Source organism: Camelus dromedarius, unplaced genomic scaffold (assembly GCF_036321535.1).
Source record: "Camelus dromedarius isolate mCamDro1 unplaced genomic scaffold, mCamDro1.pat HAP1_SCAFFOLD_197, whole genome shotgun sequence".
In the NCBI taxonomy this organism is placed as follows: Eukaryota; Metazoa; Chordata; class Mammalia; order Artiodactyla; family Camelidae; genus Camelus; species Camelus dromedarius.
The window spans coordinates 226,852-371,030 of NW_026989761.1; the positions used below are offsets into that span (position 1 = coordinate 226,852).

Consider the following 144,179-nt stretch of genomic DNA (forward strand, 5'->3'; position numbering starts at 1 on the left):
ACCGTGTTGGATTTTGTACCTCCCCGTATATATTTATGCAGTGTAGTTTCCAACTAAAAAGAAACTTTGTGTTCCCAACAAGCTAGGTGATAGTCGGCTTCCCCACACAATTATCTCTCAGAACTGAGTATGTTGAGAGACTTTCTTTCATCTAGCACAATGGGAACGGGTTGCAGGTGAAACAATTACTCTGTTTTTTCTGTCTCTTTCCTACTGCCGGTTTGATATTCCTGTATTTTTCACTGTAAATCCTATTTGGAGCTAGTACCTCCCTATATATATCCAAGCTGTGTTGTTTCTAAGTGAAAGGAAACTTTGTGTTCCCAACAATCTATGTGAAGTTCGGCTTTCACACACACTTATCTCTCAGAACTGAGCTTGTTTAGAGACGTTCGTTCATCTAGCACAGAGGGAACGGCTTGAAGGTGAGACACTTACTCTGGTTAGTCAGTCTTTTTCCTATTTCCGGTTTGAACTTTAAATTTTTCACTGTAATACCGTGTTGGAGCTAGAAACTCCCCATATATATGTATGGAGTGTAATTTCCAACTTAAAAGGAGCTGTATGTTCCCTATAGTCTAGGTGAAGTTAGGCTTTCACACAAATTTATCTTTCAGAAATGAGCCTGTGGAGAGACGTTCTATAATTTAGCAGAAGCGGAAGGGGTTGCCGTAGAAACACTTACTGTGGTTTCTCAGTATGTTTAATAGTGCTGGTTTGGAATTAATCCAGTTTTCTCCTTAAAACCCTTTTGGAGCTTGTACCTCCCCACATATATATATTTTCTGTTTTTTCCAACTGAAAATAACCTTTTTTTCCATCCAAATATGTGAATGTCGTCTTTCACACACATTTATCTCTGAGAACTGATCATGTGGCGAGACGTTTGTTCATCTAGCACAAAGGAAATGGGTTGCTGTAAAAACACTTACTCTGGTTTCTCAGTATTTTTCCTAGTACCGTTTTGAAGTTCATGCAATTTTCAGTGAAAAACCGAGTTGGAGCTTGTACCTCCCCATATATATGTATGTCGTGTTGCTTCCAAATTAGAGAAACTTTATGTTCCCAACAAGCTAGATGATTGACGGCCACACACACACGTATACCTGAGAACTGAGCATTTGGAGAGATGTTCTTTCATGTAGCACAAACGGAATTGGATGCTGTAGGATCACTTACTCTGGTTTCTCATTCTGTTTCGAAATGCCGGGTTTTAATTCATGCAGTTTTCACTGTAAACCCGAGTTCGAGGTAGTAACAATAAATATATATTTATGTAGTGTAGAATCCAACTGAAAAGAAGTTTGTTTTCCTAACGAGCTAAGTGAATGTCTTCTTTCACTCACACTTATATCTCAGACCATAGCATGTGGAGAGATATTCGTTCATCTAGCTCAAATGTAGTGAGTTTCAGTAGAATCACTTACTCTGGTTTCAGTATGTTTCCTAGTGCCTGTTGAAAGTTCATGCAGTTTTTACTGTAAAACAGATTTGGAGCTAGAACCTCCCCATATATATGTATGTAGTGTAGTTTCCCACTGAAAAGAAGCTGTGTTCCCAACAAGCTACGTGATTGACTTTTTCACTCACACTTATATCTCAGAATTGATCATGTGGAAAGACATTCGTTCATCTAGCTTAAGGGAAATGGTTTGCAGTTAAAACACTTACTCTGGATTCTCAGTATGTTTCCTCTGCCGATTTTAAGTTCCTGCAGTTTTCACTTTAATTCCCAGTTGGAACTTGTTCCTCCCCATATGTATGTATGTAGTGTTGTTTCCCACTTAAATGAAACTGTGTTTTCTCAATAAGGTAGGTGACTGACGGCTTTCACACACACTTAACTCTCAGAATTGAGCATGTGGGGAGACGTTCGTTCATCTAGCATAAATGGAATTTGAATGTGATGATCATGACCTGTGCTTGTAAAAAAACAGTTAAGGGAGCATTAATTTATAGCCTTTATAGTTATGGCCATGAGACATTACAGAATTTCGTTTTCAGCAGTTGATTTCTTTTTTTTAAACTTCAGAAAACTTAAGTCTTTCCTGTAACTGGATATAGATAGTGAATATCTTAAAATCTTGAGCGAGCGCTTCAAAGTAGACTAGTTACTTTGCTTTTGGTCTTTAACCTAAAGGAATATCCAGAAGTCCAGTGGCAGTTCGTAAGCAAGGGCATTATCCTTGCCTTTTCATTTTTTATGTGGAATAGGTATAACTGTATACTAGGTTACTCTGTTTATCTGAAGAGCTTCTTGGATATGTATATGTAAGTTATATTTTCAAAAATTATAATATTATGAAAATCAATTAACCTTGGAGATATATTTCATATACTTTATTCTTTAATAATATAGATTTAGATAGCCCTGTTTTATGTAATACTTATGAAAATAAGTTGGCTTTACATAAATCCTTTTTCGATAAATCATTTAAAAATTGGTTTTTTTATCATTTGCTTCTTAAAAATAAGATATTAATTGCACAATATTTATTTTCCTTCAAGTTCACCCTTTTTTCTCTATACTATCTTGAGTTGCTTAGATAATTTTTCCCGCAGTATTATTTATTTTAAACACTCAGTATGTGCTTCTGTCTGTTGCTATATTAGAGAGAAAGAATTCATTATTATTTTTAATAAAATATACTTTCAGGAAACTATACTGGGATTCTTTCATTCACACAGTTAAGCAATGATACCTGTTTTGTTATATCAATTGTCTAAGCCTCTCAACTTCCAAAAGATTACATGGACAAAGTTTAAAACGTCATAAATGATTGACTAACAAAGTTTATTGTGTTCCTTGATTAAAAGTACAAATATGAGTCAGTCTTAAATTCGGATGTAAACGCCTTATAAATTACATGAGTCTTCTCCAAAATTCTTTAATTTGGGCTTTAAATCCTCCAGTAAAAAACTGGTTTGAAGAAGAAGAAAGTCGAGAATAGATTCAATCCAAATTCTATGGGAATAAACGAAGCTAAATGTTTCAGTCAATTTTTTGAAGCAGAATAGGTATGTTTTGTGCACCATATGATTTTAATAGTATTCATCTGATCATACGGTTTTGACACCATGAGACCACAAGCCAGCAAACAAGATCTCAGGCAAAGCAAGAAAAACAACTGAGGGGATTTTCTGCTGCAAAATTTCCCCTAACTAAAACTGTAATTGAGAACAAATCTGACGCCATATTGGATCTGTTCCTTCAGTTTGAAGCACTGTGCCCTGTTTTCCAGGCTTAATCTTGCTGGCTTTGCACCTTTTGTAAAACAACGTTGCCTTTAGCCTAAAACCTACAGGAAAGCCTATTCTCGGGGCTCTGACCTTTAAGGATGTTAGCACTTCTGCACTTATGCAGAGATGGCAAGTCGCAAAATAGAGAATAACCTTTGTTTTGTTGGAGGCTTACAGGGACACAATAGCCTGAGCCACATGGATGGCTGCAAGAACAAAGAATCCCGGCAGCAAGAAGTTTGCACAACCAACCACACCCCTTCCCCTTTTTAGTTCAAAAGGAGCCTTAATTCTGACTTGGGAAAGATGATTCTCCAGGACATTAGTCCCCCATCTTCTTGGTCTGCCAGCTTTCTGAATAAAGTTACTATTCCTTGCCCCAAAACCTTGTCTCCTGATTTATTTATTTATCACTGTTGTGCAGTGAGCAGAACAAGTTTGGCCTCAGTAACAGAACCAGCTTTGTCATTCCCTCTGATGTGAAATCTCTCTGGGTGTACAAGTGCTTGCCTGGTGGTGGTGGTGGCGGTGGTGGTGGTAGGCAAAAATATTTCACATCTCCTGATTTCAATAGGCTAAAATTTACTGCTATTTAAGTCAACTCTAGACTTTTACAGAATCACCTGCAGATGTGCTTCTGGGAGCTACAAAAATTCCAACAATGAAAATAATTCTATTGTCTCCAGACAAGATAATTTTCCTCAAAATTGAGCAGCTCTGAAACACACTTCAGGAGTACAGATAGATGCAGTGTTCTTCATTTCCCATGCTGTTCTGACATAATTTTCCACTTATATCAAAGTAAATTAAAATCAGTCTTCAATAGCAGATGCTCTGGCATGATACAACAATGTCAATTCCACTTATTTATTGAGCCAGAGCAGCTTTAGAATAAATGACTTTATACCAAACTCCTGCTTGATATCCTGTCTTCTCCATGGTGGCTAATTCCTTCTTCTTACTTCCTAAAAGTTCTCCTGTTATGGGAAGTTAGCCTTTACTGTGCACAATCAATTGGGAAGGCACAAATTAAATATGTGAGGGGATGACATACATATTTAATTCTTACTTATACATAAATACAAGCACACAGGACCTGTGTCTTGGAAGATGTCACTTTCTAATGTGGGCAAAAGGATGGTCTATAGTTCAATCAATGATCTAAAAGCAGTTTTCTAGGATATAATAAAGCAGTGCTTGAGTTATAAGACAGAACAACTCCAGGATATGTATCAGAGGCACCAATCAGTGGGTGCACATGTGTGCATACACACGCCTATGCACACGGAGCAGCCTTGGAGACACTCCATCTGTGCTGATGGAGCAAAACCATGCTGGGGAGATGAGGAAAAAGTGCCTAATACAATCAAACCAGGACACCTGAGTAATGGATAATAGGAGTCAATTGAATTTTCTGGTTAGCTGAAGGCCAAACAAAAACACTTTTAGTTTCAAACGTCATTGTTAAAAACTTTCTTAAAGCACAGAAGCCTGTTTTCCTGCTTTGCTTAGTGTCACATGGCATATTAAACATGACAGATTCTTAGTTCTCTGACTGTGGAACGGGAAAGGCCTTGCTGTAATATTTCTGAACATTAGTCTATGTTTTGCAGCACAGTGGATACTGAAAATGGGGCAATTTGAGTGAATGGGAATGGACATAACCTAGCAGTCATTGACTGTGTGTGATTTGCCAACTTTCTCCAAAAAGTAGGGGTAGCAAGCAAATCAGATAAATTGATGGATCCTGGGGTGGGGAGTCGGGTGGGCTGACAGCTGGGTGGTCCCAGGTAGCTTGTTTTACTGTGTAAAATTGTGACTATGATCCAGACAGTAACACACTGTCAAATTCTTGTGCCTGTAGCTTTGATACCTGGCCAAGTCTGTGAGCCAATTTTATCGATGGTGCATAATGAAGATAACTAACATTCCCTGAGGACCAGGTTGTGTGACTTCCATGCATTGACTCACTGAATTCCCTAAGCACCCTTTGTGGTACATAACAGTCTTAAAATATGCAGCAGGGGATTATTCTGTTTGCAGATGATAAAATGAAACTCTGAACTGTTGAAGCCTGGCCCGAAATAATGCAGATGGGAAGACGCCGTGTTGGGAGCTAAGCTCGGGCCAGGCTACAGAACCTGAAGCTCCCAGCAAGTCCCCTCACCCAGGAACCTGGCCCACAGCCACTGCCTGGCCCTGTTCTATTTCTATGAGTGCTAATAGGAAAAAGCCAGGTACTCAGGGTCAATGCGACTTGATTAAGAAATTCAAACTGGGATAGCCTTTTGTTGGGGACTGTAACCTGGGAGTGAAACTGGCAGTGAAATAAGGGAGGAAACATCTCTGGTTGTAAGAATATTTCTAGGGAAGAAGGTTCCCTGATGGGCTGGCATGGGAATCGCTGTGGTTGTGAGCCCCGTGTTGCACTGTGGGGTTGTGGGCAGGTAAGGAGAGAGGCTGTTCATACTGGTCATAGTCAATACAGTTTGTAAACAGCTGAGTTCTGTTCCCTCACATCTCAGACACATGCAGGACATGAGGATGCTTAGCTAATGACCAACAGTTGGTATCAAAGGCCAAGAGTGGGGTGGGGAGGAGAGATGGGGCCACGTTCTGGAAGAACCGCTGCCCCAGGGGACCAGGAAGGTAGTGAATGATTGGGGATGCACAAAGGGTTTCTATGGCCTCATCAGGTAGTTCCTATTTTAAACTGATAGTCTGGAATATATGGTCAAATGCGGTGGAATGTCTGCTCTTATTTTAAGTTCTACAAACACTTAAACGGATAGATTTCTATCTCCATTATACAAGCACTGCTGGGTGACCTTTATAGTCAATGTGAGGATCAAAAGAGTGAGTACTTATTAATGCTATTACCATGCTTCTACTGAATTAACACTTCAGCAACAGTATAACGGCCACGCTCCTTAACAACTGCCTCTGTAAGGGTCTTGTAAGTCACAAATAATAATTATAAAGAAAATATATTAAAAATAATAATTACAGTTACAATAACTATGTTGTTTATAACGATGATAGTGTTAGCATCTCCCTCTCATATTAAACAGTACCCAACACTAGATTCCTTAGGAAACAACGCCAATGCATTTTTGGACTTTTCTAAGTCTTCACCCAATGAAGCCTTTTTATTCACATTGGTCCACCAAAGCCAGAATTGCTGTTCCTTGCATGGTGGGCTGCCATGCTGCGATGTTCTGGGCTTTTTCTGGCACAATGCGTCTATACTGGGTAGTCAAGGTTCCACGTACCCACTCTGATTTCCAATATATTGTTCTCCAGAGCCAACAGAGGGGCCACTGGAAAGAGGCCACATATACTGTGGTGAACCCAAACTGAATACCTGTTGAAGGAATGGACACAAAACATGGAGTGGTGGATGGATGGAAGGACAACATAAATTCTTTTACTCCTGTAAAGAGAGAGGGGAAAATGGTGAACTAAATCCCAAAGAGAAAAGACGTTCATGGTAATAATAATGTTCAACAGTGAAAGAATCCAAACAAAAGGCAAATATAAAATCTCTGGGAAGAAGACTCATTACAACCTGTTTCTTTCACTTATATACCCTTAGTAGGAATAACATACTTAAAAATCTTCAACCAACCATAATTATTTGCTCATAATAAACTTGGGAATCTTGAAGCATATTATTCACTCCCTGTGTTGAAATAATACAATCTTGGAAGATGATTTGTATTTGAGGATTAAAAAAAGAATATTGTGGATGTATCTAACAATTTAAATAGAAATAAGAAATGTACCTTTGGGAAAGCTATGCATAGAGAATGTTGGAGGAAATACACTGAATATAGGCAAGTGAGCAAGCTCCCTTGAGTCTGGGAAGGTGAGTACAGCACATTCAGAGAGTCTATGAAGTTATTACAAGTCACAGAAAGGTATGCAATTAAAGTGTCTTCCTAAGCAAAATATTCTTCTTCAGGAATTTTTATCTTGATATTTCTATGGTCTGTGTGGTCACAGGAAGTCAAAGTTATGGTGGTGGCTTAGAAGTTCTTTTCTCTCTGTGTGTAATTTACAGGGCAATGCTACAGATGGGGCAGCAGAGATCTGTGGTAAGCTGTTCCATAGGGTGGGGGAGCGGTTAGAAATGATAAGGTCAGAGATCTAAAAGACTTTTAGACCCTCCCCTCCTAACTGGCAGACCTTTAAAGTAAACTAGCACAGGTATGTAACTAAGACAGTGGATGAGAGGCAAATTTATAGTCCCTTTAGTGTTACTGCTCAGTCAAAGGGTAGGGACCACTCTGGCCAGGAACGGCAAGACCGTGAATGGGGTGGATGGGTAGGAGGAGCTGACATTTGCTTCTGACCTGAGAGGCAGGCGTGTGTTGCAGAAAAGCAGACAGTGCTGGAAAGATGCAGTAGATCCACAGCCCAAAAGGAGCTGTCACATTCAGGGAGGTCAGAGAGCAAGAACCAGAGTTAGTGACGCCACAGTGTCAGCAGCGTGGCAGCATTGATGTCAGTATCTGTGTCCATAACCCACCTAACCCTACATGAGCTCATCTGCCTAAGGGGGCAGGTAAGTAGCAGAAATGCTTGGAGTGGGTGCAGCCACTGGCAAATTGGCAAGTGGACATCCTAAGGAAACGCAATGCTCACCATCACCATATTGGAAATAGGGCCTCACAGTGTCAGATCTCCTTCTTATTCAAGAGAAGCCAGAAATTAAGAGTTTATTAGCAATCAACCCAGATCAAAACCCAGAAAAGATATCATTTTATAATGACAAAGCAGGCACAGACCATTCAGAAATAAATTAATGAAAAATATTAAGAAGATTCTGATAAATGATTTAAAAAAAGAAAAAAAAAAGATGATTGAATGAACAGTAGAATGCACCACCCTCTTCAGTGGGCAGACTCAAATTTGGGGGACATAGAACATTTTTTCTCCAAAATAAATTTAGTATCTGAATGCAAATTTAGTTAATAATCCCAAATGGATTTAAGAAAAAAATCTGAAAGGTGATCCTAAATGTATTCCAGAAATATACCTATATATACAAATAAAGTAATGAGGAGGGATGTTTGAATTTGTAGTATTAGAGACATTCTGGAAAAGGATAAAACAGGACCAACTCTAGGAGGTATTAATCTATGTTCATGGAAACAGTGTAGAAATAGTGCACTGAGAGTATGAATGAAATACATTACATTTCAAGAATAGACATGGATATTTATGAGATTTTAGTAATATTATAAAACTGACACTTCAAATCAGTGGATTCAAGTTCTGCAGTAATTAGCTAAATCATTGGAAGGCCTGGTAGACTGTCCTCATTTATGACATTAAAATAAATTCCAGATAATTTTTTAATTAAAAAATAAAACACCAGAAATAACCCAACATGATTTAATCTGTTCAGATTTTCAAGCGAGAAGAACTTTCTAAAAAGCTTTTGGAACAAAGACCAAAAAGAGCAAAGGCCTAGCAACTCAGCAAGGCCAGAAACGCCCAGTGTAAAACAAAACGAACCCTCGCCCAACCCTCTCTCACGGCCCTGTGTTGCTCTCTGATATGTTCTACACTTTCTTCTTCCCTTTAAAGTCCAGTTTCTTGGAAAAGTAACTGCGCTGAAGACTCCTCAGGGCTCAGAGCCCTGCATCCCCCACGACCCTCATCGCAGCACTGAGACAGGAGTTGTACTGCCGGTGGCTTCGTGTTTCTAACTAGTCAGCATTTTCAGCTCGTGTTTATTTGATTACCAGTTAGCTTTTGCCGTGGACAAATATTTTCCTCTCAGGGGGATGTTTTCCCCCCTTAATTTTTGTTTTACTTAAATAAACTTAAAAAGCCCAGACAGAAAAGTTTGTGTGCACATATGCACACACACAGATACACACAGATCTGTTTTTTAAAGTCTACCTAAGTATAGTCCTCCTCCTCCTTTTCCCCAGGCTTGGCAATTAAAGGTGGGCTTTAGCTCTTGCTTTATTGCCCCACAACCCCCCCCCCTTTCTCACTATGCTCCTTTTAGTCAGTGTTCAAATCCCTCTTAAGCCAGGTTACAGCCTTCTCTGTGTTGCCTCAACTAGTTTCTCCCAACTGCTCTGCTATTCTTCTTTCTCTTGGTGGATTTCTCTTCTCCCATGTGCCATGTACATGGCCATTTTCCCCAGGGCCTCGTCCTCAATCCTCCACTTGGCAGGAATGAATCGCCCCCACGGCCTCACCCACAGCTCCTCTGAGCTCCTGACTGTTGAATCCAGCTTAACAACGGGCATCACTCCTCAGATGTCCCATAGACACTTTGCAATCAAAATGCCACACACAGAACCATCTCCTCGAAAGCATCTCCTCCCCTTACACTCCCACTGCAGATCCGCTCTCCAGATGGGTCACTGGAAAGTCACCTCAGCAGCTCTGCAGCCCGCCGCCCAGACCCTGTAGTCCCCTCTGCAGCAGTCACCACTTCTGCCGCCCACGACTCTCTCCCTCTGCCCAGGGCCTCTCTGCAGGCGTGTGCCACTTGTCTGGATTACCTGGGGTGGCCCCCGAAATATCCTTTCCCCCCAAAATATGGGCCTCCCCCCAAAAATGTTATTATCCATTCTGCTGCCAGTATAACCAGATCTACTTTAACATAATCATTATGCAATTCTCTTGCTTACATATATTCCAATATAGCCCTGTATCTTTAAGGATACATTCAAGTCTAATCACACAAGACCCATCGTGACAGTGGCCTTGTGCACCTGATATTCCCACCTGTGGATACTTTGTTCTAACCCTACTTGTTGTTCTTCAGTCTGGCCAAGCCGCTTCATGCCGTGTACTCTTATATGTCTCTACCTCTCTGCATGAAGTGTCCACTCCCTCTACCACACATTAGAGAGCTAACTTCCTTTCACCTTTCAAAATTCAGTTCAAATATTCCCAGCTCTATGAAGTCCAATGTGTGTTCACCTGCTTAGCAATCCATCAACTACTCGCCAAGTCTCGCCTGCCCTGCGGAGTGCAGACACCAAGTCTTACCTGTCTTGGTCTCCCCAGCAGTTGATACAGTGTTTGGCATAGCAGGTGCTCAGTGTTTGTTGGATAGATAAATGAATGAATCAGTAAAGAGATGAGAGGTCTACAATCCCCCCCAGTTACTCAGCTGCCATTTTGGAAAGTTCATTCTGTGGAGTTAAGGAAATGTCAGTGCAGGTGGTGGGCAGACAGAACAGAGGTGAGGACGTGGGGGAGAAAGGCCTGGTCCTGGAGAGCGCAGGAGAGGCGTGGGTGGGATAACAATGGAGAGAGAGGGAATGGAGTGGGCGCGTGCAAGGAGATGTTGAAGAACAACTGACATTAACTGCAGTAAATTAAATGGAGAACATAATATATGAAGGGAAGATCAAGTTAACACAGCAAGGGTGGAAAAGGCAGTACCAGAGACGAAGAGCTCTCACTTCATCACTCACTGCATTTCACTTACGGCACCCGCCCTCTGGGAAGGCAGGGCCAAGTTCTTGAGAGACTGGTGTTTGTGCTGTGGGTGCTCTAAGTACAAAACGGTATCTTATGGCTTCCAGATTTTAAGACTGATTGATTATTTCTCCTATGTCCCGTGTCTGAGTTCTCAAACAGCAGGATCTTTTGCTTCTGGGGGTGAGCTATTGTGGTTAATAACTCAGGGTTACTCCAATAATCTCAAAGGACAGTGGGGAAATCACTAGAACAAATAAAAGAGAAATTTCACTCAGAAAAAAACATATGCCCTATAGAACCTTGTGGGGGCCTTGGGGGCAATGTTACCGCCAACTCATCTAACAGTTGTATGTGAGTGCATTGAAACTCCAAGCTCAAGTCACTTAAACACGTATGAGAACCAGGGTCCAGGCTGTGGTGCTTCAGACATGCACGGGAAGATGAAAAGCCTGACTATTGCCTCCGACAGGATCAGTGCAGCCGGGGAGCGCAATGGACACAGACATGATCACGCACCATCAAGACAAGAATCAACTGCAATTCATGCTTAGAGAGGAGAGCAGAAAATCTCTAAAAAGTGGAGGGTTTGCTGCCAAGGCTTGGCAAGAGCCCTTCCAGGCAGAAAAGCAGAGAAAGATACTTCTGGCGAAGGAGACTAGGGATGGTGGCAGGGTGCGAGGCCTAAAGAAGCAAGGGTGGAGGGCTCCAGGGTCATCTGTCAGAAGCTGTTCCCCTTCAGCAGCTAAGAGGCCTAACTAAAAAGGCAGGTGGGGTGTCATTAATGATCATGGGGAAAACTGGGAGGAGGAAACTGAGGTCAGGAGATCACCACCAAAGGCACTTTATTTGAGAGGAATAAAAATAATTCAAAAAGCACTTGGAAATCCTATCTCCCATGAACGAAAAGAACACAAAATAAGTTTCACTCCAGCGTTGAATACAGAATAACAGACTGCCTACTCTCAGAAATGGATTGAATTTTCTAATTCGTTAGGGATTATTTAGAGAATAGGAAAACGAATAAATCTGAACAATCTCTCTAGAATAGCTGTTACTCCATCCTGTTATGTAGGGTAGAGTTAGGCTGAATTATTTAATTAGTATTTTAATGAGACTATAAAGTTCTAAAAGTCCTATCCATTTCTCCCAAAAGCGTACAACTTTTCCTTTCAATGACCTTTATTTGACTTAACTAGAACAATAACTATTTTCCAAGGCTTTTTTCGTGTGTGTTAAAATACCAAATGATATGCTGCCCTCAGAATGTTGTTGTTATTATTAATGCTGATAATAGCCCCAATAAGAAATATTTACAATTATGACTCATTTTGGAATAACAGGTCATTGGATTAAAGTCCTTTTGAAAATAAGCAGAAAAAACGAACATAATTTCTACACCAGGGACAGGAGCTGCACCCTTAATCGAACCTGGTCACTAAGCACAACAAAAGCAAAGATGAAACTCAAATCAGACACCAGGCCACAAAGCATAGCTGACTGAAGATGCCACAAAATGACCTTTCATTCACCGAGGGAATCAGATGTGTTTCTATGTATATTATATATTTTAAAAGCAATTATTATATATATAGCATGTAATTTAGGAAAAAGAAAACTCCCTCTTTCTGTAGACTTATAAACAGGAAGCCCAATGGGGTGTCTTGCAGACATGAACCCGCATGCATAAATGCAAAGCCTATTGACAAAAATACTTTCCTGTCTCCTAAGCTTAAAAAAAAAAAGTAATTCAAGGCAGTGGTGAGCTCAAAGGTCTCAGATACAAAACGTGCACATCATCAGCCTTCTAGTAGATAAAAGTGCACCATGCATAATAGAAAAGATGAAGTTTCCTATGGAAATCTATTTTGAGATGCAACAATTTAAAGGCAACCGAGAGCTCAAAACCAAGTTCAAACAAAGAGAAACAAAGGCCAAGCAAATGTACAGAAATGGACAAAGACATTGGAGAAGGAGGGGATCTGTGTTCTACCAATACTCCAGATCAGCAAATTCATCCTGAATTCAAGCCAGTGATGTGCCATGAGGTCACTCAAGGAACCAGGCTGAAACCATCGGCCAGAAGAAATAGGAAAAATGTCAAAGGCAGGTGTGAGGTGTGGAAGGGGTGACCCTGTGACCCTTGCTGCCATGAGGCAGGATGCTCTTGCGGGCTTTCTGCACAGGCTGGCGGGCTCACATGACTCTGTTTAGAAGGATATCAGCCAACAGCTATGCCACACGGGCTGCAGCCCGTGCTGAGTCACATCTAGTAACGGTTCTGAGTTCATCCTTAGACGACATGACCAGAAGGATCTGAGAATCAATGATGGAGAATTACCTGAATGAGTATTCCATTTCATTCCATGGCAGTAAACCTTCAGCTTTGTATAACATAAATATTGACAAAGATATACACAGGCAACCTATTTGAAAGCCTGACTGCATAATTGCATCTAATTGAGAAAAGCGGGCTCCGTTTCGGTATGCTAGGTCTTTGTTTGGCTCGGTAACCGATGCTTCTGAGACCCAAAGCATATTCTAGTATAACCGACAGCACAGAAATCCCCACTGATGACTTACTCATTTCAGGGTATTCATAAAATAACCCCAGTTTGCCCGTTGGATACAGATGGTTGTCCCATTCCCATCGTGGGGTGGTCTGTTCTGCTCCCGAAACTGTGGCATCATTAGATTCATGACCCAGCTGTCAAACAGATCAAATTATAAGGCAAGATATTATCAGACCAAGGTCATAAAAGTATTACTGACATTTCAAGCTGAACACATCATCTTCCCAAGAATTTAATTTCTTGTTTTCAGGATAAATTTCTTTTTATTGCTGCCTCCCTACCCTCAAGTATTGTGAAAACTAGTCCTGACTACGTACCTTGGGTTTACCAAAATTGTAACGACTACTACTACTTTATCTCCTACCTCCTTTTCAGGTGGGCCTTTAGCTTTTAGAAGATACCTACCCTCATTTGTTTTTTCCCCCATTTCTCTGCTATTATCCACCATGGCATTTCCAGTCTGTAAATTGTCAGAGAAAATAAGTAAAAGAAAGAAATACAGGGTCGGTGAGCTGGTGATAAGTGCTGCAGAGGAAAATAAAGGAGGGCGAGGAATGTGTGGTAGGGAGGAGTGTGGATGGGGCAAGTGACCTTTGAATAAGGCAAAGACGGAGACAAAGTGGTGGGCAGAGGGAACAGTGATCACAGGCCTTGAGGTCCCTCACGCTGGACAGACAGCATGGAGGCTGGTGTGGGCCAGAGTGAATAGGAAATAAGTGGTGGTTTTGGGGGGTGGAGCCTTAGAGGCTGCCATGAGGATGTGGGCATTTTTCCCTCTGAAGGAATTGTGGAACCATGGAGGATCACTGAGCAGAAAAGTGATACTCTAACGTTGGATCGAACAGGTCCAAGACCCTAATTTAAGCTGAACAAATCAAGGGCCAAAGAAGTGACATGCCACCTCAAATTCAGTGCAGAGCTTGAAAGAAACAGCCTCGACTCGCAGCCCAGTGCTCTGCACCCTTCTGGATGTTGTCCCACAGAGCTGTCTCTAAGGTTAAATTTTTTCCTCACTCAGAGGCTTGTGGGACAACTGAATGCTTCCCCCTTTTTCAAATGGCAATTTGTCCTGAAAGGAATTCGGATTTGGCAGTGAAACAAGGCATGGACCTGTAGACTACAGAGCTGTTGTTCCTGAAAGCAACAGCTGGCGCGTGGTTTACTCGTGGAGTTCAGCAGAAGAGACAGAGCAACAACAGACAACTTAGCATCTGGCGGAGCTTCGGCTGACTGCACTGCACGTTTGGATGGATTTCAAATTTGGACAGTGAGGCGGCTTCACACGAAAGGCAGGTGTATACATCATACATGCCCACACGTCTGTATGCACACACACGTGGACACACACAGAGTATATGATGTGACTTGTAAAGAGCTGCCCCTGCTAGGTTTCCCACTGCCTCTGATCTCAGCGTTAACCTTTCCCTGGCCATGCTCCCAGGGTTGCTACGAGATTTCTTTGCAATGGAACATGCCCTTCGCTTCACAAACTTTCCCCAATTCTTTCAATGACATTAGGGGAAGAGCAGGGAGCTCTGTGAGGGGGTGGGGATATGGACTCGAGATACCCCTGAATCTGAATCCACACTTCATGGCTTATTTGTTATTTAACTTTATTTACATTCAAAATGCAATTGTTGCAGATCTCAGAAGTTGATTTACACTCACTGCTGTGGCAGAATGTTGCGGTCAGTAGACCCACCACTGGATCCTCTTATTCAACACGTCCTTCCAATAATTCAGATATTACTGTATCACAAATGCCCATTTCTATATTTTGATACCTGCTTTTCAGTATAATTATCTTCCTTCTTTATTCTCTAAATCTTATGATTTTTAAACATTTTTCTGAGAAGTGTTCCACAAGCACTATACATATGATAAGTTGATAAAGAGATCCTGGAGATCAAAACCACATTTAAATCCTGAGATAAACTCAACTGTGCCGTATACATGGCTAGGTTTAGTCTGCTTCCTTTGTTACTTTGTTTAGTAATTTTTGTTTCAAACAACAAGATCCTACTGTACAGCACAGGGAACTACATTCAATAAATTTTAATAGCCTATAGTGGAAAAGTATATGACAAGGAATATATATATATATATATATATATATGTATGTATATGTGAATCACTCTGCTGTATACCAAGAATTAACACAATATTGTACACCAACTATACTTTCAACAAAAAATGTTGAAATAAAATTGGGAGGTGAAACTTCGACTGCCCAGGCTGCTGTCAAGATGAAACGATTCAAAGCAGGCCAGGTATTAGCAAACCCCCTAACACATCAAAACCCCATTTGGGATCTTCTTTTTGAGCAGCACAGGCTAACCAGCTGTGGTCACCTGTAAATAAGGTTGAAGTCACTTAGACCCTTGGCTTGGGAACACTGTGGCCACCGGGGTGGGGGTCACTGCAGCACCTACAAGAATGACGGGGACAGACTGCTCCTGATGCCGCTCCCCAGGCCGCAGCCCGGAGCACTGCAGACAGGTCTGAGGTCCGGCCGGGAGCGCACAGCTCCACAGCCACTCGGAGCCCTGCGGTGCGGGTGGAGCTGGGACCGCGCTCGTCCATCACCCTTCCAGGCACCCAGACTCGGGAGTCCCCTGGGGGAATTTTTCTCTGCCTCATAATTCCTGTCTCAGCCTCTTGTGGAATGCGGTCCATGCCCAACGGAAGCGGGGCTTTAACCCTCCGGGACCCAAATCCATCACTGCTTGGATCCAGGATGTAACTTCCATGTTAACTCACCTGGTGCTCCCTTCTTGTGCTGAACTGCCCTCCCCCGTCGATGACATTAGGTCTTATTAGAAGTCCCGACTTGCTTGTCCTTAGCTAAGACTCTGAGCCTCTTGCTCAGTCTTCCTGACTGGAACCACTCTTCTGTGGCAGAAAAGCTTGGGCTGTCGGCAACCCATCATTGTCCTCGGTCTTTTGGGTTTTCTGTTGGTTTATGGTTCTCATGCAGGGATACCAATTTGCACATGAGAAACACCTGTAGACATTTTAAAAAATACAGACACTGGATCCTCCCCACTCTCCAGCCAAGGCTGGAAGCTTTCTCCCTCTAGCAGGGGTTACACAATAATTTGCTTGAGAATTGACCACACATATTGGCATAATCATGGTAAATTGCCCTTTACTCAGTGCTTCCCACGTGGCATTTTCTACTTCATGTTGTCTTTGTACGTTCATTATCACATTTAATCCCTGAATTATAGATAATCACCATTTCTTTTGAGGACACTCCTACTTGCTAATCTTGAATACAAGTATCTTTGATTCTCTTAATCTATTTCATTCCTGAGTTTCCTGTTCCTGGATTTAAAGAGTGAATTATGGACACATGTATTTAAGATTCTCTTAATATATCTATCTGACTCATCCTCTAACCAAATCATATCTGGAGAAGAGAGATTTTCTCTTTTAAATATTTGCATTTTCTTACTATATAGTAGTGCGTACACACGGTGGAAAATGTAGAAAGCATATAAAGTAAGAAAATTACAGCCATACATTATCTAAACACCAAAGGACAGTGCTATGTCATGTTGGGAATTTAACCATTTTTCTTAATATTTTATCATAAAATTTCCCTAGGGCAAGTTACTTAACCCTGAAATTGTACTAGACTTTTGTCAAGTACAGAATAACATTCCCAGAAATGACCCCAACATCAAAATAGTACGTGAGGCTGGGAAGGCCATAGGGCACTCAGCTTATTCTCTGAGTCCTACAAAGAATGCTGTTAATTCACTGATGTTACTCATTCGATGCCTGTGAGTCACTCACTCACTCAGCTGGCTCGGACTGAGACCTACTTTATACCAAGAGCCGATCCAAGTGCTGGGGAGACCCCAGAGAGAGCCTGGATCACGGCATCACTGTCCTTCTTCATTTGCTCCCAGAATCCTACTCAACATACCCACATGGGATTGGGGGGTGGAGGCAGGTGAGATATGGTAAAATTCATTTCATTATGTTCCTTTAGACATATTTAAATAGCATGAAAATAGTCACTAACTTTGATAAGTTTTTTTTTCCCTTCCTATGTATTTTTGAGGATGGGTATAGTTTTGGGGCAGCAAGAGTAATTGATAGATCTTTAGTATGTTAGGATTTTATATGAAAAATTAAGAAGGAAACTGGCACCTTATACAAAGAGAAGAGGCAGTGAGGAAAACACAAGCCACCCTCGAACTTGGCTACCATTCAGAATTTCTGGTATTCAAAAAAGGGAAACATAATTCAAAATATTTTCCCTAAATATTTTAGCCCAGAGTAGAAACACATGTAGGCAAAGTTCAGCTCACTGGAACCTACAACAATGTGCTTACTTAAGCGAAGGTATAAACAGACCACAGATACTATAATGCATCCTTTACTTTAAACTAGTTCATGTGAGCAAGTTTCATTTCACATGAATTGCTCAGTACCAATTTAGGAAATATATCCTTCTTGATTGGTAAAAATAGCTCACTGATAACCAGATTCAACAAAATTTAGTGTTAAATAATTAACCTATTTCCTTCAGGAAATGCTTTTGAGTAATCTGAGTTAAGTATTTCCTCTATCTGATCTATTTCTTTTCACAGAGAAAAGTAGTATTACTTGCACATGAGCTACTTTTACTCCTCTGGAGAAATCTGACTGTGAGCTCAGGGTAAGAGTTGTCTACTGCACAGTAGGGAAAAAAAAGATTCACTTCACAGCAAAGATCAGAATCTTTTTTTTGAGGGGCATGGTGAGCTGGGGGACAAGGGAAATGCCTTTGTTTAGAGACAGACCACAGTAATCCATCCTGAAGCTGAAAGATGAAGACCTTGTGAAGAAATGTGGAAGGACACACTGACACACAAATGTGTTCACTCTGCAAAAACAGAAAGAAGGAAAGAAAAAATAATTTAACTGCCATATAAAGAGAATGGACAGAAAATTGGTAATAAGGGAGAGTGAAGGAAAGTTAGGGAAGGGAGGAGAAACAGTGAAAGGGAACTTGGATGCGGTGGGCAGAGTAGCAGGTTTCTGGAGCTTACAATGAAGGATGATAAGAAAAAAAGTAAAGTTTAAAAAAGTTACAAAGTTTAAAATAGTTTAAAAATTAAAAAATGAAGTTAAAAAATAATTTTTTTTATAGTGGCATGGAAGATTTTAAAATGATGGAGGTTTTTATTTCAAAATTCAAGTTGTTTGAGTTTCTCCTCCATGCTCCAAACAACAGTAAGACCTGCTTGTGTAATTGGTTTTGGGGGACACCACAGAGAGTGGTGAGCAATGCAGTTAGGTTGGCCAGGAGCAGAATGATTTTGTTGAAGGCAAGACAGAAGAGAGATCAACAGTTTCATGAGGACAGAAACTCAAAGCCAGAAATTATCTTAAAAAGCTTAGTGTGGTGGGCAGAAAAATGTTCCCCCCCAATATGTCTATGTCCTTATCACCAGAAAATAGGAAGAGGTCAGTTTCCCTTGCAAAGGGGGTCTATGATTTCAGATGCGGTTAACGTTGCTAACCAGCATTCTCTAAGAGAGACGAGCTGGATTATAGAGGTGAGCCCATTGTAATCACCAGGGTCATTAAAGTAGGAAGAGGGAGACAGAAGAGGGGAGAGAGGAGAGGAGATTTGACCACAGGATCAGAGTCAGAGGCACACAACCATGCTGACCTTGAGAGAAGGAAAAGAGGTCACAGGCCAAGAGACGTAGGTGGCCTCTGGAAGCCAGAAAAGTCAAAGATACAGTTTCCCCTGAGGCCTTCAGAAACAGCCGTGCCAATATTTTGACTTCAGCAGGCTCCTGCGTTCAAGAACCCTACAAGGTTAAATTTGTGTTGTTTAGTGGAGACTATTTCTTTTTTCTTCCTACTACCATGTCATTTGGGGATACTTGTTACAAAAGAAAGTGAATACACTAAGCTCCTTGAAATGTTCAGAAATTGCAGATAACACTGGAATGTCCACTTTGATATGGGATAGGGCTTATGTGAAAATCCAAAGGACAGTGTGACCTTTGCTAACATCTGCTTTTCTCATTTTTAGGAAGAGAACAGTAAGTCAAAACCTCTGTAGTTATTATTTTAGACAAGTGTCTCTTAAAACATTATGTAGCCCTGTGCCTTAGGACACCAAGAGAGTCTCTGTTCTTAGAAGAACATGAATTCCATGAGATAGGGTCTTACATCTGAGTCCCACAGTGGTCTCTTATTGGCAATGAGAACTTGGGCAAATCATTTACCCTCTTTAAGCCACAGGATCTTCATTTGAAAAGGAAGATAAGAATAAGGATTGTTTGGGTGATTAAATTGTACACACACACACACATATATGTACAACATTTAATACAGTGACTAACACATACTAGGCACTCAACAAATTCCTGTTATGGATTTTTAAATGCATGTATAAAAGGAGGAGAAAGTTGCGGGAAGTTGTGGGAAAACTTAGTTCATGGCCCCAAAAAGGGCCATCTCTCAACGGGCTCTGATCAGTCAGTCCCCAGTGATGGGCTAATAAGCAGAAACTATAGCACTTGAGGATTTAATTTAAACATAAAAAGGAAGGAATTTAAACATAATTATTAAACAGGAGGTATGTTTACACTGTTGGCTGGATCATCTTATCTGGAGAGCTTTAATAAGCAGAGAGTCTCCCCTGTTTTAGAGATGGGCATGCAGGAAAATTACTTGGATGGGTGGGCTGTTCTCACCCCAAGATCACATGACTTAGTACTCACGGAAGTAACACCTCTTGTATGTTATTCCAGATGGACTGTCCTCCCATGATTATTGTCAGCTGCATCATCAGTTCAAGGAGACAGCCACCTGGGTCACACTGGAATATTAGAAAGAAAATCTCATTTAAATTTTAGATAGCTCTAACATGAAATAAAGTCATTATTTTATGCCTAAAAAAATCTAAGGAACAGAGAGTAAAGACACTCTTCATTGGGCAACTAAGAGAAAACATGAAACAGGTTAGACTGTCCGAACACAAAGCTGTATTCACACGTCTTCATTTCTGTATTTTCACAGCCAATACACCAGATCTCCAGGATAAGTCACAAATCTGCCATTAAAGAATGTGATGTAGAAACACGAGGAGTAGTATTTGACAAACTGGAAGAAGAACACCTTCATGGCTAGGTTGTTCCCACAGTCAGTCTGGTCCTTGGGATCTCTGCAGCTAGAATAAAGAAAAGTTAAGTCTGTAAAACTGTGAACAGCTTTGAGACCATAATCAAAGCCACGGACACATGAGTTAACAAGCTAAATATGTATATATATATATATATATATATATACACAATTCACACTTTTTTCATATAAGCTGTTTTGAATTCCTTAAAATAACTACTATGTTAATTCCAACTGTACACACTGTTGTAAGAGTTTCTCCCACTATGAATGCAATATCACACAAGGCAAAAAAAAAAGTCACCCGTTCCTTAAAATTTATAAGCACAACAGTATCCAATGGGCAAGAACTGTCCTCTGTCAGGTGTAAGTTGAAAGAAAGCTACTTCTACACATCCTGCTAAGTGAAATTCTCTTGTCTCCCTGAACGGCAGGAAGGTAGGACTATTGAAGAAAACAAACAAAACACTGGGCAACTTGCTAGAAGCATTTGGGGAACATAAAACATCCTGCTAGTTCAAAATTTGAATTGGTCTTAGTGTTTTCAGAAGATGACCACTGAGCAGACAACTGGGAGAACGACCCAGCCACATGCAGTGTGTGGGAAGCAGTTAACTAGGGCCGCTAAGCCGCTGGCTGGGATACAAGCCAGAGAGAAGAAACATTTGTTATAGAAGCCACAGCTGATGAGAATGGAGCTACACTAACAGGAACAGCATGGGGGGAGGACACATAACAGTGTGATTACTTGTCCTCTCCGTAACGCACAAGCAAATCTGCCACTGGAACCACGACCCTCTTCCACTTATTTGCAATAGAGAGACTATTTACTTTCAACAATAGGGTACATGATCTAATGTAATTGAAATTATTATTAAGCACTGACATATTTACACAGAGCTTGGACATTCTAAAGCTTTCTTTGTCCCTTTTACTAATGCATAGCTGCAGCTAATTCACTTCTCATATAGGCTAGAGAAAATACGTTTACACTTGAAGTTTTCTAAAGACTGTAATGTACTGGAATTGAAGTGCCTAAAAGATAAAGTCTCTGTTTTGACCTGGTTCTAAAACTGGTGTAGAAATGACCTCAGCTGCAGAAGGAGCTTAACAGACTCAGTCATCTTGATTGCCACTTTCTCATATATGGCGTTCAGGGTCACGATGATGTTAAAACTGATGAGGGAAGCAGTGATGGGCGTGGCCCACCTGCACAGTCAGGTACTTCTGGATTGGGTCTCTTCCATTCAGGTTCTTGGGAAGTTCTGCTGAAAATACAATGAACACTGAAAGTCCGTAGACAATGATCCCAATAACTGAAGCAATGGTCAACAGGACCTGACAACCCAAAAGCCCAGCAGCATAAGGCTCACTAATGATCATATTTTTACACAGAAAACTTGCCCCCAATCTACGCTTAAACAGACAACATGCACGTGCTGTAAACCTCACATAAACCTGAGAAGTGATGTAAATCGCATGTAAATGCCACAAGAGACGTGAATATCCGGCATGTTAAATTTTAGGGGAGGAGGAATGAAGGATGTCAAAAAGAATGAGTACATCCACTAATGTAACATGCTGACAGCAGGAGCAGCTGTGTGCAGGGCATAAGGAATATATGGGAACTCCACTTTCTGTGAATTTTTCTGTAAACCTAAAACTGCACTAAAGAAGGAAGCCTGTTAAGTATATCTTTAAATGGCTGAAAATGGAGTAACTGGTGGCATGTTCTTTTGGAGACAAGTCTGTGATAGCAGAACCAATGAAAGTATCCCTTCTACATCTATAGAATTATTTAGGTTATGAACTAGTTGTAACCCATGAAGGGGATATGCTTCCTTTCAAGGGAGAACCTATCACTGATTCAGGGGTCAGCAGGTGCTAGCTGTCATCTTCATTCTGAATAGGACCAGTGAAGCTGTGGACATGCCCTGAGGGAAATAGTGGAAGTGACTGCAGGTCTCTGCTGATGAAAGCTTCACATGCTTTTCATACTCCTTGAGATCTTAAAATGGCAGGTACTCCTACTCCCTGCATTTGCACAAGATTCATGTCCCTGATCCATTGTAGTTCTGACTGTGTGGACTCAAGGGCAACGGGAGTGTCTGAAGCATAATTTGCACGTGGCTGGTAAGGCTTCAGTTCCTCACTAGGCAGGTATTTTTCTGCCCACTGAATAATGCACATTAAAGGTACCATTTTTAAACTGTTTTCCTTCCATCTACCTTCTTGGTCATAGTCCAGAAGCATGTACTCAGGGTCCCTGGCTGCTCCTGATGGCTGCCCCAGAGAGAAAGCTACAAAGAATGTGAATTTCAAGACTAGGTGAACCACATCATGTTATTTACAGTAACAGCGGGAGGCTGGCTTGCACCTGCAGGGGAGAGCAGATGGAGTGTTTACAAGCCCCTCCTGGAGCCACACTCCTGCATCTGGATCCCAGCTCCGATGCTAGCTGTGGGGCCTTGTGCAAATTTCTTAACTTCTAGGGGCTTCAATCTCCTCACCCATATAATGGGGGGATAATAATAGCAATTTATAGGACTATTGTGATGAGTCAATGATTTACTAATTGTGAAAACAATTAGAACATTAACCACAGGCATGTGAAAAACTATACCTAAGTATTAGCTACGAATATGGTGACCAAAGTCTTAAAAAGGTGTTTTTCTTAGTTTTTAAGCCATCACTTTGTAGAGAAAGCATTTTATTTTCTCCTCTACTCTCTTTCATCATCCTTTACTTCACAGTAAGTCTTCATGATTGTGAAAGGAATAACTTTTTGGTGTGTGTGTGATTAAATGTGAAAATTAGTTAAGGCTGTGAAAAATGTATTATACAAGGTATATTAAGCCTTCCTCTCTTGTACAGCACATATAGGCTATTTAAATACTATGCATTTTTAAAAAGTCTGCATAATAATTTTTTAATTATGTATTAAGTAAACTTAATAGTTAAGATTCTTTAAATGCTTACTATTGCTTCAGCACACATCTATTTTTCTAAATCCTCACAATCACCCTGATGGGAAGGTAATATTATATCTCTTTTACAGATGAGGAAATAGAGCCACATGGAGATGATGCAATTTGCCCCAAATGAAGCAACTATTAAGTGAAAGAACTGAAATACTCAAAGAGCCCAAAGACACACTAACTGTAGAGCACTGTCTACTACATGGTCTGTGAAATCAATTGTAATTCATTTCAGAACTTTTACAAACTTGACACATTTCCATTTTTCTTCCAAGCACTTAATGGGTTCAATATTTCTTATGAAACAGGAAAGCTTTCCATTCCCCTTCCTCAAGTTTCTTCTTATTTATCATCTTTTCTGATCATAATTTTAACATTTGCTCATTAAAGATAATTTGAAAGTACTCAGTACTGGACAGAACTGTTGTCCTGGATCTGTCCCCAGTCTTAGAAGAGGGCCCAGAATTTGCTTTAGGATAAATAACCTCCCTTTTGTTTTTAGTCCTGTGATTTAAGCTCGATTAACCCACTCTTTCTGAAGCACCAGAGGTAGATCTCAGTTGGTTTAAGACAAATAATACCCCTCATTGTATTGGCCTCGCACATGATTGGAGAATTGGCAAATAACCCAGTAAGAGCCACTATTATGTGAGGAGATACGTGCTTGTGCCCATGTGAATGATAAGCTTCCTCTATCAAGAGAGGAAGCTGCCAAAGAGACCTCTCTTGGTTTGGATGGATGATCTGGGATGCTGAGTGCCTAGAAGCAGCATGCTGAGACATCATTGGACACAGAATGAAGACAGGACAAGACCAGCCCTTGACATCATCTGGGCTACAGTATCTCTCCTTGACTGAAGCCAGACCTCAGATTTGAGGTTTTCATTTACAGGAACCAATAAATCCCATGCATCCCAATTTTTTGGGTGTTGTTTAAACACATTGGAAATTGATTTTGTCACCTACAATGAAAGGACTCCAACTCTGAAAATGAATAAAAAATAAAATAAAGAAAATGCTTCTACCTATAGACATAATTCCTTCAGAAGGGTACATTGTTTGTATATTACAAATCATTTTATATATTAATTTTATTCTCAAGCCTATCGTAAGTGTAACACTTTGACATGTCATAAAATATTTTCATGGACACACTTTTTCATGGCTGCAAACTATTCTACTTTGTGAACGTTTGGAAGAATATTTTGGCTGAGATTTTATATATATATATATACATATAAAAGTATGTCTGTGACTTGCATCCGTACTGACTTTTCCCTGCCATTTTGAAATACTTCCTGATTAAAAGTTTTTCAAAGCTGAATTAGTTGATTAAAGCATAGGAATATTTTTGACTCTTGATATCAACTGCCAGACTGCTTTCTAAGAAAGCTTGAGGAGTACACCAGAAATTAACACAGCATTGTAAATCAACCATACTTCACAAAAAATATCCAGTAACCTAGGCATGGGATTGGTGATCACTGGCATTTCATCCTCATAAACAGAGCTGTGTCACTTGAGAGGTGGAAAACTACTTCATTTTGATGTGCACTGAGTGAATTACCATTGGAGTGTGACATCTATTTTTCCTTTGTGAATGTGTGTTCCTTTTCTCTGCCTTCTACGCTCCTGAGATTTTTTGATGTTACCTTTGAAGTGATCTGAACTCTCTATGTATTGAAGGAATTAGCCCCTTGTTGGATTTGTAAACAAATAACATCCTCTGGTGTTTTGTTTAAAATTAGGATGCTTCTGATGCATGGAAATCTTTGTATACTTTCCTCAGAAACTTACTGCTCATCTAGAGTTTGTGTAAACATCCATATTTATTTCTAGTTTCTTTCTAATTGTGTAACTTTTTAAATGTTTCTGGAATTTATCACAATATATGGTTCACTGTATGATTTCAATCTTTTCTTTTCCCCCCAAGTAGCTAACGAGTGTTCCATTCACTGAATAACCTTTATTTATCTCCCTGATTTGTAATGCCTTCCATCTCTTATATTAAATTATTATTGATATCAGAGCCCATATCTGGACTTCCTGTCCTATTTTCTAATCTGGCTATTCTTGAACTACTAAAAGTCTCATTATCTTATTAATTATTATATTACTAATATGATTTTATTCACAATAAACCCCAAATCAATTTTATAACTTCTGATATTTTGGAGATATGATCTTTTAATCTAGAATCATGTGATTAAAGCATCTTTTATATCTTTCAGTAGTTTTTACTTTTATTTTTTGATAGTTCCTACTATCCTTTTCTTAGGTTATTCTTAGACATTTTACCTTGGTTATTACTCTTGGAAAATTTTAGAAATCTTAATGCCTCCATCTGGTCTCTTAATCAGACCCTGGAGAATCCTAAACCACTGATCTGATTTGAACAAATGAGGTGAAAAGAATAGGGGGAAGCACTGTGAGCAGAAGAGACTGTGGAACCTCCAGAGTGGAGCCCTGCATTGGCTCAAATGTTCTCTGGAAAAAGTTTTCTCTATGAGACTTCATAGTTCCCAGCTTGATTTTCAGTTTTCTCAGGATTTCACATTAGATTTTAAAAAGTTTGTGGCAGGTTCTTACCCAGAAAAAGAGCACTTGCACAACGGGTTATATGTATAAACTTTCCCCAGGTGGTAAATGGAAAACTCTCTTCTTCCTAATTAAAAAAACAAGTTAAGTCAATCAAGGGATTACAACAATGAAATGACTTTTCTCCTAATTGGTCAATAAATCCTAAACATAATTTAAAAAAAATAATTTTCAGACATAGCCTCATTATTTGTAATTGCATGGGTTTTTTCCTTTTTTTTGTTCTTTTCTTTTCTGTTAACGATGTCAAACAAACAACAAAATACGTACAGTGTTCATTTTAATACTATTTTTTGAAAATGCATATGTGAACGGTAAACTATTTCCCTGCCATGGTCTGAGCTTGGGGGTCTGGGTACCTGACGAGGCCTGAGCTTGCCTTAGATTTCAGAAGTGACGGTAGTGACAGCATAGAGTCCGTGCAGGACAGAATGTTTCACAGGTGTCGGCAGCTAACTGGTCTCCACTGTGTTTCTTGGTTGAGCTTTATGTGTTAATTAGCTACAACTATGAAGTTTTAGAGTTTACATTTTAGAGTTTATATTTCGAATTTTTTTAAGAGATGAAATCAGTAAGAATCAAGATTTACCTGGATTATAAAAACAGATATAGTATAATAATAGCTGTCCCTAAGTACATGGCCCTTCCTCTGTGCCAGGAAGTCTTCCAAGTAGATTCTGTACATTACTTCGACCCGTCATTGACACAGTCATGAAGAAGCAACCCTCTTATTCTTATTTTATAGGAAACTATGGCACAGAGAAGTTAAGTTGTCCAAGATCACTCAGGAAGCAAGCTGCTGTGTTCAAATATGAATTTAGGCAACTTCATTCCCAAGCTCTCACTACCACAATGCTGGCCTCTCTAAACAATGGAGCATACTTTCGCAAGTAAAGTAAAATGCTTCAATTAAAAAACTAAACAAAAAAATATTAGGCAATTTTTTAAATAAGGAAGTACGATAAAGTGAAATGAGTTTTCATCTTCAATTTTTCAACAAGCATGTTCTAATGAAAATTTAAACTTATTAGCTGGCAATTTTAAATTTAAAATTGGCAGTTTAAATGACCAAAAAACTTTTCTTCAGTATTTTTTGTATGCTGCCAATATGATACGTTTTTGTTTTTCAGGACTCAAAAGCATTATGAACATCTAATTTTGTCTAAGTTTCAGCTTTCAACTCTGAATGTACAGTCTTTTACCAACATAGGCTTTGACCCCCATCTTCAGTTGTAAACAATGGGAAATATTCATAATGGGGATTATTAGAAGCTTATTACATTGTAAAAGACAAATGTCACTTTCTATTGGTAGCTGAACCTCATTTTTTTCCATTTATAAAAAGAGGAGTTTTACCTGCTCCCTCCAGAACTTTTCAGTGCCAACATTCTGTAGATCTGTGATTCAATTTATTAAATCTATAGTTGGAGACATTTTCAGATGCTCCTAGTAAAAGCATTTTCTTTCCAAGAGTTATTCATGTTCACAACATACTGTCCTGCTGCTGCTGACTGCAAGTACCATCAGCTCTAAATTATCTCAGCTGATGGAAAGAAGCAATAATACAGATGACTCAAAAAATCATCTTTTCATAGCTCTGGAACGTTGATACAAAGATATATAGTTTTATTTTTTTAATTTTGCAGCAGGAGTGGCAGCAATAAATTTACATTTCCAATTATATAAAATGCCTAGCTCAAACACTGCTCAAACACTGATGGCATCTCAACAAATGTTTCCCTGCTTCTCCTACCCTTTCTCTGACTTTAGGATGAGAGTCATGCTGCTTTGTGCACATCCCAACCGGAAGTGGGAGCAGTGACCGGGACTTAGTTAAAGACAAAGGGGCACCTAGTCTACGATGAAAAGGAGGCGGCAATAATGAAGGCACATGTGAAAAAATGGGAGTCAACTATAAAAACCAATGTGTCTTTCCTCCTACATCTATGTCATAGCAGCTAATTTATATTTTGCATTTATTTATTGGTGTTATGAAAGGATAAAAGTCAATGCCTCTTTTCTTATACACTTATACCAGACTTTTTCTTTTCCCCCTTTTTACTGTTACTATGAATGAAGGACCACACTTCTCTTCTGTGTACACCATTCCAGGCAGTGCTCCTTCAAATTGGCTGCACATTAGAATAACCAGAGGAGCTTTAAAAACTTCCCTATGCCAGAATGCACCACAGGCCACTAAGTACCATCTGAGTTAGCAGTGATGGAATCCAGGCACCAACATTTTTTAAGGTACCCTGGTGATTCCAACATGCAGCCAAGGCTGACAAGCCCAGAAGTAAACAGACTAAAGTGCATCTAAACAGCGCCTGCTTTTCCTGGGTAATCTCATCTGTCTCCACGTGGGGACACCGCGCCTCCTATTCTAGCTGGACTTGTTCTTCCTGTTCAACCGTGTCCCATTTTTACTCAAGTTCTGCCTGGCGCCGCTTCCAGAACTCCAGAAGTAAGGTGACTAACAGAGAGAGAGAACAGCAGAATGTGGATCTTCAGTGATGACTGATGCTTCAGAAACCAGTACTTAATATTTATTACCCTTAACACTTTGGTAAACGGTTAATAAAATCACATTTATTTATAGGCGATACTAAAGAGAAACATGAGTTAATGCCTTTTTTTTAAGAAAAAAGAAAATGTAGATTATTTATTGAACTTTTGGAAACAGACTAGCTCTCTAGCTCATGAAAAAGGTATTAACGTGATGGTCAGACGCAGGTGACTGTGTCTGATGCTAAAGTACCTGCTACCAGCACATTATGCCCACTAAAAACACAAATATCAGGGGGATGGGTATAGCTCAGTGGTAGAGCACGTGCTAAGCATGTACAAGGTCCTGGGTTCAACCCCAGTACCTCCATTAAAAAAGAAAATTAAAAAAAAGTAAAATTAACTGTCACAATTTAAAAGCAGTGCACGGTCCACCCTCCAAGCCTTCTCCTCACATCCCTGTCTCTTCTGTCCAAAGGACCTGAGGGTGGGGAAGGGGATAACAATGCTTTAGTAACCCTTGCATTTCTATTTTCCACCACCCCAGTCACACAAAATTAAAATAATATTCTTAAATATGGAAAACTGCCATTTTCCTCAATCTTCGGTAAAGTAATTTTTAGAAATCGTCAATCTGTTTTAAGACTCGTAACTTCAAATAGTAGACAAAAACAACATGAAATGTTTATTGAAAAATGTGGCTTCAGGGTAAATCCCCTAAGCCCTTCTTCCAACCAGACTGTTACCCCTAGGCCCTAACTCTAGAGAAATTCCAGAATAACCACTGTTCCCTCCACCATTATACCTGAGTCTCTACCATGCCCTGAGAATAAAGAGAAAAAAGACACAGTCCCTGCTTCCGGGAGCTCCTAGGTGCACAGGACTCATCATGAAATGATGGCTGAGGAGGCGTGTTAAGACGTCTTGGATAACAGTCAGCAGTGGGTGCTCGGGGCAGAGAGCCGGAACTGTAGCCAACGCTCTCCCAGAGGAGGAAACCACTGTGGTGAGTTCTGAGATGCCCTAGAAGTGATCAGGTGAAGTTATAATGTTAAGGCCATTTCTCCCTGGGGAGCTGCACATGCAAAGGAGGGAGGCCAAAGAGAGCCAGGTCACTTCCAGGAACTGCAAATAGTCTAGAAGTGAGAACAGGGTGTGGGAGGCAGGTGAGGCAACCAGGTGGAGATCACAGGTGCACATCACACAGGACTCTGTGTGCCTTCAAGGTAAAGGAGACATGCAAAGTGATCTAGAAAGAAAAAAGATAGAGGCAGGGAGACCTATTGGCAGGTTCATGTGAAGGCCTGCTGAGGCCCCGCTAGGAGGAGAGAGAAGAAAACATTTCAGCAGGTGGACGGATTGGCCACAGATGTGATGGAAGGGCAGGAAGAGGTCAAAGATGCCGGCCAGCTTTCTGGCTTTGGCAGTGTGCCAAATTATAGTGCCATTTCCTAAAACAAGAAGGGCAGGAAGAGGAGCAAGTCGTGAGAGGAGACAACTGATTCAGTTCTGGCTGGGTGCCTGTGGGCTCCAGGAGAGATGTCCAATAGGCAAATAAAAGTCTAGAAATCGGGAGAAAGTTCTAGGCTGAGCCAAGTAGTTCTCCTGCTTCAAGAGGCTAATGGTTGTGAGTGGACAAGCTCACGAGAAGAGACGTAGAGGGGTAGCTCTCACCGTCCTGCACATGGGAAGCATCTGGGAGCCTTTAAAACATAGTGCGCCCCAGCCTGGTGTGGGGCCTTTGTACTGTTTATTGTTTTTTAAATACTTTCCTTTTTTGGGGGGGTAGTTAGATTTATTTATTTTAATGGAGGTACTTGGAATTGAACTCAGGACCTCTTGCATGCTAAGCAAGTGCTCAGCCACTGAGCCATACCCTCCCCACCATTTTTTTGTTTTTAGACATTAGCTCTACTGAGCAGTCAGGGTTGAGAATCAACCTGTAGAGAGCAGAGAGCCTTGGGGTAGAGATCAAGGAGAAGCTTCCCAGAGCCCTGCAGACCCCAGCAAGGGCAGCCGGAGATGCAGGGAGCCTCGGATGGGCTGTGAGGAACGTGAACTCAACACTCCCCAATGACAAACATGTTTCAAGCACCCACTTCCCAGCAGTGTTTCTTCTGAGTTTACTAATTTTCCAGTAATACTGGGTGAGAATAGAAATAATCTGGACAAAGGGATCAAATTCAAATGCTCGTTCTGACCATTCTTAGCTGCGTGATTACTGATTAAAAGGTTACCGGTCTGCCACGTGTAAACTAGGGGACCTAGAACCGTGCTCGTGGGCTGCTGTGAGCGTAATGAAATGACAACTATAAAGGCACTCCTGACTCTCAGAGGTAATTGCTACTATTGTCCCCATTTGGGACACCAAGAAACAGAGTCACAGAAAGCTTCAAACATTTGCCCAAGATGAAGGTTAGTGTCTGGAATCAAGCCAATGACTTCGTGGATCCAGAGCCCAGGATCTTCTTATGAATAACACGGCACTGCCCAGGTTCCCTGCTCCAAAACCCGCCTCCCTTTGGCTCAGTTCCATGGGCCCTGCGCTGCACAGATGTCGTCACTGCCTGCCTGCCCGCCCGGTGTCTGACCCCGGCACTGCTCCCTCCATCTCACACACCGCTTCCTTGGGCACACCAACCCTCACGAGGCCATTGCTGTGGGTACTCGGATGTTTACACGGAAACGCAGGTGGCAGCCCAGCTTTTTGCTATAGATGCTGCTGTCAGTGGAGGCAAAGAGCTCACAGTTGGTGGCGGAGGCCACTTCTGGTATCCTCCTTGGCTGGAGAGCTGGATGGAATCCAGTTTCCCTCTGCAACTTAGACATCCAGCATGAGAGTTATGTAAGGCCATCTGGCCTCTCAACATAGAAATGATGCCCCCGCAGTCGTACTTAACATTGTAATCTCCTGGCTCCACCAGGGAGCAGAGGCCATGGCCTGTTGTCCACCAAGTTTTGTTTCCTTGCACAACAGCTACAAAGGGGTGAGTTAACACCAGACCAGAAAATCTACAAAGCCCTCGTGTACTATTTCCTGACACTTGCAGGTCACCCAAATACCCCAGATCCTCCAAGTAAACAACTAGTAAGAGGAACTGAGCTGGCTCGTCTGTCAGATCCCTGATGGCAGGACGGATTTGTCCTCTCCTGCTCTCGGGATCTTCCGTTCTCCTTCTGTGTGCCCTTCCCCGATTGAAGGAGACTGTTCTTTGTTTATGGGCTATGGAGTATTTGTGGCTGTCTGACGAGAACCTTCGAAACTAGAGCTCTTGGTGAGAATGGAAGCATGGCACCCACGTCTCATGAGCTCAGCTACCGAACAGCCTCATCTAGCCAAGACTGTGGCCAACACCAGGGGTCCACGCTGTTGAGTGTTGGGTCTGGAGAGCAATGCCTCCACCACTGAGAAGCTGCCCCACCACTTGTGCCCTTGTCCCCATCCAGGGGGAGGTGACGCATCCATGGGGTGAAAGCCTTGAGGGCACTAGGTGACTGTGGACCAAGCTGTGACTGGCTGGTCCTGCCCCCCAAGTGACCCATGTTATCCTCACATGCAGAAAATCCCCAAAGAGACCCCTGCTTGAGGGAATGGGTCACCTATAAGCCAACTGTCCTCGGGCCACCTAAGAAGCAACACAGTATACACAGTGAGCCACCCACTCACTACAGTATCCAAGGCTCACAGTTCCCTCATGTGACACAATGTACCCCCAGCAAAAAGAAGACCGTTACTTTGTAATTGACTTGAGAATTCTACTGAAAACACTGCCTTCCACCTTCCACTTATGAAGTTCTTTCCACTGTGTCCCCTGCTCTGCAATTGTGCAATCAGTCCAGAGCTCCCTCATGAGAAAGGAAGGAAGGGGCCGGGCAAATCCAATAAAGGAATGGCACAGCCTTTAGCACCAAGATGGTGGAAAAGTCAACTCCCAGTAGATCTTGAGCTTCAATACACACTCACCGAAATACAGCAGGATGTTAAATGGCACTCCCACAGGTCCCAGGACAGGTTCAAGGCTGACCATAAAATGTCAAAGGGTGAGTGGTGGCCCAATTTCTGGGAATCCCAACACCTTTCCCAAAGCAGTTGGAATATTCCTCCCACTTATTAGCATATGAAGATACTGAGTGCATAAAATCTAACAATCCCACACCTCGTGGTTGCTCTCTCTGCTGAGATAGACAGCCCACACACTGTCTGTGGAGTGTGTATCTACTTTTACTTTAAACTGGAGAACCCAACCCCCATGCCTCATGGCCTTTCTGTTGCCTTCTGAAACAGCCCACTCTGTCTATGGTGTATATATCTCTCTGAATAAATCTACTTTTACTGAACTGTGGCTCTCGAATTCGTTGCTGGGCAAACCAAGGACCCACACTTGGTGAGGTGCATCCCAGGGACCCAAATACGACCTGGGATATGGCCATCCTCTCCCCCACATTTTCCTGTATCATACATTCCTTCCCAAAGGATCTCACCTTGTGCACTCCAAAATAGACAGCACTCATGTGTCCTGACCAGGATCTGCTCCTGTGTGTATCATTTCTTATTTCCACTAGAACATCAACTTCAGGAGGACAAGGATTTGGTTCTGTTCACAAAGGAAGCACCAGCACATCACAGGTGCTGGAGAAGTATTAGCTGAATGAATGAGCTTTGGGAAGTCCTGGGATTTCCACCTGGAACTCCTAGCCTCTTGGGTCCCAGCTGACTACAGGTGCTCCCTGCTACTCATGGCTGACCTCTTGCCACCACTCTCTGCTCTGCCATCACCTGAGCTGGGATGAGCTGAGATGGGCACACACCCCGGAGAGCATGGCGCATGGTTCATGCCGTTACAACACACTCGCCCCTTGACTGTTAGAGGTTACTTAGGGTGGACAAACTGAAGGCAGCACCATGTGCACCGCCCTACCCCACAACTCACTTGAAGCACCAGGACTGCACACAGGGGAAACGCTGGCCCTTTGCAACCTAAGGAGAGGGACTATGGGTGAGAAGAGGGTCTCTGTCAACTAACAGTCTCTTTACAAGCCCAGTCTTAGGAAAGCTCTTTAAAGATACTTTTTGTATCATCCTTGTGTTTCTGTAATCCCTCTAGATTTTGTCATTTTAATCTACACATCAGAAATACAGATATTCTTGAAATCTCTATTGATTTTCAATGAAGAAAATCCTCAATTTCCTACACTGCTAAGAAAATTACTGCACTTTATTTAAAAAAAGCAGCTTCCTTTCATGACTTCCTATCTTCAAACACCTAATTTCACAAGAATCAGTGAAGCAGGACATGAAAATCATGCTATGCTTTATCACCTACAGGTGGGCAGGGATGAAATGAATGAGTACTGATCTCATGAGACGGGTGAGGGTGAGGAAGGACCAAGGATGAGAAACCAACATTTTCTAACCCATTACTCTTTTTCAGAGTCCCAGACAAAACAGTGTGATTGTATCAACTAAAACAAGAATATCTGCACCCTTCTAAATGCACGCTACAACTTTACTACTACACACGGCACTCTGTCAGTGACCTAAAGGCTGATGACAGCCAAGAAATTTGCAGGGATCTTATTCTGTGCTCATCCCTTTTTGTCTTTGGAACCTCAGGATATTTGCCTCCTCTCCCTGAGTGTCATTTTCCTCATCCTTCAAATGGGAGTGTAACAGTCATTCATTTGCTCAGGGTCTATTCGACAACTGGAGACGGCTTATGAAAACAACAACAACAAAAAAAGCAAAACAGAAATTCTGATCTGTGCTGTCTTCCTCCTCCTCCCTGAACATGAATGGCATCTTTCACTGAATCCCGAACTTAAGGAGTAGTTCTGATGAGGAAGTCACAGGACTGCCGTGTAACTGAGAAATGACCTGGTGTAAAAGAATGAATTGCCAGCAAATCCTCAAAACCCATAAGGGTGGAAACCCTGGGAGCTACAGGCATGGGTGGGAGTTCCTTAGTACCCCATTTCACAAATGGGGAGAATTTTGCAGGGTCCATGAAAGACACAGATAGCCCAGTAAAACCACACCATGTTTTGGAGTACACCAGGGCCATGTCGATGCTGACCTGTACTTCTTCGTGTCCCAGAGCAAGAGTCCTGGGCAGGGTTGACTGTGCTTGAGGCTGGACAAGAACTTTCTGTTCTGTCTCTTTTGCTCTCTCTCTTCCTGCAATAAAACAACTGGTAGGACTCTGGTGGGGAGCAATATACCCACATTCTCTGGCAAGCCACACACCAGGCAGCTCTAGCTGATCTGAGAGAGGACTCTTCAATGAACATATATACATCAAAGTCAGGCAGAAGGCTGCCTGTGACCTTGGGAATCCAAACCAGCTTGTCCTCTTAATCAGGATATTAGACATCTAAAGAAAGTGTGCACCAGATGAAGACGATGCATTAGACAGCGTTGGTGGTTATGGCCAGCAGTATCTAAGGACAAGTCATGCTCTGGCAAATGGGAGCATTTTGGTTGCTTTAAGAGTTTGCTACTGAAGGGCTGGGACATTTCATTGGGCCTTGAATCTCCAGACCTCTTTACTCACAAAGGCAGAAAAGTTAGGTGAGCCAGCTCAGCCTTTATTCCAACTTCCTAACCAAAATGCTATGAGGTTGAAAATATATTTCTCAGACTCTTCTGCAGCAAGGGTTCCAGATGTGGCTTTAAAAATGCCCATCAGAGATTGAGATTTACAAATATTAACTACTATATATAAAAATAGCTAAAAAAACTAAATTTCTTCTGTATAGCACAGGGAACTATATTTAATATCTTGTAATAACTTTTAATGAAAAATAATATGGAAAGGAATTCATACATATATATGTGTATATGAATGACTGGAACATTGTGCTGTACATCAGAAATTGACACATTGTAACTGACTATACTTCAAATAAAAAAAAAAATATATATATATATAATGCCCATCAGCAGCTTCTGAGTGTCACTTAAAGCAGAAACCCAGATGATTGGAGGCAAAGGTGGGTGGAGGAGCTACGTTATTTTGCTGGGGTGGATGCAGCGGGCCTGGCAGAGATCTAGAAGGAATGCTCACAACAGCCACTTACTGATCTGCAAGTGAGTTTTGGTAATAGCTTCCTGAAATCCTCCCCACCCCTCCTGATGAGCCAGGTGTCTGGCGTTTCTCTGGAAATCACTAGGCACAGCCTGGGACTCAAAGGTAAAAATTAAAAACTGCAGTAAGGTAGCGAAGAGGCTGGCAGGACGTGTTGGACAAAAGTAGGTCAGAATCAACAAAGAATGGAGAGGGGATACAACGTGGGCTGAGGACCCTGACTACAGTTGTGGATTGTCTGTGTTAAGGACTCTGAGTCAGTATGAGTAGATGGATTGGTGTGGACTAAAATGGTGGCCATTGTTCAGATAAATATGTGATTTGGACTTTATTAATTAGAGGAGGGATTTTTTTCCCCCTTCAACATTGATCATTCCTAGGGAGCAGAAAAATACTCTGCCACACAACATCTAAGTGCAAAAGAGATGCTACGGGATGGTGGTGGTGTGAAAAATTTTAGTCCCGCAGTTCCAAGGTTTCCTTAATGAGGTTCACAGCAGTTGGTACTTAAAATAAAATAAGGTACTTATAATAAAGACATCATCATATGTACATATCCTTAAAGATACACATATGGTGCTATAAGTGGGCCTGAAATGTGTTCTACATTCTAAAATCCGATGAAATAAAATCAGTAGCTCAATATGCCTCTCGGCTCTATAAACATGATGTAGCTAATGCTCACAGAATACAAGATCAGCTAGTAAATTTGAAATTTGTCTTTTCCAGTGTCAAAGATAATATTTTTTGCTTTACTTAAAAAGCATTTTTTTAATTAGGACTGTCAGTGTCCATTGGTATATGGGGTTCAGTAGATATGTTCAGATGTTCTAGACAGTGAATCAGAGCAAAGACTGAGGTTTAGACAGTAGTTAAATGCCTCACCCGTGTAATCAGCATCCACATATTGCTATACTGAAAATCCTTAAAACTGAGAACTTCATTAAAACAACTAAAAGAAAGGGAAAAAAATAGCCACAGTCTAGTGGAAGATTTGTAACGTGTAAAAATGACAAAGGGCTATTCATGAGCATATTCTTAAAAACCCCTACACTTTAATAAGTAAAACAACAAACGGACAACAGGTTGCACACTTCTCCCTGTAGGAGAAGCCATGCAGATGGACTCTTATTTGAATGGGGCTGGAGCTGTAGAATTAGTTACTCTTGCAAGTAACTCAGTTAAAAACAAATGCAAATGGGATACACTTCTACAATATCTGAGTAAAAATCTTGGAAAACTTACTCCTCTGTTAAGCAATGACAATGGGAAAATTTGTTAAAATTAACCTCTGCAGAACTCTGGAAATTTAACCAAGGCTTCCAGCAATAAGGGGAATGTTTATTTGAGAAAAAATAACAGCTAAATCTCCATAAAGCTAGTCAGTTTTGTCATATCGTAACTTGAACTACCCCCATCCCCGTATCCTCACCTAAATGGTGGCCTTTAAAAGCAACAGTCTCACAATCAAGGAAGGGGCAGAAGTGATTTGAAGTTACCCAAAAAATCCGCCCCCAGAGAGCTGTCACTTATTCACCTATCTCAAACTCATGCTGTGCAAACAGCCTGTCCCCAGAGTGTTTGTGGAAAACAATCAGCAGTGAGTAACTTTACAACTGCATGAGGCAGTGGTACCAGTACAGGCTAATTAGATGCTGACTAGGAAACTTAGAAGGCAAAATTGAGTATTGAGACTTTCTGGGGGTGGAGGTAGGGTTAAATAGCTCCAAAAAATTCTGAGAATTGTAGAAGTCCGTACACATGTGTGGCATATGGCAAGGAAAGATCTGAGAAAATCTTAAGCCTTCAACTCTGGCTGAACTTGAGGTTCTGCATAAGCAAGAACTAAAGGCTACAGAATAGCTGCAGACTGCCTGCCGGTGCTGAGGGCATCCCTCAGCACGCAGGCACACAGCCACCTGGCAACAGCTCAAACGATTGGCTCCAGGCATTGAAAGAATTCACTGTCCAATCATTATTACAGTGATGACAACTAGGCTTTCTGCACACATACAGATCTCATGGCCATGCATGATAAAGAATACAGACTTTACAGAATTTGTTCAGGAAAGTAACTAAATAAATATCTGCAGCAGCAATGACAATGGAAACAATGATAAACCCTGGAGATGAGGAAAATCTGGCTTTCAGATCTGCCATATTGTAATATTTTAAATGTCCAGTTTTCAACAGAAAATTACAAGATGTACAAAGAAACAGAAAAGTTTGGCCATAACACAGGAGAGAAAGTAGTCAATAGAAACTCCCTGAGGAAACCCAGACACTGGACTTACTAGACAAAGACATAAATAAGGAATTACACATATGATCAAAGAGCTAACCGAAACCATGCCTAAAGAATTTAAGTATGTGAACATCTCATTGTACAGAGAATATCAATAGATAAAATTTACATTAAAAACCAACTGGACATTCTAGAGATACAAATATATTGACTAAAATGAAAAATTCAATAAGAGATTTCTCTGTAGATATGAACTTGTTGAAGAAAAAGTCAGTTAATTTAAAACTACTGAGATTATCCAGTCTGTGGAACAGAAAGAAAAAGGAATGAAAAAAAATGAACACTGTGTCAGAGATAGGTTGGACACCATCAACAATACCAATACACATATAATGTGAGCGCCAGAAGGAAGGAGAGAAAAAAAGGGGTAGAAAAAGTATATAAAGAAATAATGGCTGAAAACTTTCCAAATTTGATGAAAACATTAATTTGTACATCCCAGCAGCTCAACAAACTCCACGTGGTATGAACGTAGAGACATCGAAAATAGGCACATCAGACTAAGTGTGTCAAAAGAGAAGAACAAAGAATCTTGACAGCAGAAAGAGAAAAGAGGCTCAACATATTCAAAGGCTCCTCAGTAAGACAGTTGATTTCTCATCAAAAACCATGGAGACCAGAAGGCAGTGGGATGGTATCGTCAAAGTGATAAAAGGAAAATACTGTCACCAAGTATTTTATAGCCAACAAAATGATTCTTCAAAAAAAAAAAAAAGAAGAAATTAACACACTCCTACAAAGTCTGAAAGGATCAATTGCTAGCAGGCCTGCCCTACAAGAAATACTAAGGATAGTCCAGCAGGTGTAAATGAAAAGACACTCACCTGAAAAATAAAGAGCACTACTACATGAGTAAGAAAATAAAACAGTATAAATACAGTATTACATGTACGTGTTTTCTTCTATTTGATGTAAAAGACAACTACATAAAACAATACTTATGAAACAGTGTAGATGCACTTATAAATGCATAAAGGTGTAACTTGTATGACAGTGACAGCATGAGGAGGGGGAGGGAAAAGATTGATATCAAAGCAAAGTTTTTGTGTACTATTGAAATTAAGTTGGCATTCATGTGAACTAGATTGCTTTAAAACAATATGTTAATAATAATCTCCAGGGCAATGGAGGAGAAGGAGGAGGAGGAAGAGGAGGAGGAGGAGGAGAAGAAAAAGATAAAATAAACAACAAATTAAAATGGCACACTTGAAAATGCCTACTTTGTACAAAAAAGTGTAGTAATAGAGCATTGGGGAAATAAAAAGTCATATAGAAAGCAGATAGCAGATGTAACTTCAACCTGATAAGAAATTACATTAATGTAAATGAATTAAATATTCTAATCAAAATAGTAAAGGCAGAAATAAATGGAATAGAGAATAGATGAATAACAGAGAATAATCAACAAAAAGAAAAGTTGGTTCTTTGAAAAGATCAAGAAAATTGACAAATTTTTAGCTAGTACTGAAGAAAAAAAGGGAGAAGGTTCAAATTACTAAGATGAGAAATGAAAGGAAGGATGTCACTACTGCCCTAACAAAAATAACAAGGAATATAAGGGAATACCATGAATACTTGTATAGCCAATAAATGAGATAATCTAGATGAAATGGATAAATTCCTAGAAGGATATGTGACTAAATCTAATTCAAGGAGAGATAGAAAACTCAAATAACCCTACAATAAGTAGTGACTGAAACAGTAATCCAAAACATTCCCACAAGGAAATGCTAGGCCAGTATGGCTTTGCTGGTGAATTCCATCAACTACTTAAAGAAAAAACAAAAACAAAAAACAAACAAACAAAAAATGCTTCACAAACTCGTCTAAAAATAAAGAGGTGGGCACACTTCCCAATTCATTCAATGACACGAGTATCACACTGATACCAAAACCAGACAAAGGCATCACAAGAAAACTAAAGACTATCTCTTATGGATATAAATGCAAAAGTCCTCAACAGAATAAAAGCAAATCCAATCCATTAACATATAAAATAGACCACAATTCAGTGGGATGTATCCAGGTATGCAAAGGCACTTCAACATACAAGTCAATTCATGTAATATGCAATATTAATAGAATAATAGATAAAAACTAGGAATAGAAGAGAACTTCCTCAACTTGACAGAGAACATCTATGAAAAACCTGGAGCAAAGATCATACATAATGGTGAAAGACTGAATTATTTCCTCCCAAAATCAACATTGTACTAGAGGTTCTAGTCAAAGCAAACAGACAAAGAAAATAAAGCCTCTAGATTAGAAAGAAAGAAATAAAACTATTTCAATTCCAGATGACATGATATTATACATTGAAATCACAAGGAACCCACAAAGAAAAAAGAGAGAGAGAGAGAGAAAAAAAAAACTATTAGAATTAACAACATAGTTTGACCAAAATTGTAAGACACAAATCGATATATAAAAAAGTAATTATATTTCTATACAACAGCAGTGAATAATCTAAAAATAAAATGTAGGAAACATTTTCATTTACAATAGCATCAAAAAGAATAAAATACTTAGGAATATTAAGAAAAATATGTGGAATACTGAGGAAAATGTCTGAAACTTGTATATTGAAAACTAAAATACTACTGATAGAAGTTAAAAATGACCTAAAATAAATGGAAAGCTCTTCTGTGTTCATGGATCAGAAGCCTTATCATTGTTAGGATGGCATTTGTCCTCAAAATGACCTATAGATTCAATGCAAATCTGGCTTTTTGTGAGAAATGAGCAAACTGTTCCTAAAACTATGGAAATGCAAGATACCCAGAATAGTCAAAACAATCTTGAAAAAGAACAAAGTTTTGAAGTTTCCAAATTCAAAACTCAGTAACAAAATGGTAATCCATACAGTGTGGTACTTGCATAAAGGACACACAAATAGATTGAGAGAAAAGAACTGAGAGTCCATAAACAAACTCTTACATGTAGCCAGTTAATTTTTCGTAAAGGTTCCATGACAATCCAACGGGAAAAAGTAATTTTTACAAAAATGATGCTGGGACACCTGAACATACACCTGGAAAGAAAGAAAACTGAACTTTTATCTTAACACCATTTATGAAAATTAACTCAAAATAAATCACAGACCTGAAATTATAAAACTTTTAGAAAATGAACAATGAGAAAATCTTCAGGATTTTGAAGTACAAATACTTCTAAGATATGACAGCAAAAGCACAAACAACAAAAGAAAATATATCAAGTGAACTGGACTTCAGTAAAATTAAACACTTCTGTGCTTCAAAGGACTTCATCAAGAAAGTAAGAAGACAATCCACAGAATGGGTGAAAATATTTCCAATATTTTCCCTGATAAGGGACTTTTTATCCAGAATAGACAAAGGAGACTTAAAACATGAAAATACAAAGACAAATACAATTAAAATGGGCAAAGAATTTGAATAGATGTTTCTCCAAAGAAGACATACGAATGGGAAATAAGCACATAAAAAGATGTTCAACATCAGTAGGCATTAGGGAAACAGAAATCAAAAGCACAATGACATGCCACTTCATACCAAATAGGATGACAAATATATATGATATATGATATATAAATATGTATCTATAAACTCGGTAATAAAAAGTGTTGATGAGGATGTGGAGAAACTGGACTCCTCATACATTACTACTGGAAATATAAAATGGTGCAGTCACTTTAAAAACTACTTTAGCAATTCCTCAAAATGTTAAAAGTAGAATACATCCCAGCAATTCCATTTTTTGATATATCCTGAGAAGAACTGAAAATATGTGTTCACACAAAAACTTGTCCATGAGCATTTACAGCAGAATTATTCATCATCAACTGATGGATGGATAAGCAAAGTGGTGTATTTATAACAATGGCATATTATTTGAACACAAAAAGGACTTTGGGTACTGATATATGCTACACCATGGATGAGCCTTGACAACGTCACACTAAATGAAAGACGACAATCAAATAAGGCAGCATACTGTATGGTTCTACTTATATGAAATGCCCAGAACAGGCAAATCCGTAGAGACAGAAAGTAGAGTGGTGGCTGCTGGGGTCTAAGGGAAAGGAAGTTTAGGGAGTGACTTACTAAAGGGTACTGGTTCTTTTTGGGAGTGATGGCTACAAAACCCTGAAATGTACTTAAAATCCTAATGCACAATTTCAAAGGCTGCATTTTATGGTATGTGAATTATATCTCCATAAAGCTGTTACTTTTGAAGCTGAGCCCACATATGGAGCAACTGGCCCAGCACTGACTGCAGCATCTGGAGGGGGAGTGACCCACCCACCCACCACAAAGGAAAGGATCACCTGACCCAGTGTTGGAGGGGTGCAATCTTCTTGCCGAAAGACACTGTGAGCAGCACAGACAAGGGGGCAAACAGAGCAAGGTGAGTTTGTGAAACAGGGCGAAGACACAAAGGCCTCTCAATAAAACCATTAAGAGCACACAGTCTCTAGGAGAACACATCTTTGTTTTTAAAATCTTTTTATATCTGTTTTATTCCTATTACATTTTTAATCTTTATTTTTAAACAGTCCTATATGTTTACAATTCTCATTTCATTTATATTCTCTTGGTTTTGATCTGTTATTTATTAGTCACAGGTTTCAAATATTGTATTTTGAATTTTCTCTTCTTTTTATTAAGATTCTTAAAAGATATCTCAACTCGATTCCTATTCTGCTTCAACTTGCTCTTCTATTATTGATTATACACTGTTTTCAAACCTTCTTTTCCTCCATTCTTTTAAAATTCTCTCTCTCTCTTTTAAGTTTTATTCCCACATAGGCTTTAGATAGATAAATAAATAAACTCCTTTAAGGACCACAATAGATAACTGATACTCCAAAAGCCACAGGGCCAGAGAGATATGAGCAGAATGAAGAAGCAGAGGAAGTCCTGCCAATTAAAATAGCAAGAGAAATCCCCTCAAAGAACGATCAATAAAATAGACATTGATGGCCTACTAGATCAAGATTTCAAAAAAGAAGTGATCAAATTACTGAAGGAACTAAAAGAGATAGTCTTTAGAGACATAAAATATATCAAAAACAAAATAGAAGCTATAAAGAAGAGCCAAGTAGAATTGGTAAATTCATTGGCTGAAATGAGATCTGACCTAAAGGCTGTACAAAGCAGGCTAGATAATGCAGCAGAACGAATAAGTGACCTAGAAGACAGGACAACAGAAAGCACCCAATCAGAACAGCTGAGAGAAAAACAAATATAAAACAATGAAAACAATATAAGGAACCTATGGGATAATATAAAGCATGCCAATCTATGCATAATAGGGGTTCCAGAAGGGGAAGAAAGAACAAAGGGGATGGAAAAGGTAATTAAAGAAATCATGACTGAAAACTTCCCAAACCTAAAGAAGGAATCAGACACCCAAGCACAGGAGGCTCAGAGGGTCCCAAACAGGAAGAGCCCAAAGAGAAACACGCCAAGATATATCATAAATCAAGATGGCCAGACTGAAGGATAAAGAAATGATCCTAAAGGCAGCAAGAGAAAAACAAAGAGTGAGTTACAAGAGAAGGCTCTCAGCTGATTTCTCTACAGAAACACTACAGGCCAGAAGGGAGTGGCAAGATATATTCAAAGTCCTGAATGAAAAAAAAAGATGCAGCCTAGGATACTTGCTCCAGCAAGGCTATCCTTTAGAATAGAAGGAGAGATAAAGAATTTCACAGAGAAGCAAATACTAAAAGAATTTAGCAACACTAAACCCATGCTAAAAGAAATATTGAAAGGTCTACTCTAAATAGAAAAGAAGCAGGATGCTACAGAAATGAGAATTCATGACTGTGAGAGTATTATTCCTTTCTTCTTTTTTTTTTTTTAAATCTTGTTCTCAGTAGGATGGGTTTGAGATTACATTAATATCTGTTTAGTACACACAGTTACAGTAATTGGTTAACAGACTTACAAAAAAGTGTAATCACAAGCCAAAATCTTACAAGTGAGTCACAAAAACTAAATACAATACAAAGGAAAATTACCATACCACAAAAGGAAGAAGAAAGGAACCAAGAAGAAATACCAAATCAACTGCAAAAATAAGTTCAAAATAGCAATAAACTCTCATCTATCATTAATTACTGTAAATGTTAATGGTCTAAATGCTCCAGTCAAAAGACAGATTAGCAGACTGGATAATAAAGCAAGAACCTTCAATACACTGCATACAAGAGACACACTTTAGGGAGAAGGACACATATAGATTGAGAGTGAATGGACGGAAAATGATATTCCATGCAAATGGAAATGCCATAAAAGCAGGTGTAGCAGTATTGATTTCAGACAAAATAGACTTTAAAACAAGGGTCATAAAGAAAGATAAATAAAGACATTTTATAATGATTAAAGGATCAATACAAGATGAAGATATTACAATCATTAATATATATGCACCCAACATGAGCACCTAAGTACATTAAACAACTACTAACAGAGATAAAGGGGGAAATTGATGGGAATACAATCATTGTCAGAAATTTTAACACCACATTAACATCACTAGACAGATCTTCCAGACAGGAAATAAATAAGGCAACAGAGAAATTAAATGATACAAGAGAATAATTGGATTTAGTGGATATTTTCAGAGCATTACAATCCCCCATAACAGAATAAATAATCTCTTAAAATGTGTGTGGAACATTTTCTAGGATTGATCATGTACTTAGTCACAAAAGAAGCCTCAACAATTTTAAGAAGATAGAAATTATCTCAAGCATCTTTACTGACCACAATGCCATGGAAACTAGAAATCAACTTCAGAGAAACAAAGGAGAAAGAAAGGAAAGCATTGAGATTAAACAACATGCTATTAGAAAACCAATGGGTCAATGATGTAATCAAAGTTGAAATTAAAGAATACCTTGAGACAAATGAAAATGAAAACACAACCACACAAAACATATGGGACACAGCAAAAGCAGTGCTAAGAGGAAAGTTTAGGATAATGCAGGCCTTCCTCAAAAAAGAAGAACAATACCAAATAAACAATCTAACCCACCAGCTGAAAGAACTAGAAACAGAAGAGCAAAAACACACAAAAGTCAGCAGAAGAAAGGAAATAATAAAGATCATGGAGGACATAAATAAAATAAAGATTAAAAAAATAGAGAAAATAATCAATCAAACCAAAAGCTAGTTTTTTGAAAGAATAAATAAAATCGAAAATCCTCTGGCCAAACTCACAAAGAAGAAGAAAGAGAGAGAACAAATTTGCAAAATAAGAAACGAAAATGGAGAAATTACAACAAATAACATAGAAATACAGAATATCATATGAGAATATCATGACAAACTACATGGAAAAAAATGGATAACCTAGTGGAGATGGACAAGTTTCTGGAAACATACAGTCCACTAAGACTGAATCAAGAAGAAACTATCCACTTCAACAAATGGATCACTAGGAATGAAATTGAATTAACAATAAAAAACCTCCCTACAAATAAAAGTCCAGGACTGGACAGCTTCACCGGGGAGTTCTACCACACATACAAAGAAGAACTCATACCAGTCCTTCTCAAACTCTTCCAGAAGATTGAAAAGAAGGAATATTCCCAAACTCATTCTATGAAGCCACCATTACCCTGATACCAAAACCAGGCAAAGACACCACCAAAAAAGAGAATTACAGACCAATATCACTGATGAACACAGATGAAAAAAGTCCTTACCAAAATACTAGTAAATAAATTCCAACAGCACATAAAAAAGATAATACATCATGCTCAAGTGGGGTTCATCTCAGGGACACAAGGGTGGTTCAACATATGAAAATCAATCAATGTAATACTTCACATCAACAAGAGAAAGGACAAAAACCACATGATCATCTCAATAGATGCAGAAAACTTTTGATAAAATTCAACACCCATTTATGATAAAAATTCTCACCAAAGTGGGTATTGAGGGAACATATCTCAACATCATAAAAGCTATAGATGTCAAACCTACAGCCAGCATAGCACTCAACGATGAAAACCTCAAAAGATTCCCACTAAAATCTGGGACAACTCAAGGATGCCCACTATCACCACTCCTATTCAACATAGTCTTGGAAGTCCTGGCCACAGCAATCAGGCAAGTAACAGAAGTAAAAGGGGTCTAAATTGGAAAAGAAGAGGTAAAAGTGTCACTATATGCAGATGACACGACAATATATATAGAAAACCATAAAAGGTCCACACAAAAACTACTAGAGCTGATCGAAGAATTTAGCAAAGTAGCAGCTTACAAGATTAATGTTCAAAAATCAGTTGCATTTCTTTACACAAATGATGAGTCAACAGAAAAAGAAAGTAAAGAAACAATCCCCTTTAAAATAGCACCCAAAGTAATAAAATATCTAGGAATAAATCTAACCACAGACGTGACAGAATTATACACAGAAAACTATAAACCATTGGTGAAGGAAATTAAAGAAGACTTTAAAAAATGGAAAGGTATCCCAAGCTCTTGGATTGCAAGAATCAATATTGTTAAAATGGTCACACTGCCCAAGGCAATCTACAGATTTAATGCAATCCCTACCAAATTATCCTGGACATATTACATAGAACTAGAACAAATCACAATAAAATTTATATGGAACCATCAAAGACATAGAATTTCCAGGGAATAACTTAAGAAAAAAAGAAAGAGGCTGGAAAAATAACTGTCCCAGACTTGAGACAATTCTATAGAGTTACAGTCGTCAAGACATCATGGTATTAGTACAAAAACAGACATACAGCCAAATGGAACAGAATAGAGAGCCCAGAAATGAGCCCAAATACTTTTGGTCAACTAATATTCAACAAAGGAGGCAAGAATATACAATGGAATAAAGATAGTCTCTTCAGCAAGATAAACATAAGACAAGATACAATAAACCTCCTAGGAGAAAATACAGGCAAAATATCTGACATACATCTCAGAAATCTTCCCCTAGGGCAGTCTACAAAAGCAATAGAAATAAAAGCAAGAATAAACAAATGGGACCTAATGAAACTTACAAGCTTCTGCACAGCAAAGGACACCTTAAGTAAAACAAAAAGACAACCTACAGAATGGGAGAACATTTTTGCAAATGAAACTAACAAAGGCTTGATCTCCAGAATATATAAGCAGCTCATATGACTTACTAAGAAACAACCAAATAACCCAATCCAAACATGGGCAGAAGACCAAAACAAGCAATTCTCCAAGGAAGATATACAAATGATCAATGGGCACATGAAAAAATGCTCAATATCACTAATTATCAGAGAAATGCAAATCAAAAGTACAATGAGGTATCACCTCAAACCAGTCAGAATGGCCATCATTCAAAAATCCACAAATGACATATGCTAGAGAGGCTGTGGACAAAGGGAAACCTCCGACACTTCTGGTGGGAATGCAGTTTGGTGCAGCCACTTTGGAAACAGTATTGAGTTTCCTCAAAAGACTAGGAATAGAATTGCCATATGACACAGGAATCCCACTCCTGTGCATATATCCTGAAGGAACCCTACTTCAGGATGACAGCTGCACCCCAATATACATAGCAGCACTATTTACAATAGCCAAGACATGGAGATAGCCTAAATGTCCATCAACGGATGACTGGCTAAAGAAGTGGTATATTTATACAATGGAAAACCACTCGGCTATAAAAACTGACAATATAGGGCCATTTGCAGCAACGTGGATGCTCCTGGAGAATGTCATTCTAAGTTAAGTAAGCACCGTAACAAGGAATAAAGAGAAGTTACCTCTAAGTACAGTTATTTTGATTAAAATATACATACAGAAAGCAAGTCACCCCCACGACTGCTGCCAGGAGGAGCATCTGAATGTAATAGCCCAGCCCAAGCAAAGTAGATTCCGACCTTCTCTCCGTAGAATTTCCTGTAGAAAGACAGAAGGTAGTTTCAGAAGACACACATATTCACTCTGTAGCTTCATCCTCATGTTAATTTCTTTTTTCTTTGTTTTTAAGGTGGGGCATAAATAGGTTTATTTATTTGTTTTTTAAATGGAGGCATTGGGGATTTAACCCAGTACCTCATGCATGCTAGGCATTCACTCTACCACTGAGTTATACCCTCCTTCCATCATACTAATTTCTGATTCTAAATCAAGGGGGCTTTAAGTTTAAACCTCTGACTCAATTCACACTTAAAACATATGCGTTTTCACAGCAGCCCCCAAATTCTACCGTGAAATAAGAAGTATTTTACGTATCATAGAAATACAGATCACTGGTTCACCTGCTGAAGAGAGATAAATGAGAACAGAGCAAAGGAGGGGACGAGGCCGACTCCGGAGCAGATGCAGGGGATCATCACCACTCACTGGACAGTCTGGCACATTCAACAAATCCCACCAAAGATCATTCTTAACAGGCTTGACACAAGTGGACTTCAACTACTGGCTCAGTCATCTGAGTCTGCCTTATCTCGGGAACTTCCCTGGAGCAAATGCATCGTAAACCACAGATAATAAGGAAATGGCTGATAATGATAACAACTGGGAGTGCAATGTCTCTCTGACAAAATATTTATAAAACTCATGTAGGAATGGGAGAGGGCAGGAGGGATGTGGCTGAGTAAGGAACTGCCCTGTATTCTTTGTATCTAGCACGTCGGCTGTTCCTAGGTTTCAAAAACACTTCAATGTTACTCAGTTAAGCTGGAGTAGACGGAACAGGCCAGGGAGGCAAGATTAGAAGAAAGGAGGCAGGGCACGAAGCGGTGCCAGGCTGGTCCTGAAAGGGAGACAGACACAGACAGGCAGACACAGAGGGCTTAGGGATGAGGCGGAAAAATGAGGCGGCGGCTCAGGTGTGTTTGCTGCTGCTGCTACTTCCCTCAGCTGGAGCACTGCTGACGCGGCAGTGCTGGGTAAGACCTGTGACTTTCCTCAGCTCTGAGTTCTCTCGGAAGCTTCCGGCTCAGTCTGGAGCTGAGATGATCTCCGAGGGCTTAGCCTAGGGGGGACTCAGCTCTGAGAACAGCCTGGAGTCCTGAGAAACTTCACGCAGGAACCCCTAGGGCTGGACCAGCGCTCACAGGGCTGCTGTGAGACCAGCTCCATCGTCAGAGACCTGGGCGTGGACTATTCCATGGGGAAAATGGCTGAGCCCGATGCCAAATCAGATAGGAGGGACAAAGTGTGTTCATTCTCATGTGACTGGTCTTTGTGGCCTGGCTCACAGATGGCAGGCTCAGGATGGTGTCTGGCAGAGAAAACCCTGGCAATGGGTTTGAGATGTTTTGGACTCTTTCTTGTTAAGCTTTTTGTAATACATTCTTATCAACTATCCATCCTGAAAATGCCACATTCAAAACTGAAAGAATGTTAGAAGTTGCTTGCTCCAACTGGCCAATGGTAAACACACCCTGCTACAGTTAGAGAGCTGGTCAGGCAGCCTCTGCCTGCATATTTACAATGACGGAGAGTTCATTACTTCCAAAGGTTACATGTCGGCAAGAATGTCAGAAAGAATTTTTGAACCTTAAACAGATGTCTGCCCCCTAGTCCTTGCTGAAAGGCTAGAAATAATGAGGATCCCTTCAAATGTAGTTTTGTCTGATTGTTATCTCTCTCTGTCAAAAACACCCCAATTCTTAACATCAATTTTTCAAAATTCAGCTTTGATTTCTTTTTATCAAACTTATACCATACATTCATTAAAGAGTCAAACAGTTCTCGAACACCGATTGTAAAAAGGAGCAGTTCCCAACAACCACCCCATTTCCTGGTCAGAAGCAACAATGTTCAGCTCCTACTGCTGACTCTTGGAATAAAAACTCCCTATTTCTGACTAATATCCTTGTAACACAGCCTACTGACTTTTTCAGCTTTATGTATCACCTATTTAACTTTCTATTTTGGAAAATGAATATTAAGCTCTCTTTCAAACCACATCTCCTCTACACATCCAAACCTTCATTCTTCCAACCTTTTGATACAAATACATTATAATTTTGATCAGCTCAGTATCCTTGCTTTACATTATTAGGACTCTGTACACACTGTTCACAGCTGTAGCAAGTTGTCTGCTAGGCTTACTTTTTTATTCCCTACTTTGTTTTTCCTGGAGTTAATAATTGTCTTGGTGGTTCATAGCTTAGATTTCTCTGCGCTTAACAATTCAACCCCATACCTTCTCCTAATGAATAACTTTCTCAATACTTTCCAATTCATTGTCTACAAATTTCATCTCCTTGAATAAATCTCTTCAGATCTCCTTCAACCTGGATTAACGACATGCTAGTCTTGTCACAGAGCTCAAGGGGCCACTAGTGGGAAGCAACAAGGGAATACATGGACCAGGAGAAGGGAACAGATCAACATAATTTCCTTCACAAAACATACTTAAAATAGTGGGAAAATTGTTTTCTTTACAAACACAAACACACACACCAACCCCAAAATCCCATAAAGAATGATTAAATAGCCATCAAACCCATTGCCCTGCCATCAAATTCTGTATAACATAAAACAAAAATAACAGAAGGAATATATCATATAAATATGAATCTCAAGGGGGATGGGGTACACTCAGTGGCAGAGTGTGTGCTCAGCAAGCATAAGGTCCTAGATTCAATCTTCAGTACCTCTATTAGAAAAAAAACATTAGAAACAATAGAAAAATGTATCAACTTTAAATATTTACAAATATATAAACTTCCTCTTTTAAAACTGTTCTACAGGATAATCCGGGTTAATGAGAAAGTGCCTCTTCATGACTGTGATCCTGCTGATAATTGTGGGAGGAAATTAGAGTATGACCACATGAAATAAAATCCCTTATGAAATAATGATCCCGGGTGACAATCATTATTGGCTGCTGTCATCACAAAAAAGAGAGTCAACTGGACATTATGTACCTTATGACAGGAGTACAAAACTTCATATAACAAATATTCTTGCACAAATTTGAACCTCGTTCAGATCAAGCTTTTAGGGGAGGATCAAATCACTTAGCTAAAGCCAATACATAGGATGGAGAAATAAGTCTAACCACAGGGGAGAATGAAATCAACCAAACAGGAAATAGAGAAATCCCTCAGCAATTTCAAGGAAAATGAGAAACAGGAAAATTATAGATTAGAACCCACTTGAGAGATATGCTAGCTGCAATGTGTGAACTTAGTCTGGATCCTGATTTCAACCCCAAAACTGCTTAAAAGTGTATTTTTGTGACAATCAGGGAATTATTTTGTAACCCTAAAAAAAATGAATATTCCAATTGTATTTGAAAGAGACCTTGTCATTTCACTAATGAAAGGTTAAGCTACGTACGATTGCCTTCAAAATGATCCTGAAGTGGGGGAGGGGAAGAGGTGGAGATGAAAGTTGCAACAACAGTGACTCTGAGTTGATAATTCTGGAGATGGGTGACTGATACAGACAGGCTGGCTGTGCTGTTCTCTCTACTTCTGTACGTGTTTGAATCTTTCCATAAAATGTGAAACAAACAAAAAGACTTCAGTGATTTAAAACCCTCACTTGGAAGGTTAAGAGGTTTGCCCAAGTAGGTGGGCATCTGAATGGGGCACTGAGATTAGGAAGATCAGGCACCTGGCTCCAGGCCGACCTGGGGCTACCTTGACCCTTCTCTTCTCCTCACCATCCACAGCCAGCCCATAACTGCATCCTGTCAGCTCCACTCCCCAAACGCATTCTCCCTGGCTCCCACCATCTCTCATCTGGCCCACTCCAAGAGCCTCCGACCAGGCCTCCCTGCTTCCTGGGTCCCTGCAATTCATTCTCCACATTATCTTTGCAAATTGTGAGAGAAAATTACCTTAGTGCTTAAACTATCATGACTGCTTCTCACTGCACTTAGAGTCTACACTACTTTCCGTGCTCCTGATGCCCTTCTAAACCTCGCGTCTCATCACTCTCACCAGCGTTGGCTCCAGTATCTCCTCAAACCTGCTGAGCACATTTGTGCCTCGGGGCAATGGACAAGCTGCCTCTATTCCTGGGGTGACTTATCCCAGATCCTCAAAGACCAGCCTCCTTATCACCATCTCAGCTCACATGTAACCTTCTCAAAGATAGCTTTCTTGACTCCATTTCCCCCAAGTCTCCCATCTCAACACTGTATTATTTCCTTCATTTTAATCTGAAATTGTTTCCTTATTAGCCCGATTATTTTTGTTTGCTCAGTTGTCCTTGGCCTCCCTCCTCCCAGCAGCCTTGCACAAACAGCATAAGCTCCCGGGGAGCAGCCGGCGCTGATGCTCTGAGAATACACATGCTGAGCGCGACATTACAGTCACGTGGTGTAGTGAAACGGTGTCGAACAGCAGATAGAGCTAAGCAGTGAGAATACTTCTCTTATTTTATAATTTAAGTGAAACCTAACATTTACTCCTGTTTAATGAAGGATTTGGTAGGTCTTTGTTCCCAGTTCCTGGACGGCAACCCCTAAAGCCTTGAAATTTTCCAAGATAGGAGTGTCTTTACTATTCATGGTGGACCCTTGGATGGCTTGTGTTCATGAGATAACTCAGGATGGGGACTGGCCAGCCAGAGACACCAACCATGTGATTAGAGGAGTGGGGCTTTGAGCTTTGTGACAAGTGACTGACCATCAGGAGAGGTAGGGGCTCAAATGTTAGGGCTTTGACTTACAGTTAGTGTTTGGGGTAGCCATGTCAGTAGTGACCCAATAAATCATGTCTTTGTAATAAAGTCTCCAGTAAAAACTTGGGGCAACAAAGCTCAGAGCTCCTGTGAGCTTCCTGGTTGGTAACACTCTTGGAGGACTGTCACACTCAGAAGCCATGAGGGCAACCCTGAGCCCTTCCCACTGGAGTGCTCTCCACAACAGCTCACCTGATGAGATCTAAGGGCTGCTTCTTGTCTATGCTTCGAGGAGGAGCACATTCCCTGTACAGAAGGCCCTGTTCGCTGGGGCAGCTGAGGTCCTCTGATGGAGGCTGAAGTTGCACTGGGAAGCAGAAGCAAACAGGTGAGCGTCACTGTCACCACGTGTTCACATGTTCTGCTAATAAAATGTGGTGCTAACACTTTGTGGTCATTTGTAAATAAGGGGCCCTCCTTTGCCAGAAGGGATGGAGGTACCATATAATTTTTCATAATTCTCACCGAGGATTAATACTAACCCCTTGAGGGTCATTTGCAAACGTGGCTGGAAAGGAACACTTGGATGTTACAGTCCTGGGACCACCGTGGGTACCGGGTGAGGGCCTTGCAGATGCTTAATGTCCTACAACTGGGCCAGTCTTCCACAGCAAAAAAACTACGCCACCCAAGTGCCCAAACTGCTTCAGTGGAGGCAGCAGCCCCCTCCTTGGACACCCAGAGGAACCTGGACTCTGGCTGTTTAGGGGCAGGGTCAATTCTAAAACCCAGGCTTTTTTGTCCCCACAATTCAGTAGTTATTCGGTGACAGCACATGGAATATAAACAATAAAGAAACTTGACATGATGTTATATATTTAGCTTACTCAAGAAACAAAATTTAAATCCAGTCATTCTCCTTCCCACCTGACCTACTTTCCTTTCTCCTGTACTAGAACCAGATTATTACCCACCCAGCCTTAGCATGGGTCCTGACTCCACTTACCTCCCTCCCAAACACCACATGAGATGATTCCTCAGCCTGGATGTGGAACCAGCAATTACAACAGGCTTTAGTGGAAAAGAAATGGTTGTGTGCAGATGCCAACAAAACACTGTAGAATCCTGGTGTCCCACATTAGTAATCATGACAGCTGTTTGCAAGTGTCCCCAAAGTTCATTTCAGACTCTCACTGCTAATTTTGCTGGGATATAAATATAAAACATGTGGACTGCTGGGCTGGACTGCTTTGCTGAGTCTCTGATCCAGGAAGCTCAGTGTCTGCTCCCTGCAACCAGCTCCCTGTTCTGTTCATGCATGTGCATCAAGCAGCTGTTTAGTGTCCATTTTAGTATCTTAGACAGTGCATTTCAGTATGGTCTTCATCCACAAATACGTGTACCACACAGTAGTAATGATCAATCTCAGTCTTTGCTTTCTTTTGTCTTAGAGAGTCAGATAAACGGATAGCAAGGTAACAAAGTCATAGAGCGCTATAATATAGTATTTCCTTTATTTCAATGACAGGATTTATTTAAAGAGCTTAGATATAACATCTTTGCATTTATGGCATCATTTAGCGTCTGAAGCTCTTACATTTTACAAACTTCATTTCATGCGAGATGTTGTCAGTTAGAGAAGTGCTTCTGAATTTGAGGGGTTGCTGTCATCTCAGATGGAGTCCCTAAAAAATGTCAAAACTCTGCAGTATTGTCATCATGACAAGAACTCAGACAGATGAAATTTAGAAAGCCCTGTGATTTACTAGTGCACAGACAGAAAATGGTATTTCAGAGGGAAAAAGCCTGAATTACAGAAAATGATAAATGAAATGGTCTAACATGCATTTCCCTTACAAAGAACTAATACTTCTTTGGTTGATAATAACATCTGTCAGTAATTATGAAAAGAGCTGGCAAATGCATAGTACTTACTATTAGCCAGGGCAGTTCTAAAATTCAAACAGATTCATTAATCCCCATAGCATCTCTACGAGGTGGGTACTATTATTATCCCCATTTTATTGATGAGGAACTTGATAAACACAGAGGCTAAATGACTTTTACAAGGTAGACAGCGAGAAACCAGCACAAGTGTTCCAGCCTGAGTCTATGGTCTTGGCCACTTCTACCTTTTTTTTTTTTTTTTTTTTTGGTGGCAGGGAGATAATAAGGTAATTCTGGTGGGGGGTGGGCAGGTAATTAGGGTTATTTGTCTATTTTAGAGGAGGTGTTGGGGGCTGAACCCAGGACTTTATGCGTGCTAAGCATGCGCCCCATCACTTGAGCTGTACCCTCACCTCTCGAGTCTATGCTCTTAGCTGCTAATCCACACTGCCCCACATGGTAACTCTGGGGGAACTACAGTTCATTCATTCACCCACTTGTTAAACTCAGCCTTCCTGGTGCCTGGGATTCAGCAGTGAACAAGACAACATGGTTCCTGCCCTAAATGGGCTTGTCGACTCCTGACATATTATCTTCATTTTACCCAGGAAGTAACAAGGTCAAGAAGACTCACCTTTTCCTGTTAACACCGGAGGATACATGAAGTGCTTTATTTCATTTCTGCCATTTGACTTACACCATGGGAAGGGAAAGCTGCCTTGCAGATCCCGGAGCTCACAAGCCAGTTAATCCTGAATTTTTTTTTAAAACTGTCCCTTACTTGATACTTGATCTGAGAAAGGATGAAGTAAACCTAAATAGATTCTAAGAAAGCGTGTGGTTTATACAGGGTAAATAACCAGCCACTGTTTACTATCCTAACAGGAATCTGTAGGCATATTTCTTTTCTTTCTCTTTTTTCATTTTTATGGGCAGCTTTTAAAAACCAAACCAAACCAACAAAACCAAATCACTTATAATTCAACAGCAGCTTCTAAATCACCCCCAAGACAGCAGCTAAACTCGGTTTAGACTTACAGTGAGGCTCCTGGTGGTTGGATTGATGAATGTATCTCTATCCTGAATATAAAAGTCGTTCACGCAGCTCTTCTCAAATAGGGCAATGAAAAACTCTTGTTCCGGTTGTTGATACTTTCATCCACTTGGAGGACTTTCATAAAACAGCTGAAGGTATCAAAGGCTGAGGACACGGTTTTCAGATGATTGGGATTCAGAGGCAATTTTATATACAGTATCTCAGCGTATGTACAGAGCACCTCCCACAGGGTGTGTACATTTGCAAATACAAGCTTGTCATCCAAAACCTATATTGGGAGAATGAAAACACAAACCAGGAAACTATTTTCACATTTTTAGTACACAGATTTTTCTTACATTGCTGGTAGTTAAAGCACTTGTGCAAACACACACAGATATGACACTGGTAAAAGTGAAGATATAATGAAAATAGATTTGCAAACCATCATACATTTTTGCCTTAAAGTTAATTTCTTTGTTGAAATTACTGAAAAGTTATTTAAAATCCTTACAATTCATTCATAAAATAACCAATGTTTTAGATGAAGAAAAGTAAACTTGTTAACTTTTAGTCCAAATTAGTAACTAAAAATAGAAACACGAAAAAATTCTTTGCAGGGGCATTGTAATGACAATTTTTTAAATTTCTTAAACCTAGGACTATTTACATATCTGTTCAATATAATGTTAAACAGCCATTAAAAGGGATTTAAAAGAATTATATTTATAAATATGGAATATATAATAAAAGGAAAAAGAAAAAAATGTGAAATAATAATTTTCATTTTTGGAAGGGAAAAATATCTACATTTGAACAAAAAAATGTTTAGAAGGATTTTAAGATTCTTTATGTATAACTAAGGTACAGATGATTTTTAATTCCACTGTTTTTAATTCCATTGGATTTTAATTCCAATGTTCTTTCATTTTCAATTTTGGGGGAAATTTTTATAATAAAAAAACTTCAAAATTGTTCTTGCATAAATACATTAATAGATATATTTATGACTACATTCTCTGGCTATTAAAAAAGATCTCCTAGCTTTGGATCTGAAACATACATTCCATAATGCAGATTCTGACTGACTCGCCTCCCAGTCCAGAGCAAAGGCACGGCTAGGGTGACATGTTTCAAATATCATTCCAGGGAACATGCAGGCTCCCAGCCAACGGCTGCAAAGGGACTGACACTGATCTGCTTGCTCCCAGCTGCAGACCATCACAGATGAGTTTAGATTCATAGGCTCAAGTTTTCTCTGTCAAAAGAAATCAGAAAATGTTAGACTTTTACTTTCACCACGGGAACAAGAAGTTGTTTGATTTTCTTTTATTAAAAAAAAAACAACAAACCAATTTGAACCTGAAGAAAAGACATTTGCTCAAAATACCACAGTAGCAATGAAGGTGCTCTGGCTGGCAGGGACTTGTTGGATTCCTGTGAGTGCTGGACTCCTCACATGGAATTCCCTTGGCACTCCAGAAGGCCTGTGGTTGTCCCCATGGGTTTGTGGCCATATGTGGTGCACAAAAGTCTCTGGCTTTGCCACAATTTCAAAGCCTTTTTTGGCTTATGAAAGGCTTTGCACTCAAATGGAGTTTTCTTGAGTCCACTCACTGATGTCATTCACCAGAGTTATAGTCCAGATCTGACATTCTAGACTCTTAAAATCTTGCAGACATTCAAATGGTTCAGGTTTGGATGTGTATTCACCTCTGCAGGCCTGGACCAAATTCCATAAAGCCACCCGGACAAGTTCAGCAAAATGCAAAGACATTTTTCTTTCTGCAAGACTGAAATGTCTGTGAAGCTATAAAAACTTCTGCATCTACAAAAATAGGGAACCAACTCATCAATAACATATCTATCCATAATGCATGGACATTTGAAAAAATACTGTATTTACTCCTATTAAATTCTATCTGGCTTTTGCCAAATTGTGTCCTAAACTGTAAGGAAAGTATATAAATGTAGAGAATTTTTGACCTTTTAAGAGAAAAAGGAACCCTCCTACTCGGTTGGTGGGAATGTAAATGTTGCAGCCACCATGGAGGACAGTATAGAGTTTCCTTAAAAAACTGAAAATATACTTCCGTGTGATCCAGCAATCCCATTCATGGGTATATGTCTGGAGAAAAATATAATTCAAAAAGACACATGCACCCCAGTGTTCACAGCAGCACTATTTACAATAGCCAACACACTGAAACAACCCAAATGTTCACTGGCAGATGACTGGATAAAGAAGTTGTGGTATATTATATATATATGTATATTTACATATATACACGCATATACACACACATATATACACATGAACACACACACACAATGGAATACTGCTCAGCCATTAAAAAATTAAATAATGTCTTTTGCAATAACATGGATGGACCTACAGGGTATTATGCTAAGTGAAATATGTCAGAGAAAGAAAAACAAATATTCTATTTATTAACTTATATGTATATCTAAAAAATAAAACAAATTAATTACTATAATAAAACAGAAATAGACTCACAGGTACACAGAACAGACTGGTGGTTACCAATGGGGAGAAGGAGGAGAGGGAGGCAGGAAGGGGGTAAGGGATTGAGAGGTAAAAAGTACTATGTATAAAATGGATAGGTTATAGGGCTGTATCATACAGCACAGGGAAATATAGCCATTATTTTATGGTGACATTAAATGGAATATAATATATAAAGATGTTGAGCCTCTGTGTTGTACACCTGAAAATAATATGATGGAAATCAACTACTCAATTATAAAATACTTAATCAAAGTTTTTTTCATATTATTTGCAATAAGTTAGAAGCCAGCACTGTCAATAGAAACATAGTGCAAGTCACAATTTTCCAGTAATCCCATTTAGACAATAAAAAGGAACAAGTGTACTTAATTCCAGGAATAATTATATTTATCCCAAAATATCCAATATACTATCATTTCAAAAGTGATTAACACTTTGAAAACTTTTAATAAATATTTTACATTATTATTGTTGTACGAAGTCTTGAAAATCTATTATGTATTTTCCACTTATAAAACATCTCAATTCACAATAGTCACATGTGGCTGGTGGCTACCATACTAGACAGAGCAGATTACACCATTCACACTTCTGATAAATTACCTGCTCTTATTTATTTAAAAAACTTCCAGAAAAGGCTTTAGATATTCCCTATATCTAACAAAGCAACCTTGACGGGTGAGGAATATCTTCATTATAAATTGAAAAATAAAGGTAAGAGAGCCATGGTTACATGTAAGTTAATGTAACAATTCCTTCTTAATTCATTCAGGACTTTACAATCTTTCTTCATATTCCAAGGATTCACTGTCACTGTGCAATGTTTTTCACTATAATCATCTTTGGAATTGAGAGGCTTCTGATGACCCTGCTTTGTGCATCTGTACATAAAAGAAAATAACAAAACAGAGAAAAAGACCTTATTAAAGATAATTTAGGGGGGTATAGCTCAAGTGAAAGATCATATTCTTAGCATGCACAAGGGCCTGGGTTCAATCCCCAGAACTTCTTATAAAAATAAAATAAATAAAAACATAATTACCACCCCCTGCAAAAAATTAATTAATTACTTTAATTAAAATTTAAAAAAAGATAATTTAGAGAAGCCTTATCAGGCTACAAGAGCTATAATGAATGCCCCTCCCCCATTAATTTAGAAGAAGTTTCACAATATTTCCCAACATAAAGGCTAAAATATAATTCGGAACACTTCCTGATGGTCAGCATCATTTTAACAAAAATGTAGATAATTACTTCCCTGGTGTCAAAGCTCTGTCAGAGATGGGCACAGAAAATTTAGTAAAAATTATTTTGCAACTACCTTTGAAAGAAATGCTGAGAAATGATCTTTTCTGTTGGAAATTAGCCTGCTTTTATATTCTGCAGTAGGCATACGTGTTTACAAACCAGGCAGGAACTGGATCATATTTTACACATACTTTAGAAACTGATTTGAATTTTGCTCTCTACCTGCAAGGCTATTTCTTAGGTAATAACATAAGCTGGCCACTACACTAAATTTTGTTTCCCTGTTTGCTTAATCCTCACAACTCTGTAAGCTGCTATTATTACACCTATATAACAGACATAGAGCTTGAGACAGAAAATAATTTGGGTAACTTGGTAAATGGTGGAGCTGGGTAATATCGCAGCCAGTCTGACACTCAAGTCCATTCTTCTCACCGATGTCTGATACTGCTGCCTACATTCAGCAATGACTCCTGATTTCATATTTAAGTGTGTCATTTCTAAAAGTGCAAAGCTATATTAGTACTGCTGTGTAAATTATTCTTTTCAGATGTGATTGCCAAAAAAACAAAAACAAATAAAATCAGGGTGCCACTGAGGGGAGGGCGAACTGCATAAGGATGGACACAAGGGGACTTTATGAGGACACAGTTGCACAACTCTAGAAATAGTTAAAATGGCTGACTTGTACAATTATAATATGTGAATTGTATGGCCTGTAAATTACACCTTAATACAGCTATTAAATTAAGAAACTGAGATACCAAATTAAGACTAAAACACATATATATATATCATACATAGTACAACAGGCAAATATCATTATTTACTGCACCATTTTCCTTCATGCAGCTTCCTTTCCTCACCTGTTAATGAAAGGATGATTCATTTTTAAAATAGCCTTTTAATTTATTCAGCAAATAATTTTTGACGGCCTACAATGTACCCAGGACTACTCTAGGCACTTGGAATAGATCAATAAACAAAACAAAAGTCCTGTCCTCACGGAGCTTGGTTGGAGTCTAGCTGGGGTGGGGGGTGGAGATGACAATACACACAACAGAGCAGCAGAGGAGGTGGCATGCTAGGAAAGAGGAACCATGGAAAAAAGTAAAAAGGGCAAAGTAAAGAGAGTTGAGGGTATAGGATGAGGGTGATGTTGTATTAAATACCAGAGCAGGGCACACTGTGAAGTGAGGTTAGAATTAAGACTAGGAGGTGAGAAGTCCCAGGAGGACGGAATAACCATCACCAAGGCCAGCGTGACCTCGCATGTTCCAGAATGGGGACACGGCTGGAGCTGCGGAGAAGGGTCAGTGCAGATCCTGTATGGCCTTGGAGGACATTGTAAGGACTGTGGCTTTTACCCGGAGTGAAATGGGGAGGCACTGCAGAAGGACGACACAATCTAACTTAGGTTTTCAAGGCTCACTTGACTGCGGGGTGAAAATAGTGCAAACGGGTCAGAGATGAAAGGTGGGAAGCTACTGAGAAGGGCTATGGAGGAGGAGAGGACAGTGGCTCAGGGCAGGGAAGCAGCAGTGGAAGCAGGAGCCATGGTGAGAAGTGGCTGGGCTCTGGATATGTTTTAAAGGCAGTGTCAAACCAGATCTATTGACAGAATTCATGTGGTATGTCAGTGAAAGTCAGAATAACTCCAAGATTTTTGACCCAAGCAGCTGGAAGGATTAAGTTTCCACTAACTGAATGGGGGAGGCTGCATAAAGAACCAGTTTTGGGGGTAGGAGGACCAAGAGCTCAGTTTTTACACATGTTGGTTTTAAGATATCAGAGTTCCAAGTGAAGATGCCAAATCAGCAGAATATTATAAGAGTCCAGAGTTGGAGAGAAAAAGTCTAACGGGAGACAGAACTGTGGGAATCATGGGTCACACAGGTGGTACAGGAAGACATGAAACCCAGGTACTCAAACATTAAGATACCCTGGCATTAACCATAGAAGTTATCCTTGAGGGCTTGCCTACTAGGTGAGGATATCAGTCCTATTTCCCGACCACCCGAGTTTTAAAAAGGAACTTACAAATGAATTCGTGCAAGACACTGCCTCCAGTGTGTGGGATCAGAGCTGTAGTCAGAGAATGGGATGGTGCACGCTACTCCCTATGGCACATTTTGTGTGTGTGTGTGTGTGTGTGTACGCATATTTGTGTGAGCAGGGGGATGAGTTACACCTGTCTTAAGAAAAAGAGGTAGAAATTCTAGAAGCCGAAAGATGAAAGAATATCCAGATCTGGTAGAGGGAACAGGGGAAACACTGTGTACTGTAAGACATATCCCCATAATGCCATTTCCCACCATTCTTTTATCAGGAACACAGTTGGAACCTGGGGAATTATGTAGATACGTGTGATGTACACAAATTTTCTGACTATGTAACACTAAATATCTACATATGTAGCAAGTTAATGATATTTATATCTCCTTCAAGTTTAATAACAAGTTCACAACAGAAGGAAAATAAAATATTGAGGACTGGTAGAATTATCCTTGAAGGCCTTTCAATGCTCAGAATGGAAGCAAAAGCGGCTTCACCCCACAAAGTATGTCATTAAGAGTCAAGAATATTTTTTATTTGCTTAAGAAATTGAGAGTTACAACTTCCTGCTTTAAAGAGTTAACTTTAAGACAGATACCATACTATAAACAACATCTATACTGGTGCTTTCTTAAAGCTATTTTTAGTTCCTGCTTGTTCTGATGTACTCCAGAAACTCTGCAAAGAAAACCTTCTATTCAAAGGCTTAAAGGAATAAAAAAAGAAATAACACCGCATTCTTTTAAGTGTTCTCTGTACTGAAAGTCATTTGCAAATGCAGCACTCTGCCACATATCTACATTTTTAACAATAAAGACTTTTGTGCAATTTTTCAATTGCTATGTGACTTTGCGTCAGTCTCTCACTCAGAAGCAGAATGGAGTACCAGAAAATGACACATCATGTCTAAAACTACAGATGTGGAATATGAACTTACACCAGGAAACAGCTAAGTGGGAGGGTAAGGTTTACCTTTTAAGTTACCGTAAGTGCAGTTACACTTTCTCCCTGCTTCCCCTGTGAAGTGAAGAACTAGTCTTTTCCAGGAAAGCTCTCATTCTGAGTACTGTTTTCTTTAAAATATTTGGAGATTCTTTTTTAAGGTTCTTTCACTTTTAAGTCTTTCCCCAACTCTACATCCCATAACAAGTGTTAAAATTATCCAATAGCCTATTGTTACAGAATATACTCTACAAAAGCTGAGGTTTCCCAGGGCTTGGATCCCACAACTCTGCTACCAGATAATCCTAAATCCTTCTTTCCATAACTGACTCTTCTACCAATTCCCAGCTGCGGGCAAATTCGGCTTCTCAGCCCAGTTAACTTTCTAACTCTGCCTACGAACACTCTACTGCCAGTAAGGGAAATCTAAGGGAGCCAACAAAGCCCCTAGTGAGGGTTGCCTCCTTCAAACAATCAAGAGGCCATCACCAAGCAAATATTTAAACCTACTGCAAAACTTCCAAAGACATCTTACAAACAATATAGTTTATATAGATTCATACTATTTGCTCTGGAATAGTGATTTCCAATGGAGGGAACAAAGGACCACACGACCCAAGCAATTATTTAAAACTGCACATAACTATCCCTCTTCACGTGAGGATTCAGGTAAGCCTGTCTTATAGGTCTAGGTGTAACAGAATGGCAGCACCCCTAGCAGTAGGGTGAAAAGCAGCGAGGTAGACTTTTAGTGAAAGGGAGTGATGTAATAGGACCCACCGCCCACTTACCTCCCACCACAGGACAATCATCTCAGATCGAGAACAAACACTTTGGGAAAAAGAGGTTGTTTATGTTTTTATGGTATCTGGTGGAAATAATGCCCTGAGTCACGTGAAGTTGTGGCTGCAAAATTGAACAGGAGACCAGACATTTTCACATTCAGGACACAAATAATCAGCCCCCGAGTGGTCACCATATCTGCTCTCCCCTTTGCCTGTTCACCCCAAAAGCTGCAGGACTCTCCTTCTTGCAGTGACACCCACCATTTCTCACAAATTCCTGCCAAGTTCACGTCAGCAGCTGGTGGTGTCAAAGTCAACATTTGTACTGCTCTGAAGTCTCTCCATTACTTTATATCCTTCTATTTTCTCTGTTGTCTTCCTAGCTACCCTTGCATTCAGAAGCTGGTTAACGCACTAACATTGACTCTGTAATCAGTCCAGGATATAGGAAGCAGAGATTCAACTGTAACCAGTCCCAGAATACTTGTCATGCCACTCTAGTGTCCCAACAAAATACTCTGGCATCCCTCATCTCACCCAAAGAACCACTGAATTACTTAGGGTTTGTAAAAGTAGAGGGTTTCTCTACTGGGAAACACTGGCTTGTGGTAGAGTCTTGATTTCAGTTTTTGCAACTAGTTACAGGCAAAAAGACATGGTCCACAAATTTTCTTCAAGCGTTTGGAATTTAAACTTTTATTAGATACAGAGCCGGCGGACTAACCGTAATCTATGAACATATGGTCATATTATAAAATAATGTCCATGTCTGCCTTACAGCCATGTAAGAACTTGAATTACACCTGCATCCTGTAGGCCTTTAGAATTGGATGTGAAGCATCCTGTGTTAAAAACCTCCTATCCAGTCCCAGAACACCTTAAAGACAACATCACATTAATGCCACTGAATACATTAGTATAGAACTTGTATGGTTAAGTTACATCTCCAATTTCCCAGAGCTGGAAAGCAGATGCCTAGAAAGGCTGGAAAAGCCCAACTACCAAAACAGCTCAAAAGTTGAAGCAGACTCCTGCACCTCCCAGGGCGGAAGGCGGAGGGTGGAGGGGGCATTGCCAACCACACTGTCCTCCCCCAGGACGTGGCATGTGGGGAAGCAGGCAGGAGTGGGTGGCTGGGACTCAGAGGTGGAGAGGTGATGAAAGCAGGAGTGGAACTGCTCTGGTCCTAGAACAACAGAGCTGTAAAAAGCTCGGCTTCAGTTCAACCCGCTTTGTCTCCCACTTCCCCTCCCACCTAAGTGACAAACAGAGCACAGTCAGGCACTTTCTGCCCATGACGGTGACTACTAGCAGGAAAGGGACCAGGATAAAAGCATGTCCTACAAAAGATCAGTCTGATTTTAAAGACTGTGTTATAATCAATGAACAGCAGTGTCAGAGAGGGACACTTGTGAGGTGCTCAAATAGGGAGGAAGAGGCTGAGGATCCATTTCCAGCACTTCCATGTCTTTTATCACTCCTATTTCTGACCTTTCCTTTGCCACGTTTTGTAGCACTGCCATCACTGGCAGGTAAAGGGGCAGCAATGAGACTTGGCCGTTTGGCTGATGGGGCTACATTTCCCAGCACTGGAATGAAAAGGCACTGGAAGAGGAGCAGCTGGAAGATGTGAACCGCGGTCCTGGCCTGTGCCAAACACTAACCAGGTGACCCTGGTTTAGGCTGTTAGTCTCTCTGGGCTTCCAGCTGTTTACTTATAAAAGAAGGTTTTGTCATTGCACAAATATATCCAATATGAAATGTAACGTGAAAGTCAAACATAATGACAACTCACCTGCTTGCCTCAGGGAACAGTAAAAGCACTGAACACTATGTGAATGTAAACACAGAGTTAAGAAAACTGTTGAGGTAAAGCGCTAAACTGAACATGGAGATAAAGTTTTATGGATTTTCTTGGCTTTCTTTTTTAATTGCAACACTGAATTAATAATTATTAGCTATACTCCAAACCACCACCCCTGCGAATAAAGTAGGTTAGCACTGCCTGGATGCCTGCTATTGCCCGATGCTAAGCAGGGTGAAGGTATAAAGGAGGCTGAACAAGGGAGTCTTCTCCAGTTACCAGCTAAGTGAGGAGACACATTGGAAACCAACCAGCAATGGTACCAAGTCAGTACTCAAAGACTAGATTACAGGCTACCGATCATGAACAGTGCAGAAATACAAAGAGGAGCTAGAAGTATTTGGAGTAAATAGGGAAGAATCAATGAAGGGGATGGGGCTCCAACTAGTTCTCAGGGCAATTCTAAGCTGTTTTAACTGAGGACTGGATAGGAAAAGACTGGTGACTCCTGGATTTTAATAAGGCACAGGTTACCCTAGGAGGCTAAGTCACATAATGATTGGAACAAATAAGGTAAGGCCAAAGTGATTAAGGGTCGAGACTACCTGGCTGAGATCTGGTTGTGGTAAGTCTTTGACTTGACTCTAGATGTTGGAGGGTCAAAACTGAAGGTTGACTGAAAGGAGGGGAGAGAATATCCAAGAATTCAGCAGAAGGAAAAATTCTTGTATCAGGGATGAACGCTCTTCATCAGAGTATCAGCAATCAGAATAGACATTTGAAACCAAAAACATACAGTTCCAGAAGCCAAGAATATGTGGAGGGTGGTGAGAGAAATATAAATCAAAGACCATTCCAAGCCTTTGGGTATTCAAGACTAGAAGAATGATTATGCCACTGAATAAATGGATACGCTGCAAGAAAAATGATTATGAAATCAGCTTTAGACATGTTGAATCTGACATATGAGCTAAGAGTAGGTGTTCTCTAAGAAGCTCAAAATTCAAAACTGAAGCACAGATCTAGAGTACAGGCTTAAGATGCAGATGGACAAGACATGATAAATCTCCTAAAAGAAAACATACGCAAAACATTATCTGACATAAATCTTAGCAACGTTCTCCTAGGGCAATCTACCCAGGCAATGGAAATAAGAGAAAAAAACAAAAGGGACGTAATTAAACTCATAAATTTCTTCACAGCATAGGCAACCATAAGTAAAACAAAAGGAAACAACAACCTACGAATGGGAGAAAATATTTGCAAATGATACGACTAACAAAAAAGCCTTAATTTTCAGAATATATAAACAGCTCATACAACTTAAAAACAAAAAAACAAACAACTCAATCCAAACATAGGGAGAAGACCTAAACAAGCATTTCTCCAATGAAGACACAAATGGCCAATAGGCACATGAAAAAATGCTCGATATCACTAACAAACAGAGAGATTCATATCAAAACTACAATGAGATATCAGCTCACACCAGTCAGAATGGCCATCGCTCAGAAGTTCATGAATGATAAATGCTAGAGAGGCTGTAGAGGGAAGGGTACCCTCTTACACTGCTGGTGGGAATCCAGTTTGGTGTAGTCATTATGGAAAGCATGGAAATCCCTCAAAAAACTAAAAGTATACTTACCCTATGACCCAGAAATCCCACATCTGGGTATATAACTGGAAAGAACTCCAATGTGAAAAGATACTTGCACCCCAGTGTTCATAGCATCACTGTATACAGTAGCCGAGACATGGAGGCAAGCTAAATGTAGCAACAGATGACTGGATAAAGAAGTTGTGGCATATTTATAGACTGGAATATTACTCTACCATGAATAGGACAAAATAAAACCATTTGAAGCAACATGGGTGGAGCTAGAGATCGTCATTCTAAGTGAAAGCAGCCAGAAACAGAAAAATACCAAATGATATCACTCATATGTGCAATCTAAAAAAAGAGAGAAAAAGACACTGTGAACTCATCTACAAAACAGAAACAGACTTGCAGACTTAGTCAACAATCTTAAGGTTACCAGGGAAAGGGGATGGCAAGGGATATATTTGGGAGTTTGAGATTTACAAATGTTAGCCACTATATATAAAAATAGATTTTAAATAAAGTTTCTTCTGTATAGCAGAGAAACCTATGTTCATTATCCAGCAATAACCTATAATGAAAAAGCCTATACAGCCACCAACTGAGGAAGCAAGAGAAGAAAGGAGAGTTAGTTATGCTGGGCTAGAGCCCACTTCCAAAATCATTGTCAGCCACTGAGGCTGCCCCGAGGGCACTGAGCACTCCTCCCAGGGACAGACTGACATGACATGCGTCCTGTGAACCTGGGGCAGCAGAGGCCGTCCACAGATCTGGCCCTGGGGGAGATGGGAGCAAGTCCACCTGATCCCCTTGGGGCAGCACCCCTCCCCGCAGACCCCGCCTCCTTACTGCACCGCTCCTGCCTCTCAGGAACCCACTGACTTGAAAACAAGTGATCCACGAACCTGGGGCAGCGGCAGGGAGATGGGCAGCGACCTGGCAGGCTGGTCGACTTGCCCCCTTCTCTCCCACGGCCTGTCCAGGGCTCGGCTTTTGCTGCTCCAGGCACGGTCCGCAGGTCAGCCTGCTTCTGGAAGGAGGGCGCGGTGTGGTCGAAGGCAGTGGCGGGTTATGGGGTCTGCCCATGAGAGCCCGTGGATTGGCTTCAAACTCCCCAGCGCATGGCCTGAGATTGGCCTCTGCTGCCCCAGATTCGTGGAACTCAGGTTACAGGCCAGCCTGCTCCTGGAAGGCAGGTGCTGTGCTGTCAGGGAATGGCGGCGGCTGCGATGGCGGGACTGGGGCTGCCCTGTGAAAGCGCGGGGTTTGCGACCATTTCCCGCTGTTGCTGCAGCCATCCCAGCACACTGATCACACTGCGCCCACCTCCCAGGGGCAGCCTGACCTGTAACCTGAGTCACAAGAACCTGGGGATTTAGAGGCCGCCCCCAAGGTCAGGCCGCGGGGAAGATGGGAGCAAATCCAGGGGCTCTCATGGGGCAGCCCCCATTGCATCCGAGGCCCCGCGACCGCACCGCACCCGCCTCCCGGGAGCAGGTCATGGTCTGAGGGCCAGTCAGAGATGCTTCGGAGCAGTCCGGTGCCCTCCCACCTCCCGGGGCAGTACCTGCTCTCCTAAACCCGGGTATAAGCGGTGGCAAAAACGCGGGGTTCAGGAACTACTAATAGCGGGGTTACCACTAACCACAGCGGCGGCTGGGAACCGCCTCAGGGTCCTAACCGGATGCGCGGCCGTGACCTCATCTCCGCACCCCTCCCTGTGCGCCTCCTCAGTCGCACAGCCCAGGCGTCACCCGCCGGCTTCGAGCAGCACGCCCCCACCAGCGCCCCCTTAACTGCCCGGGAGCGGCAGCCAAACCAAGGGCAAGCGGCGGCCCAGACCCCAGGCCGTGTTCCTCTTCCAGGAGCTGGTCCAGGAGCAACCGGCTGCCGCCAGCTTCCACTCGTTCTGGGCGGGTTCCGGCGTCCGCGCATCTGTCCGTCAGCGCGTGCGCGCCCCTCCTCCTCCCGCCTGCAGCGGAAACTGCTCGGGTGGGTCTCCTGCTTTACCAGACCTGGCCACTGGGGCCGGGAGGAGCCAGGTGGTGCCCCTCCTGTTCGTCCCGCCGGGTCTCCATCCCCAGAGCCTTCACCCCGCCACCGACTGGGTCCTGGCACTGAACTAGAACCACGACTTCCCTGGGCCAGGCCACACCCCACCAGCCCCACTTCCCCTGCTCACCTTCCCCTCCCTGTTACTACCCTCCCACCCCTGGCCAGGCCCAGTCTCCCACCAGACCTTAAAGACAGGGCTTCTTCTCCTCACACCGAGGTCTGTGCCCTGACACTCCGTCCTGCTTGGTCCTAACCTATGGCCCCTACACACTCATGCCTCACCAAAGGACCCCCAAAATCCTGAAACTATACTCCTCACCTCTCAGCCAGGTCAGTTCCAATCTGAGCGGCCCCACACTCCTCAACCTATACCCCCTCACCATGGGATCCCCTTCACTCTGAGTGCACCCCTACCCTAAGCTCACTCCCTCACCCCTAACCCTGTGGTTGGGGTGGGGAAATCTGAGCTCCAGTAATGATGACTACTGCCACCAGCGGGGGATCCAGCCTAGTGTGCACCTTCATAGTTAGTGTCTGAGGCTACAGGGTGAGGCAGGCTGGGCTGAAAGAGGTTCCAATTCCCGCCCTGGCACCCTGATCCCCGCACCCTGTGTCTCATCTGACCCGATGGGTCAGGGTGATCCCAGGCTGCCAGCCAATGGCCTGTGGGCCTTGGGTGGTTGATGGTCCTGATGGTGATCTGGACCCCTAGGGCGGAGGCACGCGGACCTTTGGGGTGGGGGAGTTCAGAGGGTGCACTTGAGCCCAGGGGTAGACAGCAGATGGTGGGCTGTGTGCATGGGGCTGTGTGCGTGGCCTGGCCTCAGCCCAGGTGGGTGCAGGTATCTTGTTCATTCACACCAGGCCAGAGGGAAGAGGGACGGGAGCTTTCAAAGCATCAATTTTAGGAAGCCAAGGCTGGAGAGAAAAGTAGGAATGTGCACTGTCCAGGCCACCATGGATCCCGCCGTGACGCTGGTCCCTTGCATCAGGGGAGACTGGCAGTTAACTGGCCAATGAGACATCCCCTGCTGTGGTATAGTTTACAGGCAATTGAAGGGATTTTGACAGGTAATTTTAATCCAATAATTGTCACTTTCTCTGCGGGAGATCAGGTCCAAAGTCATGGTGAATCTGGCAGGGACCCTGCCTGAACTGCAGCCTGGGACTGTAGAGGACCCACCCAGGACTCATCCTCTTAGCTCTCACCCAAAGGCACTGTAATAGAGAAGAACAAATCTGACTCCATATTGGATCTTTTCCTTTCCTTTAACCCTCTGCCGTGTTTTCTAGGCTTAGTCTTGCTAGCTCTGCAACTTTTGTAAAACAATGTTACCTTTAGGCTGAAATAAACAGAAGATCCTATTCTCAAAATCTGACCTTTAAGGATATTAACACTTTTGCACTCTTATAAAGATAACAAGTTGCAGAATAGAAAAAGTTTGTTTTGTTGCAGGTGTTACAGGAACACGGTGATCTGATTCACGTGGACAGCTGCAAAGGATTCAAAGGACAAAGAAATCCGACACCAAGAAGTTTGCAACAACCAACCACAGCCCCTCCCCTATTTACTAGAAAAGGAGCCTGAAGTCTGACTTGGGGAAGATGGTTCTCCAAGATATTAGTCTGCCATTATCTTGGTCTGCAGCTGTCAACGTAGACCAGGTCATAGGGCCTCTGTAAAACCTCTAACAAAGCAAAAGTTATTTTCTATTCTGCAACTTGCTGTCTTTATATAAGTGCAAAAGTGTTAATATCCTTAAAGACCAAAGACTTGAAAATAGGCTTTCCTGTATATTTCAGGCTAAAGGCAACACTGTTTTACAAAAGGTGCAGAGCTAGTAAGATTAAGCCTAGAAAATAGGGCACAGGGTTAAAGCCAAAATGACAGATCTTCTATGGAGTCAGATATTTTTCTTTTCTATTATAGTATATTCTATTTTTGTTTTAAGTTTACAAGAATAAAGTTTAGCCTTTTCCCATTTTAAATTGTGCAATTTTAAGGAGCATTAAGTGCAGTAAAAATGTTGTGAGACCAACACCACTGGTTTAGACAATTGCCTTCCTCAAACTAAAAGCTTGTATACAAAGCGCACCCCACATCCTACCACCCCCAGCCAATGAGAAGCACTAATCCCCTTTCTCTCTCTGTCTTAACCTATCCTGGATGTTCCCTATCAATGAAATCATATAAAAGGTGGCTTTTTTTTCTCGCTGCCCTCATATCTTAAGTAGGGACGGGTGAATTTTTTGTTTGTTTGTTTTCACGTGAATTAGCATTTTTGTATTTTGAGAGGGAAATCCAGATGGATTAAAGATGAGACGTACCAAATGAAGCCCTTTTGGTAACTCTGTGCATAATCTCGTGGTAGGCACTGCTGTTCTAAGTGTGAAACCAGAGCCAGAAGGGAGATGCTTAGCTCTTCTTGTGGCAAAATAAAACCAAACTAAAGCAGAAAACAAAGGCCAAGAAAGACAGCTGGAAAGAAAAACCACAGCCTGGAAAAAGCTTTCCTCATGACCCAAGGTCGGAGAAAAGCTTCACATCGCTGTGGTGCAAAAACCTCTTGAAGCCCAGTGTTCTGAAAAGAAACAAAACACACACAGGCAGTTCCAACGAGAGGCAGTGCAGGTGGCCAGTGTGTGCTAGAGATGCTCGACCTGTAAGGTGAGGACATAGGCAGATGGACAGACTGCAGAGATAGCATTGGCCACCATCACACTGGCAGGTCTTTAGCCCGGTGACAACCAGCCCTGGTGACAACGTGAGCAGGCAGAGGCCCCAGGAGGTCCCCTGGAGGGAAGAGCAAATGGACGCTCCTCTCCGGCAGAACAAGGTACAGGATACACCAAAGTGCCACAGGAACATCACTTCCCTAGCAGTGCTGGTCCTTAGAGAAGATTCCACCAAAGTGCTTGCACAATTTTCAAAGATAATTTTTCTTTAGTAACATGAATTCAAAATAATCAATATGTCATCAAGGGATTTTCAGAAGTGACCTGCCCTGGGCCCGAACAATACACACACATAAATACACACATATACACATAAATATATACACACATACATACCGGAAAAGAGACAGACAGACTGAAACACAGAGAAGCAGGGGAGACAGAAAAACAGAGAGAAAAGACAGAGAGAGAGGCACTGAGAGACAGAGACAGAGAGAAGGAAAACTGGAGCTGGGAAGGAGTGGAACTCACGCACATTTTCACAAGTCAGTCTGCATGTCAGAACCTGGTCTCAAAGTCCATCCATCCTCCAGGGGAGGGTGTGGGGATCACAAAAGGGCGTGGGAACTGAAGGCAAAAAGTATGAAGACATTCTGGGGCAGTCCACCACAGAGGCCGAGATCAGACACTGGGCCTGTATGTCAACATGACAGAAAGACCTAGGAGGTTGTTTGCCAGAGCTGACGACGTCAGGGTTGTATTTAAATTTAGTCGCACGACTGGGAGCTGGGAAGCAAGCAATAAGGAAAGTGACTTTCTCCAGACCTCAGGGCAGACCCAGGCCTGTGTGGCATCTTCTCTGCGCTCCGCCATCCCTCTGTGGGGTCATTCCTTTGCTAAGTCTGTGCACGAGCTCCCTGTGATGCCAGCCCATGGGGGTGACAGATGCAGTAGGTGTTTCTAGGTCTAGAGACAGGATGGCTTCTCTAGGAAGCAGGGGCCAGAATGGTCCCCACTGTGCTGACGGGAGATTGGGGAGACCCTGAGAGGCACGTGGCTTTTCCATGGTGATAGAACTGTTGAGTTGGGGGAGCCATGTCTGAACCCAGCTGTATCTTCAGAGCTGCAGCACTGGCTGCATCCACGCCTCCCCAGGGCTATGAGGGGGGCTGAGTTGGTGTCAATGTGTGTGGACATGGCATGGAGTGAGAAATGATAGATCGGCAGCCCAGAAAGGTCCTTGGGGAGCTATGTGTCAGGAGGAAGCTTGGGTAAGTGGACCCCAGGAAGTGATCTCATTTCCCCAGCAATAGAGCCCAACAGAACTTGGAACTAAAGTCACCAGGCACCCACTCTGTAGAGAAGTCCCTACTCAGCTCACTTGATTGGAGACAGAGTCACGTTCTGCTGCATCCCAATATCCCGAGGCCACAGACCCCGGAAAGCCCGCAGCGAGGGGCTTAACCAACGCTGCCAGCGCTGGGTCATGTCTCACCCAAGGCGCCTCTGGACTTTTGGCCAGAGAGACCCAAAGGTAACACAGGGAGGCCCAGGGCAGGCCCGCCCAGGCCAGGCCACCACTCTGATCCCACCCAGGTATCCCGAAGGCCCCGTCCTGGCTGGTGGAGGTGGAGCAGTCAATTTGGGGATGGGTTTCTGCCCAAAGCAAGAGCAGTTCAGAGGCCTGGTGGGCCGGTCACATCCACAGCCCAGGGCAAAGCTGGCTGGCTGGGATGTGGAGAGCCAGGGAAGGGTCCTGCTGCCCAAGGTGGAGCCCATGCATTCTGGGTATGTCTTTTCCCTCCCGGGTGTCTGAGCTGAACAAGGTCTCGGTCTGATCTGGCAGCAGAGGGTCGAGTGGACAGAAGCAGGAGTGTTCCTGGCCGGGCAGGGCTCTGAGGCTTCCAGGCCGGGTCAGCTGCTGGTCACTGTCATTGCAGAGCTAGATACCACATATTGAACAGCAGCTGATGAATAAGAAAATCAACGCCCCCTCCCCCAAGTGAAGGGCTGATGTGCCGCTCTTCTGAGGGCCAGCGCAGGATCCAGGTGGGTCTGGATATGGCAGGGTCCCCTCCACCGTGGCCCACAAATCAGTGGGGCACGCCTCTGACCCAGAGATCACCCAGGGCTCTTCCCTGGTACCTGCCCGTGGATGACGGGTTGCTCAGCACACCCTGCTCTGACATGGAGCACAGTGCCCACCTCGCTGCAAGTCAGGTGGAGGACCAGGAGCCCCCAAAACAGAGCCCGAAGTTCAGGAAGGCAGGGCTGATGCGTGTGTGTAGGTGAGGGAGGGACGAGGGCTGGGCCACACAAGGAGGTGTACCCAGAATCTACTGTTGGGACCAGAGAAAAGAATGGCCTCAGACCACCTGTCTGGAAAAATTCAGTCACAGAACACATCCTGTGGGCACTTTCTGGGTGGGAGCTGTCTGGAAAGCTCTGGGAAGTTTTCTGTCCTTGAAGAGGCACATGGAAAGGGAGGCAGGTGGGTAAATTTTTCCTCTCACACAGCATGAGCTCTTCCACAAGACTTAAATCTCTCTCCACATCCAATAGTTACAGAGGAGGCAGGGGCAGGGGAAGATGTCAGAGACCAAAAAAAGGATGATCTGGATCCAGCAGGAGACCGCGAGTTCCCTCCTGCCGCTCCTGCAATTCCTCCTGAACCTGCATCTGCAGCTGGACTGCTGGACAATGGAGAAACAGTTCAGGCATCACCACCAACTGGGGTAGAGCCCCCTCTGCACCCACCCACACCTTCTTCTCCAAAATGTTCTCCAAATTCCCACTATCATTCCCCTCCCCCTCCCAAACTTGACTTCCCTTCCTCTGGAGATGTTTTTGTTTGGTTTTCTTTAGTTTCCTTTGTTTGTTTCACTTCATTTATGGCAAGGTTTATTTTTCTTTTTGGAGTCATTAATAAAATATAGACTTTTCCCCTTTTAAATTGTGCAACTGAGGAGCATTAGAGGCATTCACAATGTTGTGCAACCATCACTACCATCTAGTTTCATACTATTTCTTTCCTCAAAGTGAAACCTTGGATCCAGAGCGCGCACTCCCCTCCCTCCTCACCCAGCTCCTGACAACACCAAGTCCTCTTTCTCTCTGAGTGTCTTTAACTCTCCTTGGTGTTCCCTGTCAATGAAACTTTAAAAAAGTTTTCTTTTGTCCCTGCCCACTTGTTTTTAGCTGGGGCTGGGGATATTTTTTGTTTTCACTTGAAACAGCATTTTTATCATTTTAAGGGGATATCCAGGGGGATTAAAGATGTGATGTACAAAATGAAGCCCTTTTAGTAACTCTGTGCATAATCTCAGGGTAGACACTGCTGTTCCCCCTGTGACACCACAGCCAGAAGACATAAGGGAGATGCTTAGCTCTTCCTGTGGCAAAAACAAAACCAATCAAAAAAATTAGCAAATGCCCAGAAAAACTGCTTGAAAGTGAGACCACAACCTGAAAAAAGCATTCCTCATAACCCAAGGTTGGAGAAAGGATTCCCATTCCTGTAGTCCAAAATCCTTTCGAAACGCAGTGTTCTAAACAGAAACAGAACAGACATGGGCAGTTCCAATGAGAGGCAATGCAGGTGGCCAGTGTGTGTTAGAGATGCTTGACCTCTCAGGTGAGAACACAGGCAGAAGGAAACTGCAGAGAGAGCACCGGTCACCATCACACTGGCGGGTCTTTAGTCAGGTGACAACCAGCCCTGGTGACAATGTAAGCAGGCAGAGGCTCCAGCAGATCCCCTGGAGGGAAGAGAGAAGGGACACTCCTCTTCAGGAGAACAGGGTGCAGGACGCATCAAAGGGCCACAGATGCAGCTCTTCCCCAGAAGTTCTGATCCTTACAGTTCATCCCACTAAAATCCTTACACACCTATTCAAAGATGCCTTTTCAAGGGTGATCATCACAGCACTGGTTGAAACAGTCTGAATTAAAGCAATACTAATGTTGATGAAGAGTGTATGGGGTCCATTTTTTCTGGTTCATTTGGATGAATGAATGCTGTGCAGTTGGAAAAGTGGGTGTCTGGTCTCAACCCAATGTCAAGGGAGGCCTCAGGGTGGAAGTATGCAGACCCACTGTCTGCACCCAGGGTCCCATCTGCATGACCACATATGTGTGAAATCAGTATAGATGTAAACTGATCTGATTGTGAGTGTGCGAGAGACAGAGATGGAGAAAGACATATACTGAGAGACACAGAGACTGAGACATAAGAACCAAATCATTCATGATAGTCACCTCTGTGGGTGGGAATTACAAATCTCTTCTCTTTTAGGCAATATTTCAATTTTTTGTACTGTGTCTATATTACTCTACTAATTCTAAAAGGATTAAAATCCTATCTTAATGTGACCCATTCATTACTCATCTAGTAATTAAAGTACATTAATCCTATTTTTAAAAGAATTTAAAGTCTTCTCAGGATGCAGTTCCATGTCAGCTCCGTGGCAGCAGAGGTTCTCCAGGAGGTCGTGTCTCTTCTGAATCAGCATCCAAAGGGGTGAGGAAGAAGTACCAGACTTGGACACTTAAGACTACAATAGATTAGAGATTCTGTTGAGAGAAACTAAGACCTACATTCACAGAGAATAATCCCATATTCATGGAGCAGAAGGCTTCATTCTACTTAGATGACAATAGTCCACGAATAGATCTAAGGATTCAAAGAATGCCTACCCAAATCCCAGGTGGTGTTTTGCAGGAATTGACAATCAATCTAAAATTCATGTGGTAAATCCAGGGGCTCAGAATACATGAGTGAATGTTGAAAAAGAAAACAAAGTTCGAGGAATGGAAAGTCAGATGGAACCCATGGTTAATACAAAAGCACTTTAAGCTGAAGACACCTGAGATTCAATAGATGTAGAAGAAAACCTGTCATGGAAGCCAAATCTCTCCTCTCCCTTTGCCCTATTAAGTTAGGTTGATAAAAAAGCCTTTAACTTTCACCATTTAACATGGTACTTACTTTTCTGGTTGGCTCCTGCTTGTGTATAAATAAACCGTTTGTCTCGTTCATCTCCTCCTTACTTCTGTGTGCCCTTTGGGAGGGACTCTGGATGATGGGGACCTGCTCTTTTCTCACCTTCTTTAGTGACATCTTTTGTCCATGGTGAAGTGCTTAAAACAAAAAGGCTCATTGGTTTTGGGTCAGATTTGGAACATGTAAACCTTTGGAGAACCCCTGGAGGTACAAGGGGGTTCAATACTGCTGGGAGAATTTACTTGTCCAAATACCTAACAAGATACAATTTGCATAGTTGTTTGTTTTTTTTTTTAAAGATTCTTACCCTAAAACAAATACCCTATCTAAACCTCTTGGATGATCAAATAGAAAGAAAAAAGAGAATCATGTCTGGCCTAAGAACTCTTCCTTAATAAAATGGAAGGACAGAATCAGATTCAGAGCAAAAAGTAAAATCCATTTATACCATCAACCCTCCCACTCTTTTGTACACTGTCTTCATGTAATCTGCCAGATGGCGCCCTGGAGAAGGCCCTTTGCCCGGAACTCGTGCTCATTTTCAGAGCTCTGCCAAGCATGAGGTTGGTCCCCAGGGCCTGAGAGGGGCTACTTGTGAAATCTTCTCTGCTGAGACCCACCGGACTGAAGGGAACTGTGTGCTCTGAGGGAGAGAGAGCACACCAAGCCTCTGTGGAGGCATCTCTGACATCATTCCAAAGGCACACAGCTCTAACTGTGGGCATGGGAATTTTTGAGTGGCATCTTAGTTGGAAATCTCCTCCTGGATAGAAAGAAGCAGATTCAAGATGTTGCAATTGGATGGGCAGGTCGGTCTCTCGAATTTGTCGATGAGAAGGACACGCAATTCACTGCAGAATTAGGAACACCCATCCCTGCTCTGCTGACTTCATCTACAGAGAAACAGAGACGCGGCTCTAGGGGGAATTAAACACCCACCAACCCTTCTTACCGATGTCAACGTCCCCACTTTATTCTCCTTTCAGGTCTCTGCACAAAAACTGTGGCTCAGCCCCAAATATCACATAACCATCACCCTGAACCACTCTGTGTCTGTGTCCAACTCGAGCATTAAGGCCTGTTACCATTACTGTCAAATCGTGTCCCCCTTTCAGCCCGTCTCCCGCCATCATCCCAGCCCAACCTCGGTGTCTCTCTCCAGGTCAGCAGCACTCTTCCCATTGGCTTCCCATCAGCTTACCTTGCCCTGCTTCCATTGCTTATTCCACAAATATTACCCACAACGGTCTTATTAAATTATGAATCGGATCAAGCTGTTCTGCTTTTCAAAATAATCTCGTAATTTTCCATTGTATTCAGAAGGATATCCAGAGTCCCTACCAAGGCCCTGTGTGATCCGGTCCCTCACCCATCTCTGCAGCCTCAGTTCTCACCGTTCTGCTCCAGCCCATCTTCAACGCCCAGATGGTCCCCACCAGGAGAGCTGTGTTTGTAACTCCAAGTCTCGTACTTACACTTCTCCCGGCCTGGGAGGCTTTTCTTGTCTGTTACCTATGTGGCTTATTCTTTTGCTTCATTCAGGACTTTGTTCAAATTATTTTACCCTCAGAGAGGACTTACCTGACCACATTATTTAAAATAGCACGCACATATTTCCTATTCAATCATTTTCTCTCCTAATATGCTTTATGTTTCTTTCTGGCAATTATTAGAACCTGGCAGTACGTCATATATTAATTTGCTTAGTGGTTTATTGTCTGTCATTCTTACTAGACCTATATTCATGGAACCACAAATAACTTTTAACCAGTAACTTTCAAAACGCCTTTAAATGAATTCTTTTATAAGATGAGAATTTCAGATGCTTCCACGGGTTGCTTAGGGGAAAAAAGAGAAAGGATTCAGGTTGAACTAGGTTATTAAGGACCTGGGAGTTGGTTATTTATTTTATACATAGTAGTGTGTATCTGTTAATCCCAAACTCCTAATCTAGCAAAAGACCGAGCTGACTACTATTTTTAAAAGACATTTTTTTCTTTTTAAACTTGGGTTCTTTGAGATCTCTTTTCTTATTTTTTATTTTTCTTTTATTGTAAAGACTTTTTCTTATTATATTTTTACATTGAGGTACTGCGAATTGAACCCAGCATGTACTCTACCCCTTCAACTATACCATCCCCTCCAAAGACAATTATTTTTATACTTTGACAATACCATATTGAATTAAGATTTTTTGTTCCATTTTCCCTTCATAGAGTTTATAACTGAGGGAGAGAGTCAGAGGAAGCCCTGGGCCATCCTTTCCTTCTCAGCGGGTCACTACACAGCAGAGGAGCTTGGCTGTTTCCAGGCCCAGCTCACCTTTATGCTCTGAGGGCCTACTCAGGCCACTTCTCTAAACAGCGGCATGTTAGAAGCAGCAGAAAGCCAACTAGCGAGCAACAATGACAAAACTGACCCACCTGCAGTTGGACATCATCTGATCTGAAATGACCCTCTTAAAGCTCTTCTTCCTATTAGTGGATGGTTTTCAAAAATATTCCCAAGGAAATGAATCTCACTCTATTTTTCTGGATTTCTTGGGACTTCTATGACTTTAACTGCAGGCTTGATTTTCTGCAGAACATCTGTAGGGAAGCCAGGCAGAACATGTGAACAGACCCTGAAGGTCACGGCTGAGGCCTCCGGTCAAAACATCCTTGTTGTGCAGAGCGTACGTTCATGGGACCATTTTCATGACTGCTGTAATTAGTTCTCATCCAAGTGTCCCACCTAAAATGTTTCTAGATAGAAGGTGGTCTGACGCAGGTGAGCAGTGGGGATGTGGGATGCAGATGGCAGACAGACTGGAAGGAGAGAAGTGAAATGTTTCTTCAGGCTTCAGTTTGGAAGATTTCTGATTTTTATATGGACATTAAAGTTGGTCAGGCTGAAGCACCGTTTGTTCTAAGACGGGGTGATGTACACGTATCCCTACAACTTCTAAAAAATATGTTGAAGCTGGACGTGACAGCCTAGGGGACAGACAGCTTAGAGTGACACCTCCGTTCCAGGCTGCCTATGATCTTGGGCTCACAAAGAGGAAAAGTATACACATATTTTTCCTGTGTAGTTCTATGTGAAATTATTTTGACCCTTGCCGGATGGTGTAAGATCAGACATCATGTAGTCTTTCTTACATCGCAAAGACGACAATTCTTGATGAGTCAGCAGACTATTTCTGATGGCCCGGGGTCTGTGCCAGACATTAGCTGTCTAGACAAATACCAAACAGCCCCCATCCCTCAAGGAGATCACAGTGTGTCATGGAAGAGACAAATTTAAATAGGTTTTCAAAACAATGTGTTAAGATTCACTTGGCATCATGTTTACTGTATGTTCAGAGGGGCTTTTGCACTGCCTGGGGCAGGGTTCTAGAAGGTAGGGAAGGTATCAGAGAGGAAATGCTTTCTGCACTGACATCTGAAGGATTCCAGCAAATCTGTAGACCAGGAGAGTGCGTGGTGGGGACGGGATTCTCAGCAGCTTGCGTGTCTCGTGCAGAGGTCTGGTCGTGTCTAACAGCACTTTGCAATTAGGGAAGGAAGGTCAGTGAGGCTAGAGGCTGTGAGGAACTAACGGAAGCTGAGGCTGTAAAAAAGCAGCAACTAGGTTATGAGAAGGTGTGACGTTAAATCAGAGAGCGGGGACTTCCTCACATACGCAGCGGGGAATTCTTTGGGGTTTTAAGGAGGAGAGTGACACAAATTTGTCATTAAAAGTGAGCAAAGTGGATTGTTCACTCTAAAGAACAGCACTGGGCAGACTAGCAAGGGGTGGGAATTAATGCAGTGGGGAGCGAGGAGCAGGGATTTAGTTGGGGGACATTAAGGAATAGAATTGCAGTACTGACGGGGGTGAGGGAGTGGAAAAGTAAAGGAAAACTCCCCGATGTTTGGCACGGAAAACAGAAGGGATAGTGATGCCGTTGTTTGAAAAAGTAAACCTAGGTCTGAGCGAGTGTAAATCCAAACATACAGTGCTTGAGATTTTTATGGGCTAATAAAATGGGAATGTCTAGTTGTCAATTATACGTATATTTCTGGGACTGAACTGAGATGCCCATGCTGGAAAAGATTTGACATTTAATCAGTGGAGAGAGAGCAGTTGAAGCCACGGGAATAAATGCCACCCACTGACAGTTTAACAAAGGAAAGGGAAGCAGGGCACTTCTGGTTCAGAAAATATGGCAGACCAGAAACTTGAAGACCCACTCACTAAAGACACATAAAAAAGTAGGACAAAATGCCGCCAATCTTTTCTTGTTTTTTTACAGGCACGTTTATTGTCGTATGATTCCTGTACAGTAAAATACACATATTTCACATGTTCTATTTGATGAATTTGATAAATGTCTACACCCAGAAAACCATCACCACGATCAAGATAGCTAACATTTCCATCACTCCCCAAGACGGGCACTTTTTGAATCCCCATATTTATCCCTTCCCATCCCCTTCTCTCCCTGGGAACCGTAAGTTTGTTTCTCTATGTTTGTGGGTCTGTTTCTTTTTTGTAGTTAAATTCATTTGTGTCTTTTTTTAGATTCCACATATAAGTGAAATCATATGGCATTTTTCTCTTTTTCTGGCTTACTTCACTTAGAATGACTATCTCTACGTCCATCTATGTTACTGCAAATGACATTGTTTTGTTTTTTCATGGCTGAGTAGTATTCCATTGTATAAGTATACTACTACTGCTTTATCCAGTCAGCTGCTGATGGACATTTGTGTTGTTGCCATGTCCTGGCTATAATAAATAGTGCTGCTGTGAGCATTGAGGTGCATGTGACTTTTTGAATTAGAGTTTTCTTCTGACATATGTCCAGGTGTGGGAAGGCTGGATCATGAGTTAAGTCCATTTTCAGTTTTTAAAGGAACATCCACACTGTCTTCTCTAGTAACAATGCAGCCCATTTTGTGAAAGCAGAGCCATTCTCAGAAAGTAACGTGTATTTCTAGGGGCCAGGTATGAAACACAGTGAGTGTGGCCTGTTCAAAAATCAGAGTGCAGTCTGCCAGGGCTGGAGGAGAGTGACAAGGGAAGTGTGGTACAGGTAGGATTCAGACCACATGGGGACCTGACAGGCTGGGATAAGGAGCCTGGGCCTCCAGTCATTCCTTGGTAACCATGGGGCACTTGTTCCAGGACTCCCCCCAGACGTCAACATCCATGGATGTTGACACCTCTTGTATAAAATGACATAGGACTTGCATGGGACTCATGTACATCCTCCCATCTACTTTTTCAATATATATACAAACTTTTTTTTATTGAGATATAGTCATTTTACAACATTGTATCAAATTCCAGTATACAGCAGAAGTTTTCAGTTATACATGAATATACACGTATATTTGTTGTCACTTTCTCTTTTGCTGTGTCCTCCTGTGTACTTTAAATTATCTCTAGGTTACTTCTGGTATCTAATAAAACATGAATGCTATGTAAGTAGTTGCCAGTATATGGCAAATTCAAGTGTTGCTTTTTGAAACTTTGTGTTTTTTCCCGAGTATTTTCAATCCACAGTTAGTTGAATCTGCTGGATAGGGAGCCCCTAGATCAGGAGAACCCCCAAGCTCCTCCTTCCCACCTCCTAAATTTCCACTGCAAGCACTGAAGGGGTCCAAACATAGAAGAGCGCCATCTACCTGCTGGAAACCCTGAGGAATTCCGTCAGCTTATGTAGCGCAGGAGAGAAGGCTTAGGGCCAACTAGTGGGAAAGGAGGGCCTGCCTGGAGAGGAAGGAGGAAGGACCGCAGCGGAAGCCATCTCGTACTCTTACTGGAACTAGCTGATAGCAGTGAGGGACGCCGAGGAACTGGGGACACGGTGCATGGGGGGCGATCCTGGCCGCCAGGTCCAGGGTTCACATAGCTGGGACCCAGTTTGCAAGATCAAAATAACAAGGAGGGAGAGGGGCTGCCTCAGCCCCGGGATCCTGACAACGGCCACAGCGCCTTGACCCCAGCTAATGCGGCTCCCCTAGTAAGCCAGAAAAAGGAAACTCTGTGCCAAGATATTGCAGATTCCACCGCAGCCACACGGATAACTAGATCTCTAAGCTGACAAAATGTAACCACCAGAAACAGGAATCTTTCCTTTTCTCTTCCTTTGGACCTTTGGACAGGGAGTCACACATCTTTAACTGGAACCACCTTTAAACAGATAGAGAGCTCACTTTTTCAGGAATAAGCATGGAGAAAAAGAGTGGCGTGATGGTTTAAGGCGGAAGTCAAAGTGGAAGCCCATGTGATAAATGGTAAAAACATGCTTCTCAATGAATTCGAGTTATGGCAAAAAGAAGGAGGAAGGTTAAGGAAATCTCTATTAATATCCATTCAGCATACAAGACTAGCCAGCCATAAAAAGACAGCACCTTAAATTAAGAATTTTTTTTTTTTTTTTTTTTTTTTTGGTGATGAAAGACAATGCCTTAATTTAAAATAAGGTTTGGGCTATGAACAACACACTGAGAGTTGTTGATGAGGAGAACATAAATCTGCATATAGATATGAAAGTTTTCCAAGTCAACCGCTTGAAAAAAATTAGTCAATCTTGTGTCCAGTTGATTGGGAAATCCCGATAAGTAAATAACTCAAAAGTGGGAAACACATGGAATTAAATAGTGTTAGTGAGCAATGAAATCCAAGATGTTTATACCTATATTTTCTTTGTTAATGTAACAAACTTAAAGCAACTGTCTAAAAAGTAACTGGAGCACACAAACACACACACGCACACACACACACACACACACAGTTTGGAAGAGCAGAGAGGTAAAATATGCTAAATTTTTCATTATTGAGGAACAGGATCTAATAGATTATTTCATTTTTGAGACTCTTATAGGAATACTGGTCCAATTGCATATAAAGTTACGAACTTAGAGATGATTTTTAAAAATTTAGAGGGAATTTTCATTAAGAGGTAATATAGCTTCCAAATCACTGAAGAGAAAATTAACAATAAAAAAATTAATTAATCCAGGTAATATGGAGTAACACTGACCATAATTACCACCCTACAATAAACCACAAAATGGATAAAATATATGAAGCAATGATTTTTAAGACACTTGAAAACGATCATCCACTAGGACCTTGTCCTGCCACCTCTATGCCAAGGCTGCTAGGCCTCCTACTGCCATCACCAATAATGTCCACCAAGAGGCGGCATTTCCTTCCTCTGCTCCTACTGCAGAGCCAGTCCTGAGCAGTCCTTTTCCAGGTTTTGGCAGGCAGCTCCCAGAAGTGCTCTCATAGGCCTTGGTCCCTTTTAGCCACCAGCAAAGGGATCAAGGATTATCAGTGAGCATCCTTCCTCATCCAAGACCTAGGAACCTATCTGACTTCTGAGCAGCCCTTCACTCTTGTCTGCTGTCTGGTACTCTCCGCCCAGCTTCCCGAATCCCCGGCTTGGGCAGCCTGCACGCTGGCCACAGCCCATCAGAATCTGTTCCCCCGCCAAGAGGCCACGCATGATCGTGAGCAGGGCTCCAGGCCTCTGGAACAACGTGGCTTGGACTGCGTCCTGGTCCTGGGCTCGCTAGCTCCATGTCCTTGGTTGAGTCAGTTAACATCTCTAAGCTACAGTTTCCTCATCAGTGAAATGAAGACATAATCAATATGGAAAAAAATCAGAATCTGAGGGGGAATAAATTTCTGGTGATTGAAGATTATTTTAATTTTGAATTATACAGCCAAGGACATCATACAATTTTTACTACTTCATAATTCTAAAGGACAGCTTCTACTATTAAAACTAATACATGCACGTACACACAAACACACGTGCAGACACACTGGCTCTGCTCCACATACATCCCCACGGGCACACACACATGGAGTCATGTAACACACACACACTCATAACATACACACAACCACACACGCTCTCAGGCGCACACACATACATAACATACAGAACCATATACATCCCCAGGCATGCGCATGCACACACACACACACAGTCATGTACCACACACGTCCCCAGGTGTGTGCATGCGTACACACACGTCTTACACACTTTGGCGTTATTCTAAATCAATTTACAATTGAGGGTCACAGTGTCCATTGTTTTATCCACTCAGAAGATCCTGACTTTGGAGCGTGAAGCAGGAACCCCTCCTCTCTGGAGATGGTCTTTACCACTTACAGTCTCAGTAGAGCCAACATAACTGCTCTGGACCTTTGGAAGTGCAGGGCCAGAGCATACCTGGGAGCTCACATCCTATACATGTAAACATGTTAAGTGCAGTAGGGTCTAATCTCCTGCCTTTACAAATATACATTCATTATAAGGGGGAAGGCCAGGTTCAAATTTAGAATTCCCAGACACAGGGGAGTCCGGCAAAGAAAGTGAGCGTGTGGGGAGAGCTGATTCCCAGTCTCTGATCACTAGCCTGACCGTTTTCTTCCCAATGCTGGGTCCATCCCTTGCCACAAGGGGCCTTGGATGTGCACAGGGGGACACACAGACCTCATGTCCGGGCTCTGCTCATACCCTCCATGCAAACAGCTATGCTTTGGCCTCTCTGTGAGTCCTAGGAATCTGAACTCTGGGGAGAGCTGATGCAGGCACTAGAAATGGGTCAGGGGCTGCTGAGACAGGGCATTTGTGGTCTGGGTTTCTAGAGCACAGGGCGGAGCCAATGACCATGTCCCCTTGGCCCTGCTGACTCCACCCCATGGAGGGCATGGCCAGAGGAATTGTCAGGGCCAGAGGGACCCTCTGTAGTGCAGGACCCAGGTCAGAGGGCCCCCTTGCCGGGGTCTAAGGGCAGAAGCCCCAAGGAAAGGTCTGAGGAGGCTGTAAGGTATCTTCATTCCCATTAATTAAAAAAAATAAAAGCATACCACAATCGTGGGTGGAAAGGTTTTGTTACAAGGGAATGCACTTGACAAGGTCTGGCCATAGAGGGCTGGTAGGTTTGCCAGGTTGAGGAACCAAGATGCCGTTAGTCTCCACTGGGTCTAAACACCTCCTGAATTCCTCCGGGTGACACTGAAATGCAGTGAGACACGGAAACCTCTTAAGTTGTTAAAATCTTCATGGTGAGCCATTCAACTCTCTCCTCATTCTTGGCTATGAAAGCACGATAAACACAGGCCAGAAACGCATCAGCCTGTTGGTTGGTTCACTATCCGCCTGGTGCTCCCTCTTGTAGGAGCTTTTATCACATCACCCAGGGCTGACCCGGCTCAGGATTATAGCTGATTTTCAGCACGTGGCATCACTTGCTGGTGACACGAATCAGGCAAGTTAGCCACCTCCAAAACTCTGAGGCTCCTCCTGGGAGGAGCCTGCAGACCCCCAGTCTAGCCTCTGCACCACAATGCTCCTTAGTGCCACTCCCATCTTGCTGCCCTGGCCTCTAGCTCTGACCAGAACCTCGCTGGATTGTCGATAGATGTCACCCATATACCACGTCTAAGCTTGGGGTCCAGATGTGACCATGGTTCTTATTTACTTCCCATCGATTGATTGATCTTTGTGTAATCGTGTTGGCAGGAAGGCCATTACCACCCTCTTGAGGCCTCCTCGAGCCGCCTCTGTGTATAAATGTCCTAGCACCCCAGGGGATCGGGTCTGAATCCTGGAACTCAGACAAGATGGCACCTGGAGAGACAGGAATCCACTCTTGCCATGGCTTCTGCTGAGGCTCGGTGTGGCCATAAAAAAGGATCCCACAAGCCCTGACGTCACTTGACTCGCTGCAGGGATGCTCCCACACTGCCCCGTTCCCCCCAGAGACTGAGGGCTTTCTGCTTGTTCCCGAAGGCCCCAGCCCCGTGGGGGCACTGGGTCCAGTGGAGCATCCAGCCTGGTTCCCCGCCAGCCCTTAGGGCCTTGGTGGGGACTGGAACATCAACTACCCTCCCCTTAGGGACCCGTTTGTCTTTTCCAGCCAACAGACCTAGGTCTTAAGCACTTTAACTCACCTGAGGGTGTTTTCCTCACTTCAGGGGCAGTGAGGACTGGGCTTCTTCACACTCCAAGAGCCCCCGGTCTGGATGCAGACAGTCTGGCTCTCCCCCCAGTCCTGCAGTTCCCGGCCACACCTGCTGCTGGTCACAGTCTGTGCTGTGTTCTCTTCCAGGACAAGAGGTGCATTCTGACCCCAACCCCGCCCCCACCAGCGGTGGCAGGGGCAGCGGACAGGCAGGTGAGCAGGGGCCTGAGACCATCTCCGAAAATCAGTGCCCCAGAGGCCGCTGGTGACTAGAGGGGCCACGGGGCAGAAGGCAGCATGGGATGGGAGGAAGAGGAAGGCTCAGGACAAGGAGATGAAAGGGGGAACAGATAGCACTGTGAGGACCTCGGCCATGAAAGGGAAGAAAAAAGATAGTGACAGCTGAAGCGGTGTTGGCGTTAAAAGCTGCGGGCTTTTTCATTTAATTTTATTAATTACCATTACATATAGTGGCATATTTTTATTTGATTAAAGATTAGGTGCCATGTCATATGACAGGATACAGTATGTTATTATTTATTAAATAATACATAATAGTAGATATACTACCATAATATGTTCTGTTTATTTATTATCAGATAGTATATAATACGTATGTAGGTATTTATATACATAATATATAATTCATGCATCTATATAATATATAATACATAACAATATAGGATTATGATTAATATATTTTATAACAAGATTACATAACAATAATGATGTAATATTACACATTGTATGCCTTGGGTCATGACACAATCTCACCTTAGGTGCCTTTGAGAAGTATTTATGTATTAAAATTAATATTATAAGAAACAGTTGTGAACCTATCACCCAGCATCAGAACAGGACTATTGACAGTGACATACTGTGTCCTAACCTGCACTTGGCCTCTTCTCACAGGAAGTAACCAGCATCCTGAATCCTGGCTTACCCTTGCCTTGTGTTACTTTCACACACACAACATTTAAGATCAATTAAAACAAATGAACTGTAGGTACATGCAGCGAAGTGGATGAATCACACACTCTATGTTAAATTGAAACATAAGCCCTAGAAGGTAGGCGATAGTGTGCTATGCTTTTAACTGTGTATATATATGTCAACTAAACTCACTGAATTAAGAACTACAGCTAGAGTCCAGGTGGGAGAGGGACAGATAAAAGATGAGGTGAGAAGATTTGCTGCAGGTGAGCGAGTTCCTTTCCAGTGACATGTCATTCTCTCTGAAGCAGGAGGGAAGACCATCTGCTGGGAGTCAGGGAAGAGACAGAGGGAAGCTTAGAGGTGTGCAGAGAGCAGAGAATGTTGACACCACTGAGTGATAAGTGGGGAAATGTGCTCACTAGAGAAATCCTGGAGGATTGCCTGGCAGTGGCAACACGGTGGGCATTGATTTGTAGTCTTAGAAACCTGTGCTGGGAGAGCCTGCTGCCTGCAGGCTCAGAACAAATAGAGCTGGGTGAACCGAGATGGAAGTCGGCCTGGTGAGGAACTGAAAAGGTCAAGGCTCAAGGGGGTTTTGTTTGTCATAAAGAGAGTGCTGACTGTGGATGAAGAGCTGGAAGGTGGGGTAGTGGAAGTAAGAGGAATGTGGACAGGCAGGAAAGCAGAGGAGTCAGTGCATGAGGCCTTAGTGAGGGTGAATGAGGGCCAACGAGGCTGGTGGAGAAGCAGCTGGATGGCTAGAGGTGGGCACTTAAAAGAGAGAGGCTAGACCTGGGGTGGAGGCACACCCGGGTATGAGCCCGTAGGTAGGGTGAATGGGGGGTGGCTGGCTCAGGCTGACGGTGAAGAAGACCCTAAATGAACATACTGGGTGGTGGAGGGAGAATGAACTTTGACGTCTTGATGGTAGGAGGCGAGGCAATACAGAGCTGGTGGTCCAGGTGCTCCTGACTGAGGCAGATGAGCAGGGAGGCCAGGGTGGCAGGCACTGCTAGGAAAGGATCTGGGTTTTCCAGGTGCTCCCAGGAGAGTAGGAGCAATCATCTGAAAGGGGAAAGTGAGCACAAGGAGGCAAACCCAGGCTCCTTATCAAACGGGGGGTGTGAGGGGGCAAAGTGTCAACTCCAGAGATGGTGGGCCAGGAAGCAAGGACCACGGGTGAAGTGAGGGGACACTCAGAAAACAGAGGGAGAAGAGTCTTCTGGGTGTAGGGGAAAGAGAGGCCCCAGGACAAAGTAGCACAGGGGCACAGTGATGAGGATGGACTGGCTCTATGGTGACACTGCAGGGCTGGCTGGATCTTTGTCCTGAGGGCTTAATTTGGGGGGGCTGCTGGCCTCACGAGGACACCCCTCTCAGCAGCCTGGACAGACGCTCCCGTTCTTGAGAGCTGTGTGGCCAACACTGTTCTCGGAGGGGCTCTGCCTCCATCTTCTATCAGACTTTCCTGCCCAGCCCCCTTCCGCCAGCGAGGGAACCTGGGCCTTGCAGCTGTTTCCCGTGGAGGGAGACAGGCTCCTTGGAGAAGCAGGCTGATCTTACTTTTCTCCGTAACCCAGGTCCTAGCAAAGCTCCAGTGTGGCCCATTCAGAGGCTCAGATACTTAATAAATTAACTTAAAGCAGTAGAATAGCAGAGCTGGAGGAAGTGACCACTGAGCTCACAGAATTCACTGCCCACACCCCCATTCTACAGATGAGGAAACAGAGACCAAGCGGTGAAGCAGCCTTGGCCAAGGTCACGCTGCTCCTTAATGCTGGTCTGTGTCGGGCATGCCAAGTGATGAGCTGCAGTGAAAGGCCTGAGAGGGGGCTCTGGGGCCAGACAGCTTGGGTTCAAGTCCCAGGTCTGCCATTTACTAGCTGTGTGATTAATGACTGTCCTTCCTGTAAAGTGCCACCTCATTGGGTTGTCGTGAACACAGAGTTCCTGGAACAGCAGGACAGAGTTCTGTAAGTGTTTCCTGTTGCTTTGTTTACTATTATTATCACCAAGTGAACCCTGAAATGAAGAACAAAGACAGCAAGAATTTTTATTTTAAAGGATTTTAAAATCCGATGATGAATGTTTGATTTAGTCTATTCAAGTCTGCATTTGACCCTTATTAACAACTACACAATGGATGACTTTTGAGGAAATGTTGCTTCATGTCTTTATTTCTCACTAATGACACAGGCTATTCAACAGGAAGCAGCTTTTTTCCAGGAAGAGGGACAAAAAGTTAACAAAATGTCGGTACCTCTCGGTCCCCAGTGAATTGGTTGTGACCTGTCAACCCAAATCTGGGGAACTGCCCGCTCCTCCTGGGCTTGCTGCACTGCCCCGCGGCATCCAGGGGGCGCTGTACGCCCACACGAATCCAGTCTCTTGGTTCATATCTTTGCTTCAGATCCCTCAAGGACTGCCCATGCCCCAGGGCCCCATCTGCCCCGCCAGCCTCGCCTGCTGGACTCCAGGACACCATCCTGGGTCTCAACCATCCTCTCCTCCTATGCCCGCCCCACTACTCTTCACTTTGTCCTTCAAATGTGGGCTCCTGTGGCTCTCCACCCAGCAGGGGTCTCCCTGTCCTCCACCTCGGGTAACTGCATCGTCCTGCACGGTGCGGTGCGTAGCAAACCCATGTGGAGTCAGGAAGAATACAGAACAACAGGTGCTCAGAGGGGCTGCCTTTCCCACTGCAGGGGCCCTGGAGAGCTTTCTCCCGGCTGGTTATTCACAGGCGCTGAAGCTGTAGAATCTCGATCTCACCAATTTAAAGGGCATCATCATTAATTACAAAAGCAATCATTTTTTCAGTAGCAAAAGGACAAAAGACTTTGTGCCCCGCACCTCCAACTTTCTTCCTCCGCCTTCAGAGGTGATTCTCACTCTCTGGGCAAGGGTAGAAAGCAACACACAGAATATTATTTTTCAATGTTTTCTTTCCCACTATGAAGATTGCTTTCCCAGAACCGATGAAGGCAAGGATGGTTTGGCTTCCCTGCACTGAGGATTCAGAGATGCAGGGGGGGAGGGGAGTGGGGAGATAATTCAGCATTATTGAACCAAACCGAGACATTAAAAGTTTCTATTCTAAACAGAAAGAAAGCAGGATGCTATACAAACGGGAAACTATAGTTGGAAATGCAATAACGAGTTACAAGACAATAAACATGAAGATGGAAAAAAGAAAAAGTACATCAAAATACAAAAAGGTGGTAATGGGAGACGGTAGCATGAAAAGATAGATTTTTTTCTCTTTCTTTCTTTTTTTTTTCTCATTATTCTTAGGATGTGTTGGAGCCTACGTGATTATCAGTCTAAAGGAAATAGATATAGTAATGAGTTGATATACTTGAAAAAATAGATAACCACAAATCGAAAGCATACAATAGAGTCACAAAAAAAAAAAAAAAGAAACAAGCTCAAAATTGCTTAAAGACTTAAACATTAGACAAGACGCTATAAATCTCTCAGAAGAAAACATAGGCAAAATATTATTTGATATATATCTCACCAATGTTTTCCTAGGGCAATACACCCAAGCAACAGAAATAAAATACAAAATAAACAAATGGGACCTAATTACACTTATCAGCTTTTTCACAGCAACAGAAACCATAAGCAAAACAAAAAGACAACCTATGGAATGGGAGAAAATTTTTGCAAAAGATGAGCCTGAACATGGCTTAAATTCTAGACTATATAAATAGTTCATACAACTTAATAAGAAAAAAAAATAAACAACCCAGTCCAAAAATGGGCAGAACAACTAAACAAGCAATTCTCCAATGAAGATATACAAATGGCCAATAGGAATATGAAAAAAAGGTTCAATATTGCTAATTATCAGAGAAATGCAAATCAAAACTACAATAAGTTATCATCTCACACTAGTCAGAATGGCCACCATTCAAACATCCACAAACCACAAATGCTGGAGAGGCTGTGGAGAAAAGGGAACCCTCCTACATTGTTGGTGGGAATGTAGTTTGGTGCAGCCACTGTGGAAAACAGTATGGTGAGTCCTCAAAAGACTAAAAAAAGACTTATCATTTGATCCAGCAATCCCATTCCTGGGCATATATCCAGAGGGAGCCTTAATTCCAAAATATACCTGCACCCCAATGTTCACAGCAGCATTGCTTACAATGGCCAAGACATAGAAACAAACTAAACACCCACAGACAGATGATTGGATAAAGATGTAGAATTTAGATATAGAAGAATATTACTCAGTCATAACAAAGAAGGAAATAATGACATTTACATCAACATGGATGGACCTGGAGATTATCACACTAAAGTGAAATAACTCAGAGAAAGACAAGTATCATATGATATCACTTGTATGTGGAATTTTTAAAAATGATACAAATGAACTTATTTACAAAACAAAAACACACTCACAGACTTAGAAAACTAACAGGAGTTTGGGATTAACAATTACAAACTACTATATGTAAAATAGACAAACAACAAAGATTCACTGCAGAACACAGGGGAAAATATTCAGTATCTTGCAACCTTTAATGGAAAAGAACCTGAAAAAGAATAGACTATGTATATGTACAACTGAATCACTATGCTGTATACCTGAAACTAACAAAACAGCTGTATATCTGAAACTAACAAAACATTGTAAATCAACCACATTTCAATTAAAGAAAAAGATAAGTTCTAAATACCTTTATTCAAAGAAAATCTTCAACTCTTACCTCTTACGGAAAGTAAAATGGGAAGCTTGAGCAGGACCAAATTATACTGAATGAGAGGTTACATACCTTCCCCAGCACGTGGCCCATGCTACACACACATCGTGTTTTCCTTCAGGTAAGAATGGCCCTTACTGCCCAGGGAGCGAGTCCTCCTTAGACAAGGCCTGTGTGGCAGTGGCCTTCTTGTCACCGCTCCATCTCACCAGGAGGCCAGGATTTTCAGAGCGGAGGGAACACATATCTCATACACTTCAGATCTATTTCCTGAGAAAAACTATGGAAAGACCAAATTCACCTGCAGTGCGGGAAACATGAGCAGGACCCCTTAGCAGACCGACAAGCCCGAAGCAAGATGGCCTGATGTTCACATCAGAACCAGAACAACAACCGTCTGGCCCCAGTTAAACGATCACCATCTCCCCTGCAATGAACGGTTGGTACTCAGTGTCAGGGATGATTCTGTTGAGACTTGAGAGATCAAAAAAGTCAGACCAGGGAATCCGGACCTGGTGGATGTCCAGGCTCTGCCAATGGTAGAGGCGGCCCCAAGGGGGTATCACCAGCACCGATTCCTCCATTTTCAGCAGGGTCTTCAGGAGGAAGGCGATGTGGATACAGACGCTCCTATGGAGGCTGAAGCCCTCTGGAGGGTTGACGTCACACAGAAGGTACCTGGCAGGGAGCAAAGGAGAGCGGGTCTTCAGGGCCAAGCCTCTGCACAGGAATCCCGGCTTAGATAGAACAGATACAACGGGAATCCCTGCACAGCCCATGGCCTACAATCCAGACACATTCAGCAGCTTCTGGTTTGTATAGTGGAGGCACTGCCCACCCGTCTCCATGTGGCCAATTACTTCGAGTCCGGGAGCACATGCAGAAGACATCTTGGCATCTGTCTAACAACGCTAAGTACCTGACTAGTACCTGAGCACACATTCTCCAGGGGCTCTCAAGCTTCTTGGCCTACAGACCCCTGTACACTCTTAATTACTGAGGACTCCAAAAGGCTGCTGTTTATGTGGGTTAAATCTATCAATAGTTCCTGTGTTAGAACTTAAATAAGAACTTTAAAAAATGCTTATGATTTCACTTAAAAATAATAACAACCTACTACATGTTACCATTAATACTCTTAAGCAAAAAGTAAGTATATTTTTCTAAACAAAAATCATTAATGAGAAGAAGAGCAGTGATTTTAATTTCTGCAAAACTCTTTTGGACTGGTGAGTTCTGAATTCTATCTGCCTCTAAATTCCCTGTTTTGTGATATCACAGACCAGGTTTTCCCTGGAAATCCCCACAGGAAACTCGGGAGTGCAAGAGTGTGCAAAAGGCAGGTGACATACCGGCGTTTCTATGAAAATAGTCTTGCATCTCAGGGGCCTCAGACACACTTTGATAACTGCTGCCCTACCCTAGGCGAGACTCTCCTACACAAGAGCCAGGCAAGGGTCCTGGCTTCTTTAATGAGTTACCGCAGCCACACTCCTCCCTTCTCTGTGTTAATGTTCCCACAACCTCCATTACCGCAGATGAAGATGTAATCCTCAACTGGGGCCTCTAATCCCAGAAGACTGCCAACTTTGAGAGGGAAGGCCCATCTACCATCCCTACACCCCGCACAGTCTATTTTGAGTCAAGCCCTAGATAACTGCTAATCGACAATGACCCTTGTCTTATTCCTGAGTTTTACCGAAGGAGCCAACATCTGGATGGAACTGAAATTTCCCTGCAGATAAACAAGGCTGATAAACCACCCCATTCAAACATCTGATTCTGGGGCTCTTCAAAACCCGGATAAGGCCCCGCTTCATAAAAGTCAGGTCCTCCGCCTGCCCTTCCCGGGGGTTCTGGGAGGCCGCGGTCAAGCAGGGCTACCCGGACTCGCGGTCCCAGCCCCAGTGCCCGAGGGGGAGGAAAGCCCGAGGCTGTGCCCCAGCCCTGTCCTCCCCGCCCCAACCCGCTCCCTGGCACCACAGCGCCTCCCCGGCAGCCACACCAACCCGGATCCCACCCCGGTCCATGTCCACTGGCCCCGCCAACGGCGCGGCCGTACGTTTACCGTCTGTGGGACGCCGCCCCAGACAGGATGTCGGCCGCCGACTGACCAGGCAAGAACTAGTCGCCCAGGCGAGCAAGCCGCCAGCCCCAGCAGCAAGCACCGCCATGGTCCCGGGTAGCTGCACACTTCCGGAGCCCGCTGCCCGCCCCAGAAGCTCACACCGGCCCGCGCAGAGCGCGGCGCATGTAGCCATGGCAACGCCGCGGGGCCCTCCTCTAGCGCTTGCGTCTGTGTCCTCCCGAGGCTAGACGTGAGAGGGCAGAAATTGCGGAGCCAATGGGAGCCAGGGCTCGGCCAGGACGGGGGCTGGGGGGAGGCTTATGGGGCAGCTGGGCGGGGCCGGGGCGGGCGGTGCCGAGCAGACGTCCTCACCTGCAGCTGGCGCCGGCCGGATGCTGGGGCGGTGCTGCCACCAGTGGGCGGGGCTGCGGGGCGGTGGGGCAGCGGGGCGGGGGCACCCTCACCTGTCCATGTGTGTGGCTCAGCCTGGGATCCGCGGCCTCCCCTTGCACCGGACGTGGACCCAGGCTGCCGTTGGGCAAGATAGAGGACTGAGCCAAGGCACAAACGGCTGGCCAGGTAGGTCACCTGAAGTGCAGATCCTCCAGGCCCGCTGCCGGCCTTGAATTCACGCTGCTGGGCAGTTTCCAAGGAGACGGGATCTGTCCTAAGAGGGGAGATAGGGCAGGGGTGCCAGATGCCGGGTTAGGTGCGGTCTTACAGGCTAGCCACGGTGAGAGTGTTCAGAGAAGCCCCTGTGTTGGCGGGGCTAGGAATTAGGGGTATGGGGTGGGGATTGTGTGTGCCATGCTCTGTGGTCTCCCCAAGAACTCTCACCCCCAAGCAAGGGACCCTGCTCCCTCCACCATTCACTGCACCCCCTGCCTTCCCCAGCACCACTACCCCTGCCCCCGGAGTGTCCCATGACCTCTCCCCACACCGGGCACCGTCCCTGTTACAGGTACTGAGGTCCTGGTGGTTCCAGCCCGAGGGTGGGGGCTGTATCTGACCAGTTAGGATGCCTGGAGCTTTGTATGAAACCTCAGAGCATAATGCAGACGTGCACAGAGGCCCCTCAAACAGGATTCCCTGCATGGCCCTCCCACCACGGACCCACAGCGCAGCTGCCACACCAGGCCAAGCCTGCTGGAAGACCGCTGGTCCCTCTCATCCTGTTCCTGATCAAGAGTGCACCGGCCACTCTGCTGGGTATTTAGGGGGCCTTAGAAGAGCAGCTGGTATTTTCATGGGCAAATATTTGCTCTTTTGGGAAGATTTCAGTGCAAAGGGATGTAGGATATGCTTTTTCTGTTGCCCTGAAACTGGTGACTAGGATGCAAACTTAAGTCAAAACAGGTTTTAGAGAGAGCTGCAAAATATCTAACCCAAAGATCACTGTTCCCCAGCAAAGGCAACACCACCTGGCCGGTGGGGTCCTTGTCCCTCAATCTGGAGGTTGGGGTTTGCACCCTCCAGCTGGGACAGAGCCCGAAACAGCTCTGAACACGCTCCAACAGGCTTTCCCAGCAAAAACGGCCTTTATTTTGAATCTGGGTGAAGGAACCAGCTGAGACATCTGAGTAAATCTTCCTGGGTGTAACCAGGCCTTTTATGCTGAATGAAAGAGCGGCTCTCCACATGCTAACTTCTTAGAACTGAATGTGTGTCAAAACCTTCATGCATGTAGCATGTTGGGAACAGCGTTTCATGGTGAGGGGAACTATATAACTTACATGTGTATGGGGAAGCCCTCACTCCAACCGGCTTTTCCTGCGCACACTGCCTTTATTTCGAAATTGGCTGTTGCTGAGAAATCTTGGTAAGATTTCCTAGGTGTAACCATGCCCATTATGCTGGACGAAAGAGCAGCTCTACACTTGTTCACATCTCAGAAATGAATGTGTGTTGAAGCCGTCATTCATGTAGCGTGTTGGGAACACAGTTTCGTGGTGAGAAGAACTATGTAAATTACATGTCTATGATGAAGCAATTGCTCGAAATGGGTATTCGAGCGCATACTGCCTTTATTTCGAAACTGGCTTCTCAGAAGTCCTGTGGTCTCCACTGCAGGTCTGTCTCCAAGCTCTGGGCCAGCATGGTGACTCTGCTCCCCCTGTCTATTCTGGGAGGTCTAGGGGTCCTCCATGGCCCTTCCACCATTGTTTCTTTTGGAAACACCCCACAGATGAAATGGGCCTGAGAACAGGAGAGCTGGATGCCAGCAGCCACTGCCCAGTTTGTGGCTCCTGGGAGGGGCATCTCCTCTCTGTGGGCTCTGATCTCACCTACCCTCTCCCCAACCCCCACCCCTCTCCTCCTGCATTTCCCGATTGATCCCTGGAAAATGGTCCATACCAGGAATGACCTGGGAGAGGTTTCATGAGTCTTTAAGGGAAAAAAAAAGAAATCTTTAAACAAATTACTGAAAGTAACTTCCAGCTTTCCCGGGAAAGCCCTCTTTCCAATGTTTAAGGCTAGTTGACAGGGTGTCAATTTGCCTAACCACTCACATCTGAGCAACTGCTAACTCTTTCCAGTTCCCCGCAGCATCCACCTCTGGCAGCTTGGCCACAAGAGGGCAAGAAAGCTCTTTCCCCATGCCAGCTCCAGCGTGGCTTTGGAGGCAGTGGAGGCTGAGAGAAAGGGCCCCGCCCTGAAGTTTGGGGGGCCTCCAGCCACAGCCAGAGGAGCAGGAGTTTTCAGAGTGCCCCAGGAGGGAAACCAGGCAAGGCTGCCTGGCCCAAGTCTTCCCTGCCCAGAGAGCCCCATGAACTGCTTTGGGCCCCACTCCCCATTTGGGCCCCCTGCAAAAAGGTACCACGGGATCCACACCTGAGAAGGCAGAAGGATGGCCCTTTGGCCTGGGGTCCCAGCAGGTGTGTCCTGTGATACCTGTGGCCACATATCTTCCTTGTCTCTCCAGGTCAGTGAAGGGTCTGTGCTGGGCACCTTGGTGCTCAGGAACATGGGAACAACTCTAAACTCAGAAGGACAGAGAGACTCTGCCTGGAAGCAAGGATTCCAGGGAGACGCCTTGCCCAGAACTGGGGGACTGTGTGCTGAGTAGACCCCTGGAGGCAATGTGGGGCTGTGGGGTCCTCATCAGAGAAGGGAGCAGGTGTGCTTTCCGGGGGTGGAGCCCTGCTTTGTCCAGTCATGTCCTTGTGTAAGACTCATTTACAAACACCTTCCAGTCCACCTAGGGGTGGCCTCAGAGTTGGGGGTAGAGGAGGAGAGTGAAGGGTGCAGACTTAGGGCCCCCTGACCCACCCAGGGAGCCAAGGGTCAGTGGGAACATCGTGGGAGTCTAGTGCAGGGGTGGAGGACGAGAACTAAGAACATGCCAAGTCATGCAATAAAGTGACCTGTGATCACGAGACACAGGTGGCTGTACACCAAAGGAGGGAGATAGAAATTTAGACCCAAGCTCTGAGAACCTTGAGAGGGGCTGGAGGGTCCCAGGAGCCCTGAGGAACAGCTCTTCTAGGGTCACAGATATCCCAATAAACACATTTCTCATGGATGCTTTTTGGGGTGCAGAGTGAGTTACCAGGATCCTAAAACTAGTATGGAATCCCACCCCCTTGTTCATCACGATTCCTGGCAATAAATTGCTGTCATTTGTTCCTGGACATGCACAGGGGAGGTGACTGCTGTGGTGGTCACTGCAGGACTAGAATCTTCTGGTGTGGGCTCTGTGACCACAGAAACCCAGGGGGATTTCTTAACGGGAGCACCTGGAGTCCATGCCTGCAAGGACCACCCTCATGGGATGGCCAATGATCCCGTGGTACCCAGGTCACCAAGTGACGAATTTGTGAGGTTGCCTGGGGTAACCTGGGGACATGTAGGTTTCTGTGGTCAGCACGTGGGCCCAGCACTGCGGGATGGTCTGCACAAAGAGGGGCCTGCCCTCCTGATGATGGCTTCTAACACCTGCAGGGAAACTGCTCCCTGGGCGCCTGGAGGTCCATATTGAGAGCGTCCTGCCAGCCATGAGGGATCACCTTCCCCTGATGCAGAGGCAGACCTCTCCCCCTTGAGGCCCAGGGGACACCTGGCTCAGGTCCCAACTGTGTGCCCTGGACACACAGAGCCCCAGATCTCTGGCACAGACTGGGGTGTGGTTGTGTCGGGGCAGAAAAGGCCCAGGTAAGGGGCTCATTCAGGGACAGAGGCCACTCTGCAGGGATACTGGACCTGGCAGCAATACACTGCTTCAGAACTTACCTGGGCTGGGTTTCCAAGCTGTGGGATGGAAGGGCCTCTCCTTCCTGCGGTGCAGTGGGGGGAACTAGATCCATCGTCAATATCAGCCCTGAAAATGGAGGCTGCACTACATCCATTCCTGGAAAGATAAATCAGGCCCCTCCAGTCCAGGTGACTCAGAAAGTCAGTCAGCAATGTTCGGGGCCCCCAGTTTAGGCTTTGAATTAGAGCTGAGCGGCTCAGGAAGCCAGATCCCTGTCCGTGGCTCCAGGAGTAGGCTTTCTGCTGGGGGACAGGATCCTCACAATCACCTGTGTCTTTGTGGGACTTTCCCCTCTGACCAGCTGGGAGGCAGGGTGCAGTTGTGGGAAATGGTGTTTCCATGAGCAGAGGGCCACCAAGTGGTGGGGGCACAGGAGACTGTGAGAATGAGTCCCGCAAAATTTCTGGAATCAAAAAACTGGGAAATGTGAAAAAGTGCATAATTTGTTTTATCGAACTGGCTGCTTATGTACGTTTGGAGGGCCAGGTTCAAAGACTCTGCATCCATCCAGGACAATAGCATCAAGAGAAGAACAGACAGAGCAGAAGGAGATCTGGGGTTTCCCCCAGGAATGAGGTGGAACAGGGATTTCTGCAGATTTGCAAGGCGTCCCCTACCACTGAGCATGGGGTTACAACCCCACGTGACCACCGTCGTGTTTGGCTTGGGCTCTGGATCTGGCCTGCTCATTTATTCTTCCAGCTGAGTTCCAGAAACTCAGAGGGTGGAATTTGAGGGGCTGCGTTTGGAACCTATTGAGGAGCTGGATGGTCCTTTATATTGAGTCCCTTCAGCCTAATCACCGTAGCTGAATCCCAACACCCCCCAGGCACCCAGGGTGGCTGTGGAGGGAGAGAAAGCCTGGCAGGCGACCTAGGGGTCCCACTGCTCTGTCCCTCCCTTGTCTTCATTCCCTTTCACCCCAGAAGGTGTGGTTGTCTCGTGTCATGGTGGCCACCGTAGTGTCCCTCCCAGCAATCTCTCTTCTCCATCAGGTGGGGTTCCCAACCCCACTCAGCCTTCTCTCTGCATGGATGCTGAAGGACCAGGACCACCTGAATTTCTGAGCTTGAGCAGTAAGGTGGAAAAAAAGAAACCAATGGAAACAAAGAAACAAGTTATTGTGGCAAAACTGCCCACCACAGAGAAGCTGCCCTGAGTGGAAGGGAGGGTGTGGGCATGCCCATTTGTTTCCTGTCTCCCAGTGCTCTTAGCTTTCTTATTGCAGACCTGCATGGTTACAACAAAATGATCTGCAAAACTGAAAATATTTACTCTCTCGCTTTTACAGAAAAGGCTGGCCAGCCTCTGGTCCGGTACCAGGCAAGTGATTGGAGTCCCTTTCCAGTTTGGAAACATCTGGGCAGGCCCAGGTTTGCAAAAGTCTTTAAGAGTAGTTACGGAGTTTTGCTTCTAAAATTCTTTACGGCTGTATATACTTCTGAGATGCGGTTGTGCTGTGTAATTCTGAGCCGGGATTTTCTCAAACTGTTTCTCACTTCTTATACCAGACATTCCTAAATTCCAAGGGGAACTGTATATTAAGGAAGCCATGGAATTTAGGAAAAGGATACAGATCTCATTTCCTTTTAAGCATCAGTGTACCTCCATCATGGCATTATTGGTTATGAGTTATTGATAGGGGAATTAAATAGTAAACAGATTAATAGAAAATAGGGGATTTTAGGTACACAGGTTCATCTTTTCAACATTTTTTGTAATATTTGCAGTTTAAGATGGCCATTCCTGAGAAACAGGTAGCCTCTTAGAATGAAATGGCATTTCCTCTGAACCATACTTAATTTTTATTTCGTAGACAGCAGGAAGGGTAATCACACATCACACCTTTGGGGACGTCAAAGAGAAAATGTAACTTTCTGGGAGCGCACTCCCCCATCTCCCCCTGCTCTTTTCACTGTCCCATTCTCCCTGGAAGGCTCTTTCTTATCTTCTTCTCATGGCTCCAGTAACTCTTTCTTCCTCCTCATCCCTCAGCTGGTAAGGTTACTTTTCTACTTTGAACAAGCAAACAAGCCAACAGAAGAGAAGTTTCACAAGCAACTCCCAGCACATCCGCTCACCTAGTGTTGTCTGTGACCTCACTCTCGGTGCCCCACCTCTTATTACAGGTGACATCGAAAGCCAATTCCTCGAAAAGTCCCCAGGGCCCCATCCCTCCCATCTTCTCTGGGTTGTCACTCCCAAAACCATCCTCTCTTTCACTACCTCATCTATTTTGTTCTGCTAGTTGGCTCCCATCAGTATATAAACGTCCATCTTCTTAAAAGAAACAAACAGCACTCCTTGACCCTAATTCACCCCCACCAATTGCCACCCTGTGTCTTTGCAGCAAATCTTTAAGGAGTTGTTTAAACTCACTGTCTGCATCTTCTCTTGAGCCATCCCCTTTTACACCCACTCTGGCTCTTCCCCTGATCCCTCGCTCTATGGAAACTGCCCTGTCAAGGCCATCAGTGACCACACGTTGCTAAATATAGCGGTCAATTTTCAGTCCTCATCATGCGTAGACCCTCGGCAGCATTTGACCCAGCTCTTCCATCCCTCCTCCCCCGTGTTCCTGCTTAATTTAAACTCCAGCCCATCGCTCTGTCTGTGTTCTGCTTTTGGTCTACTGGCTGGTCCTTTGCCAATGTCTCCTCTTTTTCCCAAACATACACTGTGGGTGTGCCCCAGGGTTGGCTCCTGGGCCTCTCATCTCTCTCTCTGCTATTCCTTTGGTGGAAGCAACCCAGCCTTGGAAATTGGCATGCCATCAATTTCTCGATTTCTCCAAAACTCCCTGATTTGCCCTTTCCATCTGGACCTTTATCCCTGAGACTCACATTCTTTTTCTTTCATTAATCTTGCTTTCACATTCATACATATGTTCTACTATGTAATTACTTTTCCAAATTTTGTATCAGTAAATATATATATCATGTAAAATGCTCAAATCTGTATTATTTCCACTAAGATGCTTATTCTACCTTAGAACCTTTCTGCATTTCTGTATTTATGTGAAAAAAGCGAATAGCATTTCTACAAGCCTCATAGTTAATCAGTGTGTTTGTTTGGGGCTATTATGTAACATGAAATAATGATATATTAACATAGTCCTTTTTCATTTATTTTTATGTAACACCAAGATGAGGTTTTTGCACTGAACACTGGTTTTATTGAAATTTTACCTACGTTATGGACAGTCAGTTTATGTGAAAGCCCTCATTTCTCCCCTTTCTGATATATTTTCCATTTGGCTATATATAACATATACCTTGGCATGAAACAAACTTCCCAAATCATTCACATAATACAATTAATACATTTAAATTATATTTTTTAAATGTTAAAAAGAAAAAGAAAACAGACTCCTCTACCTATTAGGCATTTCTGTGGCAATATGTAATACACACCTTAACCATGACATTGAAGAACTGAGCTGATACCAGCCCCTTTCCACCTGCTCAGCCCCACCTTGTCCCATCCCTTGTGGATGGAGAGGACATCCCTCCCATTGTCCAGGTCCAGATGTTGGAACAATGTTCTTTCTGTCTTTCTCTTACACACACAGACAGCAAATCCAGCTTGTTAGAAAATTCTGGGTATTCTGTCTTCTTAACCACCTGCTCCCTGCTCCCCGCCCTCCTAAGAGCCACCTTCAGCCCTTCCTGGACACCAATAGCCTCCTGTTTCCATCTTTGCTTTCCTACAATCTCTCATCCACACAGAGTCAGAGGGAGCCTGCAAAAGCATACATTGATGGGGTGGGTTTAGTTCAGTGGTAGGGCGCATGCTTAGCATGCAAGAGATCCTGGGTTCAAAAATGATTATAAATCAATAAAAAATGTTAAAAAAAAAAGAGATCCTGGGTTCAATCCCCAGCACCTTCATTAAAATAAATAAATTACCTCCCACAAAAAAACACAAACACAAAAGCTTAAGTTGGACTATATCACCCCTCCCCTCAAAACTCACTAAACGGGTCATCATTTCATTAGGAGCCAAAGTCGTCACAAAGGCCTCAGGACCCGGCGTGCTCTGCCTCTCTGCCCACACTCTCCCCCTCACTCAGGGGGCCTCTGGCTCCGGCTCTTCCTTCTTCCTCCGGATCTATTCTGCTTCAAGTTCATTACTCCGTGAGATCTGCCAGGATTGCCTTATTCCCTCCTGCCTGCCTCCCACCCCACCGCCATCACCGGAGTTTGCTCATATCACTCTTTTTTTTTTTTTAATTTTTCCAAGCTCTTACTACCCCCAACATGCTGCCTGTTTCCTCTACTACAACTCTGAGCCCCCAGTGATGGGGAGTCATGTCTATTTTGTTGACTGATAAAGCCCGAGAACCTTGTGAATTGGTCTAGTTAGGAGATTCCCGTACGTAGTAGGAGCTTATACACATTTGCTGAATGACTGTAGATGCCCTGGTCCAATCCGATGAAGCACTTCTGTGTCCTGCTCAAAGAATAACTGTCCTTTCCACCTGAGAGGGGGTGACAACTTCCTTGGTGATCAAAGGCAAGATCTTTTTGCTTTATGCTGTTAACCTTAGGCGGGGAGACTGGGGGATCTTCATATATATTTTTAAATTTGGTTCACTCTGCAGTTTGTCTTTGGTCTCTGTATAATTTTGAGAAACTCTTTATGAGTGATCATTCTTCCATCAGATTGAACAGGGTCCAGGGTGAAGGACCAAGCCTGTCCCATCGGCCATCCTATGTGTCATGTCCTGGGACCCAGTGGATGCTCAGCACGTAAGTGAACAGACTGGAGTGAGTGAAGAGATGGGAGCATCTCCTTATTGTGGTGGCTGCTCTCTGTCAGATGCCTTGAGATTTGAGGAAGGGTTTACAAGTGCGGAGAGGGGAGATCAGGTCCTCTGTGCTCTTCCTGAGTGCCCTGGCTTTACCCATTCCCCCAGCCCACTCTGGGCAGCCAAGTTGAGGAGCTGGGCCACCGGAGGTTGTGCTGATCAATAATCCACCTTCACCCCAAGTCCGGGGGGTAGGGACCCCTGGTTGTAGTCTCTGGAGTCAGGTCCTTGGAGGAATTCCTCACTGAACTACGTTTTGGACCTTTTATTTTTCTCTATAACCACCAGCTGAAGAAGATTGTCTTAGACACATGGAAGCTGAGGACGCCTACTGTCCCCTCGGAACCCAGGTGGGGCTGGGAGTCTGCTGTTTGTATAGCCGGTGGGCTAGTGTTGCTTTGGGCATCCCTGTGTCTGAATTCCTGCAGTACACTCGGTGGTAAGGAAGGGGTGCCTGGCAGGGAGGGAAGTGGGTCGGGAGACTGCACAGCTGTGGAGATGTTAACCTGGGGTGTGCAGGAGCCTGCTGATGCATGGCATCTCGGTTCAGGGAACTCTTCACCCTCAGAGGGGTTCCCACTCCCGCAGGGGCCATTTGATCAGGGTGCTGGGCTGTCAGGGGACCGCAGGGTTCCCAGTGAGGATTACAGTGCCTTCAGGCAATGGGAAATGAGGGGTCCAGCGCCACTTGAATTAACTGTGCACCCAAACCCAGCCCCCACCTCTTTCAGCCTTTATCCTTATCTGCAAAACTGGAATTTTATTAACCATCCCGCGGGGTCGTTGATGGGCTAGGACAAACTAGACAGTCAAGAGCTGGAATTCCTCTGTCCCCTGATTGTTTTCCTTCTTTCTGACTATTTGCTCTCACAAGCTCAGTCTCTCTGTCTCTCTCTCTTTCACTTCTAACTTTCTCTCATGCTCTGGTTTCATTTGACTTCCAACCACCGCCCCTCACCCTCGCCAATCCCCAGATGAGTGAACTTGATTTCTGTGTGTCAGTTCCAAATTCCCAGGAAAGATGCTCTGTCTCCCTCTGGATCTGTTGTCCAACCCATCAGTTGTGGCCAGATGAGGGAGTCCCTCTGGGACCAGTGGAGGGTCTCTGCCCAGCCCCCCAGCCACCATTTTGGGAGCACATATCTCTCCAAGGAGGAGGTACTGGCTGTGACCTTGTGTCAGTCAGTATGAATTTATGTCTCCTCTTGCCCCTCCTTCATCCTCCTAAACAAAGATGAAAATTAAACACTCCCGGGATTTGTGTCATGGAACACGCAGGGTGGGGGCTAAGGGGGCTGGAATCTCTGCTGCATTTAAGGGACTACAGTGAATCCCCAATGAGAGCCTGCAAAGGGAACACCACCGCCCCCACCTGGCACTTAGGGTGCTGAGTCTGCGTGATGTTGAGCTAGGCTTCTGACCACAGCTCAGGGGTCTGGTCTGACCAGTTAGCCTTTGAAACCAACCAGCTTTGGATTCCTCAATCCCTCCCTGAGGTTTTACCTGAACCACCAGCTTCTGCATCTCTGAAGACAGATGATGAGGACCCTTCACGTAAGCCGTTCGCACAGCCCTCTGCAGGCATTTGTGCTGCACGGTCTGCCCGGCGAGATAACTGAGGTTGGTATTTTACTGATGTTAGAAATAGTCTGGTTTCCCTATGTACTGTTTCACTGAACAAGCAACAGAAGCCACCTCTCGCTGATAAAAGCAAAAAGGGACTTAATGAGAAGATGCTGGGAGGGTGTATGGATTGGCCAGGACCGGAGCCAACCCAGGAGCTGTAGGAGGTGTTAGGGAGCCCCAGGCACCAGGCCGGGCTGGGTGCTACCGGGCCCCCTGCCACCCCAGAAGGGACCCCTCTCCACCCGACCCTCCACCTCACTCACTGCAGGTTCATATCCCGGCAGGGCCAGGTCACACTGAAGCCACCAGCACACACCTCAATGGGGGAGTTGACACCGTCTCAGCTGAGGGCGTGCCCGGTGTGGGGAGAGGCCCAGTTAGAAGAAGGCGGTTCCCCTACTGTTCCGAGTTAAGGTGCAAGTCAGTGCCCATCACTCAGGAGAGCCAGGCTGGACGGACCTCATTGCGGTGACTAGGCCGTCTGAGTTCACTTAATACTTTCTATGTTTGAAGGCCCTGGAGGGAGAAAAAGTGAAGTTTCTAGAACTTATTTTGTGTTTCCCATGTACCAGGTGCGGTAAGCAAGCCACTTCAGACAAGACCCAGAGCAACCACGTTAATAGGCCACGGAGCAAGTAGTGCAGTCAGGCCTCTGTGGACCCGAAACCCGTGTCCCCATCAGCTCAGTAGTTACCAGTGGAAACTGGGGGGATTTATGGGACTGTGTGCTCCTGTAGGGGCTGGGATGTGTGTGTTTAAATCCACATCTTCAGAAACTCGGCTAGAACCACAGCCACTTATTGCACGGAGGCAGAGGAGGGGAGGATTCCAGCCTTTGTTCCAGCTCGTGTGGAGCTCAGAAATTGCTCCTTCTGTCCTGAAAAAAACACCAGAGCTGAGGGAGCTGCAATCCCACTGTACTTCTTAGATCCCAGAAAAATGAGGGGAAAATCTGCTCCCAACACAGAGAGGCAGCCAGGCAGGCTTGGCGAGTCACAGCTCCCAGGGCAGAACCCGCTTTTGTAACAACCCCCAGGGCAGGCAGATTTAACAGTTCCCTGAGGCCAGTGGAATTCTCAGCGTGGGGAAGTCCGAGTGTGACAACTCCAGGGGGCCAGTCAGAGGGGCCCCCTGCTCTTTTTCATGCATTTTACCTCCAGGACCGTGTCCTGTTCTCAGAATGAAGGCCTCAGAGGATAACTCCTCATGCTTCCTGCCTGGAAAGGAGAAAATAACTCTATTGAATTATACCCAAAACATTCTGTTTCATTTGGGGAAGTTGTTTTTTGTTTGTTTGTTTTTTTAATGAGAAATTATTTTACCAGAGCCTAACCAACCTGGGAGAAGGGAAATCCCTTCTGTCTCACCCAAATTGGGGTGGGGGGAAAGAGACACACTTGTGGAGGTCACAGCTCAGGGCATAGGCTCAATGAGAACTAATCACAGGACTACAGATGCCCTGCTCTGTCCTGCTCCCCCAACACCTTACCTCCATGTCAGTAGGGCCCCTGTGTAATAACAGGAATAAAACTAAAAGAAGTAAATGTCTCAGGAGTGTCAAGGGAAAACCCAAAGACAGCGGGGAGATGAAAACAAGGACACACAGGCTGTTTTAGCCTCTCACACCAATAGCTGTAGCAAACTACACACAGCCCATCCCAGTAGATAAACAGAAAACCTCACAGAAGAAAGTATTTATTTTGTTTCTCTTACCCAGTGCATTCCATGGTGCATCCTCGCCTAGAATTGAGTGGAAGCAAGTCCATCTCAGAAGGGACATAACTGAAGAGGGATGGCTTTCCAGACTCTGATGGGCAGAGAGAGCAGCAGCCTGGGTGAGAGCATGGTGAGGGGTGGGGTAGGGGGTGGGCTGCCTTCTTCCCCAAATAAGGAAACTTCCTGAGGCCAGCACAGGAGGGAGGGCCATGGGGTGGAAGCAGCCAGACTTCTTCATGAGAACTGATGGGATGCCTCAAAGGGAACATTCAGGTACCAAAACTGGGCCGTGAGGGTGGGAGCCAGTCGGTCTGACTCAAAGCCCAGGACTGAGGTGGGCGTACAGCAGGCCGGTCTTACTTGGCTGGATCCATTTCACTTCTCCGAAGCCCTGTGTAAAACATGAAGCGTGGACGGCCTGGTGAGCACAGCTCTGCCCTCAAGACCTGTTTCAACTTCTCTCTTCCCGGAAAACAGCATCTCTGAGCCCGCCCTTGGTGACCTCAGAGAGATCACCCTAGTGGCCCAGGCTAGTGACCGGGAACATGTACCTTCCTGCAGCCAACCCCAGACGTCCACTGATGCATCATATACTGGCAAAGATGTGAGTTCCTGTGCATTGGTCTAACAGCAGAGACTCTGCCACAGGCCCAAGAGGTGGAGTGTGGGACATGCAGGGGTGCAGGAGTGTAGGCAGTGCAAAAGTGTAACTGGTGACAGGGGTGCAGGGGCTGTGGAGGGCGCAGGAAGTTTAGGGGATGCGGGGGTGCAGGGGTGCAGAAGTGCAGGCAGTGCAGAAGTGCAGATAGTGGCAGGGGTGCAGAGGTGCAGGGAGTGTAGGGATGCAGGGAGGTGCTCATTCACGTGGCCAGGATTAGAAGGCAAGTGCACATCCTCGCAGTCAGCCTGACCCCGGGAGGCTAGTGCAATCGTTTGGGGCGGCGGAGGCGGCGGTGCGTGGGAGGCTGCCCGGGCAAGCCGGTCGATTTCTTCTCTTCCCTGCAGCCTGGCCTAGGGGGGCCTTGGCCGCTGGAGATTCGCCAGATGTTGGACTCGAGGTAAGCTTGCTCCTGGGAGGTGGGGCGGTTAGGTCAGGGGGCAGCGGCAGCGACAGGGGGGCGGAGCGCGGCTGCCTCTGGCGAACTGGTGGAATAGCTGCCTTCTCCCGGCTGCCGGGCCTGGGAGCGGCCTCTGCTGCCCCTGGTCACCATACACGCCTGTCCCACTCAGCTTGCTGAGTCGGGACGGTGCCATTAATGTGCGGGGCCCACGGGGTTAGGGGGACTGCCACGCGGAAACCGGTCAGTTCGCTCAGCTCTCCCCCGCGGCGGAGCCAGTGGCAGCTTCTGCTGCCGTAGAGGCGGGACGCGGGTCTCCAGGTGAGCTTGCCCCTGGGAGGCGGCGGCGGCGGCTGCAGGGGGAGGGGGTCCGTTCCAGGGAGTAGCTCCATTTCTTCTGTCCCGCGCGGCCTGGCCTGAGGGCGACCTCTGCCGCCGGAGATTTGCCTGCGGTCCGACTCCAGGTGAGGTTGCACCTGGGAGATGGGTGCGGTGCAGTCAGGGGGCTGGTAAGGTGGTGGCTGCGGGGATACGGAGGCTGCCCCGGGGTAGCTTGTGTATTAGCTCCCATGTCAGTGCCGCGTGGCCTGCAGGCGGCATCTGCTGCGCCAGGTCCCCGGACACCCCTGTCCCACTTTGCCTGCTGGGGGCGGGAGGCAGGGTAGTCAGGGTGCACGGGTGGCGGGGGTCGGGGGCCTGCAGCGGGGGAGCGGGCACATTTGCTCCCATCTTCCCCGCGGCTTGTCCTGGGGGCGGTCTCTGTTGCCCTGGGTTACGGGACACGTGTATCCTAGTCGGCCTGACCCCGGGAGGCGGGCTTGGTACGTTGGGGGTGGTGGCAGCAGCGGCAGGTTTTCCCATGGAGCCGGTCCATTTGCTCCCATTTCCCCCCATGGTTTGCCCTGAGGGCGGTCTCTGTTGTCCCAAGTTCGCCGGACGTCCATCTCAAGGTCAGCCTGCTCCCTAGAGGAGGCCACCGTGAGGTCAGGGGTCAAGAGAGGTGGCTGTTGCGGGGGTAGGTGGCTGCCTTGGGGAGCTGGTGGATTGGCTCCCGTCTCCCCGATTGCCTGGTGTGGGAGTGGCCTCTCCTCCCCCAGATCACCAGACACACCTGTCCCATTCAACCTGCTGGGGGAGGGGTGCCCTTGGCGGTGCCTTTAAGGTGCGGGGGTGGCGACGGCGGGGGTAGAAGACCTGCAGCGCTGAGCCTGTCAATTTGCTCTCCTCTTCCCCGCTGCCAATCCTGGGGGCGTCCTCTGCTGCCCAAGAAGCCGGATGCCCGTCTCCAGGTCAGCTTGCTCCTGGGAGAAGGGCGCGATGCGGTCGAAGTGCAGAGGCAGCTGCGATGTCCGGCTGCCCCGCCTAATGGGGCCACTTCTTCTCCTCTCCACTGACCTGGCCTGGGGATGGCCTCTCCCGCGCAAGATTCGCCTGACACCCCACACCCGGTCAGGTTGCTCCTGGGAGGTGGGCGCGGTGAGATCAGGTGTTGGAGAGGAGAGAGGGGCTGCCCCTGGCGAGGTGGAGGATAAGTTCCCATCTCTCTGGAGGCCTGACGTGGCCGACCCTCGTTCCCAGGTCACGTTTCTCCGGGTCATATTGCCCCGGGGTTGCAGTAGGGTGAGGGGGCGGCGGGGTGTTGGCGGGGGTATGGAGCTTGCCGCTTGGGAGCTGGTGGTTTAGCTCCCATCTCTTCCGCAGCTTGGCCTGGGGGCAGCCTCTTTTGCCCCAGGTCCCAAAGCACAGTTTCCCTGACAGCTTAGCCACTGGAGGTGGGCAGGATGTGCTGAGGGGGAGGAGGCAGCTGCCAAGGCAGCGACGAAGGGGGCTGTCCCTGGCCAGCTGGTCAATTTGTTCCCATCTCAAACTTTGCTGCCCCAGTTTCGCAGAAAGACCTTCTCCAGTTAATTCTTCTCCTGGGAGGTGGGTGCAGTGCATGCAGCCCAAGGTCTGGGCTCTCCCCTGGGGAGGGGCAGAAACCTCTTGTTCTCCTTTATCTTTATTCTTCAGCGAAGGGGTTACTTGACCCAATTCTTAATTCTGAGGAAGTGTAGCCTGTGTTACGGAAGAGCTGCTGGACAGTGAGGTTTCTGGGTGGGTTTTCACATCAGCTGATGCTCCAGGCAGGCAGGAAAGCTATTACTCAGAGCTCCTTAGTGTGGAGTTGGGGGATGGCCCCGCCATCCTCACCATGCTTTTTAAAAATGTGTTACTCCTCTCTTTTTCCTAGGTGACATTTTAGGTTACTGGGTCACAGATTGCTGGCACACTCATCCCTGTTCTCAAATATCTTTTAAACTTGGGTGAAGTGATAAGTAGGGGAAGATGATTTACTGAAAGGTAAGAATACTTAAATTTGCATTAAAGCTAAATTCTGTCAATCTTTCTCAAATGATTTTTCTCTGATTCTAAATCCACGACCTAGTGAATGTTGTACTCCTGTGTAAATCATTGATCTTCACATCACATTGGTTGAGTGGTCAGCGAGATTTGTTAATTAGATTATTCCTGAAAGGAAAAGCTCAGGCTTTTGAGAATTCCTTGTCGGATATCACCCAGGCAGTCACAGTAGAAGATAGAGCTGATATAAAAATCCCTCAGCTGCCTGAACTGCAAAGCTTCTGGAATTACTGATCCCTGAAATGCAGGTGACACTTGATGATAATCTGGGGGATGGTTTATATGATCAGATTCTTCCAGTCCTGTAAATGGGTTCCGTGGCCCCAGCCCTGAAAGAACTGGTCTTAGGGGCCATATCATGAGGGGTGGGATGGGAAGGCAAGGTCTAAGAGCTGAAATCACTGAGATTCCACACTCGCTAAACACAGACTCCAGAGCCTAATTGTTGTCAGGTTCTGTTCTGGATTTGAGAGTGTGTTCAGACATGATTCTTGCCCTTCAGGAGACACTGCCTGCGTGGTAGTAACCTTTACATAGATCTGGGGAGGATGGCAATTACGTAGATGGGCTGTTACGGTTCTCAGTGTGCCCAGGCTCGCTCTTCCAGGCACTCGTGGGAATAACGAGTCATCTTATTCACTCACTCACTAATTTATTACCATTGAATTGATCATTTGTCCCACAGTAAGTGAAAGAAGGTATCAGGAAGCTGAGTTTTGTCCCCTCTCCTATCACTGATTGTATCTGTCAGTCGGGCGCCTTGAGTATGCATTGTGAAATGGTGGTATTTCTTGCCCAATGGGGCTGCACTGTGAGTTTTGAGAATCAGGGGAGTCACGTGGGTAGGACAGCACCCTGACACACATGGCCACCCCACCACATGAGACAGCATTGTCGATGCTCAGGTGACCCGATGTAGACCGCGGTGCTAAACCTGAGCATGTTTAGTGATCTTGGTGGCTATGAAAATACAGACTACCCGTCCTTACCTCTGAGACTCTGAGGGTGTGCACACCAGAATTCTGCATTTTAAGAAGCACTTTAACTAAATCTGATGAAGATGATCTGATTGTCCCACTGAGAAACACTGGTGTGCGAGACACCAATATTGAGGATTCTCAGGGAGCGATGTCTTTTCAGGATATTCCAAGGGTCCTCACTTGAGACTTTTGCCTTGGGTGTAATTGTATGTGTTCAGAAGTGATGTCTCTCACTTCCAGTGCTTGTCAGCATGCTCTCTGCAGGGGTTTGCTCTCAGTAGATGGCAAAAACTATGATTCTTCAGGTCACCGAGCTAGAGTGTGAGCGATATTTTATTTTGGTTTTCTTTATAGCAATGCAGAGTCTCCCGAGAACAGATTCAGACTGAACAGATTTGTGTCAGACTTTGGGAGACCGCTGGTGCCCAAGATGTTCTCTGGCAGGTCAATGACGAATCTAGGTCCATCTTTCACAGCTACGTCAATGAAGTGGGACACTTCGACAAGGCCAAAGCTGGTATCCCAACCATAGCCCTTGACAGTGATGTTCGGCTCCAGGAAGCCATCAGATGCAGCAGGTGGCCAGAGGAGGAGCCGAACTTGCTCATGAAATGTGACATCCCCAACTTCATCAACACGGACCAGAACTCTTCCTTTGGGGAAGATGATCTGATTTTCGAACCACCGAATGTTCTAGAAAATAAGCCAGTTGCCCAGACCCCACACAAAGACTTGAATTGAGAAACGTGCATTGTCAGGTGTATTTTTGAAGATATGAATTTTGTCTTTGTATGGCAGGAAGTCCCTTTTCACAAAATTGTATGTGTTTTTGTCTGAGAGAGAGAAATGGAGACAGACAGAAAGACGAAGAAGCAGAAGAGAGCCCCCTCAGAAGAGAGCTAGTTAAGGTGAGTTTTGTGCCATTAAAAAATATTTGGGGTTTTGGGGGGAACAAAGTATTTACACTGTCTCATTCTCCTCGTTGGAAACCTTGGCCCCACACTCAGTGTCAGCATCCTTGAACAGGGGTTGGCACGGTGCATTTTATCTCGCGCTGCCTCTTCCACGTTCTGCCTTTAGCACGTTGCTTTGCCTCCCAGGGCTGCCACCCTTTAAACTGTAATGTGAGGAGTCTGGAGTAGATGATCCATCCCAGCTCTGCTGTTTTGCAAATTTCTGATTTCGTATTCGGATGAGGCTGGGATACACCTAGAGCAGTATAAACCAGGCCCTACCTCCTGTCTCTTGCTGGGGCAACCCTCAGGTCTGTGCCTTCTACTCAAGCCTTTACTGAGCCCAGCTTTTGTCAGGAGCCCAAGTGTCTACCGGGATGGCAGGAGACCTGTCTCTCGTGGTCACGGTGGCCGAAAATTCTATTGGTTGTGCTGAAACAGCTCTTCTGAGATCCTCCGGCCACACTTGCTCCAACCTGAGGACAGACCTACCGTTCCTTTCCTAGGAGGAGGATCAATCCATGGTGCATTTTATGACAATCCTGTCCCCAGGAATGCACGGAAGGTTATCAGCTGAGTGAGGGGAAGTGCCTCTGTGTCTCTGTGTCCCTGTATCTCTGCTCACAGTGCCCTGCCACCGGCTACTGAACAAGAAAAGTGCTATTCACCATTCTGTGTGTTTTGCAGATGTGTAGGTGATGGTCTTGTGGCTCATGTGTGTGCTTTGTGCTGGGATGGTGAAGGGCTTATAAATACCTCATCAACATGTATTCGAGGTGACCTGGTGCCACACAGACTTGATTCATGAAGGCATCAAGCCTGCACACTGGTTTGGAAACAACTTGGTTTTGATCAGTCACACTGCATGCATGACTCACTGCTGATCTCTGGGTGGTTTTTTCATTTTAGATTTATTCACCCAGTGTCTTGCTTAAGCTGAAAAATACATTTATTTCACTAGAATATTCTCGGATTCTTTGTTTTCACACATCCAGTTGTTTAATTCATTAAAAATCATTTTGTGTTTATAATGCCTCCTAATTTCTATCAACTCTAGGTTCCCAGTGGCCTGAGCCATGCACCAGATTTGATGTAGGAACTGTTCCACCAAAAGAAATCCCTTTGCCATAATATCTTTTGAGGAAAATATTATTCTTTAAGGCTCTAACAGTAAATCGTAGAACAAAGCATGGAACATTTATTGTAGTTAATACATGTTCATGCAAAAAGAAATGATATTTTCATTAAACAATGTTGATTTTAATAACTTTTACGAAAGTGAATATTATTATTCATAATTTAAATAACCAAATAAAACCACAGTTATTTATTATGAAGATTGAAAACTATTTACACTGTCTCTCAATTAGAGGTAGCTTTATTAGAAGACTGAAGGGTATTTAAAAGATAGAAAAATACCCATGATGACACCATCATTTTTATTAACTAAATATGAAGAACTGTGCAGGGTTAAGATTTAACCCTCTGCAAGCTGTCAAGTTAGCATGAGGTAGTTTGTGGATGCTGCCAGAAGACAGGAGACTCCCTCAGGATCAGAGACAAAGAACTTCCTGTCAGCACAGCAGGCAGCTTGGGGTTCATGTTCATGTTGGTTCCTGAGTTTCTTTCCTTTTGCTGTTGTAACAAAGGACCACAGACTCAGTGGCTTAAAGCAATACACATTCATCGTCTCACTCTTCTATTGTGCAGAAGTGCAAAGTCATTGTCAGTGGGCTAAAACCAACGTGTGGCCAAGGCTACGTTCCACACCGAGGCTCTAGGGAGGGATTCGTCCTCCTAACTTTCCCAGCTTGCAGAGGTGTTCACAATCTTTGGCCCAGTGACCTGTGTCACTGTGACCTCTGCTGCCACTTTACATCTCTGTCTCTGACTATATAGATATAAAGGAAGTGTCTTCTACATCTGGTATGGACCCTTTTTCCTAAATGGACATTGTATCTCTATTTAAGTGCAGATTATAACCCCTTCCCTGCAGGGTTTGGTGGCATCAGCTCACAAGATTACCACTCTGGGCTTTAAGTGTCCTCTTTGTATTGTCACCTGGGAACTTCTCTTTCCATAGTTAGCTCTGTGTTACATTTGTTGTTGTATTTTACCCGGCATTACTGAAAGTTTTACTTAAAAGGGATCCTAATTAGCTCTGTTTACCTGTTTCCAGAGCTGAAAGCTTCAGTTCTAGAGTATCTGTTTGATTTCTCTTAAAAATACATTCCAGTATATTTCTCTGGTGAAAGTCTTTACCCTGTTGTCTATTCTCCCATAATTTCCTTATTTTCTTGAATATATTAAAAGTATTTTATAGCCTTTATTGGTAACTCTGATGCCTACATCACCTGGGGGTTTGCATCCTTTGTCTAATGTTTCTTATTCTCATATAATCCGTTATATAGTCTTGACATGTTGCATGTCTTGAAATTCTTTATTACATGGCAGACATTGCAAATGAAAAATCCATATGTTATTTTCCGTGAGAGGTTTTCTACCTTCCTTTTAGGCAAACAGGGTGAGGGACTGATCATGTCGCTCCAATCAGGCGCTGAGGTGGATCAGGACTGAAGTGCCTTTTTTCTTAAAACAGCTTTGAGGTATACTTGGCAAAGTAATTTTCACACGTATAAAGTGTACAGCTAATACGTTTTGACATAAGTATATCCCCAAGAAACCATGACCACATTCAAGAGAGTGAACATACCCATCACCCACAAAGCTTCTCTCCTGCCATTTGTTGTCCCTCCCTCCCTCCCCATCTCTTCCCCTGGAAACCATTGATCTGCTTTCCATCACAACATATTGGTCTGCATTTTCAACATCGTTGTATGAATGGATTAATGCAGTATCTACTCTATGTTGTCTGACTTGTTTCATTCAGTGTAATTATTTTGAGAGTCATCTGTGTTGCTGTATTAATAGCTTATTTTTCTTATAGCAGAGTATTGTTTTGTGCTGAGTTTTTACTGAATAGTTTGTTGTGAGCAGTGTTTGGATAGACCATCATTTGTTTCTCCATTTACTTCTTGATGGATGCATGGGTTATTTACAACTTGAGCTATTATAAATAAAATTGCAGTGAATATTTGGTTACAAGTCTTTATATGGACATATTCTTTTCTTTTCTAAAGCACCAGATGAGGAATATCTGGGTTATATGGTAGATAGATATTTACCTTTTTGAAAGAAACTGTTAAAGACTGTTCCAAAATGGTTGTACTATTGTAATTTCCTTGTGGTGTGTATCAGCTCTGCTTGCTCTACTTCCTTACCAGCAATTTGTAAGGTCGGTCTTTCTAATCGTATTCATTCTTGTATGTATTTGTACTAGTATCTCACTGTGGTTTTTAAAAGCATTTCTCTAATGACTAATGGCATCTTTAATCAGCATCTTTTCATATGCTTATTATCCATCTGGATATCTTTACTGAAGTGTGTTTTCTGTACTCATTTATTCATTCAGGTGTTTGCATTATTATTGAGTTTTGAGACCTCTTTATTCTGGATCAGATACAAAGAGAGACCTTTATCAGATATATGATCTGCAAATAGCTTCTGTCTATAGCTTGTCTTTTCATTTGCTTAGCAGGGTTTAGAACAGTTTTGAAGAGTCTTCATTTTGATAAAGTTCACTCTATCAGTTTCTTTTTAAAATAGATTATACTTTTGGTGTCATAGCAAAGAAATATTTGCCAAACCCAAGGTCATAAAGCTTAAGCCTATGCTTTTTCTCCTAGCTGTTTTGTAGTTTTAGATTTCCTATTAAGATCTATGATCCATTGTGAGATAATTTTTGTATATTTTCTGAGGTGTGGATCAAAGTTCATTTTTTTTTTTTTTGCATATCACTCTCTAATTCTTCCAGCACCATTTGTTGAAAAGATCCTTTCTCCACTACATCCTTTTTGAGAATCAATTGTCAATATAAGTGTTGGTTTAGTTCTGAACATTCTATTCTGCTCCATTATTCTATTTTCCTGTTTTACACCAACACCATACTTTCTGATTACTGTAGTTTAAAAAAAAAAGCTGAAAATCAGATAGTGCAAGTCTTCCAACTTTGTTTTACTTGTTCAAAATTGTTTTGGATATTTGGGATCCTTTGTATTTTTATATGAATTTTAGAATCAGTTTTAAAATTCCTTACATCCTGTTCTGCCAAAATTCAACCCATATCTTTGGCCATCTCCAAAGCCACATTTTCTGAAGAAGTCTCTCTAGATCCCAGGTGAAAGGAATTTCTGTTTCATCTGTGCTCCAATCACATTTGATAATATTTGATTACATTTATTCATATTTAGCTGGATGTAATTGTGTGATCTTTCCTGCCATATAGTAAATTTCTCAAGATTTGGAATCTTGACTTGGTTCCCTCTGTCTGCTGAGAAAACTAGTTCTATGCTTTGCAGGAGAGCGCCCTGCAGTAAGAAGTATCTGCAAGATACATCTAGCTCATTGCTTGCATATCGTCAAGGAATCCTGCAGATTTAGAATTGTTTATTGATTGTTGTCTACAAGACGGCTCAGCCTTTTTTATTTCTATTGCTACTGCTGCAGTTTCAAAGGACAATGGGCTAATTATTTTCCAAATATCAAAACATACTGTAATTGAGTTGTGACGCAAATTATGTGCTGCTGTTTCTTAACAACCTGCTTAGTGTTCACAGGTACCTTCACTCATGGAACTTTTGGGAGAATGTCATATCCTCAGAGATAGCAATGCTGTCTTTGGCGACCTGAGTGGTAGTATATGAACCCACTCCTGCTGTTTTTCCAGTGCCCCCTGTAGCCCTCCTCCAGCCCTCCATGGGGGGCCTGCAGTTCTGCCCTCGAAAATCCTGTTGCTTCTCAGGAAGAATTCCCTATGAAGCATATTCATGTCCTTCTTGTGGAGACATTCAGTCCAGAGACCTGACAGCAGGGGAAAATGTTTAGACTGCTTTTGGTAGAACGTAAATTCTTCCATACTTGTTAGAAGCAAATCCAATGAGGAAACTGTGTTGGCATCTAACAAATCAGGATAAATGTCTGATGAGGAAGATCAGCTTCCCCATCCCACTCAGGCGTCATGTTGATGTGACACTCAACTTGGCAAACATTTTCTCCTGTGAGCAACGTGAAGTTCAAGACGTTATGAAGGGCTTTTTGTTTTTCTTCCTTAGTCTTTCCACATTCACTGTGTCTGGTGAGATTTTATGAATCCTGCTTATTTTCAGCCCAGCACTAAGCTTTTTAAAAGGGTCACGTGTTTAAAAGGCTAGTGGACAATTTGTTAGAAGATCAAAATCTTTAGACTTTGGTCCTAGAGTTGAATCTTGGTTACTGGTGAATGAGAATTCCCGTTAAAATTTTAAATTCAGCGATATAAATTTTTAAAAATAGTTAAATATTAGGCAATTTCATTAAACACTATAGAAGTTATTTACTTTTAAGCCTGTCTCTGGGGCAATTTTGCAATGATTCCTTCCCTTTATTGATTCCCTCTTTATCAGAATCCTTGAGAGGTCCCTGTCATCATTGTCAATATCATCATCATCATTACCATCATAATGGAACTGATTCCTCTGGGAGATTCTAGGAAAATAAAGAGCTGGACGGGGTTCTGTGCAGGTCAGTGTGTGCATATACAGTAAGAAGAGTTGTCAGACATTAGATTCAAGATACCCTTTCCATTTAGAGAAGAATGTGGTCATGAAATCCTGATGTGCTGAATGAAGGAAGTGATGGGAACAGGGTAGTCAATGGAAAGGAGGAGGAAGTGAGTGAAGCGGGGAGCATAGAGCCTTGGTTAGGTGATCAGCACATTGGTGAAAATGAGGGGAGTGTGATGGCAGAATCATGTCCCTCCCCGGCCACAGGGTAGCCACCTGTGACATGTTACTGTACATGGCAAAATGCATGACAGATATTTTAGGACAAAAATCTTAGAGGATTTCTGTCTTCTAAATTGTCTATCAGTTAGCGTTTTAAACCCATGATATATTATTAAAGATTAGTGCAGGGGAACAAATAAAAAGGATTCATATAATCCACCAGACATACTGAATGCAGAAAGGCTAAGGAAGAAAAAGAAAAAGTCATTCATAAGTGCCTTGAACCATAAAATGCTCATGAGAGGAAATGTTACACAGGTGAGTGTCTCAGCCACATCCAAAATGCCTGAATTGGATGGGACAAGGATCCTGAGATGAGACAATAGTGTGAGTAGCCTGGATTGTCCAGGTGGGCCGAATGTATTCACAGGGGTCCTTAAAATGGAGGACATTTCCCAGCTGAGTTTAAATTCAGAGGGAGGTGTAGCCATAGAGCAATGTTCAGAAAGGCTGCTGACCATGAAAATGGAGGAAGTCGTGGGGCACAAGCTAAGGAAGGTGGGTTACCTCTGGAAACTGGAAAAAAAAAACAACAACAAGGAAACATTCTCTTCTAGACCCTCTAGAAGGAAGGAAACCTGCTGCTACCTTGAATTTAGCACAGTGAGGACTGTGTTGGATCTCTGACCTCCACAGCCATAAGCTGATAAATCTGTGCTGGTTTAAGCTCTTAAGCTTATGGAAATTTCTTACATTGGTAAGAGGAAAATAACATAGTGAGCCGTATTGTAACGGATTAAAGGTATAGGATGGGGTGTGGAGAGGATTCTGACATTTACACCTAAAAAACAACCAGGTGAAATGGGAAGGTGTTTTAAGGAAGACTTACCTGGCAGGGCTGTTAAGCAGACTGGAGCGAGGGGAGCATTGGAGTTAGAGGAATCAATTAAATCTCTACAAGAAAAATAAGGAATAAAATGTAACAGGGCTTCAGTGATAGTGGATGTAGGAATGGAAATGGGCAGAGAGATATAAATATTACTTTGATATTAGCTACAGGTTTGATGACTGCATGTTGGGGAGACTTAGCCGATGTGTGGACTGAATGTTTGCATCCCCTCAAAATCCGTATGTCGAAACCCCATCTCCCAGGGTGATGGTATTGCGAGGTGGGGCCTTTGGGAAGTGATTTGTAGGATAAAATGAGGTCATGAGAGTAGAGCCCTCATGAATGGGATTAGTGTTCTTATACAAGCCCCCAGAGTGCTTGCTTCTCTCTGCTCTCTGGGATATGAAGATATTGGGAAGACAGCCATCTTCGAGCTGGCAATCCTCTCAAGGATACATTGACCTTGAAAGTCTCAGCCTCCAAACCATAAGGAATATGCTGGTTGTTTAAGCCACCCGACACGCGGTAATTTGTTACAGCATCCCAGACTGACGAAGACAGTGGAGAATGCCTCTGAGTTTGGCACTGATTGCCTGGAGAATGCTGAAACCCAGGGAAGTGGGCAGCACAGACGTTTACTCATTTAATCCTGCCAACACAGTAGGAGATAGAGTCCACATATTCCTCGCTACTTAAAAGGTAAGGAAAAAGAGGCACAAATAATAACAACGACAACAAAAACAACAATAATTTGTCCAAGATTCACACAGAACCCCCTGGAGGCAGAGTGAGAATTTATACTCAGGCAGGCTGGCCCAAGAGCCCCTGCTCATAACTAATAAGTCAGATCATCTTGCTTATGTGGATCAGTTTTTTCAACTGTGATATGAGGATACTGTGTCTAGTAACTTATAATTTCAAAATACTTCACTGTAACGGAATCATTAGTCACCGGCCTTACAAACCACAGAAACCTACACATACAAAAATAACTCGTTAGGTCAAGATAACCAATAACGTTTTTAAATATTATACCTGCTGGGCCTTTGCAATAAAATGTCTTTTTATAATTCTGTCTGGCTACAGAATAACTTCATACTACTGCATGCTGCTGGTGGCTCCCATGTTGGACAGCATGGGCCTAGAGATTTTAAAATACTTGCCCAGACTCGCCCAGGAAGCTCGTGGTGGGATCCTAGCTATAGTCTGGGACTTTTCCTTCCTATCCAACAAGTCCCTCATGGAAGTTTAGAAGCTTCTCCTTTGGTGCCCAGCTGTCTCTCCGTACTTATAACATCTTGTCAGGTGTTCCAGCCTGCTCCTGAACATCAGCCAGAACCCACTTCTGCTCTATTTTGTCCAGGTAATACCTTCTAGCAACTTCCATTGCCTTCTTGGCATCAGTTCTTACCTGGAAGGGTAGTGGCTAGAGGTGGAAATGTGTCCACATGACAGGTTTTTCATAAACATAGCAGGAGTGTTCAAGAGAATAAAACGTCAGGAAGATGAGAAGAAACAGGTCATTTAATATACCAAATGGGTACTTTCAATGTCTGTGTTTCCGAGTCCAGGCTTGTTCTGCTCGTGCATTACAGGCCAATAAATCAGGAGACCAGGTTTTGGGGCAAGAAATAGCGACTTTAATTTGGAAAGCCAGCTGAGAAATGGTAGAATAATGTCCTGGGGAACCATCACCCCAAGTCAGATTTCAGGCTCTTCTTATATTAAAAATGGGAAGTGGGAATGCTTGGTTGTTGCAAACTTGGTGTATGAATTCTTTGTTGTTAGAATCCTTTGTTCTTGCAGCTCTTCACCTGGGTCACATCCGTGTAAACCTCCAACAAACAAATGTTGTTTTCTATTCTGTAACTTGTTATCTTTATGTGAATAGAAAGTGTTAATATCCTTCAAAGTCAGAGCCTTGAGAATAGGTTCTCCTGTATATTTCAGGCTCTAGGCAACATTGTTTTACAAAAGGTGCAGAACCAACAAGACTAAGCCTAGGAAACAGGGCACAGGGTTAAAGTCAAAGGAACAGATCTAATATGGAGTCAGATTTTTTCTTTCCTATTTCAGTAGTGCCATGGAGAAGGCAGTTTGGGCAGCTTTTCGTAGGGTCCTGGAGGCTTTCTCTCTCAGCCTCTGTGTGCCTCTGTTGAAAAACCTTCAAAGCTATCTGGCCTGCTGGTAAACCACTCCGCCTTTTTTGCCCTGAAGATGTGTTCTGTTTATAAGTGATCTCTACTTCTTGGAAAACAACTCAATAAAAACTCAGTTGGTTTTCCACCAGCCATGGGCAGGGGTGAGGAATAGCACTTTATTATTTTATAAAAAAAAATAAAAGAATTCTTAAAACAGCACTGGGCACATAGGAGAGAGTCAATAATTGCTTCCTGGCTTAAATCAAAATTGATAGCTCAGTGATTCCATGGCTGCTGTATTTGCTGAGCTTGCTAATCCTTTGCTCCATTACACATTTTTTAACTGAAAAAGAAATACATGCATGTGGTTAAATAAATTCAAACAGAGCACAAAATTACACAAGTGAAAGAAGTTTTCCCTCATCCTCTCTTCTTTCAGCCCTCCCTGGAGATGCCACTGTTTACAATTCTTTGTGTGTTTTCCAGATATGCTATGCACATTCCGACCTATGTATGTAAATTCCTTTAAAGTATTACTTATTTTTAACTTAAAGGGATTTAAATCCTCAAGTGTCTTCTGCCCTGGTAATAGAAAAGAACAAATCTGACTCCATAATAGATCTGTTCCTTTGACTTTAACCCTGTGCTCTGTCTCCTAGGCTTCATCTTGCTTGTAAAACAATGTTGCCTAGAGCCTAAAATATACAGGAGGGCCTATTTTGAAGGCTCTGACCTTTAAGGATATTTAACACTTTTCCATTCATATAAAGATAAGAATTTACATAATAGAAAATAACGTTTGTTTTGTTGGTGGTTTACAGGGATCTGACCCAGGCAGATAGCTGCAAGAACAAAGGATTCTAACAACAAAGAATTCCTATATCAAGAAGATTGCAAAAACCAAGCTCGTAGGAAAGGAGCCTGAATTCTGACTTGGGGAGATGATTTTCCAGGACATTAGTTTGCCATCTAGGTCTACAGAAAGTTGCTATTCCATGCCCCAACACCTGGTCTCCCAACTTACTGGCCTGTCCTGCACTAAGGAGAATGAATTTAGACTCAGTAACACTCCTATCTTCCTAGCAAGCTGGGCACTGGAATTGAGGGCAGCTATCCCACACCCAGGGACATACTGTGTGCCCTTGATGGTTCCCCGAGGGTGGGGTGTGGTTTACTCAGGAAGGATGGGGACTATGCACCAAAACTCAGGCAGTATGCTCCTTTTGGGATCTGACCTTGTACCTCCCGCTCCCCGCCAGTACAACACCTGGGACAGTGGAGGTAAAGCAGAGATCTTGCCTGCCTGTGTCCCAGCGTGTAAAAGGGGAATAGGTACACTTTACAAGGTAGTTCTGAGCAACAACACCTGCGGGTGCTTGGTTCCCAGAGCAAAAGGAAACCCAGCTCCACTTTGGGGCAACGGGTGTGATCCCCGTAGGGGTCCTGCAGAGGCCTTGGGTGGAGGGCTGGACCAGGGAGGTAAAATATGAGCTGCGGGCCTTGAAGGGTTAGAGAAGTGTACAGAGGCAGAACTGCTGCCTCCTTCAGGATGCCCCCATCGTTAAAACTATTTCTCTCCATCTCTGCTACTCTCCTCCAACCTCCAGATCCCTGCCTTCTCTCTGCTCCTCCTGTCCATGTCTCTCCCCCCACTTTTCCCCTTCTCCCCTCCTCCTCCCATCTTCTCCGTCCCTCGCTTCCCCACCTTCTCTCGCAGAACCCAGAGAGGATCGCTGGCCCTCCTGCGCATGCGCAGTCGGTGCCAGCTGGAACGAGGTTTGGAAGCTCCAGCTCAGAGCATGGGATCGGCCCCAAATTCTGCTCAGCTCTTTCGCCTGGTAGGACTTTTGCTCCTGCCCCGGCGCCACGGCCACAGCTGTCCAGGGCCAGGTGTGCACCTGCCGCCTCTCGCCCCAGCCGGGCTCCCCTGAGTCCGCGGCTGGAGTCCCTTTCCCCTCTCCCGCCCGCGAGTCCTCTCCTCCCGGGCTGCCTCTCCTCGGCCGCCGGCCCGTCCCTGCCCCTGGGAGGGCTGTGTCCCGGGCGGGCGGGGTCTGCGGACACGGATGGGGGCGGGCGGCTGGGGCTGGGGCTGGCCTCCGAGCGGGGCTACTGCCCGCGTCCCCCCCCGGCTTTCCCTGCCCCGCGACCCCGGGGCTGCCCTCGTCTCCCTTCCCCTCTCCCTGGGGGCCAGCTCAGTGTTGTGGGCGCTCCTCCCCGGGCTGAGAGCCTCCGGCTGTGAACCCCAGCTTCTGCTGGTGGAGTCGGGAAAAGGGAGCGTCAGTCCTGAGGGAGTTTCCGCCTCCTCCCTCAGTGTTTCTTCCCCAGGTAAGTACCTTGAACACTTTCACGTGTTTTGATGGCGGTGCTTGATGATGTCACTGTTTTTATAGTGAGAGGGATTACAGTGTTGAAAGCAAGGCTTGGTTCAGTTAAAAATGAGCTGAAGGCATGAGGCTGTGACATCCTCCATCTTTCCCCCTCCCAGGGTGAAACGTGTGACCGTCGATCTTAAAAAGATAGTTACAGTCCCTAACTAGCCCAGCCCAGCTAGGGTGTGTTAACAGGAACAGCACCACCAGAGGCGTTGGAGACTCAGGGACATTGCAGTCCTAAAGAGCTCCTGGCAAAATTTGGTTTGTTTTGGTTTTTTGGTTCTTCTTAAATTGTGGGGCAGACTAGTTGTATAGAGGGAAAAATAATTGTCAAGAAATATTTATTCATTTAACGTCTTTATTGTGATATTGTTCACACACCATGAAGTCCACCCACTTAAATGCTACAATTCAGCAGCTTTAGCATATTCACAGTGGTGCAACCATTAATATTCCAGAACGTTTTCATCACTTCAGAAAGACCAGTGGAAATGATTGACCTATCCACCCCTTCCCAGTGCTGGTTCTAAAGAAGATTCTTGGTTGTTCCTGACCATAAATTATCTTGTTACCCATAAAAACTCTGGTAGGAAATCTAAACAGTATTGTATTGAATCAGTCTATCAAAGCAAGAAGAATTAATGTCTTTATGGCATAAATTTCTTCTACCCATGAATATATCTCGGACCCTATATTTTCATATTTCCAGAGCCTGGCCCATGGGAAGTCCTCATTAATTGTTGGGTTTGTGAATGATGAGATTCTATACATCGTTAGTTGCAAACTGAAGCCTTTCACAGAAGAGAAAATAAACTCACTGAAGCCAAGTGACTCTCTGATGGTCAGAAAGAGTGACAGCCAGTGCTGGAGTGATCCAGTGGACTTGGTGTTTGTAACCAGAATTCTCCAGCACCTACAGCTAAGGGGATCAGAGTATTCTTTTATTTTTTCTAAATGGCGTTGCTTTTATTTTTACTTATTTTTTAAAATTATTTTTTATTGAAGTGTAGTCAATTTAGAATGTTAGTTTCAGATGTACAGCAGAGATTCAGTTATAAACATATGCATATGTATCTATATATCTTTTAGTTTGTTTTTAGTACAACTCATTACAAGAAATTGAATATAGTTCCCTGTGCTATATAGTAGGTCCTTGTCATTTATTATATATTTATTAACGTGTATCTGTTAATCCCCCTTTTCCTGCCTGCTAACCACAGTTTGCTTTCTATGTCCATGAGTCTATTTCTAGCAGCACCGTTTTTGCTAGTAATATATGCTGGTTGGCTGCTTTCAGTTTCAGTAATTCCACCTTATCTGTGGGCATTTTCCTTCTGGTGGGCCTGTGTGTGGTTTGCTCACGTGATATAAGAGTTGTGTATTTGGGAGAACCCCAGGCCTCGTGTAGTGCTTGGTACAGAGTGCCCACTGAGCTGATGCTTGAACTGGGAAAAAAAACAAAGTAAATGTTGGAATTTCCACTATGGTTGAGACTTCCAGGTTTCTATAACCTGTTTATCCCACATTAATGTTGGCTGCACACATACTGGGTAATTTGGTGGAACTTCATGGTATGATGGTGTAGAGACGGGGCCTTGTATGCTTCTTCTCTTTCCGTTTTCTAAGACTCATTCTCCTGGGCCTTCCAGATCCTCCCCCAGAAGTGCACAAGGCTGGCTTGGTGCTGCGCTGAGGCAATATTTGTTAATAAGGCCTTTTCCTCATCTCTTCTGAGCCTCCGTTTCCTTCTCTGCACAATGAAGAGTTAGACTAGAAAAGTGCTTTTCAGTTTCTTTTAAGCCATATTTCCTTTGAGAAACAGAAAATACAAATCTCTCCTCCCATTCAACATATAGATTTTGACACATCCAAAATGTGACATAGCTCTTTGTGGAAAATTGAAGTGATTGTGATTCCAGGTGGCACACAAAAGAGTGTTCAGAGATTTATTGCAGGGAGAGGGCAGGAAAGGGGCAGTATATCCCACTTTCTAGTGTGAGCACTGGAACAGGGGCTTGGGTTTAAATACGGTGTCCGACGTGGCCTCTCTCTATCTTTTTTTTTTTTGCCTCTCTCTAATCTTGCACAATGTGATAAACCTCTCTCCCTCAGTTTCTTAATGCGTCAAGTTGGGGTGATAATAATTTAAGTGTTTTGTGAAACATTATACACATAAGAAATTTGTTTCTCAGTAGAAACAAATCCTGCGAGGGAATAAGGGATTTCTTTAAAAAAAAAAAAATCTTGTCCACAGCACTCTGTCTTGTGTCTATTCTGAAGTTCCTTGAGGGTGAGTGTTGGGTCTAAACTCCATCGTGGGACAGGTGGCCCATGGGTCTGTGTGCCGCAGATTGCCCCCTCCTACCCAGTCCTCTTCCTCTCAGTCCAGGATGAAGTTCCCTAGTGGATTTACACAGAGATCTTGTGGAAATGGCTTTTCATTTTATTGTTTCACGAAGAAGGGCTGCCATCATGATCTCTGTAGTCAGCTTTTGGTGGCCTGAAGGCTATGCAATTACGTTTTTCTATTTAATATAAAGAAAAATATTACAAGTACAAAATTAGTCCTACGGTGGTGGCAGGGGTTCTTGAAAGTGGGGACCATTAGCTTTGTTAGTTTCAGGTGCAGGGGCCTCTGGCCATGAGGACACATCATCGTGCTCCGAAGTTGGAGGGACCAGTGGGCTCAGTGGGAATGTTTACTGAGTGTATCTCATGGGCTGGGCATTGACCTATTTGTACTGTGTGTTCCTTATTTGAGACAGTGAGCACGTTTAACCACAATAGCCTCTTTAATAAATTAGACTTTTTAATTTTGAGATAATGTAGATTCCCATGTAGTTGTAAGAGATAATATGGAGAGGGCCTACGGACTTTTTGCCCAAATTTCTTTAAAGGTTCCATCTTGCAAAGTTGGGATACAATTCAGTAATGACTCTCTAACCCTTTGAGGTTTGTGTTATTGCCCTCATTTCTATTCATGATTAAACTGGGGTTAAGAGGAGAACACAGGCCTGCCCAGGTCACCCATGGTTAGTGTAGAGTCGGGTGAAACGTGGGCTTGGAATTTCCAGGCAGTACAAACATGATGCTCTGTGGCAGGGAGCAGCATTCACTTTGCTTGTTTATTCATTCATTCAACAAGCATTTATTGAGTAAACTCTGTGGGTCAGATGTTATCATAGGTTTATCTGATTCTTCAGCACTATGGAGAATCCGGTATTGTTTCCTTCTTTTTTTAATCTGAGAAAATTAGCTCTGAGAGGTTATAAACCCCCCAAAGGAAATATAGCTGATAAATGAGGGATAGTAAATTTGTACATTTCCTTCTCTTTATGCAGGTGGTAACCTAGGCATTTTACATTTGTAAAGTTCCATAATTCAGATATATTCTTGTAAGGCAAGGATTTTTTTTTAATTGAAGTATACTCATGTTTACAACGTTGTGTCAATTGCAAGGTGTTTATTTTTTCTTGAATTTGGAATTCAAAAAATATTTTTTGAGGGGGGTAAATAGGTTAATTTATTTGTTTCATTTTTTTTAAAATGAGGTACTGAGGATTCAACCCAGGACCTCATACATGCTAAGCATGTGTTCTACCGCTGAACTGTACTCTCCTCCCCAAAGCAAGTTTTCTTATCAAGTATTCTGCAGCTTAGGAGTTCAAATAAATTGGCGTTGAAATCCAGGTCTTTTGATCCTACTGTGTTTCTTTGCATTATATCCTGCTGAGGGGTGTGGAAGCAGTTCCTTTATTCATTCCTTTATTCAGCAGTTTTGAGCATTGACTTTGCATCAGGGCCTGGCTAGGTGCTTGGAAACAGAAAACAAGAAATGACCCTTTTCTGCAGAGGGCGGAAGCCTAGACCAAAAGCTGCGTAATGTGATCCGAGCTGCGGTAGCCATGTGCAGACGCTGAGGACAAACTGTACCCACGGCTTTGCTTGGGCTTCCCCTGCCTTCTGACTGGTACACACCAGGTCACCGCAACCCAGTGAGGCCCGCAGCCTGCAGCACAGTATGTACCTCGGTCTCCTCTTCCCTCTCGTCAGGGCCTGCAACATGAACATCCCTGACTACGTGCAGTGTGCTTAGGACCACCAGATTCTCCCCGTGGTGGTCCAACCCGTGGGGATCATCTCAGAGGAGAATTTCTTTTGCATCTATAAGCGAATCTCCTTGGTGAGGCAGATCATCCCTTGCGGCTCGCAGTGGGCACTCTGTATCTACTAGAGTCACCACTATGCGCCCGAGAATGGGTGGAGCGACTTCCAGACCCACCGCAAGGTCGTGGGCCTTGTCATCATTACCGACTGCCTCTTGGCCAAGACCTTAGAGAAGCTCCACGTGCAGAGGAGCTGTATGGCACCACGCTCTATGACTCTCGGCTCTTTGTCTTTGTGCTGCATGGGGAGGTGCCCGAGCAGCCACGCACCAACGTGGCCTTCAATTTACGAGGACTGCAGGGTGGTGGAGAAGAGGATCGAGGACTTCACTGAGTCTCTCTTCATCATGCTCAAGTCCAAGTGGCTGGACTGTGCATCCGACAAGACTGGGGATAAGATCCTCCTTCTCTACATCCTGTTTGAGAAGGAGGACTTTGTGGGATTGGACACAGAGAGCAGGAAATTCTACCTGGATGCCCGGACACCCTGGCTGTGTGAAGGGTTGCTTCCCTACATCCAGAAAGGGATCAGCAAGGAGGAGGGCTGTCTTGTAGCCAAGGCGTGAGGGAGGTGAAACCCGCCGGTTTTCAGACGTTTAAAAGTGAATCCGCATTTGTTTCAGAGAGATTCTTTTAGGGTTATTATGGACACTTACTCCCGCTTTTCAGCCAATTCCCCTGGTGTGACCCCTGGAGTTGCTGTCCAATAGAGTAGCCAAAGCCACTGATGCTAGGAGAGCTGGGGAGGAGGCTGCTCTGAGCTGAGATGTGCTGTAGGTCAAATGCACATCAGACCCTGAGACTTGTCTAGTAAAAAGAATGTAAACTATCTTGTTACTTTCTTTATTGATTACATGTCAAAATGATAGTATTTTACATACTGTAGAATAAGTAAGATATGTTCTTAAAATCAGTTTCTAGGGTTTTTTTTGGGGGGGTTACATTTTTAAATGTGGCAACTGGGAAACTTTCTTTACATGGCTGTCATTTCATTCCTGTTGGACAGCATGTCCTGGGACAGTCTCATTCCTTTGCTTATAGATGTCATGCTGAATCCTGAGACGCAGAATGAGGTGCTGGTTGAGCTGGGAGTGGAGCCAGTATCTCCTGCCTCCCAGGTCCAGCACCTGCACGGCTCAGGCCCTCTCTCCCTGCCTGACAACCACCATGCCAATTTAGGACAACAGAAACACTGCCAGGGGCTTCCAAATGAGCTCCTTACGCAGGGAAAGGCGTGTCACGGAGCATGGGGCACAGCAGGGAAAGATTCGTCCTCACTTTGTCCCTGTGATTAGGTCAACGGACCCACTTTGCCTTGGAAGTGCAGACGAGCTCTTCTGGGCTGCCTACCCCCCCACATTCTGCTCTGTTTCCCTGCGTATCTATCGAGATGTCCCTTGGGCAGAAGAAGGTGAGATGCCTTTGCCGAGAGGTGGTCCCCCTTTGCTGGGGAGAGTGTGGGAATCTGTGCCCCCTCGACCTACGGCCTCGGGCCTTGAGTCTGGAGAGGGCTCATGGCGGTCCCACAGGTGACGGTCGGAGGGCCTGGCACGTGCTGCCGGGCCTGATGTGGAGGAGGTTTTCTGCGATTCTCTGTGAGTCTAAAATCAGATTCTACTTTCTGGTTGTTGGTAAGTTAGAGGAGAAGGTGCCAGAGAATTGATAAAAAGAAAGTCCAGACCAGTCCTGTGAGTGACAGGCACAGGGGACCCGAGTCCCACCTGCTTGTGGTGCCTGGCGGGCTCTGGATGAATTTTCACTTCCTCCCCGGACATACCTCTATATCATAAGGAAGGGGCGAGGCATGTCGTGGCCATGACCAGGACTTGTCCTCACAGGGCCCCGTGATCGACACTGCTTTCTCCCCTTCTGCTTCTTGTAGATGAGCTGGCAGATGTATTGGCCTGGGCAAAGCTGAGGACACAGATGCCAGCACCGTGCCACTCCCAGGCTGGCTCCATTCCCGTCACCTGTCACCTCCTGCTGAGTCCCCAGGCGTCAGTCAATGTCGGTACATCGGTGCAACGTAAGCAGGGACCAACATCTCCCCCTGGACAAAATGGTGGGTGAGCAGTGGAAGCCTGGAGCCCTGCCCCAGCCCCCGGACCAGTGCCTCTTCTTTTGTCACAGGAGGCACTGGTGACATGTTTGCTCAGCAAGTGCTTGGCTCTGAGTCTGCAGACCCACCAGAGAATGCCAGCTTGTTTTTGCCTTTTGAAGTCTGTCCTTGGTATTTGGCGGAGTAGCTGGTTGTGTGCTTAGCCCATAGTGGTTGACACTGTCACCATTGTTTACCCAGAACCTTGTGTACAAGGCATGGCTCCCGGCATCAAAATACAGCAGTGCATTAAACCTCCCTCCTGGTGGGTCTGTCTGTTTTGGTACCGTAAGGGCTCAGCCAGCATCTGAACGTCAGTGAGATAACGCGGCCTGTGAGCTCGGGTCAAGTAAGTTCTCCTCCAGTCACTTTTACTCCATTGTTGCTTTTACTATTACACAGTCATTACTTTTTTAAACAATGCTTTGGTGCAGGAACAGAGCCTAATTCTCTCCTGTTACTCTTGGTGGGAGTGAGTAAAATTGTCCAGCTTGAAATGCGACCACATTTTGTAGCTCAAAAGCTGTCTACACGCATCTAGGTGAAGTTTAGGTTTGGGGCGCTGACCACGTTGGGATCCCCCAGCAGCGCCGCTCGCTTCAGGCCCCTGCCTTCCCTGGAACAATAGGTGAGGGTGGGTCTCACCGTCCCCTCGTCCCTGTCCTCACCAAACTCACCTAAATTCTTGTAATTGCTCTCAGTTATTTTTGTTCTCATGTGTTTCTAATTTTCGCTGTTCCTCTTTTCCTTTTTCTATTTCCCTTTCTATCTTGTACCGCCCTGTGAGCATGTTGTTGCGTCTGAAAAGTGGACTGTGCACACCCTGCATTGGAAATAGCGAGATTGTCCTCCGTGCTGTCCCCATAGCTTTAAAAAGCAAAAACTTAATAGTTGCCTTGATCCATATATTATCCTAGTCATTTTTTTATTTTCTAGATTTTTGGAATTTTTGCTTTGTTAGCACATCACCCACTGGTGTTTGATACCTGTTAAAATCCTTGCTTTGAGGAACCAGTTTGGTCCTCCTTATGTTTGGTGACAAATGCGCCCTTATTAAATTTGTTTGATTGTTTTGAAGAAGTGAGATGTGAATTGATTTAGGCGGCTGCTGAGGGATTTTTTTCAAGGAGTATTTAAACTTGGAATGTCAAAATCTGCAGCATCTTCCTTGATTCTGGCTTTTAGACAAACGTGCTTGGCACGCGGCTCAGGGCTGTCGCTGTGTGACGTGCGTGACGGAGCTTCCTGGCCGGCGGTCACTGGTGAGAAAGTGGCAGTCTCGGGGGTGAGCAGCTGCAGGGGATGCTGTTGGAAGAAGCAGTCACCGGTTTTTTGTTTTTTGTTTTTTCATTCACCTTCCCGGTGCCATTTACTTAACTTTGCCTTCATAGAGAGGCAGGAGCGGGTCTAAACTCCATGCCACTCTTATTTTCCCTTTACGAGGCTGGTTTTTCTTAGTATCAGAACAACATGGCCTTCTCCTAAGTAGCTGGCTCACTTGGATCTGGTGGACACAGGGACCGCTAAAGGGGACTGTAGCTTCCTCTCTGCTCCAGCCAGTGGGCATTCAGAGCCGGGTCTGTGGTTTGCTCCAGCAGCCATGCAGTCCTCCCTGCACCAGCCTTTACTATTAACCCATGATGGCAGTAAATAGCTGACTCCGTGTCTGTTGCAGCTGACGTCCACCACTGACGGCCATGTCGTTAGTTTGCGGTAGTGAGTCTCCAACACCCTATTCAGCTGTGAAGTGACCTTGCAATCTCACCCACACCCTGGTTCATCTCACCCGGGGGAAGGATTTGGCCACCACCGTCATGCTGGCCATGAGACTTTGTTTCTCCTTTCATGCCCTGGTCCAATTGTGGACACTTCATCCTTCACTGACTTGGTCTCGCTTGAGACAGGCCAGACGTTCTGAAAGAGCCCATCACATTCTGGGGGGGAACAGATCACAAGAATCGCAAGTAGGAGTCTAGGCTCTCTGGGTTGGCAAATGCAGGCTGGGATCTGTGAAGGCTGGGCTGTGCCCTGAACACAGGCCTTTCCCGTGGCTCCCGAGAGCCCAGGGGTCGGAGTGAGAACAGCCTTGCCTGGGTTCCCCCATCCTCATCTGCTCACTGGCAGGTGTGTCTGCTAACTAGGAACTCCCCCAAACTTCGGGACCTTCAAAGTTCAGACCACAAGAGAACCTTGAGTCCCTTCTCCTGGGCCTCCTTTGTGAGAATCCAGTGCCTTCTGAGGTGACCAGAGGCAGGAGATGCCTCCCCCTCCAGGGAGCTCTCTTCGGAGGACTGTGATGCACTGCACCTTGCTGTCAGCTTGTGGGGTTCCATCCGTGGTCCTTGCAGAACCAGACTTGAGACTGGCTAAGCAATAGAAATGACAAGACTGATTCCAGGGCAGGGCCGGGGGGAGGAACAGGGGAAATTGAATGTGACCTCAAACACCTAGGTGGGTTCTGGGTCTGTTACTAAAATCTGGAGCCTGGGAGGTACCTGCCAGGAATCGAACTCTAGAGTAAATGGTGGACATGAGGCATTTTTAAGATTCCATTTGTCATCCAAGTTAGGACTTCAAAGAGGCACTCGGTTCTATGGCCCCGGGGCTCAAGTGAAGGAGCCGGACTAGAGATACACGTTGGGAGTCGTCATTCTTAGCTGGTGTTCACAGCCGTGCAGGTGGATGAGCTCATCTCGAGAGGTGCAGACTGAGGCTGAGGCGGGTCAGGGCTGTGCCTGTGTTGGAGGAAAGCCCAGACCATGCAGCTTTGGTGTGTCACTCAGTGGCGTTTGGGATTTTCAGAGCAATGGCATTTATCCTTAAGGGTCTTGGGGGTGGGCAGGGCCACCCAGGAAGAAATCTGAATGGAGGGTTGTGGCCACGCGTGCGCGTCTGGGGATGATGCAGAGGCTGCATGTTCCAGGAGGGGAACCTCCTCGGAAGATGGAGTCAGAGTGAGGAGTGTTGAGAAGGTAGTCACACTCACCTGTGAGGGAGGGACAGAGGCCTAGGGAGTCTCCACCTAGCGGACTCTCTTTCCCACGAACAAAAGGCCAGCAGTCAGAAGATTTGAGGTGAGAAGGAGCCAAAGTGGAGAATGGTGGTTGGACAGTTCTGGAATAGTCTCCCTGCAAAATAGAGTTTAAAAAACCCAGACTCTTAAGAACATTGATAGTGACGTTGGAGGAGATAGTTCTTTTTCTGGCCTCCTAAGGGTAAGACATGTATCCGGGGATACACAGAAGAATCGGGCATTCTGGTCCGGGGCTTGACCCTTACCAGTGGGAACAGGGCAAGTTTAAAGGGGGAGAAGGGCAGCAGAGGGAAACTAGCCAGGTCTCGTGTCAGGTAGCAGTCGGCCTCACTACTTGCGTGTTGCATTCACATCCGTGCCTCCCAGGTGGGCGGTGGCAGCCCACTTTTGCAGATTGGGAAGCCTTCTCAGAGGGGTTAAGGAATTGGTCCATTTCGCGGCTAGTAAATGCTGTAGCAGGATTCAAGCAGGGCCTTGTCAGACTTCAAGGGCATGTTCTCTCTACTAATTCCGGTACCTCCCTGTTGTACCTGGATTGGTGAATTGGGTCAGTATTGGAGCCTTTCACAAAAAGTACGATTTAAGTGCCTCAGGACTCTTTCCCAAAGCTCAGTGTTCTTTAATGGTTCAGAAGCACCGCAGTGCTTTTCGCCCCACAGAGGTAAGGTCTTACTCTTTTGACGATGACGTGGTTGCAAATGACGTACAGGTGCAAAACCAGACTTAGCAGCTTCTGAAGGGAAACTCTCCAGTTCTTCCTTGATAGGCTTTCTTCCACGGGATGTAACCTGCTGCAGCGTAGGTCTGAGCTTTCTGTATGGAGTGAGGGTTTGATATCCAAAGTTAACAAATAAGGGTCAGATGGAGAAAATCGACGTTAACAATTTATTTTGGGGTTTCATTAGACAAGATGCACTATCGCTTAATGGCCCATATAACGTATGTAATTGAGTACAGAACATTGCATTGCTTACTTTCTAATGAGAGCTGTCTTGCATCATAAGGTTGTCTGCTTTGGAACTTCAGCTCAGCCAGTAGGGCACCTGTCAGTGTGTTGGTGTGATTGCATTTACACAGTGCATGTAATCTGGGCTTCCTCTGCCCCAAACACTCCAGTGCAGAATCATAGGCTGTAGCCATCACTTAGTTATACAAATACTTCTACAACTATATGATACAAAAAAAAAAAAAAAACAAAGAGAGAGAGATTGCCTTTATCAAATTTCCTTTGATTTTATCTGCAAACTGTTGTTGAGCAGCTCTGGTTTCCTTTGGATATGAATATGTACATTTCTTTGCATGTAACTTGGATTTTAGACTAGAACACCAACCTCTTGCTTTCCATGAGCCACAAAAATCATAGCCAAATGACATACGTATTAAACATTTTATTCTTTTCTTCTGAGACAGAATCCTTGAATCTGGGACTTGGGCTGTGATTTTGCTTTTTGCTCTTCCCACCCCTCTTATCGTCTCACTCCTTTTTCCCACGTGGCCTCCAAGAGGTCATGGTCTCAGAGGAGCAGGTGGACAAACACCAGTTGGTCGCCAAGCAGTCCTGCTGTAGAGGGAGCCCAGCCAAGAGCTAAAGGACATCATCAGAGAGGGCTTCCTTGAAGAAATGTGCTCTACATTCAGTTATGAGGACAGAGTAAGAGTCAGCCAGTAGAAGAAATCAAGAGGGTGACTCAGGTTGCAGGAGCAGCCCGGGTAGAGGCCTGGAGGCTTGTGGGGTGGGGACTCGGGGAGAGTGCACTGTGTGGTCCAGGGTGGAGGGTGCCCCTGCTTGGGAGGACACTGGAGTGGGCCTAGGGATGGAGGGCTTAGGAGGAGCTTGGTTTTTTACTAGAACTTACACAGAAGAGGCAGTGAAGTGTGTCAGCAGAAAGTGACCCTCAGGAGAGGTACTCCTGGTTTTGCTTCTGATGTTCTACAGAAAGAAGCGGTCGGGGTGGGCGAGAGCAGCTCTGCCCGTCCCTTTGAGACCCACCCCTTCATTCATTTATTCATAACACATGCAATTCTGAGTGTCCAGGGGAGAGAGGGTGGACTCACAGTAGTAAGCAAAATGTATTGCTTCTTGAGAGTTTAGCATTGTCAGAAGTTGTCTTAGCGTAGAATGTTCTAGGAACACAGCAGGGGCACCTAACCCAAAGTGTAGAGGTTCGAGGGAAGGAAGTCTCCCTTGACAAACAGTCAAAATGGGCTTGGAGGCAAGTGGGAAGTAGCAGCAGGTCAGGGGGCGCCTGAGGTCACTGGGGACCTGGGTACTGAGGTGAGGCTGGGCGAGCAGCGTCGGGGGTGGGGCTAGAACTCTACCAGGGAGCCTCTGAAGGGTTTGAAGTGGGGGTGATGTAATCAAATTTGTGCTTTGGGAAGGCTGTCCTGGCTCCGTGCGTGTGTGTGTGTGTGTGTGTGTGTGTGTGTGTGTGTGTGTTTGTGTGTGTGTGTGTGAAGCAGGGAAGAGGGGGAGAGTGCCACCAACTGGGAGGGTCATTAGAAGACCATTGACAGGCTGGGGGGCCACCAGTGGGAGAGGGGCGTCGGGGCTGCTTGGGGACGGCAGGGGCAGTGTGAATGCCGGATTTCCTCATGGGGAGAGCTTATTAACGGGGACCCCCTAGCGGCAACTTGTGGCTGGAAGAAAACGGATGCAACCAGGTGGACTTTTCTCTTCTTCCCTGCATTGTGTGATGATCTTAGCTCAGCCAACATTTGGAAGAGAAGAGCTAAGTTTCAGGGTAGCACAGGACATTGTTGAGCTCGTTCGAGTGAGATCTGATAGGATTTAGTCTTGTGTTGAGATCTGCATGTTCACTTAGCTAGAAACGTCCCGTCTTTTGGATTTCTATAGGGGTATTTATTCTTGATAAAGATTGCTTTCTTGGTGAGAGGAAATTTAATACAGCTGCTGTGTTTCTCAAAAAAAATCTTATCTTTTAAGAAATTTAATATTCAAAAGAATAGCAAAATTTAAAAATGATAAAGTAAGGCTTTGGTGTAGTTTCTTTGGTTTCTGAGTTAATGTAGAGTTAGAGCCTTTGCATTACTTAAATAGCACATTCTTGTCAGTATTTAAAGAGCTGTTAGTGAGCGCCCCAGGACCCACTTCTCAAAGCATCATTAAATCTTGCTCTGAAATAGTGAAGTCATAAAGGTCTTGTTGGCAGAAGCCAAATAGTTGGTTTATAATTTGCAGCATAGCACCCTTTATAAAATAATAATAGGTTCAAAATTAAGAAAGTGGAAAATAATTGATTTTTTTAAAGCTGAAACATAATCTTTCTTATGTTAATGTTGCAACTGGAAATTTCGAAAAGAAAAATCCTACTGTAATATCATCTACGTGGAATACATATATGTCTATCACGTTTGCAATGTAACTGCGCAGTGGTTTTTGAAGTCAGGACCATTCCAGCTGAGTTACTGGCAGTGATGGTTGCTGGTTTTGAATGGAAGACCCTAAATTTGCCTTCTTAGCTTTATTCTTTTCTTTTCTGTTCTCTCTCTCTCTTTTTTTTTTTTTTTTGTAGTGAGAGGGCTCAGTAGTGCTTTGCCAGCATGATTTTGGGGCAATTTGGGGGCAGATATCGTGCACAAGCAGTGAGATATTTCCATGCATTTTAATTTCCGGACATCACCATGGAACATGTGGGGGTTTGTGCCTGCAGGCCGGGATGCTGCAGGACTCCCTGGTCCATCACCTTTATGTCTTGGAGCTGCTCCAGTCAGTGAATGACTTTCTGTGGCTTGGAGGTAAGGTGATCTGATGCAGATGATCAGATGTGTAACTAAGTACTGTTACTTGAAATAGAAAACCTATCAAAAATGGCTCTAAAATACAGGATGAGGGAGGAGAATTGGCTGAGCTGCTTGCATGGGGAATATTCTCAGGTTACTCCCTCATTGTGTCTCCTGTCACTCCCCCCCCCAGCCCTGCACGGCAGTCATCGTGAAGCAAGCATGCACTTTCTCAGAAACGCGCTGAATTTCTTTGTGCCTCTGTTTGTTGGCTTTTTTTTTTTTTGAAAGCACATCTTGCCCTTTGCTTAAATGCCATCCCTGCCTAGTCACCTCTTACACTCATTCGTCTGGAGCTCGTCCATACATAGCTGCTGAATGGATGAACAGAATGTAGTATCTCCATGTTGTGGAACATTATTCAGACGTAAAAGTGAATAAAAAAGAAAAAATAAATATAGGGGAATATGAAAAAGGCCACCTGCTCTGCGAAGTCCACACTGACTGCTCAACCCGCACTTTTCCCTTTGAAACCCAATCACTTATGCTCCTCTCTACTCTTTTTGATAGTACTTACCACCTTCTAATAAACTTTAACACTTTCAAAAAAAAAAAAAAGAGAGATGCTGATACCACTTCAACCTGGACGAGCCTTGATAACAGCACGTTAAGTGAAAGGAACCAGACACAAACGGCCACATATTGTTGAATTCAGTGATCTGAAATGCCCAGAATAGGCACATGCAGAGGCAGAGGGCAGGTGATGGTTGCAAGGGGTTGGGTGGAGGGGGGTTGGGGAGTGATTGCTAGTGGCAGGGGTGTTCTTCTAGGATGATGAAGTGTTCTGGAAATAGATGGTGGTGAGGGCTGCACAACCGTGAGTGTGCAGAAGACTGCTGAGCGCTGTCTCTGGGAGTGCCTGTGGTTGGGGGCGGCTTTATTTTGTTCTCATCCGTGAAGAGTCATCTTGTGCTGAGGCCATTCTACTCCTATGAGTGGTGAGGGTCAGAGACTTTGCAGAGTCATGTGTTATTTTCCCACATGCTGAGTGTAGGCAAAAAAGGTTTAAGCCTGAGAAAGTGCTCCATCTGCAGAAACGTCTTTTAGTTTTGCATGGTGTAAAATTCTTGAGAGCTTTTTAATCGTTGAGGACAGCCTGTGGGTGGGAAACAGCCCGTGAATCCTGGGTGAGTCCCGGAAGAGCTGCGCTTCCCTCCCTGACACAGGTGGGGATTTCACCCCCGTTCAGGCAGTGAAGGGCCCAGACCCGAGAGCGGATTTGGCAGTCGTGAATATTTACATGTATCCGCTGCTTCATCTTGGATATTAATTTCAAGCTGAGTCAGTATGTGGCGGCAGCCTCATCCTACGTCAGGAATCTATAGTATCTGCTCTTTGAGGTGAAGACCTGACAGACTTGATTATTTAACAGTCTCCCTTGAATTGATATGTCAGATTCCTTTGTCAATAATAGAACAGCAGAATTATAGACGTCCTTTATTGCCGATCTGACCTGGAGCAGGTTTAGTCTCTGTGCCTCAGTGGCCTTATCTTCGGTTGGGGAAGATGATAACAGTGCTTCCCTCAGAGGGTCTGGTGAGGGGGGAGTGAGAAGCACAAAGGGAGGACTTACACGTGATGCTCATGAATGACCGAATTTAGTGCTCCCAGCCTGGTGAGGCCTCAGGGGCAGAGATGGCAGAACAGACCATTCGTAGCCGGAGCTCGATCCGTGTTGGCAGCTGTTATGATCAGGATCACCCCTGTGGGTTATCAGGCAGTTTTAAGACTTGGTAATATGAATTCATGAATAATGTTAAAAGATTAGACAACTCAGATCCGGTTTACATAGTTCTCAAGATTTCCTGTGAGAAATGGATATTTTTTTCCCCATCTTAAATCTGAGTTGATTCTCTAAAAAAATTCTGCATTCCTCCACCTTTTTGAGTTAATTCTCCATTTCTTAAAAAAAAAGTTTTTAAATGGAGTTACTGGTGTCTGAACTGAGGGCCGCATGCATGCTGAGCACATACTCTCTCAAGTGAGGTATAATCTCCCCCCTGATTTTTTTTAAACTTTACTTTCTTTGTATGCAGAGGTTAGTGACCTCTAATTCTTTTTCTGGAGACTTGTCCATGAACCTGTAAATCTATAATTAGTGGACAAAATTTGATTTATTAAAAAAATCAATGGAACATTCTGCAATCCATTCAAAAGGAAATGCTCATTGACATAAAATGTTTCTCCTTTATGGTGATTTCTAATTTTTGGTCTGCCTTAACTTATTAAAAGTAATCCTCATCATCATAATGACCAAACTTGCTCTGAGTGGACACTTACCTAAGGCTAAAATGCTTTCCTCATGTTTTAATTCATAGCAGGTGTTTAAGGGTAGGTATCAGTGTCTCCTTTTCTGCAGCTGAGGGGTTGAGAGACGGGGCAGCTTGTCCAAAATCTCACACAGCTGGCGCTGGCAGGCTCAGGGCTGGAACCCAGGCTGCACAGGATGCATTCTCAATGGCTCCTCTGATCAGCCCCAAGTTGAGTGGTTTCCGGAACTCCTGTGAGTCCATAAATGACCGATTTTAGCGATCTCAGCTTCATGAAGCCTTCAAAGGAGAGACACCAGTGAGAATGTTAGACAGAGTGGCATAAATTAAAATTGTACATTTTCACAAATGTTGCTTACTCAGGCAATGAGTTAAAAACTTTATATTTTTTTTATTTTAGTGCTCTGTAAACACTAAAATCAAAACATTAAAAATGATTATACTGCAAAATTGGAGTGGACTTTGAAAGTCCAACCATTTCTAATGATGTTGCTTGTTTTTCTCTAGTGGTGCTTATTGACAGAAAAATTTACAAAGACTGAATTGTTTCTATGTAGTCTTAGTATGGAGGAAAGTTTTGTCAGTGAATATTGTAAGTAAAATCTTTAATCTTTTCTTTCCTGATGATGAATATGTAAGTTGTTTTCATGGCTTAAGTACATTTCCTCATTTGTGAAATTTGAGTGATGCCCTTTACCTTGTTTGACTGTGAGATGTGGACGCCTTGTATATGAAGCACCCAAGAGCTGCTTAGTAAAAATATGCTGTCACAAGGACAGATAGTTTAGAAGGATCAACTCTGAATACTAAAGAGGGTGGCTTGTTTCTGATGCATATTCAATATGCATATTTATGAATATATGAATATGGCTTAAAGTAACAAGGATTCAGGGTTTTGTGTGTGTGTGTGCAGTATGAAGTTTTAATGAAATCTTTATCATTCTAGTGAGACAGGGAGTAGTTAAATCACCTTAAGCAGACGGCCTTGAATATTATTTACACAGAATGTGTGTTGTTACAACTCAGAATTCATGTTGCCGTGTAACCATCCACTCAGACATTTAAATTCGTAGGAATCTGACCAGAATCATTAAGTTTAGAAAAATCTACATTGATCATTTTCAGGGAATAAGCTTCTCTCTTTTGTGATTAAAGAAAATTTTGATTTATTTTTCTGCACTCTTAATAGGTTTTAAAATATCAAAACATTGATTTGACATGTCACTTTTATTAATAGAATAAATCTCATGCTGTTTTAATGTGCAAATAAATGTTTTTGAATTTCAATACACTTGTATGCTTTCCTGGCTCTTTGAGAAGTATTTTGCAAGATACCTAGATTAATTACTGTTGGAAAAATACAGACGTGACTTTTATGAATATAGGCCTAGTACAGATCTGTTGGTTTTTGCTACAGTGCAAGACATGAGGCCTAGGAGAGATTTGCTGCTGATTGCCAGGAGGACAGATCCCAGATCTCAGTCTCCCCTTCTGTAAAATGAAGTGGCTGGACTGGATTCTTTCCTCTACTAAGAAGTTTCCATGAGCCTGTGTCTTTTGTTTATATTCAGGAGTATTAGCAATGTCAGATTAAATACTGAATACACCTCCCTTCCCCGAAGCAAAGTGCAGTATGTGCTACATAAGATATAATTATCTGATTCTTCTTTCTGATCCAACAGGCAATTTTTGTGTTGCATCTTTCCCAGCAACCTGGAAGGTGTATTTAGCCATAGGTGGTGCTGTTGCACCTTCTAACAGTCTTAATATTCCTTTTGCAAAAGAAGGTTTAACAAATGTTATTTTGTTTTGATTCCGTTGCTTAGTGCTTCAGAATAGCACAATGTCCATTATGTCTGTCTACCTGGAAAAATTATTCTGCTTATGTCTTAGACTTATTCTGTCATCTCGCTGTGAACATTTCAGACTTGCTGTGCAAACAATGGCAAAATCGGTCTTTTCTTCCAGTGTTAGCAACCAGTGAGCCGGAATTTTATAAAGCAGCTAAGAGCGGCCTCTGGAGCACCTTAAAGCTGGAAAGTGTACTGAGTTCCCTGAGTATTGACCCAGCAGCTGTGTATCATTTGTTGGGAGGTGATTTTGTACATATAAGAAGGGGTGTAGTTTTTTGTCTTGGGTTTGCGTGCACGTGCTGCCACTGAGCCACGTGAGCCTGAGTTAGTTTGCTCTGAGTTTTTCCCTCGTCTGTGAGATGGGGACGCTCGTATCTGCTTTGCAGAATTGTGAGAATTAGAAATTATGTAAAGTGTTTAGCACAGTGGGAATGTCAAAGGGCTCATAACGTTTAGCTCCTGTTTTGTATGAAGCCATCATTTTACAGTCTTTGGCAGTTACTAAGAAACAGGAAAATAAGAAAAGCTGGTTTTATGCTGAAAGATATTTGAGGAGGTTCCATAGTTCCTATACCCATAATTTAGCATCAGCAGGGTCAGGACAGTTACACAGTCGCCCTGAACCAATGTTAAGCCACAGAATTTTTTGTTACTTCATATATATTGGGGCTTAATGGGACCCAATACATATACACATGTTTTCTCCAGCAGCCAACTGAGAGATGACACAGAAGAACAGGCAGGCGATAAATGGCTCCTGTATTACTGATGAAGCCACATTCTCCATGAACTTCAGGGCTGTGGGAAAATGCATGTCATGATACTGTGCCCCAGAACTAGAGACTCATGCAGTCCCAGTTAGCTCTGGGCCACAGTGAGCCTTCCCTTAAGAGGATCTGCCCCATCATGCACAGGGCTGCCTGCCATGGAGCTGAGCATCCCGGGTGCTTCCCAATGGTGGCCAACACTGGAGGGAAAGGAAAGGTTTCATATGCCCTGCTTGTAGATCCGGACTCACACCTCAATCTGTTAGTGTGAGGAGGGCTAGCCGTTGTCCAGGGGTCAGGGGTGTGAAGGGAAAAACACTCTCCATGGACCAGATTGTGGAGGAGGCATCCCTTCCCTCAGTTTAAACAGGTGGTGGGATGCAACAGAAGGGTGCTCCCCAAGAGTTTATAAGAGGGGAAATAAGGATTTCCTTTGGGACTCAGACTAGCCATGAAACACAGAAGATGATTAGAAGGGAGATTTGTAAATCACTTTCTTATTAAATTCACATTTGTTGAGCACCAAAAATGTGCTACATTCTTTCCTGAGCGTTTTACAGAAATGAATCCTTCAATCTTCACAACAAGTGAGTAAGGAAGGTTTGATAGTTATCCCAGGTTTACAATGTGGAAATTGAGGCACGGAGAGAGTAAGTAAGTTGGCCAAAGTCACAGAGCTAGTAAGTGACAGAGCTGGTATTTAAACCCTGGCTGTCTGGTTTCCAGGCTCCCAGGGATGGGCTTTGGGTGTTTAGAGGTATCTGCATCCCTGGATCTCTGTACCTCTGTGCATCACTTAGCCCAGAAAGGACAGGGAAAGGAGAGTTACACAGGTGCTCATAGTCGTGTCTCAGCCACAGTCCACGGACAGTGCACTGTGATTGGCGTTAAATGTCTTCTGGGCAGCAGATATTTTCGTATAACAGAAATTTAGTCCATTCAGTTAATCCAGAAACCCTTCCTGCTCTGCTTCTGTCCACTCTTGTCATGTGACTGCCTGCCTGTGATTGGGCTGTTGAGGAGAATCTGTACTCATGGTTGAACTCTGATATTTCAGTCTGGTTTGTAGTTTCACATCTCCTGTTACATTAATAAATTAAATTTCTGATTTTCTTGCATCAGTCTCTCATGAGTTTGGTTAATGTGAAACCAGTCCATGGGAGCCCAGGGGTGCTGACGGTATAATTTCTGAGCACGTTGTGGCACTTCTACCTGTGCGGACCTGCGTGGAAGATTTCTGCACAGCAATGACCCAGGCACTCATCTATAAATGCTGGGCGTGCTTGCTGTTAGATAGTACATTATTCCCAAAACAGGGACTTGGCTGATCTGGTGGTCTGCTTTGTAATGAAGATATCTAAAGAATTTATCTTGTTCCCCTCTCCCCATGTCTCCCTTAAAGGTAAACTAAGCCTTTTTACTCATTGCGGATTCTACAATCTCTGCCTCATCCCATCTTTCACGAAGTTCCTCCTTACTAACACACAACTGTTAAAGACTATTTCCTTTGATTATACACAATAAATATGGGAGCATTTGAGAGGTTCTTGGAGTTGGCTCCCTAAACCCTCTCGCTTTCTTTCCTTTTTCCACAGTCTTGAGTAATTCATTCCATGTCGGTAAGACTTCTGCCAGCCAGAACCCACAGTTCCAGGTGAGAAGGATGCAGTCTTTATCTCTCCTACCCGAGGGAGAGAGAGAAGAGAATTGAGGTCTGCTCCCCCGTGGTCCCTTTCTGCCCCAGGGCCACTCATGTTCACCTGCAGACTTCTGGCCTCTGCTCACAAGGCCTCTGTCCCAGGACTGACTGCAGCCTTTTCTTCCCTTGTCTATATTTCCTGTGCCTTTCAGAAGTTGGTCTCTTCTCTGCAATTCTACCCTGGCAGATGTGATGGTGGTCAGCGAGCTGGTGGGCAGTCATTTGGTGACTCCCAGGAGCCATGATGATTCTCCTGAGTCTCTCATTCGGGGTTACAAAACTGTCGAGCACCGGAGGAAGCCCATTCACGTGAGCTCAACACAACATCACATCACTTTCATTTTGTTTTTGAATTTTCAGTGGAGAAAGTATTAGTAGGAAACTGTTTCAGATTTTCGGCCGCCTGCTTTCCTCACCATTATTTCCTTGTTGGCTCTGGCGCTTGTTTAAAGAACCAGGTTTCTTCTCTGGTCATTTGTAGCAGCTGGGCTTGCCGAATCCTTGATCTGCATTTGAAGCAGAATGCTTCTTCGTGATGTCAAACTGATTTTCCTTGTCATGTCTTAATAATTTGTGTACACTCATCAATTGTTTCAAGTGAAATGCTCTTTTCCAATTTCGGTTAACTCACATTTGCTGAACTCCTGCTTTCATACTGAGGGCAGTTTCTTCTTCCTGTAATAAAATTTAGCAATTTGCATTTACTATGGGAAGGTAACTGGCTGGAGGTGCTTTTTTTCTTACCAGTTTTAATAACAATTCACCCATTAAAATGTACGGCGGTTTTTACTCTATGCCCAGAATTGTTCATCCCAGTCAATCTTAGAAAATTTTCATCCCCCCAACAGGAAGCCCCTTACGCATATGCAGATATTCCCATCTTCCCCATCCTCCCACAGCCTCAGAAAGCCACTTTTCTCTCTCTGTGGATTTGCCTGTGCTGGAAATTTCATGTAAATCGAGTTACTTCATGTAAGTGGAAGCATCTATTGTGACTGACTTCTTTCACACTGAGTAACGTTTTCAATATTTGTCCAAGTTGTGGCCTGGGTCAGTACTCTATGCCTTGCTATTGCTGAATAATATTCCACTGTATGGCTGGGCCCCTCTGTTTACCCATTCATCACGTGATAGACATTTGTGTTGTTTCTGCTTTTTGGCTGTGATGAGTAATGGCGCCGTGAATATTCCTGTAGGAGTTTTTATATGAACATTTGTTTTCAGTTCTCTTACGTGTGTGCTCAGGAAGCAAAATTGCCTGGTCATTCAGAAACCAAATGTTCAACTCTCTAAGGACCTGCCAGGCGTTTTTCCAAAGTGGCCAGGCTGTGTTACATCCTCACCAGCAACGGCTGCGACCTCTGCATCTTCTGTGTCCTCATTAGTGCTTGTTACTTTTTTTTTGATTATAACCTATTGTAGTGAGTGTGAAGCGGTTTCTCCTAGTGGTTTTGACTTGATTTCCCTTACAGCTAATGATATTGAACATCGTTTCTTTGTGCTTGTTGGCCATTTGTATATTTTCCTTGAAAAATACTTTTCAGATACTCTATTCATTTTTTAATTGAGTTGCCTTTTTATTGTTGAGTTGTAGGAGGTCCTTTTTTTTTTTTATAGATACAAATTCCTTATCAGATAAATGATTTGAAAAAATTTTCTCCTGTGTGTTGTTTTTTCACTTTCTGTATGGTGTCATTTGAAGCA

At 43.9% G+C, this 144,179-nt stretch overlaps 7 long non-coding RNA genes across 7 annotated transcripts; 4 read left to right on the forward strand and 3 right to left on the reverse strand.

The window, feature by feature from the left end:
- Positions 1-6,303: 6,303 nt before the first annotated feature.
- LOC135320578 (uncharacterized) lies at positions 6,304-55,596 on the reverse strand. Its single transcript, XR_010379781.1, has 7 exons — positions 55,396-55,596; positions 54,068-54,155; positions 52,723-52,837; positions 47,676-47,775; positions 20,009-20,106; positions 13,282-13,405; positions 6,304-6,673 (listed from the first exon to the last, which is right to left on the reverse strand). It is a non-coding gene; the product is annotated as an uncharacterized LOC135320578 (long non-coding RNA).
- A 23-nt stretch (positions 55,597-55,619) lies between these two features.
- On the reverse strand, positions 55,620-58,977 carry LOC135320579 (uncharacterized). Its single transcript, XR_010379782.1, has 3 exons — positions 58,657-58,977; positions 56,457-56,651; positions 55,620-55,682 (listed from the first exon to the last, which is right to left on the reverse strand). It is a non-coding gene; the product is annotated as an uncharacterized LOC135320579 (long non-coding RNA).
- Positions 58,978-91,321: 32,344 nt separating this feature from the next.
- On the reverse strand, positions 91,322-94,082 carry LOC135320577 (uncharacterized). The gene is made up of 2 exons (XR_010379780.1): positions 93,769-94,082; positions 91,322-92,378 (listed from the first exon to the last, which is right to left on the reverse strand). It is a non-coding gene; the product is annotated as an uncharacterized LOC135320577 (long non-coding RNA).
- A 185-nt stretch (positions 94,083-94,267) lies between these two features.
- LOC135320588 (uncharacterized) lies at positions 94,268-100,323 on the forward strand. The gene is made up of 3 exons (XR_010379790.1): positions 94,268-94,347; positions 99,312-99,393; positions 100,016-100,323. It is a non-coding gene; the product is annotated as an uncharacterized LOC135320588 (long non-coding RNA).
- A 2,087-nt stretch (positions 100,324-102,410) lies between these two features.
- On the forward strand, positions 102,411-104,382 carry LOC135320589 (uncharacterized). Its single transcript, XR_010379791.1, has 3 exons — positions 102,411-102,771; positions 103,119-103,180; positions 104,346-104,382. It is a non-coding gene; the product is annotated as an uncharacterized LOC135320589 (long non-coding RNA).
- A 1,795-nt stretch (positions 104,383-106,177) lies between these two features.
- Positions 106,178-107,216, forward strand: LOC135320586 (uncharacterized). The gene is made up of 3 exons (XR_010379788.1): positions 106,178-106,291; positions 106,650-106,776; positions 107,178-107,216. It is a non-coding gene; the product is annotated as an uncharacterized LOC135320586 (long non-coding RNA).
- A 2,271-nt stretch (positions 107,217-109,487) lies between these two features.
- LOC135320587 (uncharacterized) lies at positions 109,488-117,096 on the forward strand. The gene is made up of 3 exons (XR_010379789.1): positions 109,488-109,570; positions 110,965-111,518; positions 117,065-117,096. It is a non-coding gene; the product is annotated as an uncharacterized LOC135320587 (long non-coding RNA).
- Positions 117,097-144,179: the final 27,083 nt, after the last annotated feature.